Here is a 144,179-nt window from a genome sequence, read left to right on the forward strand (position 1 = left end):
TCGGAAGAAGAAAGAACGCTTTTTCCCCATCATCACTCTTTTGGTTACATCCGTATGCAACACAGTGCACCATATTTGCTGTACAAAAGCACGATCGTACGCTATATCACATAGACATTTACGTGGGGAAATTAAGTACTTGAATGGCTAGGTTGAATAGAAGGGATAAATGTACGTCATATCCGGTTTTGGCACGCGGAAACTACCGATTGTTTACGGAGATTGCCGAATAATTTTTTTCATTTTATGAAGCGGAGTTTTAAGTTTAATTAAACATTTTTATGGTGTGCATACATAAGCAATCCGTTTTGTTTATAACTATAATAATATCACACGTTTGTACAATATAGGTGGCAGGTGACCTTTAAGTAGGTCAATTGAAATTTATGATTGATTAGTCGATAATTTATTAATTGAATAATTGAAATTTATCCGATGTCAAGTTTCGTTGTGTTTATTATATTTTATCAGTTTGCTTTAAGGTTACTTTCTTAGAATTTGAATATAAAGGCGCATTATATTACATAGTAAATGTTAGTTGAGATCTGTTAGGTTAATTTTTAGCTTATGAGATTTTGAGAGATCAACTGAGGCACATCCGTCTACGTCCATCTACGTCCCTCCTGATTTAGATTTGTGACGTGTGTTGCCATTCAGTCATGTATATCATCTTGTTGGAATGGGGCCACCACTCAAAAAGATTTTACCCCCAAATCTGAGTGCAATAAAAGCACTAATTTCGGATATTTAAAAAGTATGCGCTCCGCGTACTAATTCATTTCTCGTCGGATGGGAATTGAGCCACCACTCGGCGAGCTGCCCCTTCTATGAATTACCTCACGCTCATTTCGGTATAAAATATAAAATATCGTCTCGTGTGAGAAATGGCCAACCACCTGACGACACCCAGTCCAGCGTCCAAGTGCTGGTATTGGGCTTTTGTTTGTGTGTGTCTCACACCGCAAGAATAAAAAAATGTCTGGGCTAGGCAAAGAGAGATAAAAGTCCTGCCAGAGACTACAAACGTCAGCAGGATACACCTGAACGTCAGGAGAATAATGTTTATAAAATTATGCCCAGTTAAATATTGTCTGCTATCCTTATCAGTCAAAGCTACGTAAGCCGCATTCATAATTAGAGTCAAGCCAGGCAGGTTTGAAAACTTGTCCTATCCAACATAAATTTTGATAATTAATTTTGCTTACATAGTGTTCAATTACGTTACGAAAGTATTTTAAAAGCCAAAAATGGGTTTAAAGGAACACGGAAACATTTTGAGATCGTTTTTTGGGCATATTTTCATAGTGATATCTTTGGAATGGTGGTCGGAAGTATAAAATTAGAACACTGGAGATATATAGTCTAAATGGGCTGTCAGAGCCAAAGTGAAAATCCATAGGAAACTGCTATTTCTGTACCACTTAAAAGGACTGTTCTGGACCTTCCCACTGATTTGCCAGAAATAGTTTCAGCCGGTTTGTGGGCTCAAACCTCCATCTGCTCCACAATCTCGTAGTAGTTGGTTCGTGCGGTCGGCCACTGTTAGCTGGGTTTTGCTAGTTCAGAGATAGCAGACTTTCCAGTGCAAGTGCCGCATACACAAATTTACACTTTGTCGCAGGCCACATAGTTCATTAAGTAAAATAATTAATATTTGAAATAGCAAAAATCAAAGGTTTTTCTAAATAACATCATAATTAATTTTCAGTTGTTAATATGTTGTTAATATTGAAAACTTAAACTTAATTACAGACCCATATTCCTTTTGAGTAAGATTAGCAAACTTTAAAAAAAAACATTGGTCTTGGAACGATCCGTCACAATAAAGAAGAAATTGTTCATCGTTATTAATCTTCAAAAATGAATTACAGAGTGCAAAAGTTTCTTCGTAATTTTATTTAGCTTTTGGTAACAGGCAGCCTTCTGTGCTATTTGCATTTGGTAACAGGCAGCCTTTTGTGCTATTAGCCAGTTAAGACACAAGTCCACTTAGCTGAATTCTGACTTATTAGATGTAATCCTGTCGGCAATTCTGCGTGCTTTTGTGGATTTCCAAAAAGAAAAAGACCATCCTTTTCTTTTTGAATGCAGACTTTTTAAGAACTCAAGAAATATGCTTTATCGCAGATTATCATTAATGAATATTGATATTGATTCTGATACACTTTTATTTGGCAAATAACTTTATACAGCAGGGAAAAAAAACACTTAGTAACAAAATGAAATTTAGATCTTTATTATTAACACAAGAAGATACACAAACATACGAACACGTTTGTTTCCACATCAGAACATTTAAATTTGTACGTATTGGAACACATAAAACACTATCCTTCCTCTTTTATCCTTCCTTTATCCCTCTCATTACATTATACATATGTATGTTATCTATATTGACTGCATGCTCGTTAATTATTTTTACTTATAGACAAAAACTTGTTTCCAGTCTCTTTGCCCTGTTTAACGAAAAACAAAAGCAAAACAAAGAAAAAAGAGTAGAACTGGACACAACTAAAAATGCAACAAGAAATAAACCTAACTGGTATTAAAAATGAATTGATGAATACGTCCACCATCGGGCTAGGCTACAAATCGGATCATTGAAAATGTTACAAAATGTAAATAAGAATAATTGTAAGAATGTAGAATTAGGAAAACCTGTTAGTGGAAGTGATGCAGTAACAAAGAATCTGTTGATAATAATGTCAACATTCTTATAACAAATTTAATAGATACTCGACTTTAAGATGAGAAAATACTAAACTTTATTTTTTTTTTTAAAACTAAAATCAAATGAAATTTCTTTTAAATAAACTTGTAATGTAATGTAAGGATATTTATTAGTAAACTTTAGTGATTAGGAGTACAAAAAATGAACGTTGGAATGTTCTAGTATTGCTTCAAGAAAAGCTAACGCATTCAAGCCAAAATACTATAATAATAATAATAATAATACCACTGTATATTTACAACTACTGTTGGTTTATTAATCAAAATAAATGAGGATCAGTTGTTAGATTTACACAGAAGGTTTATGAGGATCAATTGTTAGATTTACACAGAAGGTTTACATTAATGTTAATATGATTACAATTTTTGTTTTACAAATATGATTGACCCAACAAACTCCCAAAACTGTGCTTTCAAAATTTCTGTGGATATTATTACTGTAAACCATCGCATGCAAATTGATAAAACATTTTTTTTTCTACAAAATCTAGTGATACATTGAGTAGCACATCAGATATGGCTGAAAATAAAATAACTTCAAGTTAAATAGTTACCGATAATGTTGAATTAACAAATAAAAAGTTTTTGTGGTGATACAATAGATCATGTGAAGTATAAACCCTCATTCTTTTATTCCCAGAATTGTTCAGGGTATAATTTGGTTAAGTACTTATATGTTGCAACAAAAAAAAAGGGCAATACCTTGGTTATAATGTACAAAAATCAACGATATTGAAATGTATATGGCAATGAAACTGTACCGGGAGAACTAACATATGACATTCTAACATAAAAATGTTACCAAAATCATGCAGAATATAATATTTTATATAAATAAAGACAAACTATAGGCAGTGATCCTGAATATAACATAATGGTTGATGTATTATGATTAGGGTGTGTGTGATTTTAATGTTCTGCAATTGTGTAACACTGATGTGTACAAAGTGTTCCCTGAATCATCATTTTAATACAACAAAGATAATTAACATTGCATATAATGGTGAATTTTAGGCCTTTACATTACCATTTGCATTTGGCTTTGCAACCTAATGCAACATAGCATTATAGGTGTTAACTAAAACAACAATATTACCAAATTATTCGATTATTTAACTTAGGTATGTTATGCATATATAAAGAGTTATGAATTATACCCTAATAATAAGCATTACATAGAAATCGAACGATAAAAGATCAAAATTAAAATTCAGTTACCGATTTTTAAGGAATTATTAATACAGGTAAAATCTATTTTTAATGTTGTTAATAACAAACTATAAACTATGTATTTTAAGAAAGAACAAATTCCAATTAAGAGAAACTATTTTGAGACCTTAGAAAAATACTTAAAATTATACAACGAAATGGCTATGAAAAAAATCAAACTTAGTATTTATATGATCAAGTATTGCAATGTAAATAATCAATATTGATTTTGTTAGTAAATAAGAAATATATAAAACACGACTTCTTATGACATGATTGCCATTACATGACTAATGGATGCACAGGACAAAAGCACACGTTTGCTTACTATGTTACTTAAATGCACGAGTTATGATGATTTTATCATGCATACTTTCAATGATGACCAAGCAACACATACCATGTTTTACAAGATAAATAAAAGATGAAACTATAAAAAAAAGAAGCATAAGAAGGATCTTGCCACCCGTAAAAGTTCTTCAAGTCGCAAATTTGATAGTGATACACAAAAAACAATTGTGTTTGATGATATTAAATTGACGACAGTATTATGAATTAAAATTGACGACAGTATTATGAACAATATCAAAGAATATATTTTATTATCAAAAAATAAAAACACAAATTGCATTCATCTATCTCAATCCTATCATGATGTGTCAATGTATAGTATGCTAAATACTTATGAGTTGTATTGTTTAATGGGTTAGATAACAGAGGTATATGTTATTCAATGGGTTAAAATACAGACATACTGGTACTTGTTATTTAATAGGTTAGATAACAGAGATATACCTATGTATTTTCATTATTTAATGGCTAGGTAACACATATATTAATGTTTTTATTGTTTAATTGCTTAGATAGCATATATACTAATGTTTTGTGTTATTTAATGGGTTAGATAACATATAAACTAATGCTTTGTGATATTTAATGGATTAGAATACTAATGTTTTGTGTTATTTAATGAGTTAGATAACATAAACTAATGCTTTGTGATATTTATTGGGTTAGCTGACATAAATAGTAATGTTTGGTGTTATTTAATCGGTTAGATGACATATATACTGTTTTGTGTTATTCAATGGGTTAGAATACTAATGTTTGTGTTATTTCATGGGTTAGATAACATATATATTAATGCTTTGTGATATTTATTGGGTTAGCTAACATACATAGTAATGTTTGGTGTTATTTAATGGGTTAGATGACATATACTGTTTTGTGTCGTTTAACGGGTTAGAATACTACTGTTTTGTGTTATTTAATGAGTTAGAAGGCAGAGATCTACTAATGTTTTGTTATTGTCTAATGGCTTAGATAACATATATATGCTAATGTTTTGTATTATTTAATGGGTTAGAATACTAATGTTTGGTGTTATGTAATGGCTTAGATAACAGACATACTAATGGTTTGCGTTATTTAATGGGTTAGAATACTAATGTTTGGTGTAATTTAATGGGTTAGATAACAGAGATGTACTAATGTTTTGTTATTGTCTAATGGCTTAGATAACATATCGATAATAATGTTTCGTATTATTTAATGGGTTAGAATACTAATGTTTTGTTATTCAATGGCTTAGATATTTAAATAACACACACACACACACACACACACATATATATATATATATATATATATATATATATATATATATATATATATATATATATATATGTGTGTGTGTGTGTGTGTGTGTGTGTGTCAAATATCTCTTTGCTGGCAGTTATTTATTATAAACTCACAAATGAGTCATATTCCTTTATGGTCTTTGATACAGCAACTTTGATAGAAAGGGATTCGATTAGTTCTTTATCCCCTCCTAATTCATAGCACAGTTTTTATTTTATTACCAACAAAAATATTATTTTGGACATTATACAAATGTTACAAAGAAACCACCCAAAAATGTTTGCTACAGAAAAGCAAACAAAAGCCAGAATTGCTCATATCCCTACTAATAGCGTTATAAAATTAGAAAAATTTCAGAACTTGACTAATTTTGATAGCATTCTTGCCTGAAAGTCTCTTTAACTTGTACAAATGATTCTGATTCGCTACCACATATGGAAGCTGTTTCTAAAATATAATACATTAAAAAAACCACAGGACAGAATTTGACCAAGTTTGACCTCACGAGATGGCTTTGTAAGATTTTAGAAATGATAACGATTGATCTGATGTCAAATATGGCCGCATTATTACAAATAAAAGAAGAAGAAAGCATAATACAACTTATTCTCAGACATTTGTTCTGACATGAAGGCTGCTGACATGAAGGCTGCTGACATGAAGACCGTTGTGTCACTCTGGCACAAATTATGCTGATACACTATTAAACAGGCCAGTGATGCAGAAATAGAAAAGCTTCAAAGGGCTCCCTGTCAAGTCTTTAATGGGCTTCCTGTCAAAACTTTAAAGGGCTTCCTGTCAAAGCTTTAAAAGGCTTCCTGTCAAAGCTTTAAAGGACTTCCTGTCAAAACCGGTTCAAGTAATTTGACCAAATGTCAACGAAAACATCACTGTATAAGGTTTCTCAAGTTTATGCAAATGATGCAGATATTAGAGATATGTCTTCGAATATGAATGATCATACCAAAAATGTAAAAAAAATAAAACCCTTACATTTACAAAACATTGTACCAACCCATATTGTTTTTAGAAAGATATTAGCCAGTTAACGATTATTTCTATACATTGGCCTGTTGTCAAGATATCTCTCTCTCTCTCTCTCATGATGTAAATCATCCAAACAGAACTAATTGTCCATCCAATAAGCACTGAATGAATAACATAATAGTTCTTTCATTATTCCACTACTTTCATTTAGGTTTAAATGTTAATGATACCGAAGAGCAGATCCGTGACATAAAATGGTACTGAAAGGAAGCCGAATTGTTGTTTTAGTGTACTTGGGTTACATATTTACTTAAAGAATGGGACATTAAAACCATTCACTAAACATGATTGTTGATAGTGCATTCATGGCATAATTCGATAGGATATATGTCTATTATGAAGTACTAATCGACGATATCTGTTAGACTAAATAGACATCAATTATGAAATTTGGTGGCCTCACAAAAAGCTGTTTGAGAACGTAAGTAATGGGCTGCACCAATCGTCAAAGACCTCTGGTTATTAGGTCAGGAAAGACAACATGGAGAGAGAGAGAGAGAGAGAGAGAGAGCACATAAATATTCATTAGAATTAATTTTATTGAATATTCATGTTATTTACACTTGAGTTAACGACATTTTTATATTTGGGTTCTAATGTATCTACTGCTATATCATTTCCTCGCTTGGGCACCGTTTAATTCTAAAAGTACTATTTAAAAATGTATTAAGTTGTGGCTCCGACATGTATGGTTTAATGTTGCAAGATGGCAATGAAGAAGTCGTACGATTTCTCTCAGAAACACTTGTACTTAGTATCAGTTCCGTAACACATTCATCTGGCCGAGTGATGTGTACGAGGGTTGCTGCTCCGTTATTTTGAAGTGCTTGATTGACATATTTCGCGCGGAGTGGACTCCCTTGACAAGTTGACCTTCTTCGATCATGGTCACTGCAGTTTGTGATGACTGAACTGTAACGATTACTTTGCGGCGGATCACACAAACAGTGAAAACAGAACTGACAACACGACTTATTTTCTTCGGTATAAGAACATACCCGATGCGTACGAGACAGTGGCGTCCGCGGATTACATTCTTCTGCCTCAATAAAATGTGAAGAGCCCGATTTGCAAGCCTTAATGGTGCTAATCACTTTCCGCACTACTTCCCTCCGCAACAAAATGTAGACCCATGGATCTAGAATCTGATTCATCGATGCCAGTCTAATAAAGAGGAGATCTGTTGCTATTTGAACAGGAAGTAAACCAGTCTGGTTTATGATGATTCTGGTCTGTAAAAGATGAAATGAAACAATAAGAAAATCATTGATTAGCGAGGGAAATAGGCTTAAAATAAAGTAATCTGCTCATATTTCTTTGTCTCAGAAAATATTATTTTGAACCATACTCTTAAACGTATTAGATCTTTTATTCATACGTTAAACGATTACGTGACTATTGTTAACAAAGTCGGTTTGCCAATTACAAAGACAGCACAGACTTGCAATATATTTGCTTAAATTTAGCAAAGGAATACTAATTTCAAATTCTTAGATGTGATGACATAAACCAAAATGACTCGAACAATGATGTGTAAACTTTTGCTATATTTTTGTCATCTTATATATCAACACCCACATTTGCCTTTCTTTCAGTATAAAACTTGCCAAACAAGAGGTCGCGAATACAAAACTCTTGGCGGCATCCCAATTTTAAATAAAATACTTTTTTGTATTTTTATCTTCAGACTTTCTTTTAAACTCGCTCATCCCATTTTTTTTTATTCTTTCCAAGGACATGCAATTAACCAAGTATTTTGAAATTTATTTATTACTGCCCGTCACTACTTCCATTTGGTTTGCCACCCAGCGTGGTAGCACAGTGACGTTATCAGGATCAGTCATTAAAGCCCTAATATGAAATTGCTGCTTTCAGTCGACTGATCATTTAATTCGCAGATAAAAATATGACAAAACATTGACAGAATAGCTTAGAAGATTGCTCATACTGGATCAGCGGTGCAGATATTGTTGTCGTGGAAATGACACTTATTCTTGGGGACAAAGCTGGTGTAACTTTTTCCTGGGCCGTAATTATTGACCATTTGCATGTCATGTACAAGAAAGCTGGAGTAAGAAAAGACCAAAAGATGACTACGCCCGTCGAACGTGTATCGAACTGTAGACTGCTTGGCACAGAAGCGTAAACACATTTTGTAAGCACTCGGTGCTTCTTGAATTAAGAGTGTGTCTCGTGCGAGGCTTTATATGTCTAATGTTGCAAAGCGCTTAGAGCTTCTAAAGATTATGCGCTATGCAAAATCCTCACTATTATTATTATTATTATTATTATACCTTGTGAAATACTTCATGGATCACGACCAAATTTTAGAACTAAATTCTTTATGATTAGAACAAAAATTTAGAACTAAATACTACATGGATTAGAACTAAATGTTAGAATTAAATACTTCATGGATTAGAAATAAATTTTAGAACTAAATATTTAATGGATTAATACTAAATTTTAGAACTAAATACTACATGGATTAGAACTAAATTTGCAAGGATGTTTAATATTAGGAAGACCTATTTTAATTTTGATTATTCGTCAAAAATATGCCTAAATTATTACATCGGTGTTCTTGAAAACTAAACCATTGCTTTACGAATGTTGTTTCCACTGAATAATTGTTGAAGAAATAAATGAATGGAAGCTACATTTGAAAGGACATGTGATATCAAGAAGACCCAGGTCAAATTTTCTTTGAGTTAAGGTCCCTTTTTGATTCTTAACTTTTCCGCTGCACACCTAAGCAAGATTTCTTAAATTCTAACATGTTGGTTGGGAAATCTATGTCTAATAGATACATTTCTATTTACTTTTATTTACTGCGTTCACTTCTTATTTTCTTCCTCTTTCTTCTCCTCCTCATCCTCGTCGTACTCCTCCTCCTCCCCGTCTTCTTCTTCCACCCCAAATTAATATGTCCCTACACTACCATATACGTATATCTGGTTGACAACATAATGGTGTTATGGGTTTAAAATGGCATCGTTTGGGCTTAAGGTTGTATCGAATGTCCCTCTCTTATTCACTGCAAAATATAATTCTTCTTTTCACGTGCACAAGTATTACTTTTTCTGATTACAACTGTCAACAAAACTCGCAAGGGGTTTTACAACCCTCAACCTAAACGAAAACTAGCTGTCACTAAAAATCACAAAGGGTTTAACACTCATCAAACTAATCTAAGACCGACTATAAAGGGATTTTAAGGGGCGATTACTGATCCAATGATGCAATCACTATAACGTAGAAGTCGGTATATGGCATACAAACAAATGTTCTTATGTATTTGATTATAACACAGGGTCAAAATTAGTCTACTGTATTTCACCAATAGTAACATCGATCAACCATTTCCCTCATGTCGAGAATAAATCTCGATGTACTTGTAGGAATACACATGAATTTGATGGGTTTGGTAATACACCTCAAGACGATATTCCGATTGTGACTTGGTCTCCTTCCGCCTTTATATTGTGCCGTGTGAACAGTGTGTGTGTGTGTGTGTGTGTGATATTGCTACGATGTCTGCAGTGTCACAGTTTATAGTACTGTCTAGCACTGGGGCATCATGCCGCAGACATGTAGCATGATGTCCCACCCAGTAACATTATCCTGAAACCAGGTCGACCAGTCATAATAATCTTTTAATGCTGAGCGCCTAGCGAGGCAGCTGTACCATTTTTAAAAGTTTGATATGACTCGGATGGAACCCACGACCTCCCGCATCCGAGGCGGACGTTCTGACCACTAGGCCATCGGGGCGGAATGTGAACAAAGTTGAATAAGATTCGCAATGGCTTCGAACTATATCAGATGATTCTTTCTTCACTTGACGGAAAGGCGGAGAATGTTCCAACTGGTATTTCACCTCAAGAAAACAAGTCATTAAGCACCTGACTCAAATATATTAATTACATCTATTTACAGGTTATTTTATGTGCACTGTGCGATATCTCGGGCGGCTGATACGTGGCTACGCCTAAACGACGAGACCACGTGATATATAAGACATTACATATATATTTACTTGTTTATTATTTACTCAAATTTATAATTGGTGTCAGTTTTCTGCATCTTTAATCTGCATCTTTTAATAGTACTACAGGAAAAATACCGTAGTTTTATTCTTTATTTAACGTCATCCACCTCTTCTCTGATTTATTCATGCGCGTCAAGAATTAAAATATTATTATTATTATTATTATTATTATTATTATTATTATTATTATTTTAGTTTTAATGTAAATTTCAACCTTCAGCTTCACTTGCTATCTGAAATACCGTGTACGCAACGAGCATTCGAAGATATTTTGTTCACGATCAAGGACAAGAACAAGAACAACGTTGAACCGTTCTGGTACATTTTCTATTGTCTTGCCAATACAACACAGCTAATATGTTTGAAAAGTCATTGTTAAACTCTTTCGTGGCATTTGTGAGGTGAGAGACGAGGTCAATTTATTCGATCGGGAACATGATATTTTGATAGAGGCATTTCTTGGAAGCTGTGTTCACTGTTGATCAACTTCGATGTGTGACACATTAATGAGTGTGACAATAGATGGTATAGCTTCCTAGTACAATAAAATGCATACCTTCTGATACTCATAAAAAGTCCTAACATAGTAGCAAAATGAAGTATTATGTCATCATTTAGGTAAACCAAATTTATGCAGAGATTAGTCATTAATGATCGGCGAATCTTTTAAAAAAAATAATCCATGGATATGTAATGTTCATATTTCAGCATGCATACATACATACATACATACATACGGTCCCAATAGGTACCCACTCGTACACTGTTATAATTTTAAATTCTTTACTAATGGTTGTTGCTTAGATAGCAGTTTATCACGAAAATGGCTAACTGTAAAGTATCGATCCTTAACCCAATGTCAGTTCTTCAAACCCCATGTGAAGGCACTGAAAACGTGTATTCAATCTTCTAACCAGAGTAGTAGTATCACGATAGGGTTTTTAGATTTCGGTACCTGAGAAGGTCATCGGCCGGTTGTAAGGGCAAACTGAACAGAATAACATCTAAAACAAATGCATGCGAGCGTATACAAATACCAGCGGTTCCAGAGAATCTGACATACTTCCCTTATTCCTGATTCAATAAATTAACCCTCATCTTTTACCAGTCCATCACAATCTCAAAGAAAATACTGCGTTCTGTAAGTGCCTACTGAAAACTTAAAATGTCATGTTTCGCTCTTGTCAGCCTCTTTTCAACTAAGTTACATATCTTTGGTTTATCAGCAGCCAGGACGGATAGTTTCACTATTTCAGACAGAGGCCATAACATCGAAGGAAATTTTCATCCAAGATACCACATGCTACTTGATTTTAAATATAGTTGAATGCGTCTAAAGTGAATCAAGTCATCACTTAATTCCAGATTTACTTTCCAGATAGTTTCTTCTCGGCTTTTAAGAATTATTCCACTGCCTTCAAAGTGGACCTTTACTCTTAAGTAAAAAATTGCTTCTATGATTTTTTTTTTTACAAAACCAGTTTGATCTGAGGAGTTTATCTAATGAACCTATAATTAATTTTTCCAGATAAATCTGCAGAAAGTCTGTTGAAAAGGGATAATTTCGTTTTATGAACATATGCTCCATTGATCAAAGTTCTAGAACACTGTGAGTCGCTTTTGTAGAATTTTACGCATCTAAAGCTTGCATAAATCTAGATGCCTGGATGCACATCTCTGACCTAACTCGAGTTTGTCTATAATAGAATGTGAGATGTCCTACTATAGTACGGATCCGTACATAACAGCATGTCGAATAATTCTATAACCAATTTAGGAGTTGATAAGGGATTCGTTTTCTGGTATCAGTAAAATTAAAAGGAGTTTAACAGCTGTTTGCCTTTATCGTATGCTTCTTTGCATCGTTTAATTTTAAATTGTTTGACAGAAGTACTGGAGCATCGTTTTTACGTTTGACTGCGGTAATTTGCGATTTATCTGACAGAAAAGCGGGGATCACAGCCGTTCGTCTCTAAGTGAAAAACAGTGCAGCTCTTTCCGCTTTATATCTAAGTCTCCACTTTTTCACGTAGTTTTTATCAAACAAGTATTGTATTGAATGGCATGGTGTCGTCCGCTAATAATATGCAAGGCAAATGAAGATCACAATTGTTTTTAGAGCTCACAAAGTTTGACTCAATTCAGTGATCAGATTATTTATAATTCTGAGAAAGATTCACGCAGGCAAGATGCTGACGTCAGGTCCTGCGTAATGACCAAACATTTAGATTGTTTAACCACAGATTAAAAAGAACATGTAACGCTCTCAAAAGTCTTTCATGACAGTTATTCCTTTCTTTTAACCTGCGTATGACAAGTATTTTCAGGTTCGTTGTGACCTACCTTTAAACATCCATTCTTTATGACCTACCATTAAACATTCATTCTTTACGCTTTTGCCGCATTTCAGTGTGAACCTTTTTATGTTTAATAGTTTCCAAAATGGATGAGGACAAAACTTCGCTATGGGCAGAATCTTTTAGGCCACGTCGTGTGATATGCTTATCATATCTTGAATAATAATGTCACTATCTACATTCATCTCTAGTTCTACAGTGTCTAACTTTATAAATATGTATTAGATCACGATTAACGATATATCAGATACATGTTTTAGTAAAGATCTTTTTTACCGGATGCAAATCAAACAAGCATGTAACATTTTGTGCCTCAGAGAAAATTAGCACATATCTTGGAATTTTATCCGAGCAGTATTACTGTCATCAGGATAATGTCTTAATCTATTGTTATAGGAACATTCTAGTCGGCTCCGATACAGATAAACATCCATGGTTGACCGAAAGTTTTCAGAACAAAGCTGTTTTAGTCCATGTATTTTTCTTGTTTAAGGATATTCCATTTTATTTCTGAAATCAACGTTCACTTGTCTTGGCAATCTATTGTTATGGCTTAATTGTAAATATGTAGGTAGGTAGGTAGGCAGGCAGGCAGGCAGGCAAGGAGGTAGGTAGGTAGGTAGGTATATTGCTAATTTAAGAATGGGAGTATACATTTTGATGTATGGTAATTGACATCTAAAGTTACAAGTATGTTTCGTATTAATGAAGGACCCATAATATCATGCATTCCAGTCCTGTGTGAATTGGCTTGAAACAATAATACGAATAGGCATAGATTCGCGTACTAAAATTTTTAGAAGCAAGCACATCTGAGATTTTCGGGATACCTGCAAATCGTCTTGTTAATTTTTTATTGTAATATCTGTATATCTCTAATCAGCTTTATAAACAAAAAAAGTGCTTTTACGTATGGATTTTTGTGTGGAATTGATATATGTTAAATTTTACGCAATTTGCTTTAAGTGGGGTTGAATATACGTTATTTTACTATCCTTTCAAGATTCTTGTCCTACAACTGTTAACAAGCAATACCAATCTCCCCACCTTATGCTTCCAAACTATTTACAAGAGACATTCCAAACACTGTCTGTTACACCTGTAATGCTGTAATACAAGTACAGTAATGTTGTTTGACTGTAATCTTGTTCTTTGACTGAAAACTGTTGTATTGTTTAATGTTATGTCGTTGCCTTCAAGAGATCAAAAATAAATTATGAAGAAATCACTTTGTATCATAACTTAACTTCAATATGAACATAACCAGACGTGTGTGATCCCAACCAATAACCTGACGTGTGTGATTCCAACCAGTGACCTGACGTGTGTGATTCCAACCAATAACCTGACGTGTGTGATTCCAACCAATAGCCTAACGCGTGTGGCATATCACCAGCAGTCAATATGTCTTTAGAGCCCGGTGCAGTCATAACGTTTACAACGGTAAAGCAATCGATGTTGTCTGTTAATGACTGCGGCTAGAATGTTGCATGTGAAAATAACTGTGAGTCATAAACTATGAATTTGGATTCAAATGAGAAAATACAGTGAAACTTGTGTAAACTTAATAGGTGTTGTCATGATACGCCACGATGCATACGCTGTAGTGGCATACAAACTAAATGTGTATTGCCATGACTTGGTATGCCAAGGAGCACATGGTGTAGTGGTATGTAACTGCTGCACAGAAAATAATTTTAAATTTTTTTTAGGGTTTGACAAGTAAATTCCACTGCGCGTTTGCGTGTAACAAACAAAGTAAAATACTGAATATGTATTGATATCGCTGTCATGGTATGCCACGATGCACACGGTATTGTGGCATGTAAACTGAACATGAATTGCTTTGGTTGTTACGCTATGCCATGATCCACACCGTGTAGTGCCTGGTATATAAATTGAATATGTATTGCTCATGCTGTTATGGTACCCGACAATGACTAAACTGAATATGTATTCTCATGACAGTCATGATATGCCACGATGCACACAGTGTGATGGGATGTAACTGCTGCACGGAGAATAATTTGAACAATTTACTTAGGGTTGGATATTTAAATTCCATTGCGAGTTTGCGCGTAACAAGCAAAATTGTAAATATGCGATTTGAAAATGTGGTGCAACCGAATACGCAGCTTTCGGTTGTTAAATAATGATACACACTCCTTTTGACCCGTTGTGCAAGCAAAAATAATTAACACTTCGTAACCTATCGGGATTGTCTTACCCACTATATAGCAACATCTGGAGGAGGAAGAGAAATCGAAGGAGAAGAAAGAGAAAGTGGAAGACATGTTCCATTATTGTCATTGTTGGCTTCAGTTTCGTACTATCACCAACAAATGGTGCATGAAAATAGATTGCTACGTATATTGTGTGCTTAATTTTTGTTCGTGTTTGATGGTTGTTCCTACCTGACCTGAATTTAGTCATCATTGTAAGAAAAAGCAAGATGTTTTGCTTGAATATGAGTTCAAGACATGATTTTGTTTACGAGTTAGTGGGGTTTTCTGTATGAAATATATTTCGTCGCAGTATGAAAATGAGATTTAGTAAACGCTTATTTATTTCTATTTAATATAAATCCTGGAATTCATTATCAGAGTTTAAAGATGGGTTTATATATAATTTCAGAAAAATATTTATTGAAATTATTAATAGGAATTATAAAGTGCTCATTTACATTTTGGACTAAATCACTACTTTGGAATTATTGAGAGCTCATTAAAAGACATCCTGGAATATATTATTGTGGTACATCGGGGCAAGATGGAATTCGTTCGGGACATTATATAATTTTGGGCTAGTGATATAACTTTTAGGATTATTTGGTATTCAATTAGCATTATGGTGTCTTTGGAAATTGAACTTTGTATTTTAGGCAAATAAATTAGTTGTTGAATTTTATTTAATTGTTGATTTCATTTATTTGCGCTTACATAGTTTAAAAATATTGAGTCGTAATAACATATTGAATCAGTTTTGAAATTATCGGTCATCCAGCGGAAAATAGATTCCTTTTGGAAATATTTTTACTGCAGCCAAGCTACTTTTGTTATAGCCACATCTTGTTCGTTCCTGCACATAAGAAAAAAGACCACGTCCCGATCTTTTGACATTGTTATTTGAAAAGAAAAAATTAGGCCACAACAGACTGGAATGACGTCTTTTGTCTTTTAGGATTTCTAACTTTACCGTACACGTTCTCTCTCTGTGCGTGTATATATATATATATATATATATATATATATATATATATATATATATATATATATATATATATATATATATATATATATATATATATATATTTGTGAGTCTTGTTTGTTTGTTTTTTATGTTGTCTTCTTCATGTGATATATATATATATATATATATATATATATATATATATATATATATATATATATATATATATATATATATATATGTATATATATATATATTTCAAAACTAGATTTTATTTTAAAAATCATTTTGCAGGTGTCCTTTAAATTTCCGATGTTCATATTAAAGGAAGCTGCTTCCCTCCATATAAATAATTTGTGGGTAGTATTCTAAATTATGTGGTCATCATCATAATTCTGACCCAGTTTTCTTTATCCTAGTGCGGTCATTGAAGTAGTAACGTGGGTTTTTCACAGCATTTTTGCACGAAAGGAAAGTGTTCGACACTTGGTTCCAATATATTTTACACTGAGCAAGATTATCGCGCATGGTTTTAAGAGTATTTTACTAATGCTGAGCGAACCCTTCAGTTTAAATTATCGCAGATACTACAACAAAATAGTCCAAGGACGAGAGAATTTATAGTTATGAAGACGCTAGTTTAGTTTGTACCTCCCCATCCAATAAAAGTTTGGAGCAAAGACTGGAAGCTACAGTTCCAGTTTTAATGAGTCTTTTTACATTGAATGTTCCCCCTCATCTTATGAGGAAACAAAATTAAAAGCTCTGATACGAATCTGACGTTCAGCATGCGAGCAAAGCCTCTCAAAGAAATTGTGCTGCATGATTGTGGAAAGATGCTGTCAACTTTGAGAAATGTACGCGGACTGTTTAAGACAAAATTTTGAATACTCTTTAGTCACATGCATAAATACAATGTGCTTTTCAACTTACCAGTAAAGGTGCATAGCATGTAGTAAATACCACACTGATTCCAATCAGAAGTACAACCATCTCACATTCGGCATATCTCTTCTGGCACGTGGAATGTCGTCTGGAATTAGTATCCTTGATGGGCTTAATATTTTTCTTCAATAACGTGTAAATCACCGTGATATTACAGCTTACTGTCACCGATATACAAAGTAGAGACATACCAGCATATATGCAATTGTAGACTTTGTTTGTCATGGATTGGGTGTAGTAGTCAATGAAGCACCACGTGTATGGATACTTCAAGACAACGTTACCGAATCCAATGAGGGGTAGAGTTGCCATAACCGCAGCCATGGCCCAACATAACAGGATGAATACTGTAGCATGCGTTGTTGTGAAGCGAACATGGTATTGATATGGGTGTCTTAAACACAGGAATCTTTCAACGGACATTAAGCAAACTATCAACACTGTAGCGCATCCTGCAAAGATCATAATGAAGCCGAAATACTGACACATTTTATGGCCGCCAATCCATTGAAAATCGTTGACATAAACTGCAATTACAACTGGTGACGTCATCGTAATTCCTAAGAAATCTGTCAAGGTCAGTGCACCGACAAGTCTGTAAAATATTCTTCTCTTGATGTCACGGCCTGACATTCGCAGAACAATCAGAGCCAGAATGTTTCCAAGAACACCAAAAGTAAACATTACACTGGAATTTGCGACAGTATTGTTTTTCTTTGCTAAAGATATTAGAGGCAATAGGCTGGTCGTATTGTTCGAAATCTGGGTTAACTGTAAGTCTACCATAGTAACGTCAAAGTTTGGTTGAACGTTGTCCAAATGCAAAGACAGACTTGAGCCTTCGTTTTGGTATATATTGATGGGAAAAGATCCAATATCTTGCACCATACCAACACTTGATGTCTCCTGTATGAATTTGCGGTCTTTTGATGTTGTAGTTTTCTATATCACTGTAATCATAACTTTAAATGCTTTGCCATTAAGTAACACTTTTCCATTTTATTATTTCATCAGTCTGGATAGAATTAATTCACGGAATATACTATTCCAAAACATCCACAATATAATAGGTCTCAAACTGTATAAAGTTCCACAGGATTAATTTGTTAAGGTGTCGTCTGCTATAATGTACAGGTTGCATGTTGAACGATTTCAACGCCCTCTTTCGTCTATGTGTCTGGGTACAAACAGAAGTACTTTACATACTTATGTGATTAATCGCAGACGAAGCTTCTTCTTTATAGTACTGAATATTTAAAAGTTCATCTCTTCCCTTTGATCACGAAATGTAACGTGAAATAACGCTTAATTCTTGGCTTAAATAAAGCATTAACCCTCTTTTCTAGCCATACGTTTCTGTACACTGGGTAATCCAATAGATCTTGTTGACTGGAAGAACTGACTGAAACAACAACAAAATATACACATGTAAATGATATAAATTTGGTTTGTGATGAAAACGAGTAATTAAATACTTACACGAATATATATACCGAGTGATAAATTAGAGAGATTTATATGCAGCTGAAAGGCGTTTCAGAAACTGGTCACGGATCGACCACGCCGTTTCCTGACTTGATTACAGGAAGACCTCTTTCAACGTCAAATATAACCTGGTAAACAATTTGCAAAATCAAGCTTTAGGTTCTTGCTAAAACGGAGACAGCCTTTGATAATCAACTTATTCAGCAATGTTAATGAATATCCATTTGTTTACTTATCATTGCTCAACTTGAAAACAATTCATATTCGTTATGCTATTTTAGTTCTTGTGCTTGAGTCAGCCTCTAAACTGATGTGCTTTGTTAAAAATGTGTTTATTATCTGTTGATCCAAATTATCATCGATGTGCAAAAGCAGCTGCAAATAGCATACGCTTGTATACTTTTGACAACGTATAGAGTGGATGCATGAAATATAAAACTATCATTGAAAATTTACATTAATCCTTGGCACAATGAACGTCTGATGCAAAAATATTACATTTTTTTAAAAACATTTAGCTAAATAACGCTGCTAAATATCACTTATAATCACGATTCGATATGTTCCAAAAACTAATACTGAACAAACTATGCACTGATACACGAGGGAGTTATTTTGTACAAGCGATAGTTGAAATGTAGAGCAAGACTAATTGAAAACTGATCAATGTACTTTGATATGTGGTCAACGTGTTTAGTTTCATCACAAACGCTGATAATATTCAATATACAGGGCACACTTTCTCGTCAAGGTCGAACATATTGACCTAACGTTTCCACGGTAACGACAGAATATAAATGCTCTTTTGATAACGTACCGAACGCTCTTGTTTTCTAATCAATTAATGTATCATGATCTAACATTCTTTAATAACAAGCTTACCATTTTAGAAATAATTTCTTGATGAGAAAAACATTAACAGTGCGTTATATAGTATTTTTAATCCCAATCTATGCAATATATAATCTATGGAGAGCTCAAAAGTTCATGTTTTATATAAAAAAGAAGATTAGAGTTTTACAGTATTCTATGACACTGCTTTCTATATTACAAATCTGATATAGCCAAACAGTAGAATCAGGCGAAGACACTACGAAAATAATACACAGAGCAAGGGAAACAGAACATATCTGGATGGGGTAAAAGGTAGACAAAGTCATTTATTTTCTAAACGAGTTTGAACAACGTATAAATTATATATTCTTGCAAAATCAGGGAAATTTGTTATACCGGTGAAAAAAATAATATTAGTTATACATAGATATAACCTGATTTTGGTGTGCAACACTATCTTCAACAAAAACACATAAAACATTGTAATCTGGTAGCTAGATGATGACTATCTTCCCGCAAGTGTTGCTCACTGCGTGAAACCGAAAATAAGCCTCATTGTCTGTTACAGTGTTCCTTAATTATCAATATAGGACGTATGTATATTGACATGTGCTATTATACTGGCAACGTGCTATTTATATAGAAAAGTGCTAATCTTATATTTAAAATATTTGTTTTCTCATTGCCTTTATCTGTGTGTATGGTTGGGGGAGGGGCTGCAACAACTTTACATTCTATGTTTTATGACATGGGTCCTATTTCCTTTTAGTTTGAGGTCTTTAACTCAGTAGAAGTTTGGCCACGTGTATGCCTTAGCTATTTCTGCTACCTAACTTGGGGCTATTTATTTGCGGACATGTTACAGCTCCCACCCCCGTCACATCATATTTTCATAGGTTGGAGCTTTAGAGGTGCATCCCTCCCTTTTGTATTAAGCATATAATGTCCTTGAGTGAGTTTCCCTGCCTATATCGTATAATGTCTCAACCCTTACTTTCAGTTACTCCAATAGCGATCCTTTCCCTCCTATTGAAAGGAACCTGCAATCATCAAAGCTCCCTACTTTAATGGTTGAGACTAAGTCGTGTGTGTGTGTGTGTGATGAGAGGTCAGAGATCATATGTGCGAGTTAGATTCAAATTTCTGAGAGCCAAATAATCAAAATTCCGGCGGATTTAAAGAATATGAAACTTTATATATTCATGGTTTGATTTTTTTTATAGGTACTGTGCTACTTTTTTGTAGCGAGAATGAATTTTGACACACAGGTAACTTTTAATATTTTGGGATTTTTCTGTCGGAAGTGAACTTTCTAGAAATGCACGCGTAATGGCAGGTAGACGAACCCGACGCTTGACCAGAGAAAGTGCCTATTTATACCATCGAGCATGTACTAGCCATATAATGTGCTGATCTCGTGGTATGTGGACGGATTTACACATGTATATGCAAGCCAGATAGTATTCTGACCTCGTGGTATGTGGACAGCTTCATAAACATATATGCAAGCCGGATACTATTCTGACCTCCTGGTATGTGGACAGCTTTGAGTGACTATTGGTCATGACTCCAAAGAAGAACAAGTCACAGACGAAAGAAAATGCGGATAATGAGTGTATGTATAAATGCACGAAACCCGCCAGTTTGTTGAAAATATTGATGAAACATTAAATACCAGGTAGAGAGAATCCTAGACAAAGACATTATGCCCTCTATAGTGGCTAAATTAGATTTCATCTGGAAAATCACGGGAAAATTGCGTCAGAAGAATATCTAACTAAGACGCTGGATCAAACAGTATCAGCATAGCATTTGAAAATAACTCTGAAACATAAAGCGGCCATTTTGACGGAAATAAAACAGATTCTTGTTGAAGTTCAGAAATTAAGGGGTGAGCTATTTTGATTTACAAGCTGAAAATGATAAAATGAAGAAAGAATGGAAGCCTTGGAGAAAACAAATAAAGGATAATTGAAGAAAAAAAGTGGAATTAATACACACACACACACACACACACACAAAGCTGTCAAATAAAATGGACGATGTACAGCAACACTCCAGAATTAACAACCTTTGGTTCTATGGACCAGAGCAGTGGTTCCAAATTTCGCAAATCAGGCTCGCGAGGACATTCTTGAGGGTTGCGCGGGTCTCCATGATATTTTTTAGAGTGGCAAAACTTATCAAAATGCGGATACGGGGTCGTGAGGCTAAAACAATATTGTTACGGTCCCGGCCCCAAAAAAGTTTGGAACTACAGTACTAGTTGATTAAGACAAGGATGAAATTAGGAAAGAATACGGAGAGAAAGTGATCAAGAAATTCAGAGACAAGCTGGGGATACTCGTCTGGAGTGAATGTACAGACTCCATCGACATAGTTGGCAGATTTCGAGCAGATTCAGACAGACCCATTATTTGTAAATTCATGATATCTGTGAAGATGGAGAAGGTAAAATATGAAATCGAAAGGTTAAGGCTTTATTATCTGGTAAGACGTTATCAAAGGAATATGTTCGCATATTATCAGGTAAGACGTTACCAAAGGAATATATTCGCATGTGTAAGAACTATACAAGCAGTCTTTTGTGGATTCAGTAAAATAATAATAATAGTAAAAATAATAATAATAATAATAATAATGTCTGGGTCTTTGACAGTAAAGCTTTTACAAAATTCACCAATGGCATAACATATCGGATTAGAGGATATGACAGTTCTAAGAAGCTGGTACAAGAAGTGATAAACAACGAAATAAAAACCTTTTACTTAAATTTCAAAAATGAAGTTCAAAACTCATAACTTGATTACGTTTGTTACCATCGTATCATCTCTTTATGATAACGCTCAATGTCATACTTAGGATGTTAATATTGAATCATCATACAATTTATGACACTTAGGATGTTAATACTGAATCATTATACTATTAAAGTCACTTAGGATGTTAATATTGAATCATCATACTATTTATGACACTTAGAATATAAACATTGAATCATTATACTATTAGAGACATTTAGGATGTTCGTATTGAATCATTCTACTTTTAATGACACTTAGGTTGTTAATATTGAATCATCATACTATTAAAGTCACTTAGGATGTTCGTATTGAATCATTTTACTTTTAATGACACTTAGGTTGTTAATATTGAATCATCATACTATTAATGAAAACATATGATGTTAAAACTAAATCATTATACTATTATAGGCACTTAGGATTTAATATTGAATCATTATACTATTTATGACACTTAGGTTGTTAATACTGAATCAATATACTATTTATGACACTTAGGATATTAATATTGAATCATTATACTATTAAAGACATTAAGGATGTTCGTATTGAATCATCATACTATTTATGACACTTAGGATGTTAATATTGAATCATTATACTATTTATGACACTTAGGTTGTTAATATTGACTCAATATACTATTCATGACACTTAGGATATTAATATTGCATCATTATACTATTAAAGACATTAAGGATGTTCGTATTGAATCATCATACTATTTATGACACTTAGGATGTTAATATTGAATCATTATACTATTAAAGGCACTTAGGATGTTTATATTGAATCATTATACTATTAATGACACTTAGGTTGTTAATATTGAATCATTATACTATTAAAGACATTTAGGATGTTCGTATTGAATCATTCTACTTTTAATGACACTTAGGTTGTTAATATTGAATCATCATACTATTAATGAAAACATAAACTAAATCATTATACTATTAAAGACACTTGGGATGTTAATATTTAATCATTATACTATTAATGAAAACATGATGTTAAAACTAAATCATTATACTATTAAAGGCACTTAGGATGTTTATATTGAATCATCATACTATTTATGACACTTAGGTTGTTAATATTGAATCATTATACTATTAAAGATATTTAGGATGTTCGTATTGAATCATTTTACTTTTAATGACACTTAGGTTTTTAATATTGAATCATCATACTATTAATGAAAACATAAACTAAATCATTATACTATTAAAGACACTTAGGATGTTAATACTGAACCATTGTACTATTTATGACACTTAGGTTGTTAATATTGACTCAGTATACTATTCATGACACTTAGGACATTAATATTGAATCATTATACTATTTATGACACTTAGGATGTTAATATTGGATCATTATACTATTTATGACACTTAGGTTGTTAATATTGAATCATCATACTATTAATGAAAACAAAAGATGTTAAAACTAAATCATTATACTATTAAAGGCACTTAAGATGTTAATATTGAATCATCATACTATTTATGACATTTAGGATGTTGATATTGAATCATTATACTATTCATGACACTTAGGATATTAATATTGGATCATCATACTATTTATGACACTTAGGATATTAATATTGAATCATTATACTATTAAAGACATTTAGGATGTTCGTATTGAATCTTCATACTACTTATGACACTTAGGATGTTAATATTGAATCATCATACTATTAAAGACATTTAGGATGTTAATATTGAATCATCATACTATTCATGACACTTAGGTTGTTAATATTGAATCAATATAATATTTATGACACTTAGGATATTAATACTGAATCATTATACTATTAAAGATATTTAGGATGTTCGTATTGAATCATTATACTTTTAAAGACACTTAGGATGTTGATATTGAATCATACTATTCATGACACTTAGGATATTAATATTGAATCATCATACTATTAATGAAAACATATGATGTTAAAACTAAATCATTATACTATTAAAGGCACTTAGGATGTTAATATTGAATCATCATACTATTTATGACACTTAGGTTGTTAATATTGAATCATTATACTATTTATGACACTTAGGATATTAATACTGAATCATTATACTATTAAAGATATTTAGGATGTTCGTATTGAATCATTATACTTTTAATGACACTTCGGATGTTGATATTGAATCATACTATTCATGACACTTAGGATATTAATATTGAATCATCATACTATTTATGACACTTGGGATGTTAATATTTAATCATTATACTATTAATGAAACCATGATGTTAAAACTAAATCATTATACTATTAAAGGCACTTAGGATGTTAATATTGAATCAATATACTATTTATGACACTTGGGAGGTTAATATTGAATCATTATACTACTAATGACACTTGGGAGGTTAATATTGAATCATGATATTATTCATGATACATAGGATGTTAATATTGAGTCAATATAATAATAATGACACTTAGGATGTTAATACTGAATCATTATACTCTTAATGATATTTAGGAAGTCACTATTAAATCACTGTACTATTATTCACACTTAGGATGTTAATACTGAATCATTATACTCTTAATGATATTTAGGAAGTCACTATTAAATCACTGTACTATTATTCACACTTAGGATGTTAATACTGAATCATTATACTCTTAATGATATTTAGGAAGTCACTATTAAATCACTGTACTATTATTCACACTTAGGATGTTAATACTGAATCATTATACTCTTAATGATATTTAGGATGTCACTATTAAATCACTGTACTATTATTCACACTTAGGATGTTAATACTGAATCATTATACTCTTAATGATATTTAGGAAGTCACTATTATATCACTGTACTATTATTCACACTTAGGATGTTAATACTGAATCATTATACTCTTAATGATATTTAGGAAGTCACTATTAAATCACTGTACTATTATTCACACTTAGGATGTTAATACTGAATCATTATACTCTTAATGATATTTAGGATGTCACTATTAAATCACTGTACTATTATTCACACTTAGGATGTTAATACTGAATCATTATACTCTTAATGATATTTAGGATGTCACTATTAAATCACTGTACTATTATTCACACTTAGGATGTTAATATTTAATCATTATATTATTAGTCATCTTCATCATGATCTTTATTTCCTTCCATGGAAAATTCCATGATATAACAATAAATCATCTGACAATCAATAAATAAGTACCAAAAACAATTGAATATTATAATTCAATTATTATAGTATATCAATCAACAAAGTGTTCGTCAACTGCATAAGTTGCAAGTTTCAGTACCTTCTTTACATGACAAAATATGCTGCATACAGGGCGAATAACGTTTGAGTTTTCTTTGTCGATTACACCTGCTGGTAACCTTTTACCTAGAAGATATTGTAGTTGCAGCTCATCTTCTGCATTAAATAACGTAATGTTCAGGCTCAGTGGAAATTCGCCAGTAAGGAAATCCCAGAAAGAGTTTCTGAAATTCGGCATATAAGGACAAGCAACACAACAGTGAAGTATCAAGTCTGTATACACATTCCCACATCTAATGCACATATCGAGCTGTGTTTGAGGAACAGCAGCCCATAGTTGAGCTACATATGTAAATACCATAGTGTGCTGTCTGTTTTCAGCTGACTGCCACACTGAGGCAGGTCGTAAGTATTCGTGTATCGAAGAGAATCTGTCCAAATCTGCTTGATTAGACATATGAACTCTCCAGAGGCTATTTTCAAGACCAGCAATGTTTGACCTTAGAATTTCTTTCCAATTTTGTTTATCTGGAATTTCGGAATGCTGCAAATAATCAGTTAGATACTCGAGCAAGTCAAACTTCTTTAACGTATAATATAAATTTGAAATTAACCCATAGCTTGACAGGCATCCGCTCAAAATGAAGTGAAATAATGCAATGTTAAACACACGTTTAGTATGTACGTTATTAGGCATCAAATACAATCTGTGTAAAAACATCAATTTTCCTCTATCAATTTCGGACTGCGCTGATACTTATCCAAGCATTCCAAGGGCGATGTCTGATCTTGTATGTATTGGGAAGCCTTGTAAATGTTTTATCAAAATACCTCAGAGTTTTATCCAATGAAGAGAGGTCACTTTTTGAAATGTTACACCATAATTTACTTCCATAAAACATTGAGGGAAAAATTACCTTTTTGATTACATTTGTAGCAACCAAAGGATTTAAACCATTCGGTTTAATGCCGATACCAAACAGACCGTGAAAAGATTTTTTTCCTTTCTTGCATAAATCGTGTATTGCGTCATGCGACGTCAGCTTTGAGTTAATCCGGTGACCCAGGTGTGTTGCCGAATCAGTAACCGGCAAACATCAAGCGCCAAGATACCATTTCATATTGACATGATTCTTGTATTGGGGACCGAAAATTATAATGTATGACTTTATGACACTAAGCTCGAATCGCCACTTATTACTGTAGGCGTATGCTATATCTAACAGCTTTTGTACATTGCTAGGATATATAGCCAAAAGTGAAATGTCATCAGCTAGGGTTGGATTTCGCGCAGCTAAGGATCCAATCTTTGCTCCAAATCCACTATTTTCTAACTGTAGCAGCAAGTCATTTATAAATATTGTGTACATCAAGGTTGACAAAACACCCCTTTGTCTCACTCCTTGGCCAATTGAGAACCAGTCCGAAAATTGCCCATTGACAAGAACTTTGCTCTGTAAATTTGCATACATGTTAAAAAATATCAAAAGAGATTTACCCGTAATTTCCAACATGAATAATTTAAAAAGTAATCATTTGTGCCACACGGTATCAAATGCCTTTCTTGTATCAAGAAAAGCAGGGAAAAAACCGTGAACCCATGTTAACATTATATTGTACTGATTGCAACAGCAAAAAAACTCGCTGTTGTGCAGCCTAAACCTTTTTTGGTAACCTTGCATTTGTGATCTGGGTATATTAGAATTAGTATCTTTGAGCCAAGTTACCAAACGTTCATGAATAATTTTCTCAAGCGTTTTGTCGATAACAGGCAGTAAAGTAACAGGCCTGTAACTTTCGAGGGAGTTCTTTGATTTTCTGTTACCTTTGTACACTGTTATTACTAACCCTTTTTGCAATCTACAGGTATGTAAGATTGATCAATCATCCGAGTAAATAAAATTGTCATACACTCGATGAGGTAGTTGCTGCCATAGATCAAATGTTCATTGCAAATTTGATTATGGCCCGATGCTTTTGATTTCTTTAGACCTTTAATGATTTCTCTTACTTCGTTTAAACTGATACTGTTCTGTAAGGCCTCGATATGGCTTACTTCGTCCTGTAGACCCCAATTTAATTCTCTCTCTATAAATTCATAATAGTTTCCGTCAAAACTATGGCTAAATTTTGGTGTGTGAATGTCCTCATAGTATCATAGTATCTGGCAAAGCCGTTTGCGATGGAATCATAATCAAGGACACAAACTCCATCACTCCATCAGTTGATAGTTCCTGACACAAATTTATATTGTTACCTCTCTTAACATTGATCATTTTCCAAAAGTGTCTTACATCGCATTCATGTGCTTTTTCATTTTCTTCACATACCTACCCTATATATTTTTCCACATCCAGATTTTGAAGGTTTCTAAAGTCTCTCTTCTTATTTTTATATTCTCTGTAAGAATTATATTGACTACCCCTCGGCCTTCCCTCATTTATCCAAATATACTTAGCTTGTCTTTGAAGTTTATGTGCTTCTTTGAGTTCACTTGACCAGTATGGTTTGGCATGATAATTTAATTTAGACTTTGGAAGCCCGATGTCACTTGACTGCTATATTGCATTAACAATGTGCCCGTAAAATCTATCAAAAGTTTTCAGGCGATGGTCCAACTCAGTTCGATAGTTTTTCAAGATATCGGCGTCTAATTTATTCCAAGCTATGCTATTTCTCTTCATAGACTGTCTGAAGTCTCTCCCACAGGTCACTGTATGAAGGGAAGCAAGGATTGGGGCGGGGGGGGGGGGTCAGATATCACGTGCTCTTCGTGATCTGAAACAATGTGCAAACTCCGTATTCTATCTATGCATTGATCCGACATTACAAAATGATCAATCATCGTTCTTGCTGGGATGAATGAATAACGGGAACCAGTGCATATTATTAAATGTGTGTTTTGTGATTCATCTGTGTTTTGATATTGATATATGAGAACAAGATAGATTTTTTGTCGGTAATACAAGCTAATAAAAGATATACAGATTTTAAATGAAGATTTGCAATCTGCGGATAGTCATATAAGAATACTGTCATAAAACTGTGGGTGCTTAGCCAATAGGCTGTTGCTTCACGGAACAGCTGCAAAAGAAGGTTAATTAATGCCGAGGCAGTTTACTTGCCTTGCCCAATAGCACACCACGGTAGCTGACCCAAGCTGGTCCGACGGTATTTTTCGAACCAGCACTCAGTCGGTCCTGAATCCGGCACGCAATCACTGAGCCACCGCTTTGAAAATTGATTGACTGATTGATTTTAATTTTACGGCGCACCATCACTGTTAAGCTATCAAAGGAACGGCTCCTGAACATGCGAAAACTTCATTAATTTTCTATAATCACTTAATGACTAGATTTTATGAAACTATAATTTCACACATTTTTTTACTGTTTCACATCTGTGTGATTCACCAGTAAACCCTTCGAAGCTGAATATTACTTCACGCCAGGCTTAGTAGTATTCGACCCATTGTTACAACCCAACCATTCAACAGTCACGGGGACACAGCCGTTGCCCACCCTATTTATTTTTTATTATTTATCGCCTGGTAGAGCGTCAGACTCCTAATACAAAAGGTCGATTGTTCGATACTCGCCCATGCCAGGCCAGGTACGCTGCCTCTGTGTGCCCTTGGGAAAGGCACGTAGCTTCCATTTCCTCAGTCTCAAATATCCAAAAATGTGTTAAAAGTGCCATTAATACCAGCAAAAACAAAACAAACTAACCTTATTTTCTGAGCAAGCATTTTAGCATATGGCAGGCATTGTCTTATGTTCTACTCTTTCATACAAGACACACACGCAAAAATGTGTTTCCGGTCGGCCGAGCGTCCGTTTTTCGTTGTTGATCCTAGCGACCTAGTAACCCCCTTCCCAACAAAAATAATTTTAAGAAAAGAAAAAAAATCCGAAATTGATTTGTGCATCTGCGCTAGTTTAGCTCAGTAACTGAAGTGCTTAATACATTATATGTACTAATCATTATAATATATATAATTTGTTTTACAAAAAAGAAAAATTACCTAGCTAAAGAACGTACCTATCCTAATTTTAAAACCAGTGCCATGACACACACACACACACACACACACACACACACACACACACACATATATATATATATATATATATATATATATATATATATATATATATATATATATATATATATATATATATATATATATATATATTGTCTAATAAAATCCACACAACTTTAATTACATTTCTTAATAAGTGAAAATTACAAGTTAGTGCTTTGCAGAGAATTGTGACAATATATGCCATGCAAAGAAAGCATTACAAAATGTGTCATACGTAGTGAGTAATTAGGCTGCATATGGACCATCTGAAAGGTCATGTAGATGAACTAAGTTTATCCAATGGAATATTTTAGCTTTTAACGTGTGATCTTTGTGTGCAAATAGCGTTGTTGCTATTATTCATTAACTGTCTTCTCCTGTGGGAACTATTTTCCATTAAGCATCATTCCACTAATTGGGCCCATCAGCTGTTATCGCAACGTAATGTTGTTCCTAAGAAAATCATGTTTTTTTTCTGTTTGAGATATGCTAAACAGTCATGAATGTTACTTGCCTTAAATAGAAAGCAGCATTAATATATATCAGAAAATAAAATGTTTTCTGAGTGAGCCTCTAGGCTTTTGCGTAGGCTGATAAAGGAAACAGGTGTGGTTTGACCTGTTCTTTGAAAGTCGTTGCACTAAAAATTCCAGCCATTTCATTCAAGTGCATTATTCTAGAAAATGCAGGATAAACCGTGTTCATTAGGTCAACTATACTGTGTCTAGCTAGAGTCTGACAAAAGAAAGATAGTTTGTGTGAATCTGAACTTATAACTAACGATCTGGATTTCGCCCCCCATCCCCCCAAAAATGTATTTAAAAAGGAAATATACAAGGTTGGTTCTATGTAGTCAAGTAATACTGTCCCGAGTGCTGTCTCGTGGGAATTATCCCTCGCAAAAGACAAGGACACAATAGTTTACCAGATAAATCAGGTAGAGGATAGTTCCAAGGGAGAGGTCGATAATGGATTTAGTATTTAAATAGAATATTCCACAATCAAATGAAAATGCATACTGACCTAAGACAAATCACTGCAGTTTAGCAGTTTAGCAAATCGGAGGTCGATAATGTATCACAAGTTGCATTAAACATGAGCATTCATGTGTGTTTACTTAATTCTCGAATTTGAAAGCTTTCTTGAGTTACATGAATGTGACGTTGCTTGTATTATACAGAAGAATCTAACTCAATCACATTTGTGGATACATTCTTCTTTTGTTCAAATGGAACCCCCCGTGGGACTTTTTAATATAAAGTTGCTGATATTTTGAAAGAGAAATCACGAATTTAATATGAGTTGCACGAAATGCCATGTTATAATGAGTCAACATATATTTTACTATCAACAAAATTACCTACTGTTGTTATCAATGAATATCACTGAGTATTTGACTTTATGTACAGGAATATCAATGAATCATATGATGGAATTATGAAAATGAAATAGCAATTTAACTGATGAAAATCTGAAGTTGATGTTTCACTATTTTGAAATGAAAATGCCAAACATTTCAACAAATTATACTGTGATGTAATTTTAAGATAAAATTATTGGCTGTCTATGAGCCCCATTCTGTAATATAGGCCCTGTTATTTATTTACTTTCAGATATTACGTGTACTATGGCTGTCATACAGTTTTAATATTTTATGATATTACGTAAACTATGGTTGTCATACAATGGTAATATTTTATGATATTACCTGTACTATGGTTGTCATACAGTTTTAATATTTTATGATATTACGTGTACTATGCTTGTCATACAGTTTTAATATTTTATGATATTACGTGTACTATGATTGTCATACAGTGTTTATATTTTATAATATTACGTGTACTATGGTTGTCATACAGTTTTAATATTTTATGATATTACGTGTACTATGGTTGTCATACAGTTTTAATATTTTATGATATTACGTGTACTATGGTTGTCATACAGTTTTAATATTTTATGATATTACGTGTACTATGGTTGTCATATAGTGTTTATATTTTATGTTATTACGTGTACTAATGTTGTCATACAGTGTTAATATTTTCATTATAAAAAATAAAAGTATATAACAAATGCAGCAGCATTTTCAAAACTATAATATTTTACGTAAATTATTTAAAATGAAACTGTCAATTACATACTCCGTCATATCATATACAGTCTCGTTGATTTATGAAATTTTCTATAGCTACCCACAGTCCCTTAATATTCGCAACACCTAAAGATTCTTTGCATGGAACACACACACACACACACACACACACACACACACACACACTTTTCTTTCAGTGGAAGAAAAGGCCGAGTTTCGAATGATTTCTTCCATGGTCTACATCAAAAGTTGCATCATTTGAAATAATAGTGCACAATAACAGAGATTCAAACTGCGTTATGATGAAATCGGAATCGGAGCAGATACAATGCAGCGTAAATGTGTTATGACAAACCAACACGTATAACCCGCTGATGTGATAGAACATCGTTACCTTTGGACAGCATGGAACCTGAGACGGATTGGTAAATATACAAATGGAAACAAATGCCTACATATTTCACAAGAATTTGAAGAAGGAAAAAATGTTCAAGTATATTACATTTTACATTTCGTATTGATGTAATGCTGTCCAGTATAATACATACATTATTGTACAGTTGGTACTGATGTGATGCTGTCCAGTATATTACATACATTACATAAAAAATCGCTGACCTGGTTCCATTTAGCTTTTGTTACATATTCTTTCGCTCTGACGGCGTCTCCGAGAAGCTGATGTCACACTGTGACAAGGATGCCGTCACTACTTTCATCCAGTGTCTAAAGCGTGAGTTGGACTAGATCCAATAGGTGTTTCAGATTTCAAATGAGATTTTAATGGATGGAGACGACCGAAATGGCTTTTCAGGAAGCCACAGACTGTTGCATACGTGACAAGGTACTCTTTCATGGAACAGTCGAAACGATCTATAAGGTACGAGCGAGACCACTGCAAGTAACGCGTTGATGGACAGTGACAGTTAAAGTGGGTTAAACAGTTCGCACTCGAGGCCATTCTTACTTTGGCGAAAGACAGTCCAAGGGCTACATCCTGGAAGTCGATACTGAGCATCAGGAGGAGCTTCACAATGTACGCAAGGACTGTCCGCTGGCTCCTGAAACCATGAGCGTTCCAGAAGATTGGCTTAGCGAGCATCAGCATGCTTTAGCGAACAAAATGGGGGTGGGTGGTGGGGTGAATTTACTTAAAGCAAAAACGTTAGTTCCCAAACCAGGAAAACAAAGAGCATTATGTGATCCAGTATTGAAATTTCCAGCTTAACATTTGGTTGGGACTACGCGATACCAAGGTCCACTTTGCGATGGAGGTCAACCATTGCCCTTGGATATCATAGTACATGCTGTCTCGAAATTGTTTATACTTAATGTTCATGTATTATATCTGAGATAAAATATGTTCGTGTGACTCCGTTACACGAGAGTGGTTCATTTACCTCCTTCATGATTTCAAAAATAGTGAGTTTGGTTCATTCTATGCTGCACGAACAAAGTGCTTGAAATGAGAAAGCCAATATACCTTGAGCTCACTGGCCGTGGATCGCACCATAGCGAGGATACTTACAGACTAAAAGTAGTTAGTAACTTTACAACGCAAAAAATCTTGTCATGGAGCTGCCCACATTACTGAAGCAAAATCTTCAGCTGTAGAAGTACGTGAATTTTAAAAATTGTAATTTTTTCGCTATCTGTATTATGCGATATAATTATCTGATAAGATTTAATTTTCCATTATTTATTCTAAATTTTACAGATAGTCAGGCCTATGCCATAAAACACCACATTATTAGATGCGCTATAGTCTGTTTCCATTTACGCCACTTTATAACTGAACGGACGATTTAATTCATTTAAATGTTCCATGTATTAAGATGAAAAAATGTTCTAGTGCAAAAAGTTCTGTAAGATTTTTCTTGTAAGCTACGGACTCGAACTTGATTATTATGATAATAATCTTTACAGTAGTCCGACGAAATAATTTAGTATGTAGTCATCAACTACATATGTATTAATCACTACACGTACACGCATGCGTAACATGCATCGTTGCATTTGTACATGACCGTGTCGCATATAATATACGGCCTTAGTCCTTTTATTTTCAGCTATGTTTTGGGGTGTTTGGAGGTATGATCATGTGTCTGAATTTTTGAGGTGTGATTTTAGGCTTTGAGCTAATAGCTTGTATGCAGAGTCGTGGTGCTCGGTCGGTTGCTGTATAACCTGTGAGCTGTTGCCGGTTATGAGTTGGCTCGAAGGAAGACAGTAGTTGTCTCGTTTTGATGGACCAAAACTTCGGGACCAACGGATCAGCAGTGAACAAGGAGGGCCCTTGAAAGATCCTTAGGCAGACTGGGATGGGCGGGCGAGACAAAGAAGTATGAATTATTGGATCCTTGTCCCATGTACTACTGCCTTATCATGCGGGCGAATTCTGTATAAATCACATTAGCGTAATCCAGAGAGATACAGATTGTGGTTTGTTAAACCTCAGTTCGAAAGAGAGTTGGTCTAACGGGCCATATGCATGTAATCGTTCAGCAGCTCAAAGTCGAGCGGTACACAGAAGCCGATCCCAAACCCGGCAGTGACGAATGCATAGGAGGTGATATCAGGAACAGTTTTGACCTCGCCAACAATTTATGGTGGAAGTGTTGGTGTTGTATATTTCCTGGTAGGCTGCATTGGTCAGCTGTTTATAGGTCAGCTAGAGATCCTTGCAGACACCCAAACATCGTCCAAAACAAGCCACTTTGTTGCCCTCAAGCTTTACGATGATCTTCTGCGACGGCGCAGCGGAGACTTTTGAGGACTGTACGATTGACATCTGGCACTATTGGGCCGCCGTCCAAAATCTGACGACAAGCATCTGGTTTTGGTCAATGGTGCTGTGATAATTAGCCGCAACGATGACTCACCGGACTCCCTTGATACCAAGCGAACAACGGAGGGATCTAAAGGGTTCGAGTTTTCTTTCCGGAATGAGACATGCTATTGTTTTGGTACTGTTGAAGATCATGCTCACTTTGTTTAATACGCTAAGACTTATAATTGTGCTACAATGTTAAAATTTGTTTAATCCATGTTAGTACTAACAGCGCAAGTTCAGTCAAAACATGTCCGAATGTGGCTTTGATCTGAAAGAGTATGGTAGCGAAGGCACCATTCCGACAGACCATGAAGAAACTTTGCCGCCGTTTTGCCAATAAGCCACAGCGAGAGGATTCAGGTGCGTAACCGCAGGGAAGTTTACACCCAACCCCTTTCATCATTTAACCTTTCATACTACGCTGCTTTATAGGGGAATCACAGTGAAGATTTATTTAAAAAATAAGGTTATCAAGACTTTCACCTGAAAAGGATCAGCGAGGCTGAAATCAGCCTACAGTCACAGGCTGAACAGCAGCGCACTCCTATACACAACATGCAAGCGCTCAGTAAGTGCGGTGCATGCGCGGTGGATGGTGACAACACCACACTGCTCTACCTCTGGGAACCAGTGTGACACGGACTGGGCTAGTGTAAACAATCAATAAAGCACCCGTCACAATCGCCCTTGAGATTACAGTTTTAAGATAATTGTCTGATTTATGTAGATGGGAATTTGATCAGCCAGTGGCGATATATAAAACCATCGCTATTCGCGTCTTAGTCAAAAGTAACGCTCAAAACTAATGCAGACAACATATCTAAGGCACTACACGAAAACGCTGTTCAAACGTATCCTAGATTAAATACGGGCCGCAACGCACGTGGATTGCACTTCGGTTGTAATAGCTGAAGTGGCAAGAAATAAGCTCAAACTGTACTTACATGTACGGAGCCTGTTATTATTTATGATTTTCTGCATGAAAGCACCATCTCCTACAGAAACTTCTCTGTAACAGAAAATCAATGACATCACCAATTAAAGTAAACACCGTCGCACACTGTACTTGATTTTGTCTCGAGCTTCGTTCTCCATGAAAAAAACGAGAAGGTGGTATAACAAATCGTGTTTCCGCCCCCCCCCCCAAACTTTGCAATTTGCTGACCGCTGCCCCCACAACCACCATTAGCTGGCCTCCTCCAAACGGCTTGCACCAAACCCTCAGCTTGCTAACCGCTGTCTCTCTATCTCAAGAATCACAGAAGCCACAACCACAACCATCCATCCCGTCATCCTGATGAAACAAAAAAGGTCATTTTCATATTGTAACACGAACCCTTCAAATTAAAGGTTTCGGCGAATCATGCTGCCAAGAGTGAACAGCGGTTATACTCAATGAGCTCTACTGACGTTGCGATTGTAAAGAAAAAGAAAACAACGTGTTCCTGCAAGATACCCGTGCTGCCTGGAAAGCAAGGTATCATACTTACATTGATGTGTTTTGGGAATATAAAGCAGTCAAGAGAGATAGAAGTGTTTGAGTGCACGTCTCCATAAGGGCCCCACTGAACGTCCTGGCCGGTGGAGAGAAGATTCGCAATAAAAAAAGCAGTGAGTCGCAATACCAAAGCACCGAAAACCAATATCAGTGAGTCGCAATACAAAAGCACCGAAAACCAATATCAAACATCATCAACGGATCATTAACCTAATTAATACTGGAAAAACCTTACTTACAAGCAGTATGGGGAAACATGTCCTGACTAATTGTGGATTTGGAGCAAAATGCACAAACTGCGTTGATGTTGAAAACCTCCGGCATGTTTTCAATATATGCCAGAAATATGACGAACAAAGGAAAAACCTGGTCACTGCATTACAGAAAATTAGTTCGTCATATACCTACCCCGAACTTCTTTACCAAACCAATCCCAACCCCAATCAAACAAATGATGCCATGTTAATCTTCCTTAAGGAACTGACAAAATCAATAAATTATAAGCCAACCAATCCAAACAATCAGACCGATCTGGCGCCTAGGGCGATTACATAAGCAATGTAGTTTAGTCAGTTTTAGAAGTAGGACTTAATCAATATATATCCATACAACATCAGACTGCGCATTACCGGACATCCCTCTTAGTGCGGCTGGGTGGGAAATGGGGGCGGGAGTGGCATACGGTTTTCGGCCAGAGTATGGGCGAGTACCGTCAGTGCGCGGGCTAATGCTACACTTGCACCTATCGCCCATTCGGCGCCTTGAGCTGTCCAAATGTATAATCTAATACGCGATGCAATAGGTGATCGGTAATTAAGTAACCATCATTCATACTAACATCTATCTGCTTTATCATTATTAAAGTCATGATGAATCGTCTGAAAATATACTAATTATGACTGGCCAACAAAATTAAAAATTATAAGGTGGCTTAAATCTCAGCCACCAGGGCACGCTGCACAATGCGGCAACAAATTGACTAATAAACTAATAAAAAATTAAGGAAACAACTCAAAATTAGATCTATAAGATGGCTAAAAACCCAAAGCCATCAAAACCAGCCACACAAGATGCAACAAATTACATAATTAGGAAATATGTCCTTAAAATATTGTTCTATAAGGTGACTAAAACCCAGTCATCAGGCATCCCGCACAAGGCAGAAATATTTATTGTTAGAATATTAACACCGAATATTAATCGAATAACTTTTCCCCAAAATAGACTAGGAGATTCATCTTGCCATCTGTGTCTATATATTCTTCTACAAACAGCACAAATGATTATCCAAATTATAAATACGGCAAACTACGCCATTTACTATTCAGAAATTGGGGCACAAAAATCGATACCGGATGTAGGCCGCATCCCTTTCAATGAGTCAGACCCTCCTTTGCCACCTACAGACATGTACCATTTGGTGAGTGCGTGGATAGTAGATATTGTGTTTGTATGAGTGCACGTAAGTTTGTGTGGATAGTGGATATTAGGGTTGTGAATAGTATATAATACATTTTTCCTCTTCCTATCTGTGGATAATATATTTGTGATTTTTTTTCTTCTTTTTCCTGTGTGTGGTTAGTATATTTGTTTTTTATATAGATATTATATAATGGTTTTTTCTTCTTCCCGTGTGTGGATAGTATATTTGTGATTGTTTTTTCTTTTTCCCATGTGTGGATAGTAGATTTGGGGTTTATATGGGTTGGAGTAGGTTGTGTAGATAGTAGATAATATGTGAAGTAAGTGTAAGGGATGTTTATCTTCACGTCCGTGCTTGACACATAAATTCAAGCGTCTGTCATTCGCGCCATTCAACATTGAATATACCAAGATGGCTTCAAACCGCCTTGGCAAGATGAAGTTGCAAGACGTCCTCGACAATATGGGGATCATAGAGGAGATGTTGGTTAGAATGGATGAAGATTTTTGTTCTTATAGTCCCCATCGAGTGAAGATGGAAATAAACAACTTAAGAAAGTCAAAGGAAATGCTAAGAAATCTACTTAAAGAAGAAAAGGAGGAGAAGGAGGATGAAGAGAACAAAAAGACAATGAAAGAATGGAACGAAAAATAGAAAAGGAAGAAGAAAATGAGAAGATGAAGAAAGAGGAGGAGAAGGAGAAACAGAAGGAGGAAAAAAGAAAAAAGAAGACAAAGAGTGTACGGCAGAAAATAAGAAGCTGGTGGAAGAATAGAAGAAACTAGAAGAAAAAAGAAGAAACCCAAAGGCCTTTATCAGGGCCACTCATATGCTAGAAGATTTGCTTTCTTGCCTAAATTGTTTTAGTCGGTTGTATAGTTGTTTGTGAGATAGGCTGATGTTCATCAATCTGTGTATATGTCGTATATCTATGTCTCTGTCTATAAAGAAGTTATATGTCCCGCCCCGCCAAGCGCTGTTTAATTGGTATAGTTTATGAACTAGTTGAACTTACCCGCCACCCGCTACCCGCTGAACTAGCTGAACTTACCTGCTACCCGCTACCGTATACAACAATCCAATATTCCCTTGTCGCTATAGAGACCCAATATTCCCCATGTTCAATTTCCCTTGACGCTAAACTTGCCCAGACTGTGCTAAAACAATCTTGACCCTAAACGCACCCAAGGGGTTCTGTAATTTCTGTAAGGTATTTTATCAGTGACTCTAAACGTGCCCAGGGTGATTTAAAGTGTTGACCCTAAACGTGCCCACGACCTTTTCGAGTTTTCCATTGACCCTAAACAGCCCCACTATACTACTACGATCGTAGTTGCACCACTGATGACTTTGCAACAATCTCTCCACACTTTGCTCTGTCCTCCACTGCTCATTGGGACTTTGCGAATCCATGCCTGACACTTTGTGATGTCATCTTCTCATTATTTTCTTCTCTCTGCCATCGTTTTCTGTTTCCTCTCACTGTGCCCTGTGGGATTGTCTTTGACAGGCCAAATAAGTGTAAGACGTGAGTATACCATCTTAATTTGCTTTTGTTTACAGTAGTGAGCAGATCATATGATCCATTTGTACTTTAGATTCTAATGCGCATGTACAAGGTCTCATATCGGTCCTTCGATTACGTCTCACCTCTAACGCATGGATTTTTCTCTCTAGTTCCGCTCTCAGGGTCCATGTCTCACACGGGTATGGGAATATGGACATGACGAATGAGCGCATAAGCTTTATCTTGGACCCAAGAGTGATGCTGCTGTCCTTCCAAATGGGCTTCAGCCTAGCTAGTGCAGCTGTTGTCCGCGCGATCCTGGAAAGAACAGTAGGCTTGGAACCTTCATCAGAGGCGATAGCACCAAGGTACTTGAAGCTCGTCGCTGTGTCCAGTTTCTGTCCATTTTTTCCTTATGGACGTCACTCGGGTTATATTACTGGTTAGCTTGGTCTTTACTAGCAGCTGTCTCGCTTGGCGCTCAACATTAAGAGGTTTAGTGTTCGGACTGGTCGGCCTGATGTTAGGATAATGTGACTGGGTGGAACATGATGCCACATGTCTGTGGCATGACGCCCCAGTGCTAGACATCACTATAAACTGCCACAATGCAGACATCGTAGCGATATGTCTGAAAAGTTATGTTAAAAATCCAAATCGCATACACATACACATCAGCGAAACTGAAGTTGGTCGTTGTTCTACCTTCAACACTGACACTGCCCTCATGGTCTTCCAAAGCAGGTAGGAAATTTATATTACGACGATGTAAGACGGTATATGGATATGCGGCCATGTGTAAAGAAAAAAAAATAACAGAATTATTAGTTTTAACAAAGTTAGTTCTATCGCTACAATGTCTGCATTGTGGCAGTTTATAGTGATGTCTAGCACTGGGGAATCATGCCGCAGTCACATAGCATCATGTCCCAACCATGCCCAATAAAGGAGTTCTGCAAACTAGACGATATGCCAGTTCTTTTCAAACAAACAACAAGCTCAAAAAGTTGTCGTGAGGACTCCATAGTGACGTTATGATACATCTCGCCATGGTTACTTGGGTGAACTTCTTCACAGTTTTAGATATTATGAGGGGAAGAAAAATCTTGTAAAAGTTAACCTTATCTTGTGCGAAAAGGCCAGAGACACAACCATTTACTTGCACAATATTTTGCAATCACCATCAACAGTGAGTCAGATTGAGTAACATAATGTGAAATTTTGGCTGTATGAATATTCCGGGATATCATTTTGGTATCAAGCAGATTTGTAAGTTATTGAAACAAACTTTAAGAAGCATCTCTAAAGCACGATATTCACTCTAACAAAAGGATGAGAGCAAATCACTGTCTTTCAAGATTGTCTTTTACCATATACAAGGTTGAGAATGTCATTTATTGCACTTTTTGAGAGTGTAGTAAGGAAGTTCTTGCAAGTACAAAGCATATAACTTTCTGTATCATTCTCACAGATCGCAAATTCTGGACATTTTATGTCTGGCGACATACACCGAGTCGGTTAGGTTTGAATTATTTTATAACAATTAATCGGTTATATTATTACGAGGATATACAGTAAGTGTTTTGGTATAAAGCAGATATAATAAAGATGTCATAAATTTTAAATCCTCAAGATTTATTGCATGGTTAATAAATGTTAATATTAGTACAAACACGAGTCTTTACCTAGAATTCACTTACGTCCCCTCGAAAAGCCATAGCAAACAAGAAAAGAAAGTTGACTCGTAACAAAAGGATGAAATTCTGCATCAAACGTTTCGAAATGATATTAAAATTGTTACAGCAAATGTTGTCGTTTTCGTCAGAGAAAAGAGGTAAAGGACACAGACACAACAAAGCATAAGACCCTTTTTTGGTGGTTATGTGAATATCTAGCCAGACGTCTGGCTAAAGTACAACATTTGAACCAAGTAGAAACTAACCACCAACGTGCTATGTACTACATCTGATTTTTAATTGTTTTTCGGAAGACGGATGTGCACGCCTTTTCTGAGCAGAATACATTAATTTAATTAATGGTTTGGTCACTTGTGACTGTGGGAACCGGTATGATCAATGTAGAATGAATGAATGAATGAATGAATGAATGAATGAAAGAATGAATGAATGAACAGAGAGATATAAATGTACAAGGTCTGTACTGACCAATGTCCTGTGAATCATGATTAGCTTGATGACGTGTTCCCATAGACCTAAATGAGACATTCTACATGCTCGAAGTCTCATAATAAAAGATACACTGTCTTATTTTGAAGAAAAATAAAAGATTGTAAATGTGTCAGTATCAGTATGGTTATTAACATGCCTGTAACCATTTATCTAACGATGCGGTAGGAAACAAACAAATTAACTAAATATATATCGTAAAGTCAGTATAAAAAAAGTAAGAGCCTTACTTTTGTTCTGTATATTTATATGTGCTTTATGGCTTTGAGCTGTCAACACTGGCATGTATGGAAAACAATTTATTATGACAGATGTAGATATGTTCGAGTGCTTTCATGGGCGAGGTAAGATGATTCAATAGAAGTTAGTCAAGACACGACGGAGGTCAACGGTTGTGATGATTGTTTGAAATCCATTTCCACAGACAACGTAAGTTTAGTTTATGGACATTCTTTAGCTTTCAGCACAAGACAAACATCACAATATCGTTTTTACAACAAAAACTGAGCAAAATTACCGAGAATTTCTTGTGTCCTCGTTTGTTAAATTCGATTATTAAATTATTCAAGTAAAAAAAAAAACGTTTTCTTGTTCCTATAAATAGTTACAAGTGAATTTGAAAGCACATGTGGTAACGTTTATCAATCTTTTGTACAACAAAGAGACACAAAGAAGCCTATCACCATGAAAAGCAACCATAAATCTGATAACTTTGGAGTTTCTTTCTGACTAATGGACATTTTTAAAGGTTATTTTAAGTCACTGTCGATTAAGATTAACAATCATTTTTTGTGTGCAAATATAGCATGTAGATGATCGAACCAGGAACCCTAGATACGCAAAACAACAATCTATCCAGACAACATAGGTCGTTGGCGAAAAATGTGCCCTTATTTACACGAGCATAGTTAAGTACAATATAGGAGACACTATTTTTCAAGTAAGCATATGCAATAGATAATTACCGAACACTAGTAAACAAATAGTGTTCTGAGCTTGTGTATTTTGGTAAGTAAATTTTTAACCTTGGAACATTCTAACACAAAATGTATACGCTAATCTCTCAATAAATATTTGTTTCGGGATTATAATTACAATCCAGAATCAAGACTTCTAAATTTTACCCAACCGCTTTCTTGGTAAACATTTTACTTCATTCTCTAATAAACAGGGCAACACCCACACTTCCCCTGGACATCCGCACAATAATGATCACCTAGTTTTATGTTTTAGACAAGGGCTTCGAGATCCATTAGGGTGACATCAGCAGTGAATGAAATTTCTGGATAAGGGTCAATGGGTCAGACCATCTAATTATGGAGGGGGGGATTTCCTTTCGAGCCTGGATATATATTTATATATATATATATATATATATATATATATATATATATATATATATATATATATATATATATATATATATATATATATACTAATACTATTTTTAAGCTATATCGGAGGCGGAATGTTGTTTTTCTTCAAACAGTCCTAATCCTCGCCCCTACCCAATCCCCAACACTCACTCCTTCAAAAATGAAACGGATGGTCTTTAACTACACAAGAACTTAAGAAGGAAAAACTGTAAGCAAACTCAAAAATTCATTCGCGAGGAGACTCCTACCGAAGGAATGGTGAGAAATAGTTTCAGATGATTCGTGTCAGTTATGGTAGAGATTTAACTTTTGCTTAGTTTCATCTATTATGACTCGTCTGAAACTGACTTCATCAGTAATATGTTTTTGCATGAATAATAATAATAACAATAATAATAATAATACTTTCGTCTTGCATGTCTGCATTTCTGAGAAATTGGCACCTAAGAACTTTCGGCCGCAAGTGTACAAAAGCGACAGAGATTCCACAATTTGGCAGCCTATATTTGCCGTGACTTATCATTTCATGTCAAAGTTCGTGTTCGATTATTTCATACACCGTCTTTACTCACTTATAAGACGTGTACAACTGCAAACTGCACAGATCCAGATCTGCTTGCGCCGGCTGATGAGGGTTTTTAAAGTTTGTTCGGAGTAATTAATTGAAGAAATAGTACAGACCCTAATCTGCATGCGCATTATGCTACGGCAGATCTGGACCTTTGTTTTTTGCAGCTTGACTCGACCTATAATTGAGTATAAACGGTAATTTGTCTGGAGTAATGTATGTTTGATGTACTGACAATTACTCTGACAAATCGTCGGGATAAATAATTAAATAATGAATACCTTTTTACTGTAATTACGGTGCATCGAGTGAATGCAAGATAAGTTAAAGTACGTACAAATTAATACCTCAAACTCCGTGTTAAATTCAGTTTACTGGATTAATTTGACCGACTTACCCTGTATGCTTTGTGACAAATACACTGAACAGGATTTATTAGAATTTAGTTGTTTCTTTTTTATAGCACCAAAATAAATTCACTCAGAATGCGCTTTACGGTATTTGAATTTGGCGAACTTCTCCGGGTTCACAAGGTGCATACGGGAGCGCGATCTAATTTGTATTGGTATCGTTAAATCTTTGCAAGCACATCAATTTCTCATACAAATAAATCTTTGTTTTCTAATTCTTAATAGTCAGGAAGGAAATTAAACAAGGAGAGAGAGAGAGAGAGAGAGAGAGAGAGAGAGAGAGAGTTCGTACCAAACACAATATACAATTATTCATTGTTCTAAAGGTACTTCTGGAAGGCTTGTCTACAAAACATTCAAGACGCTTACGGAGATTATTTAAGTAACCTGAATAATCTAGCCGAATCGTGATGGTTGTACCGGATTCAGATTAGGTTCTTTATTTACTCTTTAAGGTAATCATCAGCATAGGCCAGCTAATCCGTCGAAAAACGACGGCATGTCTGCGAAATGATTCCTGAAGCAGTACAAATCAAGTCTACAACGCGGTAAATGCCCAAACGCGAGTTTCTGCGAAAGAAAAAAAAATCAGGTCTATCGCGTTGTAAACTGTACGCTGATGAAAATCTGTCAAGGCGTATTTAATATTACCAGCAGGTTTTGATGACATTTTTTCATACTAAAAATATCTGATGATTATGTATCTAATGAAAAATGTTCTAAAATTTAGAAATAAAGTATTGTAAAGGATACACCAAAACTCGACTGAATGAAATTCTAAAATATATTGTCAATGATTTTGAAATTTTAAACGATATTGGCAATGATTTACGAAAGAGTGAAAATTGTATATTGTCATACGTCCCATCTGAACTTTATCATGCTCGATGCCATGGGCTAATAGATGATAAACATCGCATGATACAACTTGCCTAAGAAACCCAAGAATTACTCGCAGTGAACATTAAATAGCAATAATGGATATCACCAAGGTCAACAGCGATTGAAATATTTGAGCGAGTATAAAAGTTGTGATAATATACGTTACAAGAAACATAAACTGTTTTGCAAACGTGTCGTCAACATCCACACAGCAAACGTTGTCAGATTGAAAGATGATTGTAAAATGTTACCATTGACCTATCATAGCTTTGTGAATTTTGAAACACTTATGAAAAATATTAACTTAAAAATAATACTCGCGGTTATGACCAGTAATAGTAACGTGGATCAGTAGAGGAAGGTGAGCGGTCCCCACCACCACCAATTGGACTGTGTCTATACAAGTCCGAGTTTCCTCTGACCCTTGCCACCCCTTTTTTAATATTTGGACATTTATGTTAGGGTGTACGGTCAGAGTCCATTGCCTATCGATAAGTTGGAATTCACCGACACCATCTGGTAGCCGCTTACTAGCCGACCTAGCAAACTATAACGACCGTTCATCGAGATATGCCTGCATGAAATCAATAGAATATGATTTTTTATTACCAAGAAATAAAGAATTCAGCATTCGTTTTATCTTTAATCCGCTGACAAGCGAGATGCATATACAGCGTTGATGAAATTTGACATGGAACTCGCCATTTGTATTCCGAGTTACATGACTACACGAATCTTGCAACCTATATGTCAATGACATCAGTGGTCCAATAATCACGTGATATCAACAATATACCATCTCGAAAGTTGTTGTACATAGAATTCGAAAATATTAATTAAACGTCACGTAATTCTTGTACATAAATATAATGCACATTTAATTCTCAGCATATTTATTCTGAGAACAACAACTAGAAACCTATCGGTATCGCAGCAAGGTGGAGAAAACCAGACTCAGGTACTAGGCACGTGTCGGCAATGTATTTGCTGGTATCACGTGATTACCGCATTGACATGCGCTCTCCGCTTGTTGAATATGTTGTGTGTTGTTATGTTTTTTTTTGTTTTTTTTCTCCAAGTAGCTGCAACATTTACAGATTCCTGGTCATTGTTTTCTGAATAACATTTTTAGAAGTTTATGTTCTTTCATTGTTCTGTAAATACTACGTAACTTTCATTTATATGTTCGATTTGTTTTCCTGCAACAACATTATAAATGATTTATTGTTGATATCACGTGACTATTTGAATTTTGATGTCATTGACATGCAGGTCGCGAGAGTTGTGTAGCCATGTGACTAGGAATGCAAATGGCGAGTTCCAGGTCAACTTTCATCAACGCTATTGTTTCAGCTAGTCTGTCAGCGGATTCAAGATATAACAAATGCTCTTATCGCAATATCTGAGAAAATATATGTGTGTGTGTGTGTGTGTGATGTGGATTTTTAAGGTAGCTTTAACAATTTTTCAGTCATATCGCTACGATGTATGCAGTGTGACAGTTTATCGTGATGTCTAGCACTGGGGCATCATACCGCAGACACGTAGCATGATGTCTCACCCAGTCACATTATCCTGACATCAGGCCGACCAGTCCGAACACTAACCTCTTAATGCTGAGCGCCAAGCGAGGCAGCTGTTAGTACCATTTTTGTAAGTCTATGGTATGCTCGAACCCACGAATACCGCATCCGAGGAGGACGCTCTAACCACTAGACCACCGTAGCGGTTCTGAGAAAATAAATCATATTTCTATCGATTTCATGCAGGTATATCTCGGTGAAAGTTCATTAAAATTTGCTAGGCCTGCTAGTAAGCGGCTACCATATGCCGACACCAAATGGTGTCGGCGAATTCCAACTTATCGATAGGGGGTGAACTCTGACCCTACACCCGAACATAAACGTCCAAATATCAAAAATGGGGTGGCAAGTGTCAGAGGAAACTCGGACTAGGTCTATACAAATTTTTTTATTTAAAAACAAGTCTGTTCTAGAGGCATCGAAATGTCTTCTGTACGCTGAAAAATACAAGTAAAAACCAGGCCGACTTATCTGCTGTATCTACGAGGGCTTCGCGTTACTTTATCGATAGCAACTATACTTTGAAACAGTCAGAAACTAATTAACTTCTATGTTTGACGTATATGTTACACGGAGTAGTTAATCCAACAACAGAGATTCTGCGTGCCTTTGATTCTCAAAGAGAAATCGAAATTTATTCGATTAAAGTCCCCAACAGTCAAACTTAATCACCGCCAATGTAAAAAAGAATTGAATTTTTGTTGGTGGACGTGCTCATTGGGCCTATTATGTAGGTTTTTTCCGCCAACGATGTTAACTTTGGTTCTTCTTTTTTTCTGCCGCTAAAAGTTCTCCGTGACCCAATCGGTTAGCGAGCTATATAGCTGACTTGATCGAGATATTTCAGGTTCGAATGACACTTGTGGAAAAATGTTTTTCTTTAAAAGGTCATTTTAAAAATACCTCAAAAAAATGATATCGCGTTATCTCGCAAGATCTTGAAATTCAGAAACGAGGCTCTCACTGCTGTGAAATTATTACTGTATTCTGGCTTTATTTGTGCATGGAAAAAATGCACATACCACTTATGTCCATAAAACATGTTAATTTTGATTTCAAATATTCAGTTAATTAACACGAAACTAATGGCTTCAAATGAAGCATTAACGACTTCTTACGTTAGTAAATCAGTGAAATCATGCACTTAAAATGGAATTCTGGCACACTAATCGGTCTGTGAAAGTGATACTGTTTCCTAGCGTTTCTATGGTGATATAGCGCATTTTCACTTGAGAAGTACAATTGTTTTTAATGGTTACATGCGTTCCATTGCAATCTATTAAGAATTAAAATATTTGCAAATTAGTAGATAGTCGAATAAAAATAAGTAAATTTCCGTTTGTTATACAGTTTCCTTGCTGCTAAATATAAGAACGGTTCACGATCATTTCGATGCTTACAATATGTTTCACTGAGATGAGTATTTTTTAGTTTACGCCGCTATTTAAGTATGTCACAAAAAAGGGTATTTCTTAGTTTACGCCATTATTTTAAGTATGACACTAAAAGTTTCCATGGTGTTAAATTTCTTGATAACATGTATAGGATGGCGATTTGGTTTGATACGGTGTTATAAAAAGCTGACATAAATTTGGATCTGGGAACAGTTTTTGGTTGGCAACAAGAAGCGTCAAGAACACACACACACACACACACACACACACACGTGATGAGTAAACGCATTACGATTAAAATACTCAATGCATAATAAAAGGCAAAACAATTCTAAACATGCAAGTGGTGCGCTATTCGCATGCAAATTAAAATTAAAAGCGCATGAACAACATGTAATCATTTTTTAATAACATTATCTTTTACATTGACATATAATCCGAATTTGACACGCTAGAGTGTACCCGAAGTCTGTTTTGATAGTCCAGCATGATAAAATTTTCCATCTCCGACAAGGCTTAATTTAGTTCGTTCGCGGTTATTGCACTGTCGTTCATCGCGTGCGTATATATATCACCTTATGTTTTCACGTACGATATTTTCAAGCATGGGAGACAACCCCGGCTGCGATTGAAATCAGACTGAAAATGATCCCAACTTGGATGGCCTCGATCATCGTTGCTGTTGCATTTCCTGTGACACCGAGTCCCACTGAGGCAGCTGCACCTACTCCACAAGTGACGTCAACAATTGCTTTGATCGTTCGTATCTATATAGCAAGCAAACACACTTGTTTATCTTGGCACCTGTTTCTGTTCTGTTTTTATTCTCATGACGATCGTGCTGTGGATCGTGAGTATTAACATGTGAAGCCGTTTATATCTTAAATGGATACACATTTCGACCCAATGATATTTATGTCCAAGGCGTATTCATATTTTCCCCAGGTGGATTAATTGCCCTGTTATCTGTTTAAATTTTGTTTATAAAAAGTCTGGCGATGGAGCTGGTAAATGTATCAATGTCAGCTTGCAAAAGCAAACTTGTTGCAATATAATCTCTTTTATTTTGAGTAAAGGATATAACAGATAATTTATGTTTAAAATATTCTGGTGGATAAACAACAACAAAAAACAACAACAAAAACATCGATATATAGCAGCTTGCTTGTAATTCAAAAGTGCAAAGCCTGAGTGTTTGGCTGTATTACTTAGTTGAATATATTCTATTTCTAAAATACACGTGGACCCGCGGAGTCGTGCTGGCAGTCACGTCTGTGTTATCCTCAATAGATTTATCTTTCCGTGTTTCTAATGTAGTAATAATCATGCGGAGAGTAGTGCGAATATTATTATAATTTTATTATAAATGTTATATTCCTTATCCAACTTGGTAATATCTTCTTCCACACTAACAGGCACGTTTGGTTTCGTTTGCGCAAGAAAAATTATTCATAGCTGACCAGGAGTAGGTTGTGACATCGTAAGATAATTCTTATAATTTTTAATTGTCTAGTCGTTGGATCGTACGAGATCGTATATGAGATACATTAATTCCATTTTGTCTTAGATATTAATCTACGAGTGGTACACACATTTTGCCAAAGTTGGCTTGTCTCCCTAGCTCATCCACGACTTTATCGCTAACGACTTCATCATCGTCAGCGACTATGTTAAGTACTTTATCATCACTGATTGATATATAAAAAAACCCGATGTTATCAAATACAAATTACAACTACTTAAAGGTGCAGCTTGGTGTAAGTATTTATCACGTAAATTCTAACAGTATCTACCGTGGATAATTTTACTGGCACGCTAGATGAAAGATACGTAATTTTGTCTTTAAGCAATTACTACGTGAACGATATATAAAAATTTATATGGATCTTTATCTCGTATTTCAATTTCGATTGCCCCTCACCATCGCCCCCATTTGACGTTGGTTCTCGCATGAAAGAATAACATATAAGTTCCAGACCGCAATACGACGCCAGAATTGCCACTGAAGCAATTTGTATCAGACATACAGTTCCAATTTCAAACATATAATCATCAGACATTACTCTCTCTCGTGTATAGGATTTTGTTTTTCAAACATTCGTCTCAAAGCTATTTTGTCGTGTATGTCCACGATATCAGGTATGTATTTGATACTGCTGTCGCGAGCAACTAGCGACGATCATCAGACACCGATCTGACGTCTGGTCCAGTTCGGTCATCAATGTATTTCTTTTTCTTTTTTTTGGGTCGCGAAATCTTTGAGATAAACCGGATATTTTAAACAACAATTTCTTTGGATTAACACGAACCACACAATGATTATTTCGGATAATTATTCTCTGGTGGCAAAGTTTATTGTATTTATGACCACACCAGCACCTGGGCGAATTATTCTTGATCGTTTATGAATATCTACTGGCATTATTTACATCTTTTTTATTGTATATTCTAACGCAGCACTGGCTGGCGATGTGACGATTTTTGTAACACGAGTACTGAGTCGATGGATTTTAATCCACATAGAGGGCAATCAAAACATGTTGTTGTTGGCAACGTTGATTAAAATAATGGTCGATTCATTAGTGAATTGCGTGATTTGATATAATCTAAAACTTCCTGCGACAGCGCCAATCTGTACGAATGAAAATAAAGTGTGATGGTTTTATCACGATGCGCTAGCGCAATGTCAGGTAAAGTTGCATAGAATGAGTAAATGGTCCGGAAGACTTATTAAGTTTATGATTCCAGTTTCAATTAGATTTACAGGTAGTAGATCAAACAAAAAACACCTCTCAAGTGTTTTATTTTATATTGTTTTGCCAGCACGAGTAAGTCGAAATTTGATAACGGCAATTAGCTAGCGAACCGTACTAATACATGATTAATCTCATTCCTTTGTCGTGAAATGCTCTCGATAGTTGCAGTCCTCATCCTTTTTCGTCTTTTTTTCTTTTTCTGTGCTAATGTGCAAATTACCGCACACTGCCTTTTTATAAGTCATTCTGGAAGCTTTTCCTATCGCCCCATTGGCGGCTGTTTGTGCAACAGCTGGAGCTGCTAAGACGAGCAACTCTGCAATCGTTGAGTTAAAGGGAAATATTTTATCGTGGTTTTTTTTCCTTCTTCTTCATCATGGCAACTTCATACGCAGACAATTTCATAATTACTCCATGCTGTTTACGTCGAGCGTCATCGATATGTTTCACGTTTCACCTGTGTGCTCGTAAACCACACCGGTTAAGGTACTAGCGGAGCTCCGTGAGGTAGTTTTAAATTTACCTCACAATTGTTCGCTATTGAATGTTACACATTTCAGAGCTGACCAGGCTACAAGGTCACTGATACCAGTACGATATGTATTTATGTTTAGCGTTCTTGTGTTTAAAACAATAACTTACGTAATTTCCACTGGTATGTCAACGACCTTTATTCAGCCATTGGCACATTCGAGCGGCAAAGTATTATTAGAAAGAACCACGGTAATACATCTACGTTAGTATGTAATCAGGATCATCAACCTGTCCACGATTTGCACGCACATTAATCTGCATGTCAACCACGACTTTATCTAACAAGCCTTAATATTCCAGCGGAAAGTAATAAATCGGATACAACTTGAGAAATTTTTCTGAGAAATTTGTTTTACCTGCTGTCGACATATTAATCTCGCCCCAAAACGAAAGCAACCCATGAAATGCAAGTGCGATTTGATTCTGTAAAATATAGTACAACTTCTTCGAATGGTTCTTGATGACCGCTTAGTCGCAGTGACACAGTAGAGACTCTCAGCTGGTAATAGGATTTATCGTTTAACTATTAACTGCCTGACATCATGAGATGTTACGAATACACGATGCGTGGCTGAGATACCTCCCGGTGCGCTGATTTGCCAACTAAATTTACCAGATATTTAATTTTGAGCAGAATCGGATATCGCCAGCCCTCACAACGTGATAGTACCACTGCATGACATAAACGACAGCAATCCTGCTTCCATGGAAAAACGACGGAGATAACGTAGTAATCAACAACGAGAATTTCGTCAACGAATCTCGAAGTGATCGGCGTAATCACGTAAGCAATCATGGGGAGATTGTCCTGAGATTATCAGTTGTTCCTCTTGATCACCATACGCACTCAAATGGACGTTGTTGTGTAAGAACCACGTGAGGGAAATTTCTAGAGTTTTTGTGGGTACAGGACAAATTTCATCCGAGATGATTATCCAGGGAATATATTGTTATGTATATTTGATTTAATTTATATTTGATTTAATTTAATTGTTTGTTTGCTAGTTTTATTTTTTTCCATACATGCTCTTGTAATGTAACTTTATTTACTGGATTTGATATTGTTCAGATCTGACTGACTTTTTAAAATAGTTTTCAAAGTAAACAACCAATAATATAAACTTTGTATCTAATGCTGACTTAGTTCCTGACCTTGATTCAGGACCAGTAAGTGATTTAGTAAACAACTTTTTTTTAAAATTGTTTTTTCTCAGGGTAAGATTCATAAAGAGGCATCAAGGCCATATTTGGTGTACATGACAAATACCACGTATGTATTGCTACAAACGTTTGGTTTTCCCAGAAGGATGAACTCTTGACATCTATCCGGAATCTATTTTGCGTTGTAGTTTGACTTACTACTGATGTTTTGAGAACATATTGTCATTCATGCCTTAACACTTGAGAAGTCAATATGTTTTATGTTTTGTCCAGTTTGGGCTAATAATTTTTTTCCTTTCAAATGACTTTTTAAAAAATTGATTCTTTTCCCTGGAAATACTAATGCTCTTATGTAATTCTTGGACAAGGACATTTATTGAAATTTGTACAGAATTAAAAAACTGGAATAATATTTTCTGTGATTTAACAAGAGACTGTTAACACTGCAGCACTTTACAGGTTACAAGAGAAATCATCGTCTTCCATTTTGGATTTCATTGGGATTCGAACTCAGTTTCATTTAGGACATGTTCATAATATGACTTCTAATTTTTAATTCGTGGATTATTTTCGATTTTTTTCGTAAAACCGTAACTTCTTTTTCTCATTTATATCTTATTTTTCTAGGATAAAACATTATTTGTTAAATTTTACAAAGCTTGTTGTCTTCACTTTTTTGTTGTTGCGTTTTGTAAGAGCCTAAGCACGTAACAAGAAAATTCGTTTACTCGTCCTTGGGATATATGAATTTAGGCTAATATATTTCAGAATTTGTTTTTGAAATTTAAATTCCTCTAGGTTTTGAAATTTTTTAATTCACAATTCTTATTTCAAAAATTTTAAACATCTTTAGTAGTGAAATCAACAGGCTTTTGTTTTACAATGTAGACACATTTCTTTCAAATCCTACCCAAGAGCAGTTGAACTGTTTAAAAAAAGATGAATTGATTCAACTTGCCAGGAAATACGATCTTTCTGTGGCAAAAGCTTCTTTAACGAAGCAAGAAATAAAAATATTTTGGTCCAGTATTTGGTGGAAAGGAATGTTTTCGATAAAAGTGCTTTTTATAAGTAAGTCTATACAAGATTCTGACACAGAAGTAAAGGAATTAAAATTGAAATACAAGACAGAAATAGAGTTACGACAGCTTGAACTTCAGAATGAAGAGAAACAAATGCGAATACAATTAAATAAAGAAAAGAGAGAGAGAGAGACAAATGCAGTTACAGAAAGTGGAAAAACAGATGCAAATGCAGTTACAATCGGAGAAAAAAGGAGAGAGAGAGAGAGAGAGATGCAAATGCTAAGAGAGAAGGAATAGAGTGAATATCAGTTTATCAATTTAGAATAAAAGAAATAGAGCTGGCAAGTGAAATGCACGTTCCCACTTCACATTCAAATTAAAGCTTTGATATTACTAAGAATTTATGTTAGTGCCCTCTTTCAGAGAAAAGTAAGTAGACAAATAGTTTCCTTATTTTGAAAACGTTGCTGAAAATTTCAAATGGCCAAGGGAGTATTGGACTGAATTATTACAGTGTGTACTTTTTGGTAAAGCCCGAGTTATCTATGTATCCCTGTCAGGACAACAAAGTGCCGACTATGATCTCGTTAAGGAACGCATCTTATAGGGTTATGAGTTAGTCCCTGAGGCGTATCGGCAAATTTTCAGGAATAATAAAAGGAAAGAAACTGGACAAACTCATGTCGAATTTTCAAGAGAAAAAATGCAGTTATCTGATAGGTGGTGCTTAGCCAAGAAAGTGTATCAAGATTATAAAAATCTCAGACAACTTGTAATACTTGAAGAGTTCGAGATCTGAGTCCATTGTGGATTAAGACTCATCTGGATGAGCATAAGATCGCAACATTGGAAAATGCTGCTCGTACTGCTGAGTATTCTTTAGCTCATAAAGTTTCTTTTGTAAATAAATTTCAATCTGGCACAATTTTTACAAATCAAGCTTTTATTAAGCGTGATCAAAAATCATTGTCTCTTCGTTCGTGTACCTATTGCAAGAAGAAAGAACGCGTTATTTCTGATTGCTACAAATTGAAAAAAAAAGCATCTGAATCAAGACAGACCTATTCCAAATGCTCTTATTTCTAATAGGTCAAGGTCACAGTCATGTATTGAAAGAAATACATTCGTTAGGACACTTTCACTCATAGTTTGGATCAATCAAAGGGTATTGATCACCGGGATCCTCTTTTAACTACTCATTCTTTTTATTTTAATCAGGGTGACAAACGACAATCTCGTCGTCGAACAGGAAAAAGATCCTGAGATCTCCTGTTTGTTTCAAAGGGCCATTAGTGAAACTGAAGCCACTGAAGTACCTGTCTGTTATTTCATTAAAAATGGAATTCTTATGAGAAAATGGAGACCTCCCGAGGTACCGGCTGGTGACAAGTTGTCAGTGAACTATCAGATTGTAGTTCAAAAATCATACAGAGAGGAAATTCTTAGTCTGGCCAATGAAACTCCTTTGGCTGGTCATTTAGGGATTAATAAGACTTATCACAAGATCCTGAATCACTTCTATTGGTCAAAAATTAAATGTGATATTTGTAAATACTGCAGATCTTTTTTGTATTTGTCAAATGGTAAGAAAACCCAATCAGAAGACACCTAAGGCTCATTTGCAACCTATTCCTGCATTTGACGAACCATTTAGCAGGATAATGGTAAATTGTGTTGGTCCCTTACATAAGACCAAGTCAGGTAACCAATACTTGTTGACTATAATGTGTGTGTCAACAAGGTTCCCAGTGGAAATTCGTTTGAGGGATATTAAAACTAAAACCATAGTAAAAACTTTGATAATGTTTATTTTTACTAAATTTGGGCTTCCCAAATCTGTCCAATCTGATGAAGGATCAAAGTTTATGTCTGGAGTTTTCCAGCATGTTATGTACGAATTAGGCATTGAACAATTCATACCTTCTGCCTATCACCCTGAGAGCCAAGGGCTTTAGATAGATTTCACCAAACTTTGAAAAACATTATTCAGTCATATTGTTTTGATACAGGCAAAGATTGGGATGAAAGCCAACGTTTACTTATGTTTGCTGTTAGGAAATCGATTCAAGAATCTTTAGTATTCAGACCCTTTGAACTAGTTTGTGGACCACTGAAGTAGTTAAAAGAGAAATTCTTTCAAATGAAGATGCAGAGATCAATCTTCTTGATTATGTTTCCAATTTTAAGTATAAGTTGTCAGAGACTTGTGAGGTCGCAAGAGCTAATCTGCACTCTACCCAGTCTAAAATGACGGTAAGATAGAATAAAAATGCAAGGGAAAGGAGTTTTTAGCCTGGTAATACAGTTCTGGATCACATGTTCATACTACAAAATCCTCTTCAGGCCAAGTATTATGGTCCTTACACAGTTGCAAAGAAAGTAACTGATTTAAATTATATCATAAATACTCCTGGACGGCGAAATCAAAACAACTTTACCACATAAATATGTTAAAGGAGTATGTTGAGTGGGATAGCCAGGTTAAACATGCAGTTAATTTAGTTGTACCTGTCCAACTCAGTAAAGATTTAAGTGAAGGAATACCATCGGACTCTCCTGATTTTGGAGTGACAAATTTTCGAATTCAGAAAATATGAATAATCTGGACCAGAAACTTTCACATGTGTAACAGCAAGAAAGGAATGAACTTAAACAGTTATTATTTGAATATGAGCACTTATTACCAGATGTTCCTACAAGAAGAAACGAAATTTTTCATGACGCTGAAATTGTAAATTCCACACATGTGAAACAAAACCCATACATGATGAACCCTCTCAAACAGGAATACTTGAAAAAAGAAATTCAGAATTTGCTGGAAAACGATTTCATAAAGCCCAGTAGAACAGTAAAAGTGACTGGAGTTCACCAAGTATACATGTTCCGAAACCAGATAAAACTCTCCGTATGTGCAGTGATTATAGGAAGGTGAACAATGTTACAAAAACAGATTCGTTTCCATTACCAAGAATCGATGACTGCATTGATACAATTGGAAATTCAAAGTATGTCACCAAATTTGACCATCTGAAAGCATTTTGGTAAAATCCACTGACGGAAAGAGCAAACGAAATTTCGGCATTCGTGACTCCAAATGGAACTGATTAATATAAAGTGATGCCGTTTGGGATGAAGGGTTCGCCAAGTACTTTTCAACATTTAATGAATATAATTACCTCTGGTCTAGATAATTGTGATGCTAATATCGATGATCTCATCATCTACAATGACAGCTGGAAAGAACATTTAGCAACAATTCGAAAATTCTTCGACATACTCACCGATGCAAGTTTGACAATAATTTATCCGAAAGTGAGTTATGCCGTGCTAGTGTAACATTTCTAGGAAATATCGTGGGACATGGACACGTTAAACCTATAGATGCTAAGATCAATGCTTTCTCTAAATTCCCTGTGCCTGTCAGTAAAAACCAAATGATGCGATATTTAGGTATGGCTGGATACTATCAGAAATTTTGTTCCAGTTTTTATATAATTGCTGAACCCCTGATACATTTTTGATCAAGAAAAACAAGTTTCATTGGACTGAAAATGTCAGAAGGCTTTTGAAAAGTTAAAGGCCATACTTAAGAGCGCACCAGTTCTTACAGCTCCAAATATTAGTAAATCATTTAAACTGCACGTTGATGCAAGTGATGTTGGGGTTGGGGCAATATTGATTCGAGAAAATAAAAAAGGTGTTGATCATCCAGTGTGCCTTATTTTCTTCTAAGAAATCAAATAAGCACCAAAAATTATTCAACAATCGAGAAGGAATGTTTGGTTTTGACATCGGCATTACAACCTTTTGAAGTTTACATTAGTTCAGCTCCTCTTTCGATTACTGTGTTTAGTGATCACAAGATGAAAAATAAAAATCAAAGAATATTAAGGTTGAGTTTGATGTTATATACAGGAATATAGTACTGACATCAGGCACATCAAAGGAAAAGATAATTTAATAGCAGACATACTTTCCCGTGTACAGAAAGGTATTGTTTCTTGTATACTTTGTATAATTCATAAGAGTTCTTCTTATGTTATTTTTGTAAACCTCATATATAATTAATCTATGGTAAAAAAGAAAGCTTTATCATATAAATTTTTCTCTTTCTTGTATGGTGGGGAAGTCTTAGTATATTGGATTAATCTTAAAGTTGATTTCATTTAATTGTTTTTTTGTTTATTTGTTTTTTTTAAATTCCATTACATGTTATTGTAATGTAACTTTATTTACTGGATTTGATATTGTTCAGTTCTGACTGATTTTGTTTTCTTAAAAGGACTTGATTCAGAACCAGTAAGGGTTTTAGTAAACAATTTTTTTAAAATTAAAATTATTCTTTCTCAGAGTAAGATTCATAAAGAGGATTCAAGGCCATATTTGGAGTTCGTGATAAATATCATGTGTTTATTGGTACAAACGTTTGGAATTTCCAGAAAAATGAACTCTTGACCTGCATCTGGGAATCTGTTTTCCGTTGTAGTTAGACTTATTACTGATGCTGTAACAAGGAATTGTCATTTGTGCCTTAACACATCAGAAGTCAATGTGTTTTATTTTGTGTCCAGTTTGGGCTAATTATTTTTTTCTTCAAATTACTTTAAAGAAAATTGATTCCTTTCCCTGGAAATACTAGTGCTCTAAATTAATTCTTGGACATTAACATTTATCGAAATTTTTACAGAATTAAAAACCTAGAATAATATTTTCTGTGATTCAACAAGAGATTGTTGACACTGCCTGCAGCACTTTGCAGGTTACAACAGACGTCATCGGCTTCCATTTTGGACTTCATCGGGATTTGAACTCAGTTTCATTTAGGACTTTTTAAGAATAGGACTTCTAGTTTTTAATTCGTGGATTAATTAAAACCGTAACTTCTTTTTCTCATTTTCACCTGGTTTTTCAAGGGAAATAAATTTTTGTTACATTTTACAAAGCTTGTCTTCACTTTTTTTCTTGTTACTTTCTGTAAGAGCCTCAACATGTAACATATATTTTCGTCATATGCGAGGCTGGTGTCTATGTGTCTGAACCATATCATCGAAACAAACTGTGATATTCCTGTGCCAGAACACAACATTGCTACGCCGCTACTGGCAAGATCGTCACGGTTGCAAAACAAATTGATCACTCTGGTGATTTTACGGTTACCCGCTCCTTTTCCACCAGTAAGATAACAGCAGTTATAAAGCGCAGGTGGGTCTTGTGCCGATGGTGCAGTTGACACTGACGCTAAATCGTCATAATATTCTGACAGCTTATACACAGCTGTAAAATGACTTGCATGGAGAGAATCTTATCTGATTCTCAAATGAGCGTATGACGTACCTGGCATTGATATTATTTTATCAACATCAACATGCGACATCTTGTTAGGAAAACAACATAATTTAACTATTTTTGAGAACATTGGAACATTTTCTAACCGTGGAAGATATTTTTATCCATGTAAAATAAATTAGCTGCAACTCGGACGGATCCGTTGGGAAATCTATTTAGCATTGATAGCAAATTAATGCTGACATATCCGAGGATCGAAGATCATAAAAGAACATATGGTGGGGTGTTCTCAGTCATAATAAGTAATAATATGTCCATAAACCACCAGATCAAGAAAATTCGAGCATTTGAGTCCATTAAACGGACTTACCTGCTTGAGTACAATCTTGGATGAAAAAGTCCCAAAAACACGGCCTCATCTTCGATTAATCGTGGATAGATTCACGCACATTTGTTGGGCGCTCACGCAATTAATTTATCTATTATTTTCATTCCCATGTTGCGTGTGATATTTTTTGCAGGTTTGCATTTGTCGGAAGCCAAACTTCTTTTGGGGCATCCTTCGACGACGAGTAGAATTAATATTTGTTTGTCAAGCATAAAACGTAACAATACAACAGGAGCCCATACACGATCATTTCGGGATCGTTCTTGTTCACGTAAACGTGTAAAATGACATCCAAATCACGCGAGGATAACTGAATGACAATCTGGTGAAACTTCAGACTGTACAGTTCGAAAAAAACTGGTAAAAACTATGTCGGGATTGGTACACTGATGGCTACACTGACCAAATCTGTGTAGAATATCCGAATCGTTCAAAGTAAGGTTGACATTCTCCATGTCCAAAAATACCTGCATGATTAATATGCAACCATATCGATGCTAACGAAATCAATCGTTGACGCTGAAATCTGTATTCCAGAGACCTATATGACCATATTCGACGCAAGACCATTGAATATCTACGAGAAACGATTTCGGAGACGGCTTCCAGCTTTTTTTTATTTTATCGTCTAGCCTTTTATAACGCAACTGACGGAACTGTAAAAGTTGCATTAACAATTTCATCACACTTATCTCCAGTGTTAGATATATCAATATTTTGGTAAATCTTGATAGACAATGGTGTCTATACTTTGAGTAACTTTTGTTCATGGCTGTCAATTGTAATGCTCATCTACAGTTATGATATTAGATTGCTAATTTGTGTACACGGGTATATGATTCCTTTATAAGATATTAAGATTGTAGATTGCTAATCTGTATACACGGGTATATGATTCCTTTATAAGATATTAAGATTGTAGATTGCTAATCTGTATACACGGGTATATGATTCCTTTATAATATATTAAGATTGTAGATTGCTAATTTGTGTACACGGGTATATGATTCCTTTATAAGATATTAAGATTGTAGATTGCTAATCTGTGTACACGGGTATATGATTCCTTTATAAGATATTAAGATTGTAGATTACTAATTTGTGTACACGGGTATGTGATTCCTTTATAAGATATTAAGATTGTAGATTGCTAATTTGTGTACACGGGTATATGATTCCTTTATAAGATATTAAGATTGTAGATTGTTAATTTGTATACAGGGGTATGTGATTCCTTTATAAGATATTAAGATTGTAGATTGCTAATTTGTATACATGGTTATGTGATTCCTTTATAAGATATTAAGATTGTAGATTGCTAATTTGTGTACACGGGTATATGATTCCTTTATAAGATATTAAGATTGTAGATTGCTAATCTGTGTACACGGGTATATGATTCCTTTATAAGATATTAAGATTGTAGATTGCTAATCTGTGTACACGGGTATATGATTCCTTTATAAGATATTAAGATTGTAGATTGCTAATCTGTATACACGGGTATATGATTCCTTTATAAGATATTAAGATTGTAGATTGCTAATCTGTATACACGGGTATATGATTCCTTTATAATATATTAAGATTGTAGATTGCTAATTTGTGTACACGGGTATATGATTCCTTTATAAGATATTAAGATTGTAGATTGCTAATCTGTGTACACGGGTATATGATTCCTTTATAAGATATTAAGATTGTAGATTGCTATCTGTGTACACGGGTATATGATTCCTTTATAAGATATTAAGATTGTAGATTGCTAATTTGTGTACACGGGTATGTGATTCCTTTATAAGATATTAAGATTGTCGATTGCTAATTTGTGTACACGGGTATATGATTCCTTTATAAGATATTAAGATTGTAGATTGCTAATTTGTATACAGGGGTATGTGATTCCTTTATAAGATATTAAGATTGTAGATTGCTAATTTGTATACATGGGTATGTGATTCCTTTATAAGATATTAAGATTGTCGATTGCTAATTTGTGTACACGGGTATATGATTCCTTTATAAGATATTAAGATTGTAGATTGCTAATTTGTGTACACGGGTATATGATTCCTTTATAAGATATTACGGGTGTAGATTGCTAATTTGTGTACACGGGTATATGATTCTTTATAAGATATTAAGATTGTAGATTGCTAATTTGTGTACACGGCTATATGATTCTTTTATAGGATATTAAGATTGTCGATTGCTAATTTGTGTACACGGGTATATGATTCCTTTATAAGATATTAAGATTGTAGATTGCTAATTTGTGTACACGGGTATATGATTCCTTTATATGACATTAAGGGTGTAGATTGCGTAGGATCTATAAATTGTTCTTGACGTATGTGTTTACGATTAATAATAGTTTTAATAATAAAAAAAAACCTGTTAACAACTTTGGGGTAATTTCTCATTCTCTGGTGGGGTCGGATGGCTTCTTAGAAGAATTAAGTTATTTTTCATTGGATAGGTTAAGTCATTTGAGTTGTTTTACGATATGGAATATTTGCAAAGTGTCACGTAGAGAGTAGTAGCAAAATGCGTTTTCACCCTTTATGCCTGTATGTATGGAGCTGGATAGTTTTAGTCAGTCTTAGTTCTTGTGTTTTTATTGCAACATCTGTCTTCAGACGCATTTAATGTTGTGTTTAGATATTATTTAACATTTGTTTAGTTTATTCAATGGAAATGCAAAGCGCTCATTGGACTAAAATATAATTATGGGACTATTGTGAATTATTCAAAGGAGTTCTGGACAATGTCATTTGGTACACCAGGACTGTTGGCAGACCAGTGCATTCGCGGATGTAAAATTCATTCGGAACATTCGATTTTTTCTTACTTAAATAAAACATTTTTAGGATTATTGTGGATTCAAATGATAACACTGTATGTGCCTCTAACATTTTCACTTTATAAATTTTATACATACATTATTTGTTAAGTTTTTTTTCAAAACATGTTGGTTTTGCTTCTTTCTGTTGCTTAGTTTATGACCATAAATTGTTATCGTAACTGTTTCAGACCAGAACGCACACACAATGAATTACTTGCAGAAGTATATAAATATTTGTCTGGTGTTACAAATATGTATATACTTCTGCAAGTAATTCATCGTGTGTGCGTTCTGGTCTGAAACAGTTATGATAACAATTGTAAAACATTTGGTTAAATTTTTTGTCATTTTCCCCGAGAGAGAATCACTCGCAAACAACCAAACCGATATGGGTCAGACGCGGTAAATTGCTAGGCTGCATGATAAATATATCCGTGTTAAAATCCCAATGCCGCCGTTACGTGCAAAACTTTGTATATGCTAAATCATCTGAATAATACAGAATCTTGAAAGATATTGGTCCTAAACAGTATTTGGTGCCATTAAAACTAGATAATATCAAATAGTCATCCGATTGATAGTTTTGATGACGAATGCACGTTTGATCCGATTTGGAAACATCTGCCAACGTAGCACAGCGTGGACAAAGATTACATTCTCGTTGTGAAAGTTTCACACGTTGTTTAGTTAATCCATTTCCACGAATTGGGTTGTTAAAATATTCAACCACACGTTCAGCGACATAATTTATATTTCCATCACGCACTGGCGCAAAGTTGTCAAACGCGGTTCGTTCATTGAATACATTCCGTACCTGACTGCGGTCACCGGATATGCTTTTCATAGTAAAGTTTATCAATCCCAATATGTACTTGGTTGAATTAAACTGTATAGCACAATATGTTGCCCTAGATGACGTTCTCCCGCACTGGCCCTAGCTCATCTCGGACGACCCATTGGTCGTTATTGTACCTGATAATACTAACACAATATGTTTTGTCGGCTTCGAACAACGAAATTAATCCAAGTGCTCGTGTGTCATCCATTATTCCGTCGTAGATAATGTTATATCTCCTTGCCCTGTGATACGGTGTACAGTTTTTACTAGATCGTCTTTGTATATCTAGCTGTTTACTTTGCAACGAAGTAAAAACGTGAACGTTGATTAAAATTTCATCTCGGGCATCTTTAAAGCGTGCGTGTAAATCATGATGTAGATTTCGCGGAAGAGCTAGTAGGGAGGTACTATTCTGTCAAGATTAAACGGCCGTTTATCAATCGGTCAGTGTCGATGTAATTATTCATTGTACATAATTCGATCTAAACCTTTAACATTACTCTGGAGAGTGGATATGGTGGCTTTACGCTGGTCAGTGAAAAATATTGTTCAAGTGTTTGTCGAGCCAACATACGATAATCTGCCATTTGTTGGTGTTTATAAATCACCATTAGAGATTTTTAGTTGAAAATTATTTTGTGTCATATGTTTTGTTGGCGTCTTACCAGATCTTCAATTGCATATTATGATCAACACGGTCCTTTTTATTATTGAAGGAACTGGACCACCAACAAGACGAATACGGGCCATGTATATTCAACAATATTCGTTTACACGTTGTCGTCCACACTGAGTTGTATTTCCTGTGAAAATTTAGCGACATTGATTTGTCTGATCAGTATATGCTCTGTTTTATCGTTTAAAATTCGATAAATTCTTTGAAAAGTTTTAATAAAAACACTAGGTTGATAAAAAATAACAACCTGACAGATTTTCATCAGTGTACAGTTTACTACGCGGTAGACCTGATTTTGTATAAATTATAAAAAATAAAAAAATATTCGCAGAAACTCGCTTTTGGGCTTTAGCTGCATTGTAGAGTTGATTTGGAAGTTTTGGAGGTGAGAAGTTTCGCAGACACCCCAAAGCCGGAATTTTTTGACAGGTTGAAGCTGCATGTAATGCCTACCGAATACAACATAAAATGTATTGTGACTTTACAAGAGATATGTAATAGTTATTCAATATACAAAAGATATGTAATAATTATTCAATATACAAGAGATATGTAATAATTATTCAATATACAAGAGATATGTAATAATTATTCAATATACAAGAGATATGTAATAATTATTCAATATACAAGAGATATGGAATAATTATTCAATATACAAGAGATATGGAATAATTATTCAATATACAAGAGATCTGTAATAATTATTCAATATGCAAGAGATCTGTAATAATTATTCAATATACAAGAGATATGGAATAATTATTCAATATGCAAGAGATCTGTAATAATTATTCAGTATGCAAGAGATCTGTAATAATTATTCAATATACAAGAGATATGGAATAATTATTCAATATGCAAGAGATCTGTAATAATAATTCAGTATACAAGAGATATGGAATAATTATTCAATATGCAAGAGATATGGAATAATTATTCAGTACTGAAACATTGTCATATAAATTGCTATTGAACCTTCAGAAGGCAACTTGTTTTCACATTTAAAATTCCAAATACACAAATTTTGCTTACGAACGCAGTTCATCAGCTGCATATATTTCATCACAAAGTGCGTTTCTACTCATTTCATTCAATCAGAGATTTGTACACAATCGCATTTGGATGACACGTTAAACATCTAATTTTTGTATACTGGTAAAGACCGAGAAATTCGTCGCAATAAATGAAGCGGTCCCTGTAAGGCAGACAATATGAACCGAGATAAACCTTTTTCGAAGCCATATTTGGATTCACATGGGTGAACTTTGAACACTTTATACAACGAAGCGGCCGATTGTTTCGCCAATCATTGGGAACAGTGCTTTAATTCATATTGGTCGGATTAAACTAGGCAGATAATGGCCAAAAGAGCAGACAGCACCATCAAGACTACCTGCTAATGCACGAGACAAATGAATCTGATGAAAATATCATTTACAGTCAAATGTATCTTGACTTCTTAATGTTGTATGTGGATTAAGAATATACAATATAATTGATGTAATCTTACCTGGATATTTGTTTCCGCTCTCTGTTACGGAAGTGTACTGTTCCACTACTCAACTTGGTAAGTGTGGCCATCAGGCCAAACTTTAACTAGAAAATAGCTTGGATACACGTGTTTACTGATACACGTCACATGTTATCATCATACAGTGTACCGTATATATGTGTAAACATATATATACAAAGATGTATAAAGCCTGATTTACCACCGCATGGTACATCGACATATGTTTTTCTACCAAGATCATTCCATAAATAATGACGGGTGAAAGATGGCCAGTAGGATTCGGTACCAATCTAATACATGTCATTGACCTTGAATATTAGGGCCTAGTAGAATATATTTTAACTTTATTTATTCTATCGGATCACCCTGCCCACAGTTATAAGTACTTGCACACTTACATGGTATGTCCAGTTCCTTTTATTCATCTGTCGATTTAACGGAAAGTGACAAAAGAAGCGTTTATATTTTTAGTTTTTTCTCTCTCCATGTTGTCGTTCTTGACGAGGGCTCCGTCTGTATATATGCAACCACTAGTTCTAAGATAGGCAAATAAAAAGTGATATTTCTATCAAGAAGCCAGCAAAAGGTCTATATCAAACAATAATCATTTTACATCGATCGGAAAATTGCTCAGCCATTTCCGACGGATTGTGTTATGACCTCAAAAGTGGTTGTAGGAATAAACAGCGATTTGATGTGCTTGGTGATTAACATCTAGTACACCATATGTAAGAACAGCGAAGGCTGATATTATTCCGAATGTGACTTGTCTCCTTCCGCAGCCATATTGTTTCCTATGGACGAATGTTGTTCAGAATATAGTTCTCAATAGCTTCATTACATCCAAGGTTTCTTTCTCGACTTGACTGAAAAGGCAGAGGATGTTCCGATTGGTTTCACATGAGAAGGGGACCACGTGTGACCAAGTGGTCTAAAGCGCTAGCATGAGTTTGAGTTTTGGCTCGATACGCGTGGATATGTAAGAAAATTTGCTAGTAGCTTCCCGTGGGTCGTTGGTTCTTCTAGGGTTCTTCCTTAAACAAATATACTGGTCGCCACGTGTAGCCTATCATGTATTGAAAAATGACGTTTAATCCCACATAATCTAACCCAGCTACTTCAACGTTGATGAGAATATCCAAGTTTATTTTTTATGTGATATAGTATTTAATTGTTGCACGAGAATATATAAATTTTAATTGTTTACTTATTTTTTTAATAAGAATTTAATGTGCACTGTCCTTGAAAGCAAACTTATGCAATCCCTAGGATAACAATGAGTGTATTCCGGTTTCAGGATGAAAACTTATTCTTGTTCTGCGAAACTGGATAGAGCTGATTGGGTTATACACGGTAAAGTGTGTTAATCGTTGAAATGTGGATTGAAATTTGAAGAAGGTAGTTTGAATGTCGAGAGCGTTCTGCTCTGCAGCACTGCATACCGTAAAGCGATGTCTCCACATTTTATCAATTTGAATTGGTTGACAGACACATTTAATTTAATTCACCTATAAAACACGCCCTCAGGCCTGGAACTTAAGTATGAGACTGATTCAATCATAAGCCAATCAGAGACAACTATGTAGAAGGAACATCAGTGACCCAGTTCTATGCGACGGCATGCTGTTCTCAAATGTCTGAGGGTTTATATGCGGGGGAAAAATGCATACAAACTGCGTGTAATTGCGTCCATGGATTGGATTATAGCACACCTGTCTGGACAAATAACGTCCAACATACAACTTGGCAATGACACCGTGTATTTTGGCCATATGATGTCGAAATAGCACAGCAAACACCCTGCCTTGTAATGAAACTGAACTGTTGTCAGAACCTAGACTGCTTTGTGTTAATTACAAATAAGTAGAACTATTTAATAAAATCCAACCAAAGAAAAATTCTTCAGATTAATATTATTTTAAATTACAAAGTCCAAAAAATTCACATTACGCCTCTGAATTTGCCCTTAAACATGTTGAAAAGTTCAGGTTACTCACCCGTAATTTCAGTGAATGAACAAAATAATTTGCCACTATAGTGAACAAACATGTTCTTGTGCTCTTTTGTACATTTCTTATGACTTGTTTCAAAATAACTTTGATTTTTTTTTACATAGACGGCTTTAGGGGGAAGTGTTACAAAAATTGTAATGATTTAATGGTAGTAGGCACCTTAAAAAAGACTAACGAGTTTCCAAAACTATTACACTGGCATGATGAAATAGTAAAGGCAGTATAACGGAAAAAGTAGGTGTCAGCTAGGTAGACATCTTTAAAATCCAATTTAATTTTTCTTTGTACCTATCCAAAACTTTGTTTTTTGTAAACCACCGACCCACGGGAAGCTACCGGCAAGCTTTATCACATATCCACATTGTCCAAGCCTGAGACTAGAACCCAGCGGACATAGGTGAGATGTCAGTAATCTGTAAAAGTGAGCTCCATTGACCACTCGGACACCATGAGCCCCCATGGTGTTAGTACAAAGTTTAAGAGAAAAAAACATGAGTTCGCCGGAATAATAATAATAATACACAAATGCTATGCAAAGTATCTGATTATATAACACAAAAGTGTCTCTATAAGCATGATCATATTCAATGATAAATTACGTCCTTACATTCTCCTCTGTGTGTGTGTGTGTGTGGATCTTGTTATCAGTGTACTCATCTGTGACCTTGATGATATAAGCCCATTTACCAAGTTGGACCAATAAAAAATTCAGTCCCTATGCTAGTAACAAGCTCGGTCAGTCAGCCGTATGATTCCTTCATCGAGGTGCATACGTCTCAATAAAAGCAAGACTCGTCCAGCATCTTAATCATATTTGCTCATTTCGCACGTTTGATCAAAATTGTGTTGAAAAAAACCCCGTCTTTTGAGAATAAAGATCAGCTTATCAGACGCAGGAATAATTCATTATGTGTGTAGATCATGCTGATAGTAGAGTTCATTAGGCAGTTTGACGAGTACCAGGTTTGATCAGAGTTGGATAAAAATGAAGTATCCAGACCGTCAACGGTCTCAGACAATCATGCAAGTGCGTCATCTCATTGATATGCATGAATTTTGGACATTATGAAATAAATTCTACATCTTGATGATACAACGTTGTCTCGTCTGTCTGCTGATTAGAGACCTAACGAATGTTATACTCACAATTTATGAGAAAATAAATCATCTTCCTATCGTTTTCATGCAGATTCGGCTCGATGCAAATTGGTTATGGTTCGCTAGTCGCGTTAGTAAGCGATAACCTTATGCCGCCACCATGCGGTGGAGGCGAATTCCAACTTTTCGATAGGCAATTGGCTCTGACCATACACCCCAAACATAAACGTCAAAATATCTCAAATGGGGTGGTAAGGGGCAGAGGAAAGTCGGACTATAATATCAGTTGATGTTGCTGATCATCAAACCAATTCAAGATCTAGATGATATAATAAGGTATTCAACCGGGTTAGCTATATAACCTCGTAGTCTCCACAAGTACAGTTTTTTTAATATACATTATTGGAGAAATCCAGAAAATAACGAGATTATTTTGCTGGTGGCCATCTTCAACAGCAGAGAAGAAGTAATAAAGAAATTTTTCAAGCACTTTCAATGAGGTTCTCATTATAGTGTGCAAGAAACTTAAGCTTAAGTTCAAAGGATAACGGAGTAAACTACCTAACATCATTTCCGAGTACTTATAAATCGTTTAATTCATTCAAGGTATTCTTTTACTTAGATAAGTTATATAATCTTTCTTGTTTATTAGGCAGTCTGTGATTGTCAGACCTAAAATAATGTTCGTTTTTTATTTGTTTGCTTTGTTTCTTCTTTTCTTAAAAAAGAAAACAAACAAATGATTAAATCGTTTTGAAATGTCTAGAGGAATGAAACATATTTACCAATAAGTATTCTCTGCTCCATTTTGCACAAGAATTCCTTCCATGAAACAGATACACAAAACTACATTATGTGCATACCGACCCCAATACAATTTGCGAAGAGAGCTGCTGTTATTATACATGAATCAATATTCTGTTCATACCGATCCCAATACAATTTGCTGAGAAGAATGATGGAATTTGGTTTGGCGACCATCGACTCAGCATTCGTGTTTGATAGTATGCTCCAGTAGCCAGAACAAAAGATTTGTTATTACGTTGTTCCAAATGAAAGTACCAGACTGAACTATTTCCATATCCTTTTGAAAGTTTTGACTTGTTTATCACAAGGAAAAGTGTTTCCAGCGAGACAGTAAATGGGCAATTGTTACATCGTGTCCGAATTTTCTACATGATTTATAGACTGACCACTCATTCAGAAATTCTTATTACGAATTAACATGACCTGTTTCCTATGTGGAATTTAAGGAGGAAATTCATTATTACAGATTCCTCTGACACTATAAAATTAAAAAATTGGTAGAAATGATGTTTTCTCTTCTTCAAAGTATTATCTTGACACCCATTTCGTGGCTTTGGATACTTTTCATACATATTTTGGAATCAAAAAGGTAAACCTTTTGAAGACACAAACTCAGATATAATTAAAAGATTTTGCACAAGTTGAAACGATATGCGTGTTTTGTCCCAAAATATAATAATAATAATTGAATCAGCATAAAAGTGTCCATGAAGCAAGTTCACAAACACCTCTTGGAAAGACAGTTACATTTCTTCAATTTTTGAAGAAACCGTTACATGAACGTTGAGCGTATTGATTGTAGTAAACGCTTGAAACCTACGTTGGCTTATAAAATTGCTCGAGGTCTATGTTTTCTTAGAAAGATATAATGAAATTAATACAATCACGAGTAAAGTAACATGGACGTAATTAAAGGCAGAGTTTCCGACACAAAAACTATACAATTTACTGTAAGGACATCACTATTAGCAATATCTTCTTTTTCTCTTTAAATGAAGGTATGGCTTAAAAATGCTTTTATTCACGATAAAAAGTTTCCTCGCACAAACATGCAATAGGAAATAAAAATTACAAGGAGAAAATATTTGTGATTTATTTCAAAAATTGAGTGACAATCTTTATAGAACAGTTGTTTGTCCTCTCCAGTGACCGCTCCGGTGACCTAGTCGTTAGAGTATCCGCCCGGATGAGAGAGGTCGCGGGTTCGAACCCAAGCAGAGTCATACCAAAAGATATAAAAAATAGTAATAACATCTGCCTCGCTAGGCGCTCAGCATTAAGAGGTTAGTGCTAGGACTGGTCGGCCTGGTGTCAGAATAATTTGAATGGGTGGGACATCATGCTACATGTCTGCGGCATGATACCCCAGTGCTAGACATCACTATAAAAAGCCACACTGCAGACATCGTAGCGATATGACTGACAATTTGTTAAAGCTATTTGAAAATTCACACACACACACACACACACACACACACTCTCCAATGACAAAAGACTGCATTTACTCAGTTACCTCTAGATTAGATGACGCCACGTGAAAAGTTATTCGCAACTCTGAGGTCAATCCTACGGATCACACAAAGAATGTATGTCATTAGCTGCTGATCAGACCTTGTTTTTTTTTAGTAAACAAAGCAATACCGAACCAGTCGAACACATGGAACTTCTCAGCCACTCCTATGGTCAATTAAACCGTAGAAATAACCATGTGGTCCGAATACACTGCACTCTCTTTTTGCTAATAAATTTCTGTCGAAAACAAGGTATGCTTTTTGTGCAAATTATTGCGTCGACATGCATTTAAGGGATAAGTCTCGCAGAAATAGGTAAAGCCGTCCGAATGAGGAAAAATTGGTCCATATCACTGGGATTAACCTTAAAATCCTAACCTAATGTAATTTTGAAGTACCAAACATCGCTCGTACTTTTACATTTCCTTTAACTGGATTTAATGTTTTTGCAATTGATTCGCGGAGTATAGTTGACTTTTGTTGTCTTAATATTTTGTTCAGTTTTGATTCATTTTCTTTTTCATTTCTGTCTTTTTATACTCAGTGCATCTGAATTTTATATCATCGCAATTACATCGAATCTACTCCTAATTAAAACAAGGGATATGTATTGTAGAAAGAGTAATCGTCAGTATATTTTTATAATCTCAGGATAATTTTTTTTAGAAAGTCCACGTGTTATGTACGAGAAACTTAAAAATAAACAAATGTGCTATATTTTAAGAATAAAATATTGTAAATTATATGACGATTAACGCCATGACCAAACTTGGGTGTATAAACGAGAATCTGATATAAAAATACATTTTAGAATCGATTTGATATATAACCTCTCACCAAAATGTAAATCTACATAAGAATATAATTATAAATGCCTATGGAAATGATAAACAATTAACGTTTAAGAATAATGTTTTGATATTTGAGGGTAACTATAACATATGTAAACCAGTCTCTGATGATTGTAAGTGTTATTAACAAATATAAACCAGTATCTAATGTTGGGAAGTGAACGGGAGTGGAGGGTGGGGAATGGGTTTAGCCTATACAATATGCGTTCAATGTATCTATAAAACATTTTAAAACCATTATCACATTTTTAAGTCAGTGTTATATGTAGACATTGAAATGTAGAAATAAAAAGCGAGGAATTAAGTCGAGGAAGAAATTTTTTGCTTAATAAGATAAATGCTCCAATAAATTCGAAGTTCTACGTTCAACGCATTTTTCCTCGATGTAAGGTAGGCATACCATTCTGTACTACACCTGCATGACGAATAACAGTAATCAAACTTAAAATGTGTGCACGGAGCACAACATCTGGTCAATATCCCCAGACTCATCAAGCTTAAAATGTGCGCATGGAACACAACATACTTTCTATATCCCAAGACTTACCAAGCTTAAATTGTATGTATGGAACACAACCTATGATATATAACCCCAGACTTACCAAGATTAAAATGTGTGTATGGAACACAACCTATGGTCTATAACCCCAGACTTACCAAGATTAAAATGTGTGTATGGAACACAACCTATGGTCTATAACCCCAGACTTACCAGGCTTAAAATGTATGTATGGAACACATCATATGGTCTATAACCCCAGACTTACCAAGATTAAAATGTATGTATGGAACACAACCTATGGTCTATAACCCCAGACTTACCAAGCTTAAAATGTGTGTATGGAACACAACCTATGGTCTATAACCCCAGACTTACCAAGATTAAAATGTGTGTATGGAACACAACCTATGGTATATAACCCCAGACTTACCAAGATTAAAATGTGTGTATGGAACACAACCTATGGTATATAACCCCAGACTTACCAAGATTAAAATGTATGTATGGAACACAACCTATGGTCTATAACCCCAGACTTACCAAGATTAAAATGTGTGTATGGAACACAACCTATGGTATATAACCCCAGACTTACCAAGATTAAAATGTATGTATGGAACACATCATATGGTCTATAACCCCAGACTTACCAAGATTAAAATGTGTGTATGGAACACAACCTATGGTCTATAACCCCAGACTTACCAAGATTAAAATGTGTGTATGGAACACAACCTATGGTATATAACCCCAGACTTACCAAGATTAAAATGTATGTATGGAACACATCATATGGTCTATAACCCCAGACTTACCAAGATTAAAATGTATGTATGGAACACAACCTATGGTCTATAACCCAAGACTTACCAAGATTAAAATGTATGTATGGAACACAGCCTATGGTCTATATCTCGAGACTGATTAAACTTAAAATGTGTGTATGGAACACAAATAACGGTCTATCAAACTTCGTAAGTTTCAGTGTTTTTAAAAACGATGACTTCTACAAGCAAGATATGCTTACCTCCGAAACTTAAGAGGTTTATAACGTGCAGAACTACGCACCTCCAAAAATGAAGATTTGACAACGTAAGTGCATAATCAGCACAGGCAATTTTACACCTTACAAATACATAGAACACATTTTTGGGAAGAAATGTGCTCAATTTAAACTTACTTCCAAGAGATATATTAGTCTGATTTCAGTCATGCAAAAAAACAAAGTAATGGAGCCACGTATTTGGAACTAATTTGTTGCTCTTAACATACAGACGTGACACCAGAGTTGGTCAGCGCAGGGATATTATCCAAAGTTGGATAGTAAATCGCCAGGTAGCAGAGTCGCTAATGGAATCAGGCCACAATTAATAGTTCCGATTCAGTACCCACGAATGTAGTCCCAATCTATTTTAAGAGCATTTTTTCCTGTCTCCTTTTGGTGGTGATACAAGAGTTAGATTTAGGCATTCTTGGTATGGATTTAAAAGCAATTGGTTATTCTTTAGAATATGAGCTGATGGGGTGGTTGTCTGGGTGTGTTTCGGCGACAGTGTACAGGGAGTAATAAGGTCTTGGTGATGACCCGGAAGTGAAATCTGTGTTCCATTGCACGCTAGTTTGTTTACAGTCCAGCCTTTAAAAAAAAATGCCGGTGAACCTTTGACAAGAACTTGACCGTGAAGTCATCTTTGAAGATATTTTAAATTAACATGTGGTTGTATAAATTGTTACACAGTGGAAAGTTTAGTACTGAGAAACAAGTGTAGAGAATATATAGCAAAATTAATTGTGTTCTATGTCCTAATATAGCGGATATGGAGCAGAGTGACGGTCTTTATCTCAGCAAATAAAAATCTCACTGCTATTTCTAGTCTGTGCTAAGCGTGCATCAAGGGGGAAAAAAAGAAAATATGGTTCTTGAATTAAATTGGAAAAATTGTGCGTTATACAGAGATTTGTTGAATGAAAGCAAGACTGTGAAAAAAATCTCGGTACAGAAAATCGTATCGCGGTATGTATTTCCAGAACAACACCCCGCAATATACCGGCATACCGGTATAACATTGCACCCCAACTAATGTAGCAATTTAACTGGTGACTGAATCCTGAAACGAGGGTCTCGGGTGCTTTTTATGTCTTGAGAGTGATTTAGAAAACAACAACACCACACACACACACACACACACACACACACACACACACTCGTGTATGATCCTACTGCAAAGAATAACCCCTCTCCATTTTTTAAAAGGAAAGAAAGGAATAAAGAAGAAAACTATGCTTTTCCAATTTCCCATTCGCGTCGGTGCAATCAACTAATCTCTTGATACGAATGTGTTCCTATCAAATGAAGATGTTAACGTTTTCAGCTTCCTTGTAGTCATTAGTCGTGACTGCATCACTATTTGAAGGCAGAAGTCGTTACTGCCAATCCGATATCGTGGATATTACTTTATTAAATCAGTGGCCAGCGCGGCAGGCTGGTGAAGTATTTTTCATTAGTTCCTCTGTACACAATTATCGAGCAAAGAATGGATAGTATAGAAGGAACTGTTTCTTGCAATGACCAATAGCGTGGGTTGACCAGATTTAATAGTTTTCGATTATCACGGAAAGAATATCGTCTTGAGGTACAGTCTTCATTTATGGTCAGCAAAAATCTTATTTTCAAAATCCATTTCCTTTCATATGTTTTTATAAAAATTGTGTCATCGTAGTTGTCATCACTTCTCCAATCATCAAGACTACTTTTATCGTCTTAATCTCCCTTACTATAATGATCTTCCTCATAGTCACTGCCACCATCAACAGTCAAAATTTCAACTTCGTTATCATATTCGTCATATTATCATACACCTATTTCTTCTCTTTCTTTTCTCCATTTCTTCAGATATATTCAAAAGCATCGTATGTTTCATTTAAAGACAAAAATTCAATTAAACGATTAAAGCAAAACTTGAAGTCGAACGCCTACAAAACTGTACGCAGCTAATTATTTATTTATCTTTACGATTTATGATCTTCAAAAACACCTCCCCCCCCCCTTTTTTTTTTTGAGGGAGGTTTGTTTTGGCGATCACGCAGTTATTGTGGTACATTAACACTGTAACCTTACTAGTGATGTGCATTAACACTACAAACCGCTCCGGTGGCCTAGTGGTTAGAGTGTCTAGCTCGGATGCGGGAGATCGCAGGTTCGAACCCCGGGCGAGTCATACCAAAGACTTATAAAAATGGCGCTAACAGCTGTTTCGCTTGGCGCTCAGTATTAAGAGGTTAGTATTAGGACTGGTCGGCCTGGTGTCAGGATAATGTGACTGGGTAGGACATCATGCTTACATGTCTGCGGCATTATTGCATTATACCCAGTGCTAGACGTCACTATAAACTTCCACACTGCAGACGTTGTAGCGATGAGACTGAAAAATTGTTACAGCTACGTTAAAAATTCAAATCACACACACACACTCACACTCACACTTTAACACTGTACCTTGACTAGTGATGTACAATAACACTGTATCTTAACTAGTGTACATTAATATCATATCCTGGCTAGTGATGTACATTAACTCTATATCCTGACTGGTGATAACATCATTTGTATTTGTACATGACTGTTTAGTACAATAGCTATGTAATATATTTATTTTCTACGTGCCACTCATCGCTGGTTCATACTGTCATTCATTTTCATGTGATTATTTGCTACGTGGCACTCATCTTTGTTTCGTACTTTCATTTACTTACATATAACTGTTTGCTAGGTGCCGCTCATCGTTGTTCCATACTGTCGTTCACTTACACATAATTATTTGCTTTGAGAACGCATCGTTGTTTCATACTGTCGTTCACTTACACATATTTATTTGCTACGAGCACTCATCGTTGTTTCATACTGTCGTTCACTTACCCATACTTATTTGCTGCGAGCACTTATCGTTGTTTCATACTGTCGTTCACTGACACATACTTATTTGCTACCTGCCATTACACATTATTTTTTATTGCCACTCATCGCTATATCATACTGTCAGTCACTTAAAAATAATTACTTCATATTTGCTCTAATAATTTGCTTGATGAATGCATCGTTTATGAAAATCATACATTTTACAGGAAGTATTTATAAAAGTACTTCATACTTGTTACCCAATTCCAATGCACTTGCTTTGTGTGATTTTCTGAAATACACAGCAATAAATATTAACCAAAATAACATGGTAATTTGAACTGGAATTTAAGTCCGACTTGACAATTTACCATTAACCACGTGTGAATTGGAGTCAGGCTGGACGATTTACCATTAACCATATGTGAATCTGAGTCCGACTAGACAATTTACCATTAACATTATGTAACTATTTCGCTTTTCGTCAAACATTCCTAGTTGATGGAAAAGATAAATAAAATCAACGGTAGTAGTTACTTGGTAGCTCATGTTACATCAGTTAGTTGCTTAAATAACTTAATAAATCTCACCTACATTTGAACTGAAATGTTACATAGAAAGATGAATCAAACTGACTCCTGCTACAAAGTGATTTATAGCTCTAAATAATTATCTTCCATTAAATATCATTTTCATTTCTTTTTAAAGTTAGCTAGATTTCTACAGCGGTAATTGCCTCTGTTTGGAAAAGCTGTGAAATTGTATGACATTCTAGATTTATCTGAGTTAGGACCATACATTTCCATCAAATCCAATAATTTATATCTGAATACACTCGTGATTAAACAAGTGTTTACCAATTTCAATGTTTCTTACTTGAATACAGTCTTGATTAAACAAGTGTACATCAATTCCAGTGTTTTAAACTTGAATACAGTCCTGATTATCAAATGTCCATCAAATCCAATCTTTTATACTCGAATAAAGGCCTGATTAGCAAATGTCAATCAGTTCACGATTTACTCATTTTCAACAATATAAGCGATCCTACAAATTGAGGTAATATTTTAAAAAAGGTATGCAGGTTTAATTGTACAAGGCACATAGCCATCATAATTTTACATGTTCAAGAAGAGTGGTAATAATAAGGGCTAAAATTCTCATATAGATTAACTAAGATCAACATCAATCAATTTTAGTTTTGTGTTTTAGCTTAACAAACATCATAACTTTCCACACAATGGAAAGCTTGATGTTTTGGCGTCTCCTATGCTGATAGTCGGCGAATTTGGCTTTCGTTTTGCGACAGCAGTACATGCCAGTTAATCATTAAAACTTTGAAACTGGCTTGTGATAAGAGGAAATTTTGACCGGTAAATATACCAGTACATTGATGCGTAATTGCCTTTTATTCCATAATATTAGCACGATTACCGTAGTTTTGTAAAACGGGGTAAGGCATGCCTATGAACATTTCAAAAGCCAAGTAGGGAGACTGAATTAAAAAACACAGAGAGATTGGACCTAAAATCGGAAGGTTTTTTCGTGGCATTTTTAAAGCCTTGTTTTCACTAAATATTGATCGATCTTCCTGGCCCAATATGCATGAAATTCGCAAAATGACTCGCCGTTTCTCCCTGTGACGTGCCCTATTTTCCCCCAGGACGTTCCCTATTTAAAAATTCTGGTCAGCTGTGGTCAAACTGCACAATAGCTTAACATTAATCTTAAATAAACAAGCAAGAAACCCAGCGCGACTAATAAAAAGTTAGTCTTTATCCATGCAACTATTTTGAGAAAACGATTGGCCCTCTGCTGTATATCAAAGAAACCACGTTCTACACTATTGCGTGTTACGCAAGCACCAACAATTGATTGGCAAATAAAGGATTCCCAATTTTAGTTGAACTAAAGGTACCAAAATAGCCAGCCTCATGGTACCGTACATGTGGCAACTATTTCCCCTTCTTTGTATATCCGACCTTATTCCCGTATTGTCAACTCGTAAAGCATTTAGTATTGTTTATTATAAAACATGTAGTTTGAATTAGTTTTTTGAGGACACATTTGCTGTGTGGTATGTATTTTCATTCCTTCTTTTAATTTAACGATGGTAATTAACATTGGTATATACGGTATAAAATTGCCAGGTGTTCACACTCGTGTAAGTTCCTTTGGTGGGAACAGCACTATAGCATATGTAATATTTTAAAATATAAGTTTGCCTAAATGAACGCATTTAGAACTTACCTCGTGCATCTTGAGATGCCCCGAAGTTCTAGGTCGGCTTATATGCGGGTCATGCACTTTTTAGTCTTTATACCAGTTCAGTTCGAGGGGTCGGCTTATACACGAACGGGGTTATATTCGAGTATATATATATATATATATATATATATATATATATATATATATATATATATATATATATATATATATATATATATATATATTAATACAAGAGGCAACATAAATCTTATATATATATAATAATATTAGTAATACAAGAAGCAACATTAATCATACATATAAAATAACATTATTAATACATATTGCATGCATAATTGAGGGATGTAAAAATGTGGGTGGGTGGGGTGTGTAATTAAGATTACAGTGATATAATTTCACTACGGAGAAGCGAATAATGTTTCTCTAATGATGTTTTTGGTGAATTAAGATATATTCTTTTTCGCGTGGAGAGAATTCTGATTTTCCGTTTGTAAAAGTGCCAGATAATATAGGAAGAAACAATTGGGTAAATAAATAAAAATTATTCTGGCTTAATCAAACATCAGACGCTCCATTAAAAAGTGCGTTGCATTTTCTAAACCATTTCCACAAAAAAGTTGAATTTTTGAGAAGATTTACCAGATAAAAGATCTGAGTTCATAGAGTTACACTGATACGTCATTTAATTAGTCTTTCTAGCTTTGGTTCATTATATTTTTTGTTTAGATAGTAATTAATTGTATACAGACATTATATTGGGAGGCAAGGGGGATTTGACTGTTCTAAATTATAAGGTCCTCATTTTCAACTGCATTATTCAAAAATCCATTTAAGATAAACAAGAGTTACTAGTGAGCCTGATATCGCTCACCTGCATAGGTAAGAGCTCCTAATAAATATGCACAGATACTGCTGATAATAAATCTCACCCGAGGTATCGATGGTAATAGTTTACAAATTTGCCCTAAACTGGATCAGAGATTCAGTTTCTAGACTGGCTGCCTGCTCAGTCATTCAGATGTCTGAATGCCTCGTACACTCATTTACATGTGCAGATACCGCTAATAATCAAATTCATGCAAGCTCTGGATGACATAGTACTCATAGGACAGGCCCCAAAAATTTGGATAGTTTCTATCCAAGGTAATATGACACCCCAGTTGAATAGCCCTCTGCTATTAACATCCCAAGCCCATGCCTGTGTGAGCCTGATGAGTTCTTCCAGGCTGGTGTAAACTACTGTATGAACCCGGTTATTAGTTCACAGAACCTCCAAATATTGCAATTGAAGCAAGTGTTTGGACAATATAATGAGTGTCGTTTTATATGCATTTCATTACTGTACTATAAAGGCTTATTACTTCATATGATTTTTTTCTTCCAGCCACATAGAAACATTCTATATGGTTTTATGAATAGTCCATGTAAATTAATAAAGTCCAATGAACGAATCTGATATTTATTTTCCAAATGATGATATGTAAATTAAAAGTATTGTCAAAGTTTACATAAACATTTCGTACATCTGAACCAGAACACATCAGAGGTAACATCTATGGTACGATATCAACTATGCGTCTATCCATGCTTATTACAAGATCCTAGAATTATTTGAGCATAGTATTTACAACTGTTCAAAATGCTGCCCTATGGGGTACACTGTCCACATTGTGTGTTATTTCCATTTCAAATGAATTCCTTTTTAAGGTATGAGTCGTTATCCTATCTGAATTGCACTGGACTTTAATGGCCATTCAACATTTTCATCATTCCTTTCTAAGTCCTGTAGTACATTATTTGTTGTGTTTTACAACGTCTGGTTGCTGATCGCTAGGAAAACTTCATCTTTCTGGAAAAGAACACAAATTCATCCAAGTACACTGCTGTATGGTAAACAATGAAACTTAGATTCAAAAATAGATCTTGATGGAATGCGATTTATGGGTTCCTCAAAACTGTATATATAGATGCACCACGGTAAGGTATATAAATCAGTTTAATACGGATAATTAACACACAGATGCATGCAAAGTTTTTGTCCCAAGAAGAATGTATCTACTGAGGAAAATAAGTACTGATGTTGATAAAATGTAAATTGATCTACAATTGGCCATTTGATATGTGACGTTTGACCAAAACAGTCCAGTACAAATTTTCCCCATATTTAGCGGCTAAGTTAACAGTTTTTCTTTCAAAGATGTTGCCAGGAAAAATGAGAAGCAGAAATCTATGAGAAGTAGCTATACATTTAAAATGATCTATAAATAATTTTGTTTATTTTATGAATAGCTATCTGATAAACCTTACTGAAGCATTTTATGATCAAATAGAATAATTTAAACTATGTATAACGGCAATGTACATGTATGCATGTGTGGTGTGCTTAATTACAATTCAAATTCAACTGCACAGCTTATTCATAGAGAACCCAAAAAGAAAGAGAAAGAGAGAAAAAAGAAATTTGTTGAGTTAAAAATGTTTGTATGCTTACCTTGGAGTTGACATTAGAGGCTGTCGTTTTCTCGGATTCTGTTTGCATGGTGTATCATGCAAGGCACATTTCTTTGATGTTCGTACTCTAGTTTGTTTCGCACAATTAATTTTCTCCTGGAGTAGCTCCTCTGGTATTGATAATAATTGTTCTTTGTCAGATACATGAACATCATCTCCAAAACTGTAATAAACTTCACCGTCTGGACACATGGAAATACAACAGTATCGAAGAAGATCTGGCAAAGCGGCCTCGTGACACCATATAGTCAATAAATAATCTATCTGAACTTGAATAAGGCTTCCTAAATTCCTCAGGGCACTTTCCGGGGGCATCCATGTTTGTGGATGTCGGAATTCTTTCCCAGGCATTTTGATTGTCATTTGCCTTACTTCTTCAAAGGACAATGCAGCTGCATTGTAGATCTTTGGACAGTACAAATCCTTTAAAAGGAAATGTATGCATCAATATTTAGCATTATGGATGAAATTGACTCATCTGTCTCATGTGAAAGAGTTTGAAAAGCTCAAGACCTTGATTGTCAATGGCTTTCGTTAAAATCTTTTCGTGTGAAATTCCATAATGTCGTGGCAAAAAGTCATTTCCTCCCATGCACAAAATGATGGCAATCAGAGCCGCGGAATACTTCTTATTGAAGTATCTTTCAATACTTTCTATGATTTTGGAAATGTTGTACAGCTCAGGCTTTTGTTTCTGTAGCCAAACATAAACAGGGCGTGTAAAGGTTCCAGTTTGGTTTCTTTTCCAGTGGAGACTGATACCAAATAGGTGAATTAGGACTGTGTCGATATCAGCTGATGATACAAAGTTGACAACAGAATCTCCATCAGACAACTCAGCATCAAGCTCCTTCATCCAATCAAGTTGAGCCATTTCTGCTTCTCCCTTTCTCTGCCTGATGTTAGACAGCTTCTCAATACCAACAATTCCTGATTCGGAAGTAAATCGAACTCTCAGTGGTGTTGTGAAAGGACAACATGTGCAGGGGACCTCTTGGCAATGACATGCTGTCAGCAGAGCTTCACTGTCTATATCCAGTATAATATTTTGCTTAAGAAGAAGCTGATCAATGTGATTGCCTAAATAGGAACTTACAAGTTTCTTGCCGGTCGCTGTTCCCACAACAGAGGGCTTGTGAAATTTATCTTCACTGATCACCTCTTTTTCTTCCTTCAAATGTAAGATAGATATTTTTCCTTTAGAATCCCGCATTTTTCTTGTATGTGCTTTTAGTGTGTCTGGCGTGAAGGAATATTTTTCCTCACATATAACAATGTGACGTAAATTTGGAAGGTGTCCTATCAACTTGTGAAGAATTGCCTTTGATACGTACTCTAAGTACTGGTCTCCAGTCGAAGCTGATGTCTTGAACTTCACACTGGCAAATTCTACAACTGAAGCTTTCGTTTGTTCCTTTATGGTCGGTGGAACAGCTTTGAAATCTGTTAGGATGAACTCATCTAAGTCTGGCAAATCGACCTTTTGCTCACTTGTAGCTCTGGTATCAGATATTTTCTTTATCAACTCGAGAAGAGCTATTTTCACACCAGCTGATTTATTAGTGGATGATTTTGTCCCATCTGGCTTAAAGATTGACTGACAAGTATTCATGGAAGAGCTTAGACAGTCCACAATCGTTGTCATCTTCTTTACTGTCCTTTTTCTTTTCTCCTCGCTTTTTTCTTTCATGCTCTTACATGATGTATTTTTTGGTACGCCTTTAGTCCTCTTGATTGTTGACCCTTTTGATCTTTTTATTCTGTTAATGAGATGTTTGGGTCCGTTTATCAATTCAATGTTAGGACAATCATTAAGTGTCATACCCAATAGACACTCTCTTGCTGCATATCTGTGAATCATGAATGTTCCTATCTCTTCTGTGGTTGAATCTAACATCTCTTGCTGAACCTCTGGATTCTCCTTGTGATATACATTTCTTAGAATGGGATCAAAACTTGATGACATTCCATTTCTTCGATGTATCAGACCAACTGTTCTTACAATATGGCCCAAGTCATTATCACTGGCTTTTCTTCCCATGTACCTTTCTGAAATTTTGGATGCTATCTCTTCATCTTTTTTCTCATCTTGCTTAATCTTTGAAGCATCCTCTCCTGAGATGACAGACTGGATTACTTTATGGACTTGTCTCTGCTCGTCTACTGTGGACATCCTTATCATTACATTGCTTAGTGTGGCCCCTGGTCGAATACATTTCTTTGCATCTCTGTGGTCAATCTCTCGAGCAGTGTCTAATCCAAACCTGACAATACTACCATTGTGAGAGGTACTGAATAGAGCATGTTTCATTTGTCTGTGAAAGTGACTTGATTTGTAATGTTCTATCAAAAGCCGTGTGCAAAATCCAGCATAACTGGAAGCTCCATTTAAGAATGAGAACGGAAGTGAAGACTTCACACCGGCCAGTAGTAAGTTGTATCCATCTTTTCCTCCTAGTCTTTCAGCAACGGCGATGGCTACAATTTCGTCACAATGCCTCATTATATCAATATGCAGGGAAAACGTTTTATTCTCAGTGGATGTTTTCTTAATGAATTCTTTCAACATTTGTCCCCATCTCAATTCAAGCTGGCTGACGGATAACTCCTGATCACACAAATTGTTTTCCAGCTCCTGTGCATGTGAATGTGGTAGCGAGTTGATAAACGTGATGATAACCGAGATATGCAAAGCTGCTGACAATCGCCAAACATTTCGCGTGGCTGTCTCGATGTTCTCGATACTTACCAATTTACTGCAGTCTTTTTCAATATCATCATCTCTCATATATTTCAGTATATGAATGAGGCCTGATGTTTCATAAGCTGATATTAAATTCATGATTTTAGACTTTCTCAAGTGCAGTACTGAAATTCTGGAAGAAATATTGCATACTTTTTGTTCCCATCTATAAGCTTAAAAAGATTTCTGGCAATCTTTTAGTCAGGTGCAAACAGAACCTTATCATTTGTTTCACTCAGTTCAGCCTCTCCAAAAAATCATCAGAACCACTTTCAATGTGGTTATGTCGTCATCTCTACCACTGGAGGGTGGAGGATGGCGGCATAATAGTGGCTGTGATGGTGTGTTGTTTAGATCCTGATACTCTAGTATGCTACTATCAGTACTGCAGACAACAGTTTCATCTTTGTTTGTCATAAATGGTATCTGTATTTCTTCAAGGAGGGCTTGAACATCTTGGAGAATATCTTTATTAGCACCAACTTTTATCCTAATATTTGAATATTCTTCCTCCTCCTCTTCGTCTTCTTTTCCTCTTTTTTTTATTAATTTTATCTTTATACATTGGATGTACATCCTCCTCATCTATATCACTGACATCAATATATGGTAACAAATCACAAGATACATTTGGATCAACCTGGATGTTTTTCATATCCTCGATTGTATCCCCATTACTGTCAACTGATCTAATGGAGGTAATGGCTCCATTAATGCTCTCTATATCTTCACTGGAGATGTTTGGTGGGAAGTTTTCCGTTCTATCATTATTACTAATTTTATCCATTTTCTCCAAATCATGAATGGCCAAGGATGAAAAGCTTTCATCTAGATCCATGTTTTCTTCCTGAAATTCTGAATTTTCCATCGAAGCCGCTTTGCCTAGAATGTTTGTGAAGGGCTGTAATGATGTAAGTCTTGTCCATATGTATTTCAGGCCCCATTTAGCTCGCTGCTGAAAACGTTCAAAAGCACACTCTTCATCAGAGGTCATCTTTAGTAGAACCCATTCTAGATCTTCTTTTTCCAGCGGTGGTGCTTCCTTGCATGCACAATCTTCTTTTTCTTCACGCAGTGGAAGATGCCATGTTAATACATCGTTTCAATCTTTTGGAATGCCTTTGATTGTAATGGGCAGGGTGCATAGTTGATTTATTCTCCTTTCACCAGGTTGTAGGTCAGTTTTCATGGTGAGCTGGACCAAATTGTCCATGAAAAATATAAGATGACAGTCTCTGAGACAAACCAAATGTTCAGAAGATGAGACATCACTTGCTTTTATATAGCAAAGTGGATATGGTTTCATCTACGTTTTAAAGTGACAAAGGTCTGGATCTGCAGCTTTCTTAAGACGTCTGTCTCCATTTCGCAGACTTTGACTCATACTGGTAGCTGTTGTGATGGAAAAAACAGATGTGATGTTATAGTAGTTGATGAACAACTCATCTGTGACAATATCTTGTATGAGACCACTGTAATTTCTGTTAAGTATGTTCAGTGATGAATCGAAATGGCAATATAAAGAGGATAGTTTTGATGTGTAGAAATCATCTGATGATCGACGCCTGAGGCTGTCTTTGTTCAGTAGTGTTTGTTCTAATAAACACTGGAATGGTAAAGGAACGTACAAGCGCCATTCTCTCATTATTTGAAAGTGGTTCATATCTAAGGGATCAGCAAGCCAATGTTTCTCCTCTTTAAAACATTGAAAGCAAAAGGAGTCAAGAATTCTATATTCCTCTGGGAGATCTTGGACATCCAAACAAGATGAAAGTGACACATAATGAGGTTGGAGTTTTCCAGATTTTAGATGACTTCTTGCAAGAAAACGCTCACCAGGCGGAAGGCAGCCTTTGGGAAAGAAGAGTATGACAGGCACATAAACATTGTGACTTTTCTTCAGAGAGGCACGAACTATCAGAGACATATCATCATACATTTCAACATTATGTTGCAATTCCTGCAATTCGATACCAATGTGTACTCCTGCTTTATGTGCACACACATTTGTGCACTGAAAACAAATAATATTTTGAAACTGAGGAGCAGGTATGTCTCTAAGAGCATTTTCTGTGTCGGTTTCTATTTTCTCAGGTCGATGGATACTTTCAAGATGAATAGTAATTCCATTTATTGCATCAGCAGCAAACTTTCGAGCAACATTCCGCTGACATACCTTCAAGCACAACTGATTGAGTTCTTGTTCTTTTTCTGCCAACTCTTTACATAATCTAAAGAATTCCCATTTACTTTCCTGCTCATCTTCATAGTCTGATGCTTCTTTCTTACAAAAGGAACTATAATGCCATTCGAACAATTGAATTTTATTCCATTCGCTGTCGGTGAACTGTGTTTTATAATCAATAATTAAAGATGGAATCTTCAGCCCTTCAAGTTGTAGCTTATTAATTGTTTCTTCATACAGACCCAAACTTAAAATTTCAACAGACGCTAGTTGTTGATAAAGGTTCCATGTTGATTTATTCCATTTGTTTGAAGATATAGACTGTGTTTGTTTTTCTAAGAGTTCATCACATACCACTTTGCAAACCTGGAAGTCATCATAGTGATGGAACATATATCGAAAGAAAGACGACAAAGAAACCAAATTCTTTTCTTCTCTCTGGATTATCCCACTATCATGTCGCTGTAATTCTTGTACAATATTTTCTTTCTTCACAATTTTTTTCTTGTCATGAATCGAATGGTTAGATTTAAGGAACTTTACAAGATCATCTATGGCTATGAAAGTTCCATCTTCGATTTTATTGAAAGGTAGAGACTCGAGTGATGGTATACAGATGGAAACCTGTTGAAGAATGAAATTATTTAACTATCTGATGTCAACAATTCTGTCAAACTAGATAATAAAATATAAAGTTAGAATTTTGGTACTAGATTTTATGTATTGGAAGATAAAAGATTACAAGTATGATTGATCAGTGATATGAGAGATGGATAGAAATATAAACTACAAACACATATGACCATATATCAATTGCTTCAATTTGTTGCCTGAATGCTATTTACACAAGGCTGGTGTCAGTTATGCTCCAATGTATGATTAAAGGCTTTATACACTTCCATGATCATTTACAAACATATATGCTAATTACCATAGTCTCTATCTATGCTACTTATAATATACATTAGGCAAAAAAGTGCTACTATCTAATGATGATACACTTCTAATTTACCGACATAGACAATGTTATGCCTTAATTACTTCTTGCTGCAATTAGACAAATAAATGACCAACATGAGAATTAAAGCGACATGAACTCTGGGTTTCTTGATTTTGTGGATTTTGGAGATTGAACTTAACTTATTATTATTGAACTGTCAATGAACTTAAACTGGATTGATACATTAATTCTATAAACTTTTGCAAATGACCGTGGTATAAGGCTATTATATTTCTACAATTCCATATATATATATATATATATATATATATATATATATATATATATATATATATATATATATATATATATATATATATATATATATATAATGTATCTCAAATAGAAACTCACAATAGAAAGTTTATGTATGTGATACACTAAGTGATAATACAAATTATTGAATGCAGGTAATATAGAATTCTTACCATTTCTTCCTCTTCAAATTCTTGATGATATTACATACTCCGTGTCTTCAAGATAAAACTGTAAGTATTCTTGTAAAAAGTCAAAAACTATTTAGACATTGTATTTGAAGCATCTGTCAATCAAATACATCACAACAACAGTCAGTTAATCTTATTTTGGTACAAAATATAGACCTACCATTTATTATGCCCAATACAATAAATATAGAAGTCCCATATTTAAAGCTAGCTTTCAAACACAGGGAACTGAAATAGGGGCATTATAACTGGACAGTTAGCTGGGAGTCTAAAAGCAATTATATTTGACATGAGTGAAAGTCACACTTGCTGATAACAAGGTGATGACAGATAAAGCAAACACTGGCAGGCAAGCAACAGAATCTAGAGATATTCAGACCTGGGGCCTGTACTAGGAGTAAGTTAAACCACACGAGTCTGGCGTTTTATCAATAAAGTACGGCGAAATCTCTGACAACATGAAATCACCATATCGGTTATATAAATGAACACAAGGAGTGCAACGGTGACCCCAACCCTCCGCTCGATTCGACTTTTCTCACGTGTCTTTTATCGCTTCAGAATCGCAAGGAGACTGAAAAGCTACACATATACCACCATGTCGGCCAATTCTGCGCGTCGGGTAATTCTGCGCAACGATACTTCATTTCTGTAAACAAGTGTTATGTTGGGTTAAAAATCCATTTTCTATCAAGAACGAACGATCGTACTTTAATTAAGAAAAGTGATATTCATAAAGTGTAAAAAAATATCCCACATTTCAACTCAAAATGCATATCAAAATGTGATTTCAAAATGTCAATATGAAGACCCACTCCATGACCTTCTTGATCATGTAACCAAGAAAATCCTACTTACTGTGTATCTGTTAGAATCATACAAATAAATACATTATATAAAAGATGGAATGTTACCTTAAAAAGCATTCTTCAGCATAATCCAAGTTTCCAATTTTGCAAGAAGTTGTCCCACACGTACAAATCGTCTGCTACCCAATATGTCAGCTTGCCGCTATAACAGGATTGTCACGAAATTTCCCGGCGTATAGTCTGTTTCTAATTCTTTAGTAATTTTCCCCCATAAACAAGACGTTGTAAATACATTACACCCTATTCATTGTTGTTTCTCTTCCGCATAATAGCTTATTTTTTATATAAAATGTTGAAACTTTACTAATTTGTTTACAAGATCGGTTTACTTGGCTCAATATCGCTTGCCATTTATTGGCATTGTTATGTTGAATTTTTTTTTTGCTGTTGTTGTAGGGTTTAACGCCATTTTTCAGCACACGATAGGCTATACATGGCGGCCAGTATTAATGGTGGAGGAAGAACCCGGAAAAAAAACCGGAAAGAGCCACCGACTCACGAGAAGCTACTGGCAAGCTTTCTCACATACCCACTTTGGCCGAATCCGAGACTCAAACCCACGCAGACAGAAGTGAGATGGCAGTGATGGGTAACGAAGAGCGCGTTAGACCACTCGGCCACTCGAAAATGTTGTCTGTCCTTGTAGTAACATTTGGAAATAAGTTCTCATATTCAAATAATAACTGTTTAAGTTCATTTCTTTCTTGCTCTTGCAAATGTTAAAGTTTCTGGTCCAGATCTTTCATAATTTCTGAATTCCGAAGATTTGTCACTCCAATGTCAGTAGAATCTGATGATATTCCTTCACTTAAATCTTCACTGAGTGGGGCTGGTACAACTAAATTAATTGCATGTTTAACCTGGCTATCTCTTTCAATATACTGTTACTCTTATAATTTATTTAGGTCCTAGGGGCACTAATATTATAATTTAACTCATTCATTTTCTTTTTGTAAGGGCCGTAATATCTAATCTGAAGAAAAAGTTGAAGAATGAACAAGAAAGAACTCCACTATTACAAAACTCGAAAGTTCTCTCCACTGATGTTCTGTCAAATCATAATTTCACTTTTGACTTTAATTGCCGAATGCCATGTTCAAGCAATATTTGCTGGAAAGTTCCAGACCTAACATTTGACCCTTGACCCGACTGGATAGAGTAAGAAAGGCCAAATTGAGTAAAAGACTTTATGAAATCTTTTACTATTATTTTAGATTTTATATTCCTAAGGGAACTGCCTATGGAAACCTTGTTGACGCATACATACTGATCAACAGGTATTGGTTACCTGACTTGGTCATGGGTAAGGGACCAACACAATCTACCATAATTCTACTGAATCGTTCCTCAAAGGCAGGAATAGGTTGTAGATGAGCCTTGATAATGTTCTGATTTGGTTTTCCTATCATTTGACAGGTATGACAAGATCTACAGTATTTACCAACATCAATTTTGATTTTTGGTCAATAGAACTGAGTTAAGATCTTGGGATAAGTTTTATTGATCCCTAAATGACCAACCAGTGGCGTTTCATGGGCCAGACTAAGTATTTCCTGTCTGCAAGGTTTCGGAACTACAATTTGATAGTTCACTGACCATTCGTCATCAGCAGGTAGCTCGGGAGGTCTCCATTTTCTCATAAGAATTCCATTTTTAATGAAATAAAAGACAAGAACTTCAGTAGCTTCAGTTTCACTAACGGCCTTCTGAAACAAACAGGAGATCTCAGAATCCTTTCCTGTTCGACGACAAGTGATTGTCGTTTATCACTATGATTAGAATAAAGAGAATGAGTCGTTAATACCTTCTGATTGATCCAAACAAGGAGTGAAAGTGACCTCATCAAAAGCCTGACCAATACATGTGTCAGCTAAAGGAATACTTTCCTTATCAACATCATTCTCAAGGGCTTTTTTTTTGCCATAACTCTGGTAACTGCACAAGCTGTAAATACACCAGGGAATTCTTTTTCAATTGGATCGACTTTCTGATCCAAGCAAGGCTTGTCAGTTACAAGTGGATTAACCACAACCTTGTCTCCAGCTAGGTCGTTGCCTAATAATAAATGAATGCGCTCAACGGGTAAAACAGAGACCATTCCGACTGTCATGCGTCCTGAAACTAAGTCTGATGACAAATTTACACAATGGAGAGGAACATTAACAAACCCGCACTCTACTCCCTGAATAAAAACATTCTCATTAGAAGAAGACTTCTCAGAAAAAGACAAAGTACCTGATAATAAAAGACTCCGAGAAGCTCATGTGTCCCTTAAAATATTAATAGGGATAGGATTGGCCAAATCACCCAAGAGTAATATAGAACCCTTCGATATGAATGGTTCATAATTATCCATTATAAAATCAGACTGGGGTTTATTAGACCCAGCAAATGTATTGCTTTCAATGCATGACCGTGACCTTGGCCTCTTAGAAATAAGATCATTTGGAATAGGTCTGTCTTGATTCTGATGCCTATTTTTCAATTTGTAGCAATCAGAAATAACGTGTCCTTTTTTCTTGCAATAGGTACACGTAGGAAGAGACAAGGATCTTGAATCAAGCTTCTCTGAAGTTTGATTTTTAGAAGTTGTGCCAGTCTGAGTTTTAGAAGGGCTTGTATTATGCTGAAATACTTTTCTGCCAAAAGACTGTTGAGTAGAAGTCTTATTTACAAAAGGAACTTTATGAGTTAAAGAATACTTATCAGCAGCTCGATCAGCATTTTTCCAAGGTTTCAATCTGATGCTCGTCAAGATAAGACTTAATGTCACTATGGAGACAGTTTTTGAACTCTTCAAGTAATATAAGTTGTTTAAGATATATATATATATATATATATATATATATATATATATATATATATATATATATATATATATATATATATATATATATATATATATATATATATATATATATATATATATATATCAGCATTTAGCTTGTTTTGAAAGCAGACTGAAAGGTTTATATACTTGAATTACAGTAATATATTCAGTAGGCAGTACAAATTGATACGATCCTTAACATATTTAAAGAAAACAGAATTGTCTCAGTCAGATACGTTTTTCAAAGTAAATTTCGAGGGAATAAAAGTGTTACGTATTTCAGCATTAAACAGAAATGGACAGTTCCCATGACAACTTTAACTGTCTTTCAGGTGCATGTGATTCGTGTGTATACTTGTCTTGGAGATTATGAACAAAAAAAAATCAATATATTTACCAAAGAGGGATGTCACTTGGTTTGTTTCATGCACTTTTAATTTTGATTAGAGCCCTTGGGGACTAGATCTAATGGCACACAATTCCAACTTACGAGTTTTAACGTTTAACAATTGCAGCAAATAGGAGTAGCGGCACGTTACGATTCTATAGTTCTGAACTAACAGAAAAAGCAAAACGATATTTTTTAAAAACTTAAATAATTAATTTAATTCCCAAGGTTATAAACTGAACATTTAAGAGGAACTTACCGTATTGTGAATTAAATCCTCTATAATCCTAAAAGGTCTATTACAAGACTAAAAGTAAAGAGTATTCCAAATGAATTCCAATCTTGAATGTGCTGGTGTACTAATATCCTGAGTAATAGTTTGATGTACCAAAGTCTACAACGATATAATTCAGAATGTCAATTAATTAATTACAATAATCCCAAAAATAGTGATTTTCTCCAAAATGTCAATGAGCATTTTGTAATTCCAATTAATAATTTTAAATAAATGATTCCTATCAAATTATATCTGAAGACAAAAGTAAATAATTATAGAGACTAAACTTAAAGGAGGGATTCATAATTTTGTTTATCTCAGCCTTTTGCACATCCCCACTTTGCCTTTTGAACCAATGGGATTTTCTATTTAAAAAAGTCAATCATCTTAATAGAAGATTACTCAAAACTGTTTCTAGAAGCTTTTAAGGTTATCATTAGGGCTGGGTTTTGAAATCGAACCCAAGTAAACATCTATTAATAACTTACAAACAAGACCAAAAAGTAAGCCAGGATAGCATTCAATTTGTATTCTCAGTCATGGACAAAGGTCAAGTGCACATTATAAACTAAATACACATAACATGCAACAAACAGGTATTCTTATCAAAGTTTTGGCAGAAAGATTGTGCTTTGAGGGTCTGATAACGGGTATACCTAACATTTTAGTTTTTTTAAATGGACAAAGAAATAAAACAAAAGAAACAGATTAATAATTCTCATATGCTGAAATTCATTCGTGGTCTTTATATTTCCAAATTAGCTAAATTTTGAGACTACAATATTTACCTCCTCCTGGATATTCATTATGTATTGAGACTACAAGATGCACCTCTTCCTGGATATTCAATATGTATTGAGACTACAAGATTTACTTCCTCCTGGATATTCATTATGTATTGAGAATACAAGATTTACCTTCTCCTGGATATTCATTATGTATTGAGATTACAAGATTTACCTCTTCCTGGATATTCATTATGTACTGAGACTACAAGATGTACCTCTTCCTGGATATTCATTATATATTAAGACTACAAGATTTACCTCTTCCTGGATATTCATTATGTATTGAGACAACAAGATTTACCTCTTCCTGGATATTCATTATGTATTGAGACTACAAGATTTACCTCTTCCTTGATATTCATTATTTATTGAGACTACAAGATTTACCTCTTCCTTGATATTCATTATGTATTGAGACTACAAGATTTACCTCCTCCTGGATATTCAATAAGCCATTTACAAAGACCGAAATCAGAAGAAACTTCTTTTCGCATGGAGTAATTTAAACTCATTAAACATTTTGCAAAGACCGAAATCAGAAGAAACTTATTTTCGTATAGAGTAATTTAAACTTGAAAAACTACAGGAAGTACTCAGTAACCTAACGTGGACAAAGTGCATGAGAATTGAAGATCCCTGCCTTAAGGAGAGAGAAGGATAAATCAACTAAGTATGCCAAATAAATAGTGTATAATCAACAAGTCTCTTGTCATTGGTACAAGATATTACTACAGATTTTAGATATTATGAGGTATAATGAATATAGTATTCAAGTAGGACGATGGAGTAGCCATTATTCTGAAAACAGGATTTGGTATAATTTGGCTTCTACGGATTCGAAAAAAGACATTTTCCAATATCATTGACGTATAATGCTCGTCTTGCCATGTAATATCATTTTATTAAAAAACTTATTTCGATTTGTAAAGTACGATCGAGATTTAACGGCCGAATAGGTACCAATAGAATCAATCAATTCCTACAAATCCCAGTAAACCACATCATCTTTTCAGTGTTAGTGATGGTAATACAGCAGTCCCTCCTGCCATTACGAACTTCCAGATATAATGTATGCCAACTTCGACGATATAATCCACAGGAATATCAATTGAATATCTTATTACAACTGACCTTGCTGTAAGAATTAATTAGTATGGATGCAAGGTTTTTCCTTACAGCGATGGAACGACAGTAGTAATGACTGGGGCTGGTGAAAATTACGATTTGTTTCCTGGGTAGGTCAGTTGGTAAAGCGTTGGAATCCAAGGGTTGCTGGTTCAGTTACCGTCTAGGTCATACGGGGTCGGCTGCCACTGTGCATCTTTGGGAGAAACACTTAGCTCCTATCTCCTTGGCACGATAAAATCAATAACGTTTTAAAGGTGCCGTTACAAAAATATAATAAATAAATAATTAAAGACATATCGATAATATGGACGAAAAGGGCCAAGCAAAATCAAATTGATAATCGTTGAATATTTGATAATCTCTTGTTTAATCCATGTTTTGGAAAACGTGTGTGTAGATCGCGTAATACATATAGAGGGTTGTTATGTAGTTATAAATTGCTCGTCTCCCTTCAAATTCGGTATTATATTTTACTGTTGCAAGATCAGTTTCATATTTTGATAAATCAAAAAGCACATTCCGAAACTGAGTGAATAACATAGGACTTGTATTCAGTATGTTAGTCATGAATTCAAGTGAACAACATATAACTTGTATTGAAATGTTAGTCATCAATTCAAGTGAACAACATGGAACCTATATTAACATGCTAGTCATCAATTCAAGTGAACAACATATAACCTGTATTGAAATGTTAGTCATCAAATCAAGTGAACAACATAGAACTTGTATTGAACATGCTAGTCATCAATTCAAGTGAATAACATAGAACTTTATTTAGCATGTTAGTCGCCAATTCCAGTGAACAAAATAGAAGCTGTTTTGAATAGGCTATCATCAATTCATGTGAACAATACGGAACTTGTATTGAAATGTGTCATCAATTCAAGTGAACAACATAAACTAGTATTAAACATGCTAGTCATCAATTCAAGTGAATAGCATGGAACTTGTACTGAACATGCGCGTCATCAGTTCAAATGATCAACATGGAACTTGTACTGAATATGCTAGTTATCCATTCAAATGAACAACATGGAACTTGTTTTGAACCAGGCTAGTCATCCATTCAAGTTAACAACATGAAATCCAATATCAATATACATGACATGTTTTAAAATAGTTACTGTCTGTATGATTTGGATTTTTAACAATTTTTCAGTCATATCGCTATGGTGTCTGCAGTGTGGCAATTTATAGTGTTGTCTAGCACTGGAGAATCATGCCGCCAACATGTAGCACGATGTCCCACCGAGTCACATTATCCTGACACCAGGCCGACCAGTCCTGACACTAACCTCTTAATGCTGATCGCCTAGGGAGGCAGCTGTTAGTACCATTTTTACAAGTTTTTGGTATGACTCGGCCAAGGTTCGAACCCAAGACCTCCCGCATCCGTGGCGTACGCACTAACCACTAGAGCGGTAAAGATAGTTACACCGAATCTTCACAAACTCAGGATTCTATAGATGTGTGTATATGTGTTCAAAGTCATTGCTTGTGTACGTATTAGGATATATTTGAAACATAATTTCTATAAATCATGCCAACACGAATAAGACTGAAAGGGAATTCTTGCAGGAGATTAAGTGTGAAAATTATTCAGACAGGTTTTTTTTCTCAGAGGAAATGTATTTACTAATAAATGTGCTCTCCTACTTGTAAAGCACACAAAGACAGAGCAGGAGAGACAGAGATAGAGACAGACTGACAGACAGCATAAAATGACAGGCTTATATCCCTCAGATCTTTGTTATTATTGGGATTTGATATAGAGAGAGAGAGAGAGAAAAAAAAATGATTAAAATTTAACCAATGATCAATATTCTTTCTGTTTCCTTATGTTATTCTTTCTATTTCCTTTTGTTGCGTTCGTTGCCGTTTTTATTTTTTAATGCGGAGAATAAACTTAAAGCATGACGTATGCAGTTATTACAAAAGAGACATAGATCGTTCGAAGAATAATTGAAAATGTATGGCTCCTTACCTGTTATACTTTATTGTAAGATCGGAATTTTCAACGGAATCTTCCGAACGGTATTGTTCATAGGAAAGATGTCATACAATCATCTTCTTCACTCTTCCTCTTCTCATTACGATTGTTAACAACACTCTCATTCCGGCAATATCATCAAGAGTCTGATGTATTGGGTAAGCTTTTGTTTTCCCATGAGGCAAATTAAAAACGTATTGATGATAACACCAATCAAAGTTAATGATATCATGCCATGTTAAATATAAACATTCTTAACTGATTTCATGAAAGAAGGCATGAAGCTGCGAATTTATCGTTTCAAATGCAACTGAAACTGTGAAACCATTATGCTCTTTTAGGAATTTAATTTAGATGCAGTCATAATTACCTCCCAAAACCTCGGCAATGGTTTTATAATTAAAGCAGTTTCCTAAATACTTTGAATCCTGAATATCACATCAATTTCTATTGTATCACACTTATCAACCACAACGAAAATGAATCTGTGAAAAATCGTCTGCTATCGGCTCATTTATCTCTGGTGTATATATATAGTCCGGTGGAATGAGACGAATAACGTGTGTGGGCAAGTGTAATGCAATAGATCGTATCTGCCCAGTAACCTACACTTGTTGGCAATATGTAATATAAAACCTAAAAGTTACATATTGAGAACAAGCCTGCGTCATCTCCTAAATGCTTCTCTTCTGGTGAAATAAAATTATTTCTTGTGTAAAAAGATCGTATATCTGTCCATTCGTCTACTTTTCTTTGTAATTTCTAATATTTCACCTATCAATCACATATTGTGAATAAACCCCAACTCATCTCGACTAATTATCTGATAGTTTCCCCTCTATAAATAACGAAATGAAACGTTTGGTATCATCCCTGAGTGTTCAGAACTTGATCACTCCGCTAAACAATGTCAGTGACGTCCGAACCTTGTGTACACAAGGTGCAACGGGGAAATATTACTTGTACTGCTAATGGCGATTATTCATATACATATACGAATGATGCTGATCTTATCTCTGTGTAAGCATCCATGCGATTCCCCGTCATATCTCGAACACGTTCCTGCAAAGTTCGGTTTTGGTTTGATGTTTTACGACAAATCAGCTGATATAATGTTATTTAGTGCCGAGGCAATGGGAGTAAAATGACTTGCCCTGTGTTATGTACATTTAATTTGCATTGCTTGTTAGTTTTTTGTTTTTTTTAAAAAAATACTTTTATTTTATTATACGCTGTGGGTTATGTAAAATTTTAATTTTGTTGCTGACTTTGTCCAAAAACAAGATTATGTCGTACCTTATCTGAATCAATTAATTTTTAAAATAAATTCTGTAAACAACTAATATAAAGCTAATATTTTCTCTATGAGTATGGGTTAACTATTAGGATTATTATCTTTGCCTGAGTCAGGGATATTGTTTTTACTATGTTCTTTATTATAATTTTAGTAATAGACCTTCTAACCATAACTGGGGCCCCGAGTGGCCGAATGGTCTAAAGCGCTCTCCTTTACGGATCACTGCCATCTCACCTCTGTCTGCGTAGGTTCGAGTCTCGGATTCGGCCAATGTGGGTATGTGAGAAAGCTTGCCAGTAGCTTCTCGAGGGTCGGTGGTTATTTCCGGGGTTTTCCTGGATTCTTCCTCCACCATTAATACTGACCGTCATGTATAGCCTATCGTGTGCTGAAAAATGGCGTTAAACCCTACAACAAAATCTAACCATAACTAAGATTTTATCTTGTCAACATTTGGAATCTTCCAGAATGAAATTTTGCATTAGGTAATAGTTTTTGTAGACAATGTTAATTGTGACCTGAGATAAAACAGAGGACTGCATAATCTTGATTTTCTAAAAATTATTTATTCGTACCCTAAGATCTGAGCAGAATCAGTTGTAATTTTTTTGTGTACAGTATCTCATTTGGGCTGAAATTTATTTATTAAAATTATTTAATTCAAGTTATTTATCTTTGGATAGAAAGTGCTCAAAAATAACATTCTTGGAAATTGAGACTTGGATTCATTGTAAAATTCAATTAAGGATACATTATTTTATTGCATTATCGTGATTCAACAAAATCTATTGGTACATCACTACAGGGCCGGCCTCAATTTCAAAATTTATGAACAAAACATTTTTAAAAAATTTTCTCAACATTTGAAAGTTTCGTATACGCGCGATTTTCACTCACTCAAATTGCTTGTTCCGGTCAGCCTGGTGTTTCGGTCAGACTGAATCTACCCGATTATTTTTCCCTGTATGAAATAAACCAGGATAAAAAACGACCCTCAGTAAAACTGAAGTTTATTTATTTATTTTTCAAAACTGTTGTTAATTTGGAGAAATGCGCTCTCTGAAATCAGCGCCCTAGGCGGCTGCCTAGTTTGCCTATATGGTAGCTCCAGCCCTGCATCACTACGAAACATTCCACCACAGGCAAATCAACACTTCCAGCGTTGGATTTATTTTAGAAAAAAACTAAAGTTTGTTCAGAACTTTAATCAGTAGAACCTTGCTCATGTTCGAAATTCTAGGACTATTTGGGAATTAGTTCGCAATTTCGTAAGTTCTTTATATTTTTCAATTTGTATTATAGGGAAATAAAGTTTTTGTTGAATTTTACAAAACTTGTTGGTTCTCACTCTATTCTATTATTTATCTTAAGACCATAGAGCCGTTATGCCAATGATTCCCTACGGTAGCCGACCCGTGCTGGTCCAATGGTAAAATTCGAACCCAACCCCTTTGGTCAAGAATCCGGCACGATAAGCACTGAACAGGAGTGGAGATCCTATCTTTATTAGTGTGTTTGATTAGCAGTTTTACAAGCTTAATACAGATAGTTTGATAACGTGGCCTATTTTGTTTCAAACACATTACAATTAAAGATTTAAATTTAATGTCTCAATTCAGTTTTGGCAAATGATCGTTTCATAAGATTGTACACAAGTCTGACAAGAATTTAAGACAACAGACGGTCCAAAAATATTTTCTGCAGGGCTAACTCTCAAAATAAGAGTCAAATACATTTCAGTACAACAAAAATAGTCATCTGTTGTTGTCTTAAATGGAGGTCTTTATCTTACCCGTTTTGCGTAATTGTTATTGGCTTTTTGTTGTTGTGGATTATTTTTCATCAATAATGACATACTTTCCCACTGGAAACTCGGACGAAGGCCAGTGATGTTCTTAACTTTCATTTAGCAATTTCACATTCAAGCTCACGCAAACTGTATGCTATGGTCCATTATAAGCATACACCGTACTTTTGAAACTGAAACGGAAGACCTCTTGGAGCCGGCATTGCCAGTCCCGGCCCTAGGATGTGCGGGGCCCAAAGCAGCATGCGGGACCCAAGCGATATATGTACATAATTGGTATTGTGTGTGTGTGTGTGTGTGTGTGTGTGTGTGTGTGTGTGAGTGTGTGTGAGAGAGAGAGATTTGGAATTTTAACGTAGCTTTAACAATTTCTCAGTCATATCGCAACGATGTCTGTAGTATGGCAGTTTATAGTGTTGTCTAGCACTGGGGTATCATGCCGCAGACATCTAGCATGATGTAAACCAGCGCCATTTTAAATTGATGTAGACACAAATGTAAGGATCAAATCTGGACCCTTCAGTACTACTTTTCAAATTAATAACGCAGTTTTGGAACATGCTTCATACCATTGGATTTGCCTTGGTCCGCTACCTTGGTATATAACTCGGAAGGTACGTTACTCCAATTGCTTCGGTACTAAATGATCTTCTTGTGTTGAGTGCCGTTAAACACCAAATCAACGACAACTATCAAAAGACGCGCATACATAAGCATCACTTTCATAATTATTACTTGTTTGCAAATTGGGTAAGTGGTTTCAACATGAAATGTTTCGTGACATGCAAAATGCTCATATGAAACGTTATGCTCCAAACAATTATCATTTTCAAATTGTAACATCAAGTCCAAACTTGTCAATTTCTGGAAGCCACCGTAATGCGCCTGTACTGAATTTTTAATAACACTAATGAATGACTTTACCATAATTACAGTGAAAGCAGATAAACTGATCCTTTTTGACGCATATTGGTTTTCTGCAGACTTTAAAAAGAGTTTATTGCGAACGTTAATCTTCGAAAGTTGTAATGAAATGGACATTTCTAGCGCACTGATTGATTGTTATTTCAACGTTTAACACAGAAGACAAAGTATTAAGCAGGCACAAATTAACGATATTTCTAACAGTGACGTGTTTCCTTCTAGGTCTTCTTGTGTTTCTTTTACTATTATTTATTCTGTCTATCGTTAATCGGTTCTTTTGGCTCAAGTATTTTATTACGCTTCGTTCGCGTTTTCAAAAGCTCTTTGATCTATGGGCTTGATTTATTTACAGTCTGTTGCATAAGTAACTCCCACTCATATTCAAGAAATTCAATATTATTGATTTTGAAAATTCTTCATCTAAAGCTACGCATCCAGGTACAAAATAATGTTTTCAGTTGTGTTCCATGTTTGAAGTACTTAAACTATTTCATTCATTTACTACAAGAGATGGGTAAATATTTTAACTTCAAACGTCAAGCATGCGATTTATGTTTTTAAATAGTAACGCGTTGCTTTGCTTTCTGTCTTGTCAGATTATTTTCCAGTTAGGTTTTTCAAATATGGATCTAAGACCTGAACAACTTGCTACACCATCACCTGCATCCTCTAATTTTATATCACGGTTTCGTTTGTTTATACTTTTTACAAATATCAACCAGCCCACCACACACTCCTTTGTTTTTTGTGTCTTTTTGGTTTTTCTTCATCCGTTTCTTTTAAATCCTCTAAGTCTGAGTTTCTTTCACTTTAGTTGATAAGGTTTCTTACTGGGAGATCAGTATTCATCTCATTCACAGTCTTAATATCTTCGCAAGATGCATAATCACCTATCATTACTTCTAACTTTTGAATTATAATTTCTTTATGGTATTGAAACTGAGATGGAAATTTTGTAATATGTCTTTCTAGTCAACCCTGTAGTTTTTTTTACATCGTCTTCCTAAGTTCCTGTCCTTATTTAATTCGGTTAAATCGTTAAAAATTAACGAAAGATTGTAGTTTTTCATTCAATCCGAAACGTTTTTCACTCACGTGATTCCACTCTAACAAAATGCCTTCGGAGCAGAAATAATTGTAATTTGTATTGATCAAAATATAATATAGTAAATAGTCATACAGTAATATATTTATACATTTAACGCGTTGCCTTTGGTATCAATACATGACGAAGTTGCCTTGCTCGTCATGATCATAAAAAATGTATTGAATCTATGACGTAAGCAAGTACATTTCTTGGCAATTGTCCAAATGATTGAATAAACAATCATTTTGTATAAACAAAAAACAATAAATTCTGTTTAATCACACCTTTCTTGATCTGTTTCATCATACACTTGTTCAATCCCTTACACACTTTTCTTTTCATGTTGATGTGTTTGTCCTAAACAAATTGAGTTTGTTAGCAATCAAGAAACTCTCTTATGTTCATCCGTGAATGCTTGTGCCAATTTCTTCTTTAATTTTGAAATACCGAATACATATTGTCCTTTTAAAGTCACTGGTGTCATAATAATTAATATTGTTTATTCTATTTCTTTAATGACAACATACAAATTATAAGACGAAGCATGATAAATAGTAAGTCGGTGAGCATTAGCTTACTCCGCTCAAAGTATTTATTTTTGAACTCGTTGTAGTAAAACTCACAGAGCAAACTCACAGAGCAAATCCGCTCAAAGTATTGATTTTTGAACTCGTTGTAGTAAAACTCACAGAGTAACATTTTGGACAGCTCTGATGCAATGATACCATTCTTGGCCGATTTGATTAGCTTGTTTTTTTATTGTTTGATGACCGAATAACACTAAACGTGATAAATTATTGTTCTTCTTGAGAATGGAAGATCTTTAAGAACTCTTTCAAATTTATTTTTATCTTCACAATTTTGTACTGTTGTTATCTGAGATTTCCCATCTCAACATTGAGTTTAACATCAATTTGAAGAAATCCTTTACGAAGACATTTTGTCCCAAACTTGTATTGAACTCGGTGCAAGTTTTTAGCCAAGGTTGTTCAAACAAGACAACTGTCTGTCTATTTGTCTGTATGTCTGTCTGTCTGTCTCTCTGTCTCTTAAACACACACATAATACCTAATTGAATATACAACTTAAAGTTTATATAATGAAATACTTATTTCTCTTTGTTCTTCAACATACAGAGTTATTTTGGAAACATCGGCTTGTTTGCTATTCTTCGTACGATGAATTGTTGCTGAAGATCTGATAAATCATTTTCCTTCGGGATTAGTTTGTTTCTGGAGCTGATAGATGCTCCTTACAGTAGTCCTATTGATGTTTAGGAATCACCAAGTCTATTTCTAGCATGTACCAATTATTATTAAAATCAGTAATGTTTAGCAAGTTTTTAACCTGTATGTATTGATGCATATGCATAGGGTTTAAGTATTTAATGACTGATTTAAGTATTGACTCTTCATACGCTCAATCATTTTTTAAATATTTTTCCATGATCTTTAAATTTTGCTCGTCAAACTCTGCGTCATCTTTAACCTTTCCATCTTCGTCTGCGTAACATTCACGATTCGAATTTGTGTATCTGTGAAGTATCATTAATCCTTCTATACAGTTAAAGTCATACGACTAGCATACCGACGCATGTTCATTTCTCGTACTTTTTCAGTTTCAAAGGCAAATGTGTTGCCTCATTAACAGATATCGGATTCATTTTCAATCTTATGAATGTCCTCTAGTTTACTGACATTTATCAAACCAGGAAGTGTATGCATCTAAACCCTTACTTGGTTGGCGTGTTGGCGTTTATGGATTCGTCGTGGTAGTCATTCTTATAAATTCGAAAGCATGAAAGATGCTTTAAACGTATCAGTGGTGGTGGTCAAGTCTTAAATCCCTACTTCGTGTTATTATCTAGCTTTTCAAATGGCGTATCAACATCATCTAAACGAGTATTTTAACACTGCGTCCATCACAATTTTGTAAAACATCGGCCCGAAATGTATCAAATAGTTTCATTTATTTATTTCATTCTATTATATGCCTTTATCAGTTAATGTTAATCGTCTAAACCAAACCAAGAGAGAAAAATGAAGAAACACGGGATCAAATTGTATGAATTTATATTTTAATAATTCTTTTCATTTGAGATTTATCGTGATCGAAGAGCACAGAGAAGTCCGGTTATTTTCAGCATGACAGTCTACATGTGTTGACCACAGACTATAATTTCATTTAATTCTTGATGTGGCACTTTATTTTTTACATTGTTTCCGTGCCATACGTTTAAAACTCATTGTCTCTCCCTTGTTAACAGACTGCTTCTATATTGCCTATTTTTTAAATCTTTCCTTATATCCTCAATCTACCTCTTTTTTGAAGCTCATCGATCGATCGAACGAACGACTGAAACTGGTTATTCATTATTTCATGCATGAAATGTTTGCTACACTCTTTTAATTGTTCATTCATATTCATCATAGATACGACAGATTTCTAATTATTTAAGAAGAAATCTTTCATTTTATTCTCTGCTAGGATGTTTCGGTTGTCTGTGCAGTACTTACTTCACTCACAAAATTTACGTCTTATTTATCCATAAGTTTTATTCAAATTCCTCAGCAAAGTTTCATTCATGACACTTTCTACATGCTTATTTTGATGATACGACAAAAAATGATCTGCACTTGATCACTTGAATTTTGAACAAATGCTTGTTTGCATTGATTTGGGTAGAATTTCTGTAATATTCAACAAAATAGTAAATAAAATTGACAGTTATTATAGTGGCATTCTAATTGACTCTCTCTTATTTTACCTATTTAAATAGTAAGCATACCTAAGAAATGTCTATGTTGTTTACGCTCTACAAACGACATGTAGAGGTTCACAAATCGAGTGATAAACAAGCATCCTCAAGAATAAGATGAACGATATCTGTCAGATCTTCACTATGCAATTACGCAAACAGCGAAAACACAGAAAGAGAACTTATATCAACCTGAGCTAATTAACGAAATTTTAGATACGCAGATAAACAAATACCAACTAAAGAAGCATACAGAATTTTATTAAAAAATTAACTTCAAAGACAAAAGTGAGAATCACTGTTTTTTTGCATTCTAGACAAAATAGGCGAAAGCTGGAGTGTCATAATTATGTTGCCAAAAGAAAGAGGATAATGTAATTGAAGAGGATATAGAATGAATTAATAAAATTATCAAAGACTTAAGACAATTAGAGGAGAAAGAGCAGAACAGAAAACGGTTTTGTCAGGTGAATAAAGCCTATAGAGAAGATTTTATTGTTTACTGGCGTCAAATACACGATAAACCAGGAACGTGTTCAAAATAGTACAGCATATGCAAAACAAAACGGCCAACTGTTCAATATGTTTTACCCGTCACGCACCACAATATTCAACGCAAATAATTAAATCAATACAGCAGCAACTGTTACATCCCTTAAGTGTTGCAATAGTTATCATCAATCGTTGTAGTACTCTTTTGTTTCTGGATCATTTTCCACAATGAATACAACCTTTTGATATTCCGTAAGCAATAAATAATGTAATGTATTTCATTTTTCAAGTTCCTCCAATAGGAACTCTTTAGATGTGCCATCTCCGTAATCCCTTCTTGAAAATAGTAAAAGACAATAACGTTTTGGACAACATAACATGGAAATTTTATGAGTCTTAGGATTCCAAGACTGGTAACAATAATGATCCCCAGATTATATTTTTATTCAACAGCTCTGTCAACGCGTGTGTTTTAGCGTTTGTGACGAAAAATATAGACCAAAATACTCGCTGATTCCTTTTAACTTGGTTGAGTCGAATTTTTAATAAGTGCTCTTTTAATAAGAGTCAAAATCACGAATATAGACTCTACATTTAACAGAATGTGCAAAAGTAACTAATTGAAGTCATTGGGAATCACTTCGTATAATTCTGGTATACTGTAGGGCAATGTACTTGGTCCCATATTGCTGTTAGACTTTATAAATGATCCCCTTTTCGCGTTAAATCACACATCCATCGTTTCGCATATTGCATGTACCGTCCGATACTTGATGTTTCAAAAGTCAAAAAGAAAATGAAACGAAAAAATAAACCGTCATAGGGCATGTTATTTAATCTGAATATTGTACGATATTTACACCCAAATATGAATAAATACTCCGTCTGCATTAATTACTCCTTTATCATTATGATAGTTTTGTTAAGTTCCTCTGAATACATTAAAATACTGTGTTCCATTAAAAAAAAAAAAAAAAAAAAATTCTGGTTTAAAATATTCAGCATTACAAATCAGCTGACGTATCGAATTCGTGTTATAATTTTCTTGTCGAACTTGTGTTGTAACTTTCTTAACTCGTGTTATAAACGAACTATTATCCTTGCGAAAGTAACGCAAATTGTTGAGATTGTTTTCGTTAAAGTTATATAGCCAAAAATGTGCAATAAACGTTTAAAATCGGAGAGCAAAGTGAAATGTTCCTACAAATGTATCTAAAAATTATGGATAATGAATCTATATTATCAGGTATAGACAGTGTATTTAATTTATTTATTTGACATCATTTAAGTATGGAAAGAAAATATTATTTATCTGATATAATTTAATTATGGACACTGAATCTAATTATCTGATTTAATGTCTATAATTATTCTCCTAGAATGAACAAAAGATGTTTGACATATATAATTGATTCATTGGTTTAAACATACTGATCTGTAGTACAGCTAAGATTCCTTCCTTTATTGACTTTATGTTTCGCTAACCAAGTGTAGAACGGTGAACTATCCGGAACTGGAAATTTTTTGTGGGCATGCGCATTGGAGCTAAGGGAGGTAATTTTAGGCTCTACCATCAGTAAATCCGTTGCAACCGCGAAACCCAATTTTTTTAGTGCATACAATTCCAATCAACGCTATAAAGTTCATTTTTAATTGAAACCTGTATTCCAAAGGAGGCTTGTAATCACAGAAACCACCCATATGACTTAAACACGTTTTCTCGCTTTTCCTCTTTTACTTATGTATTTTACTAAATTTGATCAAAGATAAGTAGTTACTCTCAACCGGAAAAAGACTTTTGTCATCTTTATTTTAAGCAATGTTTTGAATGAATTTCATTATTTATTTGAATGTTCCTAATTCAGTACACAAAGACTCATTAATTGGTTTACAAAACTGCTGATATTTAAGAATGTCGCATGTTCAAACTTATAAAACTTCCTAGTGTAAAGAAATATAAGCAAATTCTGCAAATAATAAGTGATAAGTGTTAGGCTTCTGTAAAAATCTCTGCATATATTATGTTATTTCTTCCGAATTGTTTAATTACTCTATGTGTTAAGTTGATACGATTTGCGTATCTTTTCCCAAAACATTTAAATATTAATTGTACTTTTCTGTGTACCTTATATATCAATTTCATAATAACCCAAGTGAAATATATTGAGCTGAAAAAACACCTTTCAGATCTCAAGATCATTCTTAGAAATGATGGGTGGAAAGCTAGGTAACGATCCATATCGCCGAGTGGTCTTAAGCGCTCACCGTTACGGGTCGTTGCCATCTCACCTCTGTCTGCATGGGATCGAGTCTCGGGCTCGGCCAATGTGGGTACGTGAAAAAACTTGCCAGCAGCTTCTTAAGGGTCTGTGGTTCTCTCCGGGTTTTTCGTCCACTATTTATACTGGCCGCCATGTATATTCTATCTTGTGCTGAAAAATTGCGTTAAACCTTATAACAATAATAACGACAACAACGATCCTTATCCTCTAGAGATTTTGTCTTCTTCCGGACCCTGTGGACTATGGAAAAAAGTCACACGCGTATTTGTGTATTGTATTGCGACAATTAATGATTATTTTAATGCCGGGTATAATCCTTTTTGTCAAGGTCGACGAAAATGCTTGGCAATTGTTGAAACTGGAAATCAGATATCGGTGTGCCTTTGCTTCGATTTTGCACGTGCTGACATTACCAACTTAATGATATTTTACTTTTTAACCTACCGTGCAAGTGGCCTTAAAAATGTGGCGTGAAACGAGACACGAAGTTTGAAGCAATTAACTATTAAGACAGTTGTGTATAGGTCAGCTTCGAAGTGCAAAGTGAATGATACGTGAGAGGAAATTCAACCAGAACGTCCGGAATTAAAACGACTCATGATTTGCATTGCGGAGGCCCCTGGTATCCAAGTGATCTAAAGTGCTCGACTTTACAGATCACTGACATCTCACCTCTGTCAGCGTGGGCTTCAATCTCGGGCTCGGCCAATGTGGGTATGTGAGAAAGCTTGCCAATAGCTCCCGTGGTCGGTGGTTCTTACTGGCCACCGGCCACCATACATAAAGTATCGAGTGCTGTGAAATGGCGTTAAACCCAAAACAATAACAACAACAAATTTAGGACGTGTTCTTGGATAGGCAATACGACCAGTCGTAGAGGACAATGTGTTTTGTCGACCCCACGTTAGTAGAAAAACGAGACATAACAGTCACTTTCCCAGAGTCGCCGCCGTCATCATCAAAATGGGGCAAACGATTTGGATGAAGTTTATCATGTGTATATATTTGCATACATTTACTAAATACTTTGATGATTTCTGCTCATTAAACAAAACAATTCATTCTGCGGCACACTCACTCGACTCTTCAAACATGTCGATGTCACCGAAAGAGAATATTTGATTGAAGGTTCTAATCAAAGTTTTTCAACTAGCTTTTATTTCTATTGATAAGTTTTAATTATTCTCGGAATTAATTATTATGATGCAAAGACAACCATGTTAACAATACACTCACTCTCCTCTTTGACCTTGGGCCTAAGTCACGATCACAGGAAATGTGCGTTAAGGTTTTAATTAAAATATTTCGTATGGTTATATTTCCTTATCCGCGTGAAGTACTCTGTTCATACTTGATATAAAAAAAGACAAAGTCTCAACCTAAACAAAATCTTCATTAGATTAGAATAAAGACAGCAGTGACACACATTCAAACAAAAAGTCATACTCTAATTGTTTACAGTATAGCACAGGAGTCCAAAACCTTCAAAAACAATGACGAATATCAAAACTTATGAAAAATGATTAACAAAATAAATTGCATTAGTATCAGCTACATGTCTGAAACTGCATCCATACATTTGTGTATGAAGTGACGCCAAGGAACTATTTTGGATGTAGGCCTTGTCTGTTTAAGTATTATACATTGGCAAAACCCATGACTCAATTAAACCTATGGTTAAATTATACATAAGGCTCAATGAGACATAAGGTTATATTATACATTAGGTTCAATAAAACCCAAGGTTCAATTATAGCTAAGGCTCAATGAAACCTAAGGTTCAGTTATACCTAAGGCTAAGGCTAAAGTGTACATAAGGCTCAATGAAACCAAAGGTTCAATTATACCTCAGGCCTAATTAAACCTCTCGATTATAATAAAATGGCGCAAACTGCGAAATGGGTATATTTCAAGAAAATGAGGACGGAGTTCCACCGAAGGAGTTAATCAAAGTACTGGAAGTACTATAAGACTTCGACTTCTAAAACACTAAAACATAGCAGGATATGATTGATTGCTTCTTTTTTGTTGTTGTTGCTTACACTGGGGTTTGTGCACAATACCATTTTTGCCGAGAAATAATTTTTAGAAATATTTAAAGCCTTCTGGAATGGAAAGAGACACTCTTTTAATTCCTAATTCTCGTTAGCTAGGCTTTGGAAATATGCTGTAGAATATGTTTTGTCTTCATAAGGTAGAAAGAAACAATACTGCCAGTGGGAATCGGCAGTGTAAAGCAGAAAAAAAACACTACCGCCAATGGAAATCAGTTGTATAAGATGGGAAAGAAACATAACCGCCAATGGGAATCGGTAGTAATAAAAAAACAACAACACTGGGACCAGTGGGAATCGGTAGTATAGGGCAGAGAGAAACACAACGACCAAATGGGACTCTGTAGTACAGGACATGAAGAAACACTGGGACCAGTGGGAATCGGTAGTATATACACTACTCAACATCGTTTAGTAATAAAAAAAATAAACATAACTTGGAGTGGTTATAATCGTGATACAATCAGTAGTGTAGAATATGAGAAATATATAAGCTAAACTAATACTTTTGTGCTTCGCTGTCTTCTATGGTGTTGTGAGTTTGGTTCCATGCGTATGAAGTGTACAGCAGTCAGAGAATAGTTATGTTTGGTTCTATGCGTATGGGGTGTACAGCTCTCAGACTGTAGTTATGTTTGGTTCTATGCATGTGGGGTCAACAGCTTTCAGACAATAGTTATGTTTATTTCTATGGGGGTGTACAACATCTAGACAATAGTTATGTTTGATTCTATGTGTGTGGTTACAGTATTAAAACAAGTTTGCTCGGTAAAAGTACACGTACTTTATGTAGTTGAATGCCAACTTACCAACACACAATGATTTATTTTGCAAATTTTGCAGCATCCAAGATCGATGGCGGACCCGTTGTCATATTAAACAATTTATAACAAAGAATGCTACATGATTTGGGAGCTGATTTAAATGCAGCATGGTAAACATAATAAATAGTGTCATTTTGATTCATTTTTAACCTTTCATGAAGTTTTTCATGCAAATGTGGTTGATAGCCCCCACCCACAACAAGGTTAACTTCGCATGGGCTGGAACAGTGGGTAGGGTAGAACACTGAAGATTTCTTGGCTCACACAGGTTTTCTGAGGTGGAATCATCTAGATTCTGTATCCAAGACACTGAGATTAATTTTAAGATATGCTGAAAAATGCTGTATTGCAAGTTTGGGAATCTAAAAAATTAGGTGGTTTATGCTTCAAGTGATTTTAATGGAAACTTTTTTCTACTTTTCATATGGCCATTCTCCTGTTTCCTCGTCATCTGGACTGGTGGGGTGCCATGCAAACTTTAAACTGTCCAGTGTTTTATTATCTTATGATTCATTCAAGAAGTCTCTAACTCTATCCCAAATTTGAACATGGCTTCAACATTCTTTACAATACAAATTTCTGCAGTAATTATTTTAATTTCTAAGTAAGGTGCTCTACATGTGATAAACTTGCCATTATTATCAACATTCCTTGGAAACTTGAACTTCATTTTGTTCCATAACACCTTCATTAAAAAGACATTGCCGTTATTCCATCTCTACATGCTACATTTGTTGACCAATTTATGTTGATGAGAAGATAGGTATAAGTTGCCAATTATGGACAACAGAGTATTTATTATTATTATTATTATGTTTGTATGGGGAAGGGTGCACCAGTTCACCAAGTTCACATAGGCTACCACCCTCTACAATGTTCAAGGAGAACCCACAATAATCACTATTACATACCTCGCCTCTACGAAGCATATAGTAGTTTTTAATAGCCATTACAAGTATGAACTGTCAATCAAGCAAACAAATGAGGATTAAAGTGACTTTTAAATTTAAGTGGGAAGAGCAATAACCGTGTGTCTGTCTGTATGACCTTCTTGAAAAGAGGACTTGGTAGAAGATCTTGATAGCCATCATGGCCATATTGTATATCAGACTGTCATCATTTTCACTTAGTACCAACCTGACATGACATCATGGCCATACTGTATGTCAGACTGGCATCATTTTCACTTAGTACCAACCTGACATGACATCATGGCCATACTGTATGTCAGACTGGCATCATTTTCACTTAGTACCAACCTGACATCACTGCCATATTATATGTCAGACTGACATAATTTTCACTTAGTACCAACCTGACATGACATCATGGCCATACTGTATATCAGACTGTCATCATTTTCACTTAGTACCAACCTGACATGACATCACTGCCATATTGTATATCAGACTGTCATCATTTTCACTTAGTACCAACCTGACATGACATCATGGCCATATTGTATGTCAGACTGTCATCATTTTCACTTAGTACCAACCTGACATGACATCATGGCCATACTGTATGTCAGACTGGCATCATTTTCACTTAGTACCAACCTGACATGACATCATGGCCATACTGTATATCAGACTGTCATCATTTTCACTTAGTACCAACCTGACATGACATCATGGCCATATTGTATGTCAGACTGTCATCATTTTCACTTAGTACCAACCTGACATGACATCATGGCCATATTGTATGTCAGACTGACATCATTTTCACTTAGTACCAACCTGACATGACATCATGGCCATATTGTATATCAGACTGACATCATTTTCACTTAGTACCAACCTGACATGACATCACTGCCATATTATATGTCAGACTGTCATCATTTTCACTTAGTACCAACCTGACATGACATCATGGCCATACTGTATGTCAGACTGACATCATTTTCACTTAGTACCAACCTGACATGACATCACTGCCATATTATATGTCAGACTGACATCATTTTCACTTAGTACCAACCTGACATGACATCATGGCCATATTGTATGTCAGACTGGCATCATTTTCACTTAGTACCAACCTGACATGACATCATGGCCATATTGTATGTCAGACTGACATCATTTTCACTTAGTACCAACCTGACATGACATCATGGCCATATTGTATGTCAGACTGGCATCATTTTCACTTAGTACCAACCTGACATGACATCATGGCCATATTGTATGTCAGACTGACATCATTTTCACTTAGTACCAACCTGACATGACAAGAAATCTTTGGGTGAAAACTCATTGTAATTATGGCCATTAGTATATGATAGATAGCTAGAAAAAGATTTGGCAGCCTGTCTGGTACCATTTTCATTGAGTACCAAGTAGATAGAAAAAAACTTTAATCAAAACCTCATGTCAATATGATAATCTGTTTAGGAGGAGTAGTAATAAAATGATTGTTAAGAGAACTGTCATTGTGGCCATACTGGATGTCAGATTGGTACCATTTTCATTTAGTATCAACTGGACACCATGTTAAGTCTTTTAATGAATATCACAAGACCATCCATTTAGGATGAGCAATGATAAGATTGACAGGATGGTCAATGCAATGGCCATATTGGATGTATGATGGTCACAATTTCACTCAGGACCAACTAGACATCATAAAGAAGTCTTTTAGTGAAAAACATCAAGGCAATGGGACTCAATGATAGTGGACACTGGAAAGGTATGCATTCTGGTCAAAGATGAACTTTTATGAGGCAAGCACTGGTTAGATATATGCATGTCCTATATGTCAATGCCCACATATAACTGTTTCCCCATCTCTGTGATTTTTTTCTATAAGAGAGATCACAAAATTTGACAACACAAAATACATCTGTTGATGTTATACTAGTAAATAATCCGATTTGCACGCTTATAAATATGAAAAGACATTAAAAGTAACATACAATCATGTATTAAAATATTTAATTTTGAGTTGACAGTAAATAACTCTAAGAAAAAATATAATTCTAGTAGGGTGGTATATCATAGCAAAATAATCATAACTAGGAATGTCAACATCAATAATGCATTGCAATAACTAAAATATATGAGAAAAAAGGGTTTGTTTATCTAAGGAATATGAAACTACAATAAGAATTTGAAATATATGCCTAGATACAGTATCTAAATACATTATACATGCATGCAAACATAGGCACCAATATAAATTTCAATAGATCTGTTATAAATACCCTAATATCTTGAAACTATGACAGCCAAAATGATAATTTTGAAATTAAGATACCAGATATTTTTTATAGTTGAAAATTAAAACATCAGATGACCTTGAAAATGTGATGCCCAGTTTTTAAGCATGCAGTCCTCCTATAACAGGTACAGGTAAAACCCGTTATAACATGATGCTCAAGACCCAAAGAATAACATCGCAACATAAACGGGATCGCATTAACAAACTTTTTGAAAAACTTCCCCATAGAAAATGTGCATTGAAATTTCAATGTCATCAGTTTTAACTAACCTTCTGCTCATATATTGCAATATGTTTAAGAAAAATTCGGAAAGTTAAAGCAACATTAAATAGAGGGATTAAACATTGGTTAGGGATACAAATAATTGGCTTTTCTGAGAGCATGTATTTAGGATATTAAAAAGAGAGATCACTTTAAATTAAAAAATGGTTTTAAATTAAAAAATGGGAGCCATGCTGCCGTCATGTTATAAGCAGAGTCATGTTATAACAAATCACATTATAATGGGTTTTACCTATACTTGTATATATATATCATGCATTTTGACAATCAACAAAATAGATCCAAAATGACATGCAATTATCAGAAATAGTGAAACATGCAAAGTTATAAAAAGTATGCAAGTTTACAAGTTTTTTTGTTAAAGAGTTTTTGAAAAAAGTAAAAGACATGCAGCTTTCATTCCTTGTGTTAAGGAAAATGGCATGATAGCCAATACAGAAAAAGTATTGATTACTACCCAACAAAAGAAAGCAAAATTAGAAAACAGTAATTTTAATCTCAAGTTAAAATAAACTTGTCTACAAATGGTTACCCAATACAAAATTGCTGATGTTATAGTTGACAACAATTTGTTGTTGTTGTTGTGGGGTTTAACGCCATTTTTCAGCACACAATAGGCTATACATGGCGGCCAGTATTAATGGTGGAGGAAGAACCCGGGAAAACCCCGGAAAGAACCACCGACCCACGAGAAGCTACTGGCAAGCTTTCTCACATACCCACACAGGCTGAATCTTAGACTTGAACCGCCGCAGACAGAGGTGAGATGGCAGTGATCCGTAATGAAGAACACTTTAGACCACTCGGCCACTCGGGGCCCCGACAACAATTTGTAATGGAATGAACAGATTCAAGTCATATCAAGTCATAAGTCAATTCAAGTCTGTGGTTTTTTAGCAAGAGAAGGTCGTATCTATCAACTAAAGAGAGGGTAATATATTGCAAATGCTATATACAGCCATACATGGATCAGTGTAATGCTATATGACATTTTGGCAAACATTTCTGACAAACATATTTGCAAATTATTTCCCTTATAAAAAAAAAAATTGCACACTCATCCTAAATAATGCTGAAAACATCCCAAATGCAATGAATGATATTAAAATATTAAAAGTAAACATCCCATATGCAATAAATGGTATTAAAATATTACCATAACATCACAAATGCAATACATTATATTAAAATATTAACAGTAAACATTCCAAATGCAATCAATGGTATTACAATATTAACACTAAGTCAATTTTCAAGAAAGGTTAAAATGTATGCACTAAATTTCAAACAATATGGCCCCAGCTTGAGGAAATATTTCATGCTATAAAACAAGGCAACACTTCCAAGTTCAGCTAACAATAATAATAATAATAATAATAATAATAATTTAAATAATAATACTGACTTTATCGAGCGCTTAATTTTTTAAAAAAGCTCCAAGACCTTTACAACATCAAGTTAGCACACAGAAGAAACATTTGCATAAAGACAATATAAAACACGTGAAAATGTCTCACAAATACTTTAAAAAACAAATGAATTATCACACAAATAACAACATTCTTTCCATTCCAAAACCAAATAAAGAACTCTTTTAAGAAAAGTTGTCAATATCTGGGGCCTCTAGTTTGGTACAGAATCCCACAGGAAATCAGAGAAAGACAAAATATATATGCATTTAATTATTATCTAATTCAATGGATGAAAAGTGGAACCTGTTTGACTTGACAAATATATTACAACTTAAAGTATAAATTTTCAAACTTTTCATTTCGTTTTGTTCTGTTCATACACAATACATGAAGATGGAGCCTGTTCCATTAAAATGCTGTTTAAAGATATTATATTCATACACACCTTTTCCTTTTTAAATTCTTTGGGGTTGTTTTCTCCAACAGAATGAATTACAAGATGCATGTTCCTTTATTTATTATGTGAGCAAGTATATATTATGCATATAAATATGCAAATAACTGAGGGCCACAAGGAGAATTGGTTCCATGCAAATAATTATTATTATTATTATTATTATTATTAAAATGGGAATGGGAGATAAACTGAAATCCCCTACTGCCAAAATGAAGTTAAAATATTCTTGAATATATTCCTGACAATAACCTCTGAAATGTTGCCAAAAAAGAAAATAGGACATGATCATTTTTGTTTGATTTTAGTGTTTTCTGAATGCACATTTTATGCAATGAGATCAAATAAAGTATTCTTTTGATCATTTGATGGTATACAAGCTGTCACCATAAGATATTAAGTTTACATACAAATTTCCCAAAATGGGGAGGCAACTCTAAAAGTACTAATCCGCTAAAGCCCAATCATATATGGGACATGGACTCTTTTCAAGATTGAAAGGTATACCAAATTTTAGACAATTATCTCAGATAGTCCTGGAAATGTTCAATGGATAAGAGTGGTGTTCAGACTTATGGAAACAATTTGTAATTTAATTAAAGAGACAGATTCTGTTTTTATTACAGGACATGTTTAATGAAGATATCTCAAATGGTTCTCTCGATAATAAGTACACAAAAATGTGACAGATTGACAAAATGACTCGAGTATACCTGTTGTTCGGGTATAATTAAGCTTGATAAGTGTTTTTATGTCCATCATAAAAACAGTGCCAGAAATGGCATATTATACATCCATCTTGTGACCTTTCCCCAACTACCAAGCTTGACCTTTGACCTATAGATTTTATTATATTTAACTTTTGGAATGGCTGACTTACTGTGTGTGTTTCACAGTCCAATTTTCATAAGTGTAGGTTAAACAGGGTTCAGGATATTGAGTGTGTAATAAAAAGATAGCTGAAAATTCAAAATACTGAGAAAACAAGGTCACAGTGACATAGTTTTGCTATGGTTTAGTAACACTCCATGATATGCATTCACATACCAATTATCATATGATGGTTAAATAGTCCAAATTATTGAGGATGTAAAGAAAAAACCAAACAAATGGACAAAGTCCAATTGACAACTTTGTTGGAGAGAAATAATAAACATCTCATTATGGCTCTGATTTAAAGCCAAATCCTTAGGCATACAAAAAACCCAACCATAAGGTGGCTTAAAATAAACACATAGATAATGATAACAAACTCCATTCAACTGATGCTTCGTCACATTTGCATCATAGATACCAAATCTATAATATTTCATCTTCACTGAATTAAAGATTATGGCTCAATAAAATGTCTCCATCACTACAACTAATGATAATCTTCAAAATGACTACTCAGTGGCACAGCTAGGCCTATGCCATGTTTGTAATGTATAATCCAGATTTCTCAATTTTTTTCAAGGTGGGGAGATACACCAAGCCTTTGAACCCATTAAGATGCATACATCAATAAATTGCCAAGATATGTTAGATAAATTTCATACAAGCAATGAAATTCAACTCAAGGGAAGTGAAACATGACTCAAGGGAACTAACTCCATTTACAATAATTCATTAGGCCATTTAACTGCCGATCCACACTACAAACTTCATTTATATAATACAATCTGATCTGATCTAACCAAATTTGTCATCGTTTCAATGTTCTCTCAATATGTAAACATGTCAAAATAACAATTTCCTTAAATAATAATAAGTGATAAAGAAGATGAAACATGGCAGTATTGAGTTTGCCGAATACATCCATTCAGAATCCAATGGATCTTTGTGTTAAATTACATATGGCCGCAAAATAAAATAAAAAATATTACCTCCAAATAGTGCAGATATACATAAAAAAATTGAACTTTGGTCCACAGACCAGTACACACTGCACTCAATATAAAGGCATGGCAGTAGCGTATGGTCAATGACACAATGCACTCAACATAAAGGCATGGCAGTACAGTACATGTATTGTTAATGCCCACAAAGCACTTTGCTCCTTATGTTAAGGATAAGCAATGTATTTTGGCATGATGTACATGCATCTCAATAGTGTCTTATTCCACAAACATCTAAAATAAAAAGGCTTCTCAATGATACATATATAAATCACAACACTAGGTCACTAAGTTTTTAACAGAGAACATGTCTTTGTCTGAATTGTGCTAGACAAAAGTTGGACTTACGAAAGGTTTGTTTTCTTTATAGCATACAAAAAAACCCAAATCAACTATCATAAAAAAGTTGCATAAACTGACATTTTTTTAAATCAAAGGAACAATCTTCTTCATACATTATAAATAAAAATATTAATTATCAAATATTAAGTAGCAATTTTTAAATCAGTGAAGCAAATTTCAGTATGATGTATAATGCTTTACAATAGTATTGGTTAACAAAATCATTGTTATAAGCCTATTGTATATTAAGCTATAATTAAAACAAGAGAACCCACTTTTTGTCCAGCCCACTTTTTATGTAGCTAAGGGAAAATGTTTTGCATTGAGGTTAATCTCAAACTTTAACATTGGGGTTAATTTCAAACTTTAAGACCCGAGGTTTATCTAAGGCATGGATGGATGGAAATGCACATGGACATCAAAGTAATTGCTGTCTTGAGCTTCAGCCAAGGTCGGCTTGACAAATAATACTGAGCAAATGTTAGTGACTCATATTTAGTCTACCTACAAAAGTATTTGTAAAGTGAAAGAGGCTTAACCACACTGGAACTATATATATATATATATAAATATATTATCAAAAATATGTGCACTGGGAACTAATTTAATTTTCATAGACTGTCATTACAATTTGATCCAAGAACTGTATTTTTGTATAAAGAATCGCATATCAGGCTTACATCCTATAACTTATCCATGAGGACATTTTTAAAATAATGAAAATTATGTGCTGTGTTGCTCATTTTGTACAATAATTCCTTTGCAGGATGCCCACTGGCCACTATAAAAGCAAGATCTGATGAGATATTTTTTTTACATCCGGTAGTACTTGTGTGGCAGCAATGTAAAATGAAAATGGTAAAAAGTGTAAAATTTATCTATACGCAGGGTTTTTCTGAAACAAATTACACATTTAGTCAAGTTAGTATTTTCCGTCTGTGAGCAACCACCATTTTTTAAATATTGTATTCAATATACCCACCACACAAAGCCTGGTTCTGTAGCTAATAAAAAAATTGTTTTGTCTGTGACCTAAAATCAAATTTTGCTTTCATTATAATTATTCATAGCCAATACTTTTTTCTTCTTCTTCAAACATCTTACAATAACATGGCTGTCTCACAATTACCATTTTGAAGATATCAAGGATATTTCATTTTGGGAGCAAGCTAAAATAACAAATTGATAAAATTTCCACTCAAGAACAAAAGTTTGATATTTCTTGATCTATGCAAAAAGAAGTATTATGATTCCTATGTGCAAAAAAAATAAGACTCCAACAGAGGGGAGTAATCTGGGATCATTACATGTAATACAATCAGTCAAATATTTCAAATAATGCATGAAAACTATCGCAAAATCAGAAAAATTATTATCTCAAATTAATTTCAAAGTTGCAGAGCAAGGTATCAAACCTAACTGACAGTGGTCATGTAACCTTGTTTAGTGGTCTGGGTTTGTCTGGTTTAAAATTTAAAACAATACAGAAATATGCAATATTTTAGAAAAATTGTAGCATAAAAATTCATTATTTTTCTTCCCTAGCCTATAATAATTGCAGTCATTGTTTAGTTCTTCTTTTGGAAGTTAAGAACTGTTCATCAAACATTTATGTGTTCGAATTTAAGGCACAAAGATTTTGGGGTACATGTGTTATAAGTATTTATAATGCTGCAGAGAAAATACATAACATGGCTTTTTATTAAAATATCCCAACAGAAAACTTACTTATAAAATGTAACAAAATCCCCAACAGATTTGTCCAAACAGGCTGATAAAACAAGTGAGAATGAGGTAGGGCAAATTTTATCTGTGTCCTTTCCCACTGGGTACATCTGTTGCTATAGGATGCAGACAACTATTTCATTTCCCATTGTCAGTAACATTAATGTTTGGCTTTACAATTCAAGACCACCAAATCATGCTTACAATGATCTATCCAAATGGAAACTAATCAACGATGAAAATACATTCAGTATAGCTAATTTTATAGTTAAATTTCCTTGAATGTGCCTTCTATATAAATGTGGCTCAGTGCGATCTATCTGTGTGCATCCAATAGTACCTGCATGATAAACTGAAAATGCTTTTAGGTTCAAGCCTACTATAGCACAGAAGTTATTCATATGTAAACTTCTAAAATATTATGTTAACTTTTCAGGAGAACTATTTTCAGCCAATTAGTAACCTTCATTCTTTTAATTATATGGTATTTAATATAGCACTACAGGAAGGCTGTTCTGTACCTCATGAACTAATTAGTTGCCTGTGACAATATAGCTTAAGACGGGTGCCTGTGACCATATAGATTAAGACAGGTGTATGTGACCATACAGTTTAAGACAATTGCTTGTGATCATACAGATTAAGACGGGTGCAAAATTTGAGGAAGCTTGGTTTAATTGTGACTTTGAAAATACTAAAAGTTATTGTCTCCATGGCTGCAAGTCAATGCAGTGTGAAATAATCTACAAATTCTCCCAATGCACAATCCAAAAACAATGTTTTATGTAACTGTTTTATATTTCAGCTGCAGATAAACTGAAAGCAATTTTGTCACTGTTAACAAAAAGCAATGTAAATTTCTTTAAAACATTTAGACTAATCGTTTTATAAAAAATCTGTTAAAATTAAACAGGATCACTCATGTCAAGGAGTGTGATTTTAAGTTGCTAATTTAAAATGGTCTACAGTAAGTATATACTGCCAACAACTAGAATAATAGCCCTGCATTCCAATATGATTTTAAAGTTGTACTGGTCACTACAGTCGTAACAGCTCAAAGTTAATAAGAAATAATTCAACAATTACTTGGGACAGTTTTCCAAATGTACTTCTTTGGACATGATTTTTTTTACTGAAAAATTTTAACGTTACTCTAATTTTTGTGGCTTTCACGGTTACAGAAAACCACAAATTAAACTATGAAATACACCACGATCCTTCTGTGGAAACAGTAATACTCTTTCTCCAATCCAAGGATTTAAATACTAGCATGAGAACAATAAATAAGACGTTATATACCTGCCATGCCAACTTTTTTTTGTGGAAACCATTTTTCTTCTTTCTGCTTATGGGCCTTGAACTTTTGAACTCAAAACCATCAGGCATCTTTTTTGTCTTAAATGCATACCATTTACAAAGTCTGGTCATGGTTTGTTGCATATTAAACATTCTGTTTTCCTTATTGGAGTCCAGCTTAATGTGACCATTAACCTTTTTTGACTCCAAATCAATAGGTGTCTTTCCTATCTTAAATGCAAGACATTTACAAAGTTGTCATGGTATCTAGTACAAAAGTCAGTTTATTATGGATGTCTGGGCAGCACCATTTTCATTTGAGATAAACTAGATATCATAAGAATTCTGGTGAAAACTCCATGCCAATATGACTTTCCATTCAGAAGGAGTATAAATAAGATTTTCAAAATTTCCATTTTGGTGGCCATATTTGATACCTGAATGGAACCATTTTCGTTTAGGACCAACTAGACATCATAATAAGATTTCTGGTTCAAACATCATGCAGATGTGACTTTCTACTGAGAAGGAGAAACTGTAACATGACTTTCAAGATGGCTGCCAGCCATCTGATATCAGATTGGTACCATTTTTGTTTATAATCAACTAGACATCTCAAAAAGTCTGTTCAATGAAAACCGATCTTGAGATGACCATCCATTTAGTAGCAGTAGTGATAACAAGATTTTCAAGATGGATGTTGGGGTGACCATATGGATCTCTGAGTAACACCATTTTCACTTAGGACCTGATGAAGAGTGTGTATGTAAAGTTTCATGGCAATTCTCAAAGTAGTTTACGAAGAGTAGCACTAACAAATTTGTACCAAAAGAAGACTGGTTGTTGGACGATGGACAATGGACCATCCCATAGGCTCTTCTGGTCTATATCCAGTTGAACTTAAAATAAATGCTGCTGCTTGACAAAGATGGCATAAAAAGTTACCTTCAGTGTAAAATACAAATAAATGTCATTTCAGACCATTCTAAAGAATACTTCTGACATATCTGAGTTAATGTGCTCTCGGTGAATCTCATTCTTTAGCATAATGTTTCACAATTTTCATAAATACAAAATTGTTTTCAAACTTTTGTGAGGAAACTTACTCAAATGAAACATTAGCATAGTCATAAAATATACATAATGCACTTCAGTAAGCACAAATTTCAGGTTCCAATTATATACTGAATACTGATGTGTGTTGCATGCAAAGCTGTGTCATAACAAGTGCATGGTTGTAACAAACCTAGAAAATCGACTTCAATACATGTGCAACAAAACTATTACTGTTCTTGACAGGAGAAAGATAAAGCCTAATGAATAAATAATTACATAAGTTAACTTGGATAATGTATTGGGCTCCATGGCCATACTCATGTGACAAGAACCTGAATGCTGTGTAATGAGGGGGTTTATAGTGAGGGAACACTGTATAAACTATGTGCATCAAGCTATCAGAAAGGTCAAGCCTCCTATACATCATATACAAGTCTCAATTCTTCATTAGTAACTTGTTCATTTATTCTGCCATTTTTACAACTTGTTCTAGTGTTGAAGGTGTTGTAACATTTGCTGCAGCACTTTTTTCACAATCAGTTCACTAGTACTCTAATGCATACAAAAGACATTTATTTCAGCAATTTAAAATATATACACAATAAATGTGGAAATTCTGGAGAAGCTTAAGAAAGATCTCCAGTTTTTCTCACTTTTGATTAGTCAAAATTTGAGGGTTGAATCATGGAGTCTCCTCGTTGGTCTGGGTGGTGCTACATATGCAGTAAAATTTTAATTAAAATAGGTAACATGAGAGTTAAAACTTCCAAGGTGAGTGTTCAGCAATGACTTAGCTCTTGTTGGTTTCCTCTTTAATCATTCCTTTTTTGGGAGGTTCATAAAACAGCAGTGGTAGCATTCCAAGAAAGCATCCAATGGTGATACCCAGTGCTTTGCCCTGAAAGAATCATATATAGGCAGTTTAAAAATAACTCATGTACTAAATATTATGACATTGTCTTTAGGAAAAATATACAAATATTTTACACTACGTCAACTGGCCTGTTACCTAAAACTTTGTCACAGTTAGAACTATATGTTGTTCCTTAACTTTTACAAGACATGCAGAACGTGCAATCTTGTCTAACTAAACACGAACTGTTGCTATTAAAAGCACAGGATAACATAGCTGCCAACCCCCGAGCACAAAAATACTGACTGCTTATGACTGAAATACTGATTCTCAAGAACAAATACTGATTATTAAAATTTTAATGCATATGTAACTATTTACAACATATACAACCATCAGTAAAGTAGGCAGGCACCTTACATAATTATTTAATGTCAAAGATGCACGTGTTGCACACTTGTACCTTCTGTATGGGCAGCATGTTCCATTCGGGTGCCCATTCAGAAGGTGGAAGAGTGTAACACATTCAGACACAGGCTGTTTGTAGGAGCCTTTTCTACACCTTGTTTTTTTTTCTTCTTCAATCATTATCGATTCCAATGTACCAACTTTCATTGATGATCTCAATTCTGTGTGACTTTTACTGAACTGTTTTCATTCTAGCATACAAGTAATCCTTTGCGATTTTACTGTCTGGAAAACGTGTGCAAAATAAATTGCTAGCAACACTAGTAACTGAAAGAGGAAGGTTCATTTCTAAAAGATATTTAATAAACTGAATTTCGATTGAATTACATCAAGAATCTCTCTGGTATTTATATACATCATAAGTTCAGGTTGAATTGTGTATAATGAAGCAGCAAGCTGATGTTTAGCAACTTTTTCATGCTCTTCTATTTCATGGGCACCTCTAGAGAAATCACATTACACAATTTGCAAAACATAACATTTTCTTGTTTACTAGATGGTTTTACAAATCTAAACAAGATGACACAATTGTCCTTCCAGTTCTGTTTTCTTGTCTTTCCTGGAGAAAATTCTGAACATTCTGGTTTCCTATTCAACATGATTAGAAGTTGAATATTATGAAGATGAGATACAGTGACTGCGCTAATTATTTGTGAAAGCCAATATGACGAATAAAGACAGACATGGTAGCCTCGATTTCAAATGAACTAATCATACTGTAGAACTGTATTCCTACATACATGTGATACATCTGCTATCAGAATGGAACTGAGTGTCCATTTGAAACTGAAAATTCCAAGAAATTTTATTATGTTTTTAAATTAAAAAAACATTTTTGTACACAAAAATACACCCATATTCAAGTCCAAATACGGGACAAATACGGGAAAAAATGGCACACTTGGCAGCTATGGGATAAACTCAATTATTACAAATAAAACAGATTTAACTCATTCGGCCGCATAAGTTTTTGATGTTTTCGCCTGAAATGCACATAGGAAAGACATTTGGGGGGCTACTTCTGAATACATTGTAATACATCGGCTTTCAATAGATTTTCCATGAAACTAATGCCTAGTTGTATTAAAAACATCATTTTCCATTGGTTATTTTGCTTGCGCATGAGCAGAAGGGTACAAGTTATATTTTTTTTTTTGCTTAATGGACCCATCATTTTTATATGGAGACCAATCTTTATTCCAAATGCCACCTTATCCTAGTTTTTGCAAATGTTCACCTGTCTGTGTGCAGTTTAAATTACAAATCATTCATTATAGTCCCTATTGTGTAATAATGTATTCTAATTTTGATCTTTGATGTTGTATTTTGTATTCTGCATGGGGAATAACTCTGCATAACTCAAAACCTATGATTGTAAATAGTCCTTTTCATGGGTTACCTCTCTTGTTTTCCAAAAATAAAAACACAAAAACAAAAAAAAAAAATAAACACAAAAATCTCTTCAAATCATGTGCAACATAAGATCAGCTGATTATTATGCATGGATCTTATTCATTATCAAACTTACCCAAGATCTTCATATAAAAGCAAATATTAAAAATGTAATCAAAACTGGATGAAAGATATGGTTTCCTGAGTAGTAATAAGTCAATCAGATTAATAAACTCCTCATCAATATTTGTAGATCTCAATCATTATTGAACTCATCTGAGAAATTTATAATGAAAGACTCCAGCCCAAGTTAGATCGAAACCTGATCAAAAATATGGCCTTCAAATAAGATCAACCTATCAAATGCAAAATTATCAAAGATGCATAGATCTTGCTCATTATCAAGCTTGTCTGAGTCTTTAATTATATATGTCCACATTCTAAGTTTGATTAAATTCTGATCAGAAATATAGACTCCACAGTGGTAAGAAGCAATTGTTCATGAATGGATAACACACAACACATGATGAGTACTTACTATATTGGAAGCCCATCTTGTCTTTTTCATGTCAACTTGAGCAGCAGATAATGATGGGGACTTCAGTCCAAACTTACTGGCTAACACTTCCACATAGTGAGCAGACCTGAAGGAAATCCGACTTATTTTCATAGGTTCAATGTACAGTGGAACCCAATTAAAAGTAAAATCTGCCAATAAAAATAGCATTTATAAATCATAAAAAAGAACAAGCACCTTGGTTATAAAATTATTTTGGACTTAAAAATATTAAAATTCCCAAGGCCTGTGTTTGTATTAAATGGTTTCCCTAAAATAACCAATATTCATTGTTAATATTCATTTAAACCTTCAAGGTCATATTCATTATTTAGAATACCCATTTCTTCTTTTCCTCATGTAACAAATGATTTAAAAATATGCCACACATATCAAGTCATTTGATTCCTTAATTCTCTTCAAATTATTTCTACTTATAAACTTAAGAAAAACTGATAACTGTCTTCAAATAAATCTGGACATTTTTAAAAATGACTGAAGCATACTACTAGCAGATATGATGCGTATACAAATCTTATCCAAAAATGTTCCATATTTCTCAGATAACCAGATATTGCACCTGTTTGGTTATGTAATACTATGCAACGCTTCCCATTCAACTTCCTTGAATGACACCTATAGATAGACCTTGATTTTGAAAGTTCTTCCAAATTTACCCTTCCCTGGATCATACGCATCAGAAAATGGGTCTGCCACTAACTCAATAACAACTAGTGCCACGTTTATGCATCATGAGACTGTACCTTACTTTCAAGCTCTGTTACATGTATGATACACTAAAGCTGGTGGTATTACAGAAAAGTAGTCAGACGTAGCATTACAATGATACCAAATAATCTGGACTTTATTCTCACATTACAGTTTTAGACCTGATATTTTTAAAAACCAAAATGATGCCAGTTGTCAGAACCAGATTTTGTGTCCATATTTTAGACATTTTGGCTGGAGATCTAAAGCAGACCAGTTTGAACTGAAAAAGTTTGAGATTGCGAGTAAAATGTGGCCAGGACAAAAATGATGGGTCCAATAAACCACACACACACCCCCCAAAGTCCAATTTTTACCCTTCTGCAAATGCATGAGCAAAATAGCCAATTAAAAACAATGTCTTTAACACAACTAGGCATTCTCCAAAATGAAAATATTTGGAAGCAGATGTTCTTTGCATGTATTCAGAAGTAAACTAAAAAATGTGACCTACCCCCATTTCTGGCAAAAATGAAAAAAATCTCTAGAGGTTAATAAGATAAGGTACTAACTAGGTACAGGTTAATAAGATAAGGTACTGACTAGGTACAGGTTAATAAGATAAGGTACTGACTAGGTACAGGTTAATAAGATAAGGTACTGACTAGGTACAGGTTAATAAGATAAGGTACTGACTAGGTACAGGTTAATAAGATAAGGTACTGACTAGGTGCTGATTATATATGTGTGACCCCTAAAAGTCTGACTACAAAAAGGTCTCACTGTAAATACTTCCATATTTCTTTCTTGCTGTGAATGAATTTAATGTCTGCAGAAAGCTTTGAATCTGTATTGCCGAACACTGGGTATAAAGTTACTTCAGAATATTAACAAACGGTTGCAACAGAATATAAGTAAGAAGTTACATGTGAACATAAGAATAAAACTTTTATCATGACACATTTTTTCTACATTTCACTGTCTCTCACAACTCATCGTGAAAGAAATGTAGCAATAATCCAACTGTCCATGTAAACTGAATGAAATACAAAAATGTTTTAAAAAGAAGCATTAAAATTCCAATTCACAAAGGAAATCTGACAAAGCATGTGTCTAAAATAGAGTCCAAGATACCCACGTTATTTGAAAATCACCCAGTCTAAAACCCTGATGGTTTCATTAATTAACCTTACATGCTAATAAACTATAAGCAATTATCTTTATGGTCATTACAATTACAATTCAAGCAACATTAAAAATGCACTTAGTATTAAAACAGTATTTTCATTAAACAATTGTGAAACATCTGCTAATCTGTTTGATTTTGTCATACAGATAACTTTTTGCAAGTAATCTAATTTTCTTTTATGCTGCTTAAGACAAATGACCTTTGTGACTAATAATAAAAACAAATTTGGTAATGACAGAAATGACCATATGGATATTGGAGTTACAGATAAATTCTTTTGTCTCCTTCCTGCCTTTTAATTTAATTATAAAACACTTCTCTATCTGGTAAAGGGCATTGTTTATATGCCAAAACATACTCAAATTCAGTCCTGATGAAAGTGAGATTAGATTTCATTTATTTATTTATTTGCTTGTGCAGCTTAAATGATTCTTGCGATATCACAAAAATATTGTGAAAGACCCAACTTTTCTAACAGACAAAACAATTTTTATCTTTCAAGACTAAAGCTCATACCAAACAAATTGACAATCATCAGAATACTCGACAGAATTACATTTTTATCAATTAAATAATTTTGTGAATCAAATTATTGTTTAACTGATTTATTTGTGTGTTTAATATATTCATTTAAATACCTATTTATACTTGCTTTCTTGATAAAAACAAAAACGAATTAGTGAATGAATGTGAACGTATGAAAATTATGACTTAAACTAGCTGGCATGATTGATATAAAGAAAATCTTTAATAAACAAGTTCATTTGTAAAGCAAATGTGAAATTCAATTCAAATATTTCCTGCCAGAGAATGCTTGCAAACTGCTACTTTCAATATATACATTTCATAACTCAGCCCCATCAATTAAAAGAAATTGCTCTTGGCTTTTTGACTTGCATATCAAAATATTTTATGTATATTGTACATTTTATGTACAGTGTGAGTCTCTGTGTGTGGAATCTCAAGGAGGAGGACCATTTATAAATCCTTACCCTATCCCAGCAACATCTGAGACCCAGTTACCAAGGGCTGCAGCTGAAAAAAAATATTTTAGTAATAATCACCTGACATTGTCTCATTAGCAGATCAATATACAGAGAATCTATCCGGTAAAAGCATAATATGCCTGTAGATCAGGGTCTGTACTGTTCTACTGATCAGTCATAACTAACTTAGGCCTAGAATTCAGTGATCTGACATAATGAAGTTTAAACCTTACTTAAAAATTAACCAATTAAAAGTACATAGGTCTAAACTTAAACTTAGGTCTAAAATCCAATGATCTCATTGGCTGTATCTTAAGTCTGCCTTAAAATTGACCAATCAAATGTTTTATGCCAATATTCAACTTTTTGTCTTTGTTTGATTAACTGGGACCAGGTCATGACTAGAAAACACTCAAATACCTGGGATGTAACTTTAATAGCATTTGCTATACCATAACCAACCACACTGATGAAGTGAGTTTACAAGACATCATATCACTGACATCATGATATCAATATACTGCCATTACAAAAACTCAACTTGATAGCTATTAGCTACAGATTATAACATTTCTACATGTACATTACAGAATGCAAATGGCATTATACCTGTTGATAAGAATGATATTTATTGTGAGAAATATTACAAACAAACCAATACAACAACTGATTCCTGAAAATTAACAAATAAATGACATAACAAAATGCTAACCATTCTCCTGCTTCTGAATAAATAGCAAATCAGTATAAAGTACAAACAGCTAGAGACTTTGTTTCAACCAAAATAAAGACATGTTTCATTTCAAAGCTTATCTCTGATTGGCTGACAATTAAAACTCAATCTCAGATACAAGCTTAAAGTTTGATGATATCCAGGCCAGGACTGGCAACCATAAAGCATGTGAGACTGACTTAACATAAGCCTGAGATTTTGTGTCAGACATGTACATAGATCTTTACATTTGAAATATCATTTTTGATCATTTGAAAACTCAAATTTATGCTAAGAGTTCTATAATCTCCATGCCAGTAGATCACATCTATGTTATTTGCCTGGTCTCAGTGAAGGCTTTTGATCTGCCAGTAGATCACATCTGTGTTATTTGCCTGGTCTCAGTGAAGGCTTTTGATCTGCCAGTAGATCACATCTATGTTATTTGCCTGGTCTCAGTGAAGGCTTTTGATCTGCCAGTAGATCACATCTATGTTATTTGCCTGGTCTCAGTGAAGGCTTTTGATCTGCCAGTAGATCACATCTATGTTATTTGCCTGGTCTCAGTGAAGGCTTTTGATCTGCCAGTGCATTAAAAGGAAAGCATAACTGGATCAAAAGTCACGGGTGAAAAAAGTGAAAAGCTAACAATGTCAATGAAGTTCACTAATGTCATTGCTATTTTTCAACAATTTTCTGACATTAAAGAAAATGGTACTTAAATATATATTACCAGGAAATTAAAACCTCAGCTCTTATCACAGCTTTTAATCACTTAGGTAATTGAGTTGGAATGCCCTCTGGTGTAAGAATGAGAGATCCAAATGTCAAGAGCAACATGACAGAGCAGCTGTAGATTTTTTCATTTAGTCAATTTCAAAGGTAGGGTTTACAGTATAATCTAAAACACAGGTCTATGGCATTGCAATAGCTCATTTATGGATTCAGTGTTTTATAAATATGACATTGTTTAATATTTTTTACATGTTCCTCTTTGACATTATCTATTATTTCAGATTTAGAGAGTGAATGAATTCAAAACAAATTAGTAAGATGTATTTAAGACTGATTTAAGAAAATCAATATTAAGAGACAGAAGTGAAAACATGGATATAGTTCCAGTCTTGGTGTTTCTGATGGCTCAGACTAGACCAGAGACAAATGCCCTGAAGCTTGTCTGAAATTGAGGACAACCCAGAAAATGTCAGGACATATTATTGAACGATCATGATATTTAGGCATACAACTCTTACTGATAAATGATTCTTATTTGCAGACGTGATACAGTATAATTGTGAATTAAATACAATCTTTACTGTAATTTTACCTAAAGACAATCTTGACTGTAATTTTACCTAAATTAAATTTTGATTATTGTTTCACCTAATTACAATTTTGACTTATTTTACCCACATACAATCCTTACTATTACCAAAATACCATCTTGAGTGTTATTAAAACTAAATACAATTTTGGCTGTTCTTTCACCTAAATACAATCTTTATTATTATTTTACCTAAATAGAATCTTTACTGTGATTTTACTTAAATACAATCTTGACTGTTTTTTCTACCTAAATACAATCTTATCTGTTATTTTATCTTAATACCACTTTACTGTTACTTCACCTAAATCATTTAATGCTATTTCAATCTGTACTGCATTATTTATTCCAAAAATCAACAAAACCAAAACTAAAGGACCAATTTAATTTTAACAATCAAATAAAGAAAACAAAAAACAAGACACATTCATTATCTGCTGGAAACATGAATTATCTGCATAATGCATAATCTGCTGGATGCACTCATTATCTGCCAGACATGTTAATTATGTGCAAAATACAATAATTATCTGCCAGACACGTTAATTATGTGCAAAATACAATAATTATCTGCCAGACATGTCAATTATGTGCAAAATACAATAATTATCTGCCAGACAGGTCAATTATGTGCAGAATACAGTAATTATCTGCTAGACATGTTAATTATGTGCAAAATATAATAATTATCTGCCAGACATGTTAATTATGTGCAAAATACAATAATTATCTGCCAGACACATTAATTATGTTCAAAATGAAAAAAAATTCTGGCTGGCAAAGGAGAGAGACTGACTTGTAATTCCCAATGAACTTGATACAGCCCACTCTAGACAGGGCATGAATCTTGCTCCTTCATTTCACAGATGCTAAGGTAATCAAGAAAATCATATTGAGGGTTTGGGTCTCAAAGGGAACTTCACCCAAATGTTCACAGAGGAGTTTATGTAGAGATCACAAGACACAAGTAAGATTCATTTAGGCATAAGAGAGTGAGACACTGGTCTTTGCAATTCGAAATACCTGATCATTTCTGCTAAGTGAAAATGTGTCTCGAAGGCAGGGCCTTTTAAAAATTCAATAGTTGGAAAGTGCTGCTCTTCAAAATGGAAGAAGAAAATCAGCCACAGCACTTGCAGAGGGACAGCTAAGATTGACATGTTTTCTACTACACCAATCACATAAGATGCCATTGGCATCATACACATTAGATGTTGATATTCTCATTTACTGAAAAATGTATTTGGCAACTTTAACCAAAAACTTTTCTTTGCAGAGAGACTGTTTCAAATGAGCCAGGCTTGAAGCTGGATAATTTGTGCTGTTGCATAAGAGATTCCCTGTATTGCAACAGGTCATCCCTCCACTGAGGGAAGGTCCTGGGATGGTCCACCAGAAGATCAGTGTGTGTGTGATTTGGATTTTTAACATAGCTTTAACAATTTTTCAGTTATATCACTACGATGTCTGCAGTGTGACAGTTTATAGTGATGTCTAGCACTGGGGCATCATGCTGCAGACATGTAGCATGATGTCCCACCCAGTCACATTATCCTGACACCAGGATGACCAGTCCTAACACTAACCTCTTAATGCTGAGCGCTAAGCGAGGCAGCTGTTAGAACCATTTTTATAAGTCTTCAGAAGATCAGTAAGATCACTGAACTAGGATTGCTGGTGCCACTGATAGGCAATCAAAATGAGCTAAGCTATGGATTGCCCGACTGTGTAGGACCTGTGGAATCATCCTGAAGGGTGGGAAGACATAAGTGAACAGACAATCCACTTCAGGCTGAAAGCATACATTCCCCAAGCCCTCTGATTGAGAACTGAGGAAGTTTAAAGGGGAGCTTGCTATTCATCATGGTAGGAAACAAGTCCATCAAGACAGTTTCCCAAAGTTGGAACAATGAGCCTGCTATGGATAGGTGGAGTGACCATTCTGTAATGGCCCTTCTTCCATTTCCTTGACAGGCTGTCTGTCAAAATGTTCTTCCTGCAAGGAAGGTAGCAAACTCAGAGGAATATTCCTTCTGAAGTTGCTCAGATTAGGAGGTTCCAAACCTTGATGCAGAGAAAACATGCTTATGTGCTGCCTTGTCTCCTAAGGTACATTACCACCACCATGTTGTCGGATGATCCTAGCATGCAGTGACCTCTTATCTGGTGAATACACTCCATGAAAGCTAAAGAACACTGTCCTCATTTCCAAAGTTATTAACATGGAGGCTAGATTCTTCTTGAGACTATGAATCTTGAAGAATCAGTCACTCAAGTTTTTGATGAGTGCCCCACTGAATCTGATGTGTCTACAAACAGGTAAAAATGAGGTTTGAAGTGGTGCAATGAGACTGGCCAGAAACTGGTCAGGATTTGTCTACCAATATGATGATGGCAGAAATACCAATGCCAAGAAATAGTAGCACTCATCGGATGTCTGTGCAGTTTCCAAGCAGCTAAAAGGAGATACTGGAGAGGACATAACTGCAGTCTGCCTAAAGGACTAGGTCCACTGCAGAGTTCATGGTCATCCAGACCAGAGAGAAAAAGACAAACTGACAATGTGGTCTTCACTCTCAACATCTCTAACACAGACAGGACATTGTCTACTTTGTTGAGAGGTAAATGGACTAATCCTCTGTTTGTGAGAAAAATCATCTCCATATAGACAAAATCTTGAGATGGATTGAGCTCTGATTTTTCTAAGTTCAGTACATGACTGGTCACTAGGGACTTACAGTGAGACAGGTCTTGACTCTAGATTGCCATTGTGGATCAACCAATCATGGAAATATTCAAGGACTGGGATACCTAATACCTATCTTAAATGGGCTGCATCTACTCCCATGATCCTGGTAAAAGCTCTAGGTGCAGAGGCTAGCTGAATAGAAAAGCCTGAAACTGAAATACCTCCCCATCCGCGTAAAGCCAGAGGTACTTCCTGTATGGAGGAAAATAGGGATGTGAAGGTATGCATCCTGAAGATTGATGGAGACTGCCCAATCACCAGGTCTTATGATATTCAAACTTAAATGGCTCCTTCAGCAGAAATCTGTTTTGGGAGGAAAGGTTGACAATTAGATGAGACTTTTCTCCTTTCTTGGGAACCAGGAAAATCTGGAAGTAGAAACTGGGGATTAGTCTTTTAACACACTGTGAACTTCTTCCCTGGGCCTTTACAGCATGCCATTCCTGGGTCCTCCTGCAGAGTGAGGCTCTAAATTGCAGTTGACTAGGGCTACATGGCTTTAAAGAATTTAACAGATGGGTCCTTCATGTGGTCAGGATGATTTTGCTCCTTCGCTGTTTCCCAAGAGCCATTGTGATGCAAGGGACCAGTGTTGATGATCTCCCAAATCCATAGTAGCCATGGAAGGGATGAACCCTCCAAAGAGATTTTCTGCCTCCAGGAAAAAACCATCAAAAAGTTTTTAATGTGCCCTAGCAAAACTTTGGAAGTGTTCAGAGCAACATCCCTGCAGAGGTTGAGAAGCTCCACTGATAAGGCCATGTACAAGGACAATGCATGCCGAGAAGTTTTTGCCACTAGCTCCAATAAACAAGGGCAAGCTACTTGTGACAGAGATTCCAAGTTCAGCAGGCTGAATGAGGCTGCTGAAAAGAGGTTAGCATGCTAGGCTACAGTTGCTAGTGACCTAGCCTTTTGTTTTAAGGATTGCAATGTTTTCACTGGAAGGTAAGCCATGGTCCCAGTAGAAATACCCACTTGAGCCACTTCAGCAATAAAAGTGGGAGGAATAGTGGGCCAGGAAGGGGCATAAACCTTGTAGCTAGATAGAAGCAACTAACAAGGGTCAAAACATTGAGAAAGGGGACAGACCAGCCCCTATGTTGTCTAGCAAAAGCTTGGCCCTTGCTAAGCCTTTGAGGGAGCTTCCTGACCACAGCTAAATAAGGAAGGAGCAAGAGATCTAATTGAGAGTTTGACTCAGAAAGTTCCTCCAAACTGAAAAGAATTTTGGGGTCACCAGAACCTGACAGTTTGTAGGGGTGAAACAATTCATCGATATATCAATGCATCAATAATTTTGCTGAAATGATACACATATCGATACAAGAGAAAAAGAATCGATACAGAATGATACTTACTGTATGCATGTTATTTTAGTCTTCGGCAGTCATGAATAATTGTTATTAGTTGCCTTGTTATTCTGTAAAATTATAAACCATCTGAACATCATTTGCAGTCACAGGCACTCATGTTTATTAGTAAAAATGAAAAAGACTTTTTGAGAATACCCATTTACTATCTAGAAGTTAACACGGTGACATGGTTTGTAATCTGGCCCCTCCCCCATTCCATGCTAATTATCTTAACCCAGAAGTATGTTCAGCATATACTATACATTCCAAACGTGCTCCACATGTTTAATGAAGTACTTTACTCATCATTTAATAACCACTTTCATGCAAAGTTTCTAGTTGAATTGTATCTTGTTGTTGACACCTCTTAGCTCCATCCCAGCATATATGGCTAGTTAGAACTTAGAAGTGACATCCTGTTTTTTTAAACTCCTTTGATCAATTTGAAAGCTACGTTACCGGTTTGTTGCATGGTGAAATATGTTACATCGAATTATCATTTTTGGTTATTGCTTGTTCCAGTCCAGATTAAACAATGACCACCAATCAGAAATCAATGTAGCTTATTCTCTGTGTGATAAACCAGAAATATTGGCAGAGCAACATAGTCTTTGTGGGAAAGTCATTAGATATGACATGTACATACTCAGAGATGCTGTCAGGGCATGCCATTGTGTGAATTGTGCAAAATTTGTACAAAAATCGTGTGCTTGGAGAACAGTGAAATGCATGATCTCCCACAAATTCGTTGAAAGTCCCAAATACGAAAATGTGCTTGGCAAAGCATACAATTTTTATTTAACCGTTCTTGTCACGACATCTTTTTTTGGACAGCAACTTTCCACATCTGGGTTCTTCAAGCACGGCATGAATGGTTGTGAAACTAAATTTGATTAGCACAACATGCCCAGGAGTAAGCACTATGGCATAGTTTGAAACCATTCATGAAAAAAGTTTTACAAATGCATGCTTAAAATATGGGTTACCTAGGAAACCCAAAATGACCACTTCCCAGCAAGGTTCATTATGATTTCGTTCAGCAAATACTTGCTGATGATAGTGATGATGGCAATAATTTTTAAAGTTATGAAATGCATCAGATTATTGGAGCTGGAAAAGTGTTAATGGAGATACCAGTGAGTGATTTTGAATCCAAAATGGTGTTAAATATGAGTCAGATGTACATGCTAGATGGACAAAAATTAGATGGCATGATCCTTTCAGTGGTATTTCAGACTTAAATTTACAAAGGGCAGAATAATGAGGCTAATTAAAATACAGATAATTTAAAAGTATAATGCAATTTTCACTATTTTTCATTAATCAATTTTGCCCTGCAGATCATATACTACCAAACCATATGTATGTATCCACATCAGGGTTCAGATAAATTGAATAAAATAAGGGTAAAAGAATGAAATTAAGAAGAAAAGATATTTATTTTAATACCTCTGTCTACACAAGCATTGATGGACTAAATACCCTTACACAGAATTATGGAACAGATAAGAAATTAGTTATAGTAGTCGGTAAACTACTGATTTAACAAAGGAAGTTTATGTTAGTGAAAAATCCTATTTTGGAGCACATTTATCCAAAAAATAATATCTGTGAGCTGTGGAAAATTGTACATAACAGTCACAAAGATCAGTTTCCCAAAATATTCAAGCTCACAAAGCTAGCTATGTATATACCCCTTCAGAAAGAAGCACTGAACAATACTGATACAAAGAAAAGGAGCAGAGTATGCTCAGAATTAATTAACAGATTAATGCTTATACAACCAGAAGTGACATCTGTCAAAGATGTTGATTTTGGTAGAGCTCAAAGAAAGTGGAACAGGAAGAAAGATTGTTGTTGTTGTGGGGTTTAACGCCATTTCTCAGTACACGATAGGCTATGCATGGCGGCCAGTATTAATGGTGGAAGAAGAACCCGGGAAAACCCCGGAAAGAACCACCGAACCACGAGAAGCTACTGGCAAGCTTTCTCACATACCCACATTGGCCGAATCCTAGACTCGAACCCACGCAGAGGAAGAAAGAGAGACATATATTAAAGTTTAGATAAATATTGTCCTATGACCATTTCTTCCTCCCCCTCCTTTTTCCTTTGCTAAAGAAGGAAGACTCCCTTACGATAAAATCCTGTCATCATATCTCCTTAAATTGTAAATGGGGAACAAATTTGGAATTACTTTTTTCTTATGCAGAGATATTTAACCAGTGAATAAAGGTACTGGTGGAATAAAAGAAATTAGCATAGAATAAGCTATGGTGCAGATTTCAAACTGCTCGAGTTTAACACCTTGAGTAAGTTAAAAAAATTGCAGAATAGGACTGGGTGTAGTCAATAATTTTCCTTCTTCACTGACAAATAAAAGTACCTGTCACTGCAACTGTCTTTTGCATCTGCAGGAAGTAAAATGTGTTAGATTTTGTTGGTATTCAACCATATTCCCATGCTCGAAAATTGTTCTAAATGAGATTTTCTTTGCACGAGGAAACTGCATTATTTCTTCTGGTTTGAAGATAACATTGTAATGTTTTCCACGTGTAACTGAGACACGAAACTGGTAATAAGATGTTTTCAAATCATTCATGTTATACAAAACAAAGGGAGTTAAATGAAGTCACCATTAAATAGCCTAAAACATTGGATGAACCTCACTGCAACCAACACGTAATCTGTTTGAAAGTATTGTTATTGTCTTCTCATCAATGAGAATTGCAGATAAATATATGATATCTTTATGTCTATCAGTAGTCTGCATAGTGGGAATAGGACCAGAATGTCAATATACATGAAAGGGCACCACCTACTGTCCAAAGATGGAAAGACCATCGAGTTCATATGTGTATTGATATGTGTCGTATTGCAGGTTGTGTATAGTGTATCGTATCATTATGTGGCACATGCATATCATTTCACCTCTAACAGTTTGGAATACAGATCTCTGGTTAAGAGTTGGTAAAACTCATTTACTGCTTCATCAAATGACCAGGATTTCTCCTGAAAACTAGATCTCTTGCTCCTTCCTCATTTTATTGTGATCAAGAAGCTCTCTCGAAGCAAATACCAGTATAACTGGTGGGAGAAGAAACTGGGTAAACCCTGGTAAGAACCACCAACCCAAGGGAAGCTACTGGCAATCTTTCTCAAATATCCACATTGGCCAAGCCAGAGATTCGAACAAAAACAGACAGAGTTGAGATGGCAGTGATCAGCAAAGGTGAGCACTTTAGATTAATTGGCCAACTGGGGTCCCACATACATTCTGGAGGAGTAACAATAAGATTTTCAAGAAGGCCATAGTGGCCACCATATTTGACATCAGACTGGTACCATTAATTTTAGGACAAACTAGACATAATAATAAGTATTTTAGTGAAACTCCCATTTTAGTATGACCCTCCAATCAGGAACAGCAGTGATACAAGATTTTCAAAATGGCCACTATGGACGGCTGAGCAACACCATTTTCATTTAGGACCAACTGGACCATGGAATGAATGTGTGTGCATAATTCAAGCAATCTTCCAAGTAGTTTACAAGGAGTAGCGATAAGAAACTTGTGCTAACAGATGGACAACAGACTAGCAGAGCTAAATAATACAAAATATATTAACAGAAAATGCAGAACAAAATAACGTAGAACAGAATATTCAGGATATAATAATAGAAAATACATGCATAGATTTATGGCAGTAATCAGCTTCCAAATTGTCAAGGATCCCATGACCATAGTTTCGATTCTGACATTATACACAGGTCCATATATAAATATAAACATTAGTATGGTGACTGATCCCACAGCTGAAGATTAGATGCTGACATTTTACAGTGGTCCCACCCATAAAAGTATATCTGTATAGCATGGTCCCTCATATACCATGGGTAAGGACCACATCACTAGTTTAGATACTGAACCTACCACAGTATGAAGATAACCTTATTTATAACACAGTACACTCTTAAGACTCCCTTTAATAATGAAGGACTGCTGTACATGTTTAAATATGGTAACCAGACTCCACTACATACCTGCCATTGTAGAGATTCCAAAATACAAGCCAAATGTACTTTCGATGTATTCTCCCTGAAAACAAAGTGGGATTAATGTAAATAGCAGCAATAATAAATACCTTAATTTGATTTTCAGACAGGAGTATGCCTGAAGTATCTATAGGTTTCTTTACAACCCAAAGTGCAAGCCATAAGCAACATTTATAACTTTACTTGTCTGTACCAATGCTAAAAATAGTACATGTACATAGGAAGTATAACAGTCAAAATCAGGTTTAAAATCAATGGAAATATAAAGTTAGATAAAACCATCTTTTATTTATTTCTCAAACAATTTCCATGATCTCTACACCCAAAAATATTTTTGGCTCAAGGAACTTTGTAATAGAAAGATAAGATATTTCTGAGATATGTCACAAACCTTTAACATATGGGATAATGTTTTTAATACTAAAAATATGGACAAGTTATCTCACAGTATCTTCATGATTAATGACTATATATTCACCTATTGCAGGCCTTTCGGACCATCAGTTTTGTGTTGAAAAACTTTGTGCCAGATGGATCTAAGGTCCACCTATTGTAGACCTTTTGGTGCATCAGTTTTGTGTTGAAAAACTTTGTGCCAGATGGGTCTAAGATTAAGTTCAAAGTCATAGTTTTTATGGGTGGCTGTCCAGTGGAACTAACTTTGCATGGGCACTTGTTTGGCAATTCTCAGAGTATATAAAAGTAAATTTGTCACTAACACAGTCTGTATATAGCGCAACTTTCTACTGATATTTTTAAATTTTTGTGTCTTACTTGAAAAGCTGCTACTACTGTCATTTCTATGATTTTATTTTATTCTGATCTGAAATGGAGCTGGAATTACAAATGTTCACTCACTACTGGAGGCTGTGCAGTAAAATAAATGAATGAAAAGGCCTAAGGAAATGCTTCGCATGCAATATACATTTTAATGATCACCCTTTAATATATTACAGTGAGCTGATTTTCATCTGACATATTGTATGGAGGAACATGAACCTTGCACAATAGTATTCAGTCATTACAGGCATAGTTCAAACATACTGGGAGAGAAAAGGAGCCTCCTCAGTGGAGATCTCCAAAAAACTGTACACATAACAGACATTGCTTATAACTTTGTTAGTACATGTACATGAATGTGTACATCCCAACAGAGGTTTACCTCCAGAGATGTGGAGTGTCTCCTATCCCACCCATCACTTACTGAAAACTACCATATACTCAAATTACTTTAAAAAAATTCCAAAAGAGAATATTTTTAATTTTTTGTCAAACCTTAATTCTTCTGTAATATATTTACAATAATGAATTCCTGTGATCAAGTGACTGTGATCTTGCTTTTCCAAGGCAAGCATGACACTTTAATTGCTAATTCTACTAACAATAACCCAAAAAATAATTGCAGGATTCTATGTGTGATCAGTGTTAATTCAGAAAGGATTGAAGATGTTAGCTGTTTATGGTTGGATTACAGAAGAGCTCAAGCAGAACTGAACTTCTGAAAAACAATCAATTGCTCCACCTGATGAATCACATGACACATTGACCTCTAAATCTCACATTCAGTATTTGGCAAAGATATATGTCCCAATCTCAGTGATATGTTTATTAAAAGTGATACATTATTATTGTTAAAAATGTAAATTTACCAGACTGCATAAATTATACAGCAGGAGACAATATTTATATTTGTATTTCAAGTTCATATAGTAATAACTATGTGTTTTATTTCAGCAAGTCATGAAAATAAATTTTAAAGTGGCTCAGAACAGGGATGTTCCTGTAAAATCAGATTCACTTCAAAGGATGTTAATGTATTTAGTATACATTCTCATCTTTATTAATTATAACTGACTTTTGTTTATGCTGCCCTGGAGGTAGATAAATTAAATATTTATAAAAAAAATCATAAATAGTTACATACTGTTGTGCATAAGAATTGTAATGTTCTACTCTGTTCATGAGATGGAGGACTGATTAAACATGTAAATACATGTTTAATATATTGGAAGATAAATATATGAAATCAAAGTTTTGTTTCTTTGTTATTAATTATAATTTTCATCCCTCACCCCTCCTTTAGCTCAATGACTGAAAGAAGAGTCATTCAAATATCTCAAAGATTAAGATGACAAAGCATTCTTTTTGAAACAAACCAAAATTAAAGTACAAATTTCTCAAACTTCAAAGTAATGCAATATGGGGTTTCCAATAGAAGGAAAAAAAAATACACACAACAAAATCCAAAGTTAGGGTGTCTCCAACTGTATTCCAGACATGTTCATTTTTGCATTTTTTTCCTATTTCTCTCTTAATTTTTTTCTTCAGATTATCGATTGGATATGCTTTTCTACATCCTACTGTGCAAACAAACATGTGCTAATTGCCATCATTTGTGTCCATGTTCTGCAGACTGTGAGTGACTACAATTCTACATCTAAGTTTCATCTAGGTTTCAAGCAAGGAATAAAACTAACTCATCCATTTACACATTCTGGATATTGACTGTTAGGATCAAAGTCCCCATTGACACTTTTTTTACTGTTATCGATTGAAAATTTGTGAACCATTGCAAAATTTTTAATATATGCGATAACCAATTTCATTATTGCAACAATCAGCTTGTTGGAGGAAATGGTGGATGTAAATGATGTCTGAAAGTGTTTCTGGTTTATGCCCACTGATAGGTTAATTGAACAGCATGACTGACAAGTGGCAATAGGTCAATTAAAAATTATATATATTTTTTTCTGGTGGGTCAGTTTTGGCTTTAGTGTTAAAATGTCAGGATGGAGTATACAATGTGTGATCAGGAATAATTTGGAAAGGATTGAAAATAATGGATTATGATTGGATTAATCACTCCTAAAGGATTGAAAATAATGGATTATGGTTGGATTAATCACTACTAAAGGATTCAAATGGAATAAAACATTTGGAAAGGATTGAAAATAATGGATTATGATTGGATTAATCACTACTAAAGGGTTCAAATGGAATAAAACATTTGGAAAGGATTGAAAATAATGGATTATGATTGGATTAATCACTACTAAAGGGTTCAAATGGAATAAAGCAGGTTGATTAGGCTTTAGTATTTCAAATATTTTCAAATATCTAATAGCGTATTATGTCCCTCTCTCAAAACACCAAAATCTAAACAACTGAAATATCATGCTAAGTTCAGTTATGGATAGAAACAGGAATTTTAGTGGTTGGAATCAAGGTTAAAGGATACGAATGTGCATCCTGCCATTACTATAAAAAAGTCAATTTAAAAAAGAACTTTTAAAATTTTACCCAGATAGCAGCAATCTGAAGTAGATCTGTCAGTCAGTCAGCAACCTGAATCTACCCACACGTAGGAAACAATTTAAACTTCCTTGGCAAACTCACATTGCAAGGCAGACAATGAAAGGAATTTTCCAATCTGCACTGATTTAATAAAACAAATATGAGGCAGTCAAAAAAAAATCTAATTGTATTGTCCACACACACTGATTTGAAGCTATTTTCTCAAACACTTCTTGCAATGCATTATTCCATTACTGATTGTACACCCATGATAAAGATCTTGTTGCTGTGCATCATTCCATCATTGATTGTACACCCATGATAAAGATCTTGTTGCTGTGCATCATTCCATTATTGACTGTACACCCATGATAAAGATCTTGTTGCTGTGCATCATTCCATTATTGACTGTACACCCATGATAAAAATCTTGTTGCTGTGCATCATTCCATTATTGATTGTACACCCATGATAAAGATCTTGCTGTGCATCATTCTATTATTGACTGTACACCCATGATGAAGATACTGCTGTGCATCATTCCATTATTGATTTTATGCCCTAAAGACCTTGCTGCTGTGCATCACTCCATTTTTGACTGTATACCCATGATAAAAATCTTGTTGATGTGCATCATTCCATTATTGATTGTACACCCATGATAAAGATATTGCTGTGCATCATTTCATTATTGATTGTACACCCATGATGAAGATATTGCTGTGCATCATTTCATTATTGATTGTACACCCATGATGAAGATCTTGTTGCTGTACATCATTCCATTATTGACTGTACACCCATGATAAAGATCTTGTTGCTGTGCATCATTCCATTACTGACTGTACACCCATGACAAAGATCTTGTTGCTGTGCATCATTCCATTATTGAATGTACACCCATGATAAAAATCTTGTTGCTGTGCATCATTCCATTACTGATTGTACACCCATGATAAAAATCTTGTTGATGTGTATCATTCCATTACTGATTGTACACCCATGATAAAGATCTTGTTGCTGTGCATCATTCCATTATTGAATGTACACCCATGATAAAAATCTTGTTGATGTGCATCATTCCATTACTGACTGTACACCCATGATAAAGATCTTGTTGCTGTGCATCATTCCATTATTGACTGTACACCCATGATAAAAATCTTGTTGATGTGCATCATTCCATTACTGATTGTACACCCATGATAAAGATCTTGTTGCTGTGCATCATTCCATTATTGAATGTACACCCATGATAAAGATCTTGTTGCTGTGCATCATTCCATTACTGACTGTACACCCATGACAAAGATCTTGTTGCTGTGCATCATTCCATTATTGAATGTACACCCATGATAAAAATCTTGTTGCTGTGCATCATTCCATTACTGATTGTACACCCATGATAAAAATCTTGTTGATGTGCATCATTCCATTACTGATTGTACACCCATGATAAAAATCTTGTTGATGTGCATCATTCCATTACTGATTGTACACCCATGATAAAAATCTTGTTGATGTGCATCATTCCATTACTGATTGTACATAATAAAGATCTTGTTGTTGTGCATCATTCCATTATTGAATGTACACCCATGATGAAGATCTTGTTGCTGTGCATCATTGCATTATTGATTGTACACCCATGATAAAAATCTTGTTGATGTGCATCATTCCATTACTGATTGTACATAATAAAGATCTTGTTGTTGTGCATCATTCCATTATTGATTATACACCCATGATGAAGATCTTGTTGCTGTGCATCATTCCATTACTGTACATACATGTGCATCATTCCATTATTGACTGTACACCCATGATGAAGATCTTGTTGCTGTGCATCATTCCATTATTGACTGTACACCCATGATAAAGATCTTGTTGCTGTGCATCATTCCATTACTGATTGTACACCCATGATAAAAATCTTGTTGATGTGCATCATTCCATTACTGATTGTACACCCATGATAAAAATCTTGTTGATGTGCATCATTCCATTACTGATTGTACATAATAAAGATCTTGTTGTTGTGCATCATTCCATTATTGAATGTACACCCATGATAAAGATCTTGTTGCTGTGCATCATTCCATTATTGACTGTACACCCATGATAAAAATCTTGTTGATGTGTATCATTCCATTACTGATTGTACACCCATGATAAAGATCTTGTTGCTGTGCATCATTCCATTATTGAATGTACACCCATGATAAAAATCTTGTTGATGTGCATCATTCCATTACTGACTGTACACCCATGATAAAGATCTTGTTGCTGTGCATCATTCCATTATTGACTGTACACCCATGATAAAAATCTTGTTGATGTGCATCATTCCATTACTGATTGTACACCCATGATAAAGATCTTGTTGCTGTGCATCATTCCATTATTGAATGTACACCCATGATAAAGATCTTGTTGCTGTGCATCATTCCATTACTGACTGTACACCCATGACAAAGATCTTGTTGCTGTGCATCATTCCATTATTGAATGTACACCCATGATAAAAATCTTGTTGCTGTGCATCATTCCATTACTGATTGTACACCCATGATAAAAATCTTGTTGATGTGCATCATTCCATTACTGATTGTACACCCATGATAAAAATCTTGTTGATGTGCATCATTCCATTACTGATTGTACACCCATGATAAAAATCTTGTTGATGTGCATCATTCCATTACTGATTGTACATAATAAAGATCTTGTTGTTGTGCATCATTCCATTATTGAATGTACACCCATGATGAAGATCTTGTTGCTGTGCATCATTCCATTATTGATTGTACACCCATGATAAAAATCTTGTTGATGTGCATCATTCCATTACTGATTGTACATAATAAAGATCTTGTTGTTGTGCATCATTCCATTATTGATTATACACCCATGATGAAGATCTTGTTGCTGTGCATCATTCCATTACTGTACATACATGTGCATCATTCCATTATTGACTGTACACCCATGATGAAGATCTTGTTGCTGTGCATCATTCCATTATTGACTGTACACCCATGATAAAGATCTTGTTGCTGTGCATCATTCCATTACTGATTGTACACCCATGATAAAAATCTTGTTGATGTGCATCATTCCATTACTGATTGTACACCCATGATAAAAATCTTGTTGATGTGCATCATTCCATTACTGATTGTACATAATAAAGATCTTGTTGTTGTGCATCATTCCATTATTGAATGTACACCCATGATAAAGATCTTGTTGCTGTGCATCATTCCATTATTGACTGTACACCCATGATAAAAATCTTGTTGATGTGTATCATTCCATTACTGATTGTACACCCATGATAAAGATCTTGTTGCTGTGCATCATTCCATTATTGAATGTACACCCATGATAAAAATCTTGTTGATGTGCATCATTCCATTACTGATTGTACACCCATGATAAAGATCTTGTTGCTGTGCATCATTCCATTATTGACTGTACACCCATGATAAAAATCTTGTTGATGTGCATCATTCCATTACTGATTGTACACCCATGATAAAGATCTTGTTGCTGTGCATCATTCCATTATTGAATGTACACCCATGATAAAGATCTTGTTGCTGTGCATCATTCCATTATTGAATGTACACCCATGATAAAAATCTTGTTGATGTGCATCATTCCATTACTGATTGTACACCCATGATAAAGATCTTGTTGCTGTGCATCATTCCATTATTGAATGTACACCCATGATAAAGATCTTGTTGCTGTGCATCATTCCATTATTGAATGTACACCCATGATAAAAATCTTGTTGATGTGCATCATTCCATTACTGATTGTACACCCATGATAAAGATCTTGTTGCTGTGCATCATTCCATTATTGAATGTACACCCATGATAAAGATCTTATTGCTGTGCATCATTCCATTACTGATTATACACCCATGATAAAAATCTTGTTGATGTGCATCATTCCATTACTGACTGTACACCCATGATAAAGATCTTGCTGTGCATCATTCCATTATTGACTGTACACCCATGATGATCTTCTTGATGTACATCATTCCACTATTGATTGTACACCCATGATGATCTCTTTGCTGTACATCAATCCATTATTGATTGTACACCCATGATAAAGATCTTGCTGTGCATCATTCCATTACTGACTGTACATCCCTAACGAAGATCTTGTTCTGTGCATCATTCCATTACTGACTGTACATTCATGACGAAGGTCTTGTTGCTGTGCATCATTCCATTATTGATTATATACCTAAAGATCTTGTTGCTGTGCATCATTATATTCTTGATTGTACACCCATGATAAAAATCTTGCTGTGCATCATCCTATTTATTGATTATACACCCATAATAAAGATTTTTATGATTAGGTTAACAAACTATGTAAGCTTGATGATTTTCTTGTATCTTCTAGAAACAAATGTTTTTTTTATTTCTTATGAACAGAAGTTTTCAAATGTAAAAATTCTAAAGTTAAGACTTGTGCAAGTCTTTTATAGGATTACTGCATGAAAACACTTGATTATGACAAAATAATCATTGGGTAAATGTTTGGGTATAAACATAACGCCAAGCTCCTTTAATTGTGAAATAATGAGAAACTAATTTAGACACTCGAATAAGGAAGTAGCAGCTAAAGTTACCAAAAACATATAATCTTCCCAGAACTTGTCATCATGCATGTCTGTGATCTCATTACCACTTACCTTTCTGGGTTAAATCAGTGTCACTCAGCACAACTATGCTTGGAAAGAGAATGTACCTCCAAAGTGGAGAGTAATTTTTCTTTTACATGTATATACACATGAACTGGATATTATTTCAG

General features: G+C 34.8%; 3 protein-coding genes across 4 annotated transcripts in view; all 3 read right to left on the bottom strand.

Annotated features, from left to right (window-relative positions):
• Positions 1 to 5,624: 5,624 nt before the first annotated feature.
• Positions 5,625 to 67,436, bottom strand: LOC149807160 (prostaglandin E2 receptor EP4 subtype-like). Its single transcript, XM_089962892.1, has 3 exons — positions 64,432 to 67,436; positions 17,158 to 18,571; positions 5,625 to 7,859 (listed from the first exon to the last, which is right to left on the bottom strand). Exons 2-3 carry the CDS (start codon positions 18,055 to 18,057, stop codon positions 7,236 to 7,238), a joined length of 1,524 nt encoding a protein of 507 aa, XP_089819018.1. The 5' UTR covers positions 18,058 to 18,571; positions 64,432 to 67,436; the 3' UTR covers positions 5,625 to 7,235.
• An 11,649-nt stretch (positions 67,437 to 79,085) lies between these two features.
• On the bottom strand, positions 79,086 to 82,693 carry LOC149807161 (uncharacterized). Its single transcript, XM_089962902.1, has 2 exons — positions 79,831 to 82,693; positions 79,086 to 79,188 (listed from the first exon to the last, which is right to left on the bottom strand). Exon 1 carries the CDS (start codon positions 82,690 to 82,692, stop codon positions 80,308 to 80,310), a length of 2,385 nt encoding a protein of 794 aa, XP_089819028.1. The 5' UTR covers position 82,693; the 3' UTR covers positions 79,086 to 79,188; positions 79,831 to 80,307.
• Positions 82,694 to 110,947: 28,254 nt separating this feature from the next.
• The window catches only part of LOC149807162 (transmembrane protein 65-like), a 63,475-nt gene continuing 30,243 nt past the window's right edge, over positions 110,948 to 144,179 (bottom strand). The window contains exons 4-7 of one of the 2 annotated variants that reach the window (XM_089962914.1): positions 136,032 to 136,086; positions 125,854 to 125,896; positions 122,947 to 123,052; positions 110,948 to 120,593 (exon numbers count right to left, since the gene is read on the bottom strand). In XM_089962914.1, coding sequence (XP_089819040.1) covers positions 120,486 to 120,593; positions 122,947 to 123,052; positions 125,854 to 125,896; positions 136,032 to 136,086 — 312 coding nt within the window. In that variant the 3' untranslated portion in view covers positions 110,948 to 120,485. The remainder of the gene's footprint in view (positions 120,594 to 122,946; positions 123,053 to 125,853; positions 125,897 to 136,031; positions 136,087 to 144,179) is intronic. The other variant, XM_089962923.1, reaches the window with a different exon arrangement.

Source organism: Sinohyriopsis cumingii, chromosome 1 (genome assembly GCF_028554795.1).
Source record: "Sinohyriopsis cumingii isolate HCF-2022 chromosome 1, ASM2855479v2, whole genome shotgun sequence".
In the NCBI taxonomy this organism is placed as follows: Eukaryota; Metazoa; Mollusca; class Bivalvia; order Unionida; family Unionidae; genus Sinohyriopsis; species Sinohyriopsis cumingii.

Excerpts from the sequence above, each read along its gene's own strand:
- LOC149807161 (XM_089962902.1), bottom strand. The coding sequence starts at position 82,692 with ATGAATTTAATATCAGCTTATGAAACATCAGGCCTCATTCATATACTG.
- LOC149807160 (XM_089962892.1), bottom strand. The coding sequence starts at position 18,057 with ATGGTGCAAGATATTGGATCTTTTCCCATCAATATATACCAAAACGAA. Across the intron at positions 7,860-17,157 it reads CATGCTATGCACCTTTACTG|ACCAGAATCATCATAAACCA; the intron begins GTAAGTTGAAAA and ends CATCTTTTACAG.